Source organism: Filicampus tigris, chromosome 1 (assembly GCF_054856515.1).
Source record: "Filicampus tigris isolate MCC_2025a chromosome 1, RoL_Ftig_1.0, whole genome shotgun sequence".
Taxonomy (NCBI): Eukaryota; Metazoa; Chordata; class Actinopteri; order Syngnathiformes; family Syngnathidae; genus Filicampus; species Filicampus tigris.
In genome coordinates, this window is record NC_141217.1 from 7,283,278 (window position 1) to 7,412,282 (window position 129,005).

General features: G+C 41.8%; 3 protein-coding genes across 4 annotated transcripts; 2 read left to right on the plus strand and 1 right to left on the minus strand.

Moving 5' to 3' along the window:
• The first annotated feature begins 13,901 nt into the window (after nt 1-13,901).
• On the plus strand, nt 13,902-78,130 carry sema3h (sema domain, immunoglobulin domain (Ig), short basic domain, secreted, (semaphorin) 3H). Its single transcript, XM_086049730.1, has 18 exons — nt 13,902-14,487; nt 42,933-43,087; nt 49,731-49,793; nt 50,204-50,323; nt 52,051-52,144; nt 52,228-52,347; nt 54,566-54,711; nt 55,802-55,916; nt 67,852-67,921; nt 69,757-69,901; nt 71,038-71,127; nt 71,245-71,374; nt 71,467-71,555; nt 72,046-72,087; nt 72,335-72,492; nt 72,976-73,037; nt 74,134-74,276; nt 74,894-78,130. Exons 1-18 carry the CDS (start codon nt 14,388-14,390, stop codon nt 75,338-75,340), a joined length of 2,289 nt encoding a protein of 762 aa, XP_085905856.1. The 5' UTR covers nt 13,902-14,387; the 3' UTR covers nt 75,341-78,130.
• Nucleotides 78,131-89,367: 11,237 nt separating this feature from the next.
• borcs6 (BLOC-1 related complex subunit 6) lies at nt 89,368-97,649 on the plus strand. Its single transcript, XM_086049767.1, has 7 exons — nt 89,368-89,510; nt 90,368-90,915; nt 91,015-91,198; nt 91,275-91,457; nt 95,784-95,947; nt 96,038-96,121; nt 96,518-97,649. Exons 2-7 carry the CDS (start codon nt 90,379-90,381, stop codon nt 96,641-96,643), a joined length of 1,278 nt encoding a protein of 425 aa, XP_085905893.1. The 5' UTR covers nt 89,368-89,510; nt 90,368-90,378; the 3' UTR covers nt 96,644-97,649.
• A 3,625-nt stretch (nt 97,650-101,274) lies between these two features.
• Nucleotides 101,275-121,058, minus strand: LOC147152632 (hyaluronidase-1). 2 transcript variants are annotated; one of them, XM_086049744.1, is made up of 7 exons: nt 120,725-121,058; nt 108,734-109,372; nt 106,158-106,406; nt 104,111-104,257; nt 103,100-103,186; nt 102,642-102,836; nt 101,275-101,946 (listed from the first exon to the last, which is right to left on the minus strand). In XM_086049744.1, exons 2-7 carry the CDS (start codon nt 109,313-109,315, stop codon nt 101,605-101,607), a joined length of 1,602 nt encoding a protein of 533 aa, XP_085905870.1. In that variant the 5' UTR covers nt 109,316-109,372; nt 120,725-121,058; the 3' UTR covers nt 101,275-101,604. The 2 variants fall into 2 exon arrangements, with proteins under 2 accessions (XP_085905870.1, XP_085905878.1); XM_086049752.1 differs by having other exon boundaries at nt 101,276-101,943.
• Nucleotides 121,059-129,005: the final 7,947 nt, after the last annotated feature.

Below are 129,005 nucleotides of genomic sequence, written 5' to 3' on the forward strand. Positions count from 1 at the left end.
TTCTGTTGTCCAAAACGGCGACCTATCGCCACGATATCGAAAACATAACATAAACCCCGCCCCAAAAGGGGGCGGGGCAATTTGTCGTAAATATAATCCCAAAGAAAGACCTTAAATCACAACAGTCTTTTGGGGGGGGTCACTTTAGTACTGATGTCATTTTTACACGCAAACCTATTATCTAAGTGCCAATGTTAAGCTCATCCAAGTGTTTCTTTAAGATGATAAAAACTTATCTTGAGCGTAGAGTATGGCCATTTAACGCACCTCATTTTCGGATAGGCGGTGACGGGAGCGCCACGCAGGGGTGGACCTTGGAGAAAAACTAAGTCAAGATGACACTTTAAATGTAATCTATAACAACCTCATGAGCAATTCAGAAAACGAAAAAGCTTCTCGGAACGCAATGTGTTTGAGTATCTTGGTGACTTAGCTATGACGTGAAATGACATATGTGACATGGACGTGCACCTCAGCTGCATGTAGGCCGCTCATTTCTTGCTCTTTTTGGTCAGACATGGAAAGGCTAAATCGTTTTGTCATGTTTTCAGAGGTTGAAGTGGGCCTAAGTAGAGATGTCCACATGTATCGGGGCCGATTGATCCCCGTTATTTTGACAATAGTAGCAACGTTATTTACAATGACTTTGAGTGACAAAATGTAATCGGTCCCTGTTGTGACGTCACACAAGGCATGGAAGGAGGGCAGGGGGTGTGGTCAAATCGCTCATTAATTGTGGGCATTCCTGAACACGTTAGTTTTGTACTGATTTCTCCATAACAAACTGATAACAGTTCAAATGCAAGCTAAAATAATTTTCCTTATTAAAAAAAAACATAAATTGAGCTTGTTATTGAAATATGGACCGCCTCGGCTCTCTGATCCCTTTAATTTCACATGTGACTGAAATGTGAAATTACCCACTGTTGGTTTCAAGCTGCGTCAAAGTTGTAACGTTTGAGCACACGCGAGAAATGACTGAAATAAACACATGTAATGTTAGTTTACCACGTTACTGTGGCTTAGCGATGCAGTATTACACTACACAGTCCCCACTTTGCTGCAGCGATCTGTTTTCTTGGTGACCTCAGTTTCCTATTGTATGCAATTTTAGACCTGGAGTCCCTGCAAGCCAACTTTAATCATTTTATGTATAGGAAAATGAGCCATTTCTCATTCATAGTCAACGCAGAGGAGAATTTATTCTAACCAGGGTGAGATGATTGCTTCCTAAAGAGCGTAATGCTACACCATGCCCTCTTGGCAACAGCAGAAGCAGCAGCAGCAGCAGCAGCCTCACACTCTTGACTGATGCCTGTGCTGCAGAGAGGGCTTGTGTGGGATGCAAAGGTGAGCCAATTTGCTCCTGTGTGGGATGGTGGGACATGTAACACAGCCATATTCACAAACTGCAGGGAGTGCGCAACAAAGTGTGGCTTTACATTAGAAGACACCACTTGCATTGGGCCGCATGGGCAAGTGGAGATACAAAAAGATTTGATGACAACTGGAGTATGTGCTTTCCTTTTTAAATACGTAAGCAGGTAGGACTGGGGTAAATGTGCTCTGTTTGCACAAGGATACTGTACTGTCTTTTTATGCCCCTTTTGGACTTTTGTAGTTACACTTTCGATTGTTGTTGCATAGGAATGCTGTATTTGTAAATGACTGTATCGCCTACGTGACTTGTATTCCATGACTTTTATGGATGTTTACAATTCCCTATGTTGTTGTTCCAAGCAGGTGTTTGATGAGCATTCATCAACTTTCTCAGTCTTTTTTGCCACCTGTCCCAGCTTTTTTGGAACGTGTTGCAGCCCTAAAATTCTATGTTCATGATTATTTGCTAAAAATAATAACATTTATCAGTTTGAACATTAAACATCTTTGTAGTGTATTCAATTAATATATAGGTTGAACATGATTAGCAAATTTGTGTATTCGGGTTTATTTACATTTTATACAACCAAATTCTTCAAAAACGTGAATAAGTGGTTTACATGGATTGCCCCTTGGTACATTTCTTGCTTTTTGTTGTGAGCCAAAATTTGAGGTACGAACGAGCTTCACATATGCCACTACTCGGGTAAAGTGAAAGAAATGCAGTAATTATGTTACTGTGATGCCCTCGCATGTGGGCAAGGAGAGCAATAGCTGCCCATGCAATTTAGGCCACCTATTGAATGGGACAGTCAAATACAAAATGAGAACACTCGCAAGGAGCTATTGTAGGCCACAAGTCAAGCCTATGTACTCACACTGAGCTAATCGGCTTCCAGCTCCCCATATCACTCACTAGGCCACACCTCTAATAGGCACATATGCTCACAGCTGCAGCACATACAATAACTACATTGTATTAAACCAATTTATTTCCTGATATTCTCATGTCTTTGAACAACAAATGGTAAATCGGCTTTCACTTATCTTCATCAAATACACATAATGAAGTAATCATGTTTTTTTGGGGGTGTCTAGAATGGCAGTTCCATTAATTACAATGGAAAATGATTTGATATATTGCATGTGACATGTTGTTATGAAGTTGGTCAAAGAACAGTTAAGTTACTATTAGTTTCCCCACCTCCCCTGGTTATCATGTTGGATTACAAATGAACAGAATACTTGGAAGGTACTGAATTGGCTCTTCTAACCTGATGACGCTTTTCAATGAACACAAGCAAATGCTTTTTTCTTTTTCATTTGAGGAGAATAAAAAAAACAACCTAAAACTGATGCACAAATGCTTCATCCTGTTGATGTGCTTTAACTCTGCTCACTGCAGTATTATAGCCCATTTATCCAGTTTGCTGCAGTGGTCCATTTTCTTGCTACACTCGATTTCTTCTCGTAATAAATGGCAGTAAAACGGAGAATATTTCAAAAGTTTTCCTAAATCTAAAAGTGCTTCGCGCCACACCCTTTCCCATATAAAAACACCACTGGGTCGCTTCTGACTGAATAATGAAGATCATTCATAAAGAGCCCTCACATGCCTTTCAATGGTTAGCTTGTTGGAACCACACAGAACACTATTAAGTCAAACACACTAAAAACCTGCAGAGTATATTATGATGACAGTAAAGCCTGCCCTTTGCTCGTCTCAGTGTAACTGTTGTACTCATGGAAAATGACTAAGGGCTCTGTAAGAGCGAAGCCACAGGCCGGAAGGAAGGTCGTCACTGCCTACTCCACCCAAAGCGGTGCTCAGACACCGTGAAAGAGGCACAACAGTGCCCAAGAGGGTAACACTTGAGCTGCGATTGAAACAGAGAGCATTACCGCAGGCTGCTATGCGTGTTCTATTTTTTCGTCTCGTTCTCATAACACCTCGCCCTCTCTTCTTGCTTTGCTTGCTGCTCTTCCTCCTCCTCTAGCCCGTGAGGTGTGTGCTACTCCACATGTTAGTGAACGCCGGTTTTATATACCAGGCTATTTTTAGCCCTGCTTGAACCTAACTATTTTCAACCAATCTGCTTTCGTCGCCTGCTCGAAATATCCAATGGAATGGTACGCATTGCGCACGAACTGACCAATGGGAGGACGAGGAATTAGATAGGGGGGCGAGGCTTGAACAAACTGCAGTGAGAAGGGAAGACGTGGAAAAAACTGATGAGACTGATCAGCTGGTCTCATTCAACCATTAAATCGATTTTTTTTCCTATTCAGGAATGTAATGTAAATAACTATAATTGCGAAGCGAATTTAAAAATCCCCAATAAGAATATTATTGCACCTATTTACAAAACAGTATTTGGGTTAATAAGCATTGATAAATTAACTATTTCAGAGGCATAAAATGTATTTTGGTATCACCAATGAATGTTGAATGAGGTGGCTGAACAGGCAGCTGGTGGTCGAGAACATTTGTTTAGCACTGTAGATGCTATATAATACTCGACTGTACAGTAATGTTAAATCTGTTTCAACTATTTGCCGGATTATGATTATAAAGGTCATGCCGTAGTACATAACATTTCCTTTAATACTCGTATGAACCCATATGAATCAGTCAGGAAGAAAGAAGGTAACAAAAGGAACAGCGATTGCAAGCCCTGTGACTTAGTACTGCGTTTTAAAAATGTTTTTTTTCCTTCCAGATTTAAAGAAATATATGATAAAATAATAGATAACATAATACATATTATTAACTTGACGATATTCCGTTTCAAGAACTTGAAACTGCTTGGCCATGGCACGATCTATCCATTCATTCCACTGTTCGTCGGCGTTGGTGGTTGAATTTAAATGACATTACACTGACATCTAGTGGTAGAAGTTTGCACGCTGCAGAAAGTTCTGTTACTCATCAGTATTCTGCTTGGGGCTGCACAAATAGTGAAGCAGTCACGAATAAATTGCGTGGAATTAAATGACCTTTCACAGCTAGGATAATGAATGACAAAATATTGTATGAATATAACACTGTGAGACAGAGCAGTTTGAGTCGTTTGAAACTGCGATGAAACGGAACTCCTTTAATCCTATGAAAGTGAATTGAAATAGCTATTTATTCCCTTGCATGCACTTAAACAACAATCAAGAGGGTTTCGCTAATGAACATTTAAATCATCACAGTAACTGTTAAAAACATTGGTAGCTTTAATAATTCATGCATGCATTAACAAAAAAACATACAATGGTTTGTTTCTTCTATCTATCCTAAAGATATAACGAATAAACATAACCAGATTAAAAATTATCGTATGTACAACAATGTTTTTAATTAATTTCACAAAAACATTACTATTAGTGTGAATGTCATTGAGCATTAACTTGAACTTTTTATAGTGTAGCTGTATGAAGTTCAGTAGCTAGTTTGTGTCAATGGGTGGCACGGTGATCGACTGGTTAGCACGTCCGCCTCACAGTTCAGAGGTCGTGGGTTCGATCCCGGCTCCGGCCTCCCAGTGTGCATTTTGCATGTTCTCCCCGTGCCTGCGTGGGTTTTCTCCGGGTACTCCGGTTTCCTCCCACATTCCAAAAACATGCAAGGTAAATTGATTGGACTATCTAAATTGCCCCTAGGTGTGATTGTGAGTGCAGATGTTTGTCTTTGTGTGCCCTGCGATTGGCTGGCAACCAATTCAGGGTGTCCCCCGCCTAATGTCCGAAGACAGCTGGGATAGGCTCCAGCACGCCCCGCGACCCTTGTGAGGATAAGCGGTATAGAAAATGGATGGATGGATGGATAGTTTATATCAGACCTTCCGCATTCAGTATAGGGATCGCTCTGGTGTATCGTAATACCGGCCACATAAGCCTGTCTGCTGAAGTGATCCAATCTAGTGACGTTAAATTGCGGCAATCTCGCGAGACTTGCAAAGTGTCGTCTCCTCTCCGTCGAGTGATCACCGAGTAATGACACCAGATGGCAACACTATCACAGGGAAAGTCTTCTATTCTTTTCTTTTCGGGGAGGGGGGGTTGGGGCTGAAGTAGTTAAAGCTTTTGACAATGATTTTCAGCACACAGGTTTTGTTACTTGACCCACGCCACCGGAAAGGCACGGTAATGTGCGTGGTGTCAAGATTTAAGATTGACAGTCCTCTATATATTGCTATCAAAAAAGTTGAATGGGTCGGAGCAGGTGGGAGCTCGTCTTCACTGCCATAGTCGATTGTTATAAATAACACGTGTGTTCCCCATAGTGCTGCAAACCCAACAAATGTTGGCCCTCCAATTCAGCAATACAATACAATATAATACAATTTTATTTATATAGCGCATTTCATAACAGCTAGAGCTGTAACAAAGCATTTTACAAACAATACAATAACTAGAACAAAAACAATAAAAGGCTGTGATACATGTATTAATAAATATAGACATAAATAATATATAAAAGTTGCAGATAAGGTGCTAAATTTGCTAATATAATATTTATGAGTACATAATGTGTATTTTTTACGATACAATAATACATAAAGTTAATACTACAGGTAACCTTTAAGGACGAACACAATCTTTGATGCTGATCGACCATTTGTTCCGAGTTGTGAATTGTTGGTTTCAAGGTCAAACTGTTGACATAAACCTTTATTAATTGACAGCAATGTTTCAAAGTGGGCATAATAGGGAAAAAATAATTGTTAATGTTTTTATATAAATAGCTGAGTCTCCGGAGTTCCTGTTCACCCATCAAGTGTGAAATTGAACAACTAAGTAGTCGTTTGGCTACCTGCACCATGGAATAATACTACTTTGTAACAATTGTTCCCCCATGAGGAAACACTGGAGCTAAAAGATGACAACAACAGAGAACAACAAAACGAAAAAACAAAACAGTAATATAGTCTAAGAACTAAAATCAGTAAAATAAGAAAAGAATAATCCTCAATCAAAAGAAAAGATAAATTACTTAAAATGAGTTAAAAGCCAAACTAAAAAGGTGTGTCTTGAGCTTCCTTTTAAAGATATCAACAGTCTCTGCGGACCTGAAGTCCAATCATCAATCATAATTTGTCCCGGATTACACACACAAGACAAATCGGGCGTGTTTCTGTCAATCGTCTGTGTGGTGTCCTGCGGCATAATCCATGGCAGGGGCGGAGCCATGGATTATGGGTGGGCCTGTGCACACCCAGGCCCACAATCACTGTATTCAAGATAGGCGGATCTAGCGATTGACAGACTGCCCACCCAATGAGATTCATGAAAAAAATACATACTTTCATTTTACTTTTTGTAAATTATTAAATTATTTTTGAATTTGTGTTTTTTATTTGATTGAATATTAAGAAGGGCATGTGTGGTTGTCTAAGGAAGATCTGAACTTCATATCAGTTTGTCATTTTATTTAAATATATGATGTGTGGGGATAGGAGGATTGTGCTCAGTGAGAGAAATATTCAGGTCCACCCTGATTTTTCCAGGCCCACCCATTAGCCACGTTCTGGCTCCGCTCCTGATCCATGGTATTACAACCTCTAGAGAGCAGACTATGCCTATGAGTGCAATGTTACTGTAGAGAACACACATGAAGTGTTGTGCAGTCAGTTAATAAAGAGGGTATCCGTGGTATCGCAGAAGAGAACAGTGGTTTTTAATTTTAAAAGAACCCAACACGACACGTAAGTCGGTATTTGACCCGTCCTTTTTAAAAGACTTCTCATCCTCCCTCCGTCTGGCCACAAAAGATGGACAGACGGATGGACTGTTCCGTCTCCGGGACGGAATGCCCATCTCTGCTCCTCGGAGCCTTGAAAGCCGCTGACTTTGCGGCCTGTGCTGCCATCATGACCTCCAGAGGTTACATTTACATTTTGCAGCAATATTTTTTCTGATTGGCTTTGCTTTCATTTCATTGTTCATGGTTCTGACAACATGATGCAGATGATTATTTAAGTAGCACAAGAGAAAATGTAATATTGCGTTCTAACAGATGAACTGCGCTTGTAACCGCTTCTCACAGACTTATTGTCACAACTGCATGCCGTACACGGTGGCATTTTTGCTGTAGAGAGAGAAAATATGGCGGAAATGCCGCAGAGAAATCACTGTATTCAAGCTAGGCGGAGTCAGCGATTGGCAGCGTAAAATGGTCGCCGGTGGCTTCACTCCTCGAGACGGCAAGTAAGCGGCATTGTTAGCCCATTCATATACTGTATAAGTCCGTGACCTGCACCCTCACATTCTTTCCAGACACTGGGGCTAATTAACAATGACTGCATACTCACGTTTACGTTTGATAATGACATGTGGGCGGTTTAATGGGAGGTAAGTCACTTGAAATGGAGACTTGATGTCGACCTTTCACTTTAGCGACCCTTTCAATCCGGCATATTTGCAGGCACAGTGCTAATCAATGTGCTTGCATAATCAAAGTGGACACTTTGGGCTCAGTATCAGCCCAAGGAGGAGACAAACCTCATGCTTCTGAACAAACAGAACAACTCGCTGACAATGAGAGCTCATTAACCGCAGCGTTCACACTCAATCCATGCGACACAGGGAATGTGCACGACAACCAGTGTGTGTTATTTTCAGTGTGCTTCATACAGAATGGGAGCGGTGAGATGTGAGGTCGATAATGATCTCCACAGCCAGAGCTCACACACCAGTTGACTAATGGATGTCACTTGTCAGCGAGAAAATCAGAGGCCTTTTGTTCGAGTGGCAGGGAGGTTTTCTGTTGTAATTAAGAGGCCCGGTGGGCAGGTCACAAATTATCCCGTCATAATGACCTGATGGATTAGGAGACGCTGGTTATAATATCTGAAACTCTCTCCTCTCATCTCTTCACCTCCACACACAGGTGTGTGAGTATCATGGCATTCTATTGTTATTTTCAGCCAAGGTACCCATTTTAAATTAGAACAACCTTATGGTAGTTCGCCTATCTAAAGGGTCACGAACTGTGAATTATGAACTCATGATGATCTTGTCTCAGTTTATTCAAATTGACTCGTCCATCACTATACGACGTGCGTCCTAGAACAAACATATATTTCTAATTTTTAAATAAGTGAGTTAGGATCATTTACCAAGCCGCCCCTTATCATCTCTCATGCTACACAAGAGTGGTTGAGAATCACTGCATACAGACAGAAAAAACATAATTACAGGGAATGTAATGTACTTTTAAAAACTAATTTGTTTCCTCACTTTGGGTCTTATTTTTATTTATTTTATTTAGACAAATATCTTTTTAAAAATACACGGGACATCCGTCAAGCTCACTTGATGGGACTGATAACGTAGGCGGTGTAATCTCGGTTCGCAAACTTCGTTGCGAGACTTCTCAAACGAAAATACTGATGAACCGAAGAACATTTTCTCATTAAAATTAATGGAATTCGAATGTATCCATTTCACCCCCTAGGGTTCCAGAATAACCTTTTTCACGAGGATCACAGTGGGCCCCTAACCTGAAGTTTTAAGTGTAGTAGGCGTGTGTAGAAAATTTAGGGGCTTACACTGTAAATTGTCTTGTGCAAATGTTCACATTTCCACTCATTTTTACTGTATTACTGGTAATGGACTGAAGTATGCACCGGCCGTCTGTAAATTGAATAAGGGTTTATGAACCGAAGCAATATTTGTCCAAAGATTTTGTTAGGAACACAAAATTGTTTTCAAATATGAAGGAGGCTTGATATATGGAGATTTCATATATGTCAAATTGTGTGTGTGTGTTTTTTTTTTTAATGGCAAACCCCCCTGCCCCTTTAGGTTGGCACAGAAATAAGAAAGACATACAATGAATTAGATTAGTAAAACATGATAAATAAACCATTCTATCCATCCGGAGTACCCGGAGAATACCCCAGACAGGCTTATGTGGCCGGTATTACGATACACCAGAGCGATCCCTATACTGAATGCGGAAGGTCTGACACAAACTATCCATCCATCCATTATCTATACCGCTTCTCCTCACAAGGGTCGCGGGGCTTGCTGGAGCCTATCCCAGCTGTCTTCGGGCAGTAGGCGGGGATTGGTTGCCAGCCAATCGCAGGGCATACAAAGACAAACATCCACACTCACAATCACACCTAGGGGCAATTCAGAGAGTCCAATCAACTTACCATGCATGTTGTTGGAATGTGGGAGGAAACCGGAGTACCCGGAGAATACCCACGCAGGCACGGGGAGAACATTCCAACTCCACACAGGGAGGCCGGAGCCGGGATCGAACCCACGACCTCTTAACTGTGAGGCGGATGTGCTAACTAGTCGACCACCGTGCCGGAAATGCAAAGTTGTTCATTATTCTCAATAAATAGCTTAAACTAAATTGAAAAATATTTTGATAAAGTAATGATACGGTGAGAGGCCTAGGTCTCAGCTTTTTTTTTTTTGAGGAGCTAATAGTGCTTATTTCAGGGGGTGTCTTTGTTTGTTGTCCGGTTTTATTGTATTAACTGTAAAGCAGTTTGAGTTGCATTTTGTATGATACGGTTCAAAATAAATAAAGTTGAACTTAATTGAATTGAAGAGGTATTAATTGATCAATGTTTATTAATGTAGTTGTAGCTCATTAATGTAGACTCCATCCTTTTTCTTACAGTAGTAATATAAGTAACATTTGAATAACCTTATCTGCAGAGCTGGGCAGTCCGTCCCTGGGCCAGACCGGTCGAACCCTCCGGCCCGGCTGGATGCCCATTTTTAGGGCGGGGGGTGGGGGGTGACAAATTTTTAAAAATGTCCGGAAGTGGATTTTACTCCGCCCCACAAATTGGCCCTCATGCGTGTAACGTGCTCGCGAAGCGGCCAAATTTAGTATCAGCCTACTCGGTGAAAGGCTTCTTTTTAGGCTTCTTTCTACTGCCGCGTCGGCGTGAGCGACAACTGCCGCATTGATTCACGTGACCAACGCATTGTGCTGTTGGCGACAGGCCTGCGACACATGCCACGCACACATCAGGAATTGTTGCTGCTCTGATCGGTCCATTATGTCACATGTTGCGATGACATACAATATCCCACACGGAGAAGAGAATGCACCACGCAGGTCATTGCTGCTGCAAAGCAAACTAGTTTGGCAGCGGCGTGGGTGTTATGTCACGTATGTGTGTGTAAAGAAGCTACTCACCCACGTTCCCCCTGAGCCGCCACCTTCCAGATCGTTTTTGCAATAAAATTAAATGGTCTAGTCATCTCGGTCCCTTCATGGTTAGCGCAGGCACGATATCCATTGTTGTCGCTGTCTTTTTGAAGCGACGCCCCCCGACTTGCAACACAACTGTTTCAAAACAACTTCTGTCCACGAGTATAGTCAAGCTGCGCGCAGCACTCAAGGATGACGCTGGCACATCAAGGTGGACTTCATGCACTTCTTCTGGCATCTTCTACTTCTGGAAATATGCCGTAGCAAACCTGCTGTGTATAGTGGTTTGCTGGTATGCTTTTATTTTGAAGGCCGGGAAGTGTGAAGGAGGGGGAGTGTGGAAAATAAGTAACTTGTTGACTGCGACTTCTGGCCGTCTGTTGGACCCAAATAATTATACATACAATACGACAAATCCGACTAATTATACATACAATACGACAAATCCAACCCCGGAGCTCGCAAGTAAGCACACGCAGTTGGGTAAGTACTACTGGCGCATTTTGAAGCGTGTCCACAGCGGGTTCGAATTGTAAATTAGCCAGCTAATGATCTTTAAAAAGTCTCTGTCGTTAGCATCTCTCCCGCACCGACGTCAATCACGGACGTTTTTTTTTTTGGGGGGGGGGGGTGGGGGTGATCGTAACGGGGCGGGGGCCGACAATGTTTATGAATATGGCCGGAGGGTCGCGGCCGGAAGGGTACCCAGGTCAAGGGTGGAGGGTCGCGGCCGGACCGGCAAAAATGGTTCAAGTGCCCAGCTCTGCTTATCCGTCTAAGGTGTAAAGATAAATCCATCAATGCATAATGAAACTCAAATAAAGTATCGCTACACACCCTTGGAAGTTGCGTGAAGTTCATGTATTAGTGAGGGACCAGGAAAGAGGTTTGCAGCACTCTCATGTTGCCAAGTGGCATATTAAAAGTATTGCTGGAAATAGAAAGTGTCTGTGTATCTGATTTTCAGGCTAGTCATTTGGCATTTTGCTCTTGGTCACATGCTAGTTACTGAAGCAATTAAAAATTAAATTCTTTAGATCAGGGGTTTTCAATCCCGTTCCTCGAGGCTCACTTTCCTGGATCTTTTTCCATCTCTCCCTGCTGCAACACACCTGATTCTAATGATCAGATAGTAGCAGGGAGAAATGGAAAACATCCAGTAAACCGGCCCTCAGGGAAGAGTATTGGAGACCCCTGCTTTAGATGGTCTGAGCGGAAGTTTTACGAGATTTGTACGTGTCACACATGGTGCCGTCATGCAAATATTGTTAAAGACAGTAAGGTGAATTCAGAGATTTGTTTCTAAATACATTATACACAGTATGTTTGAAGATAATTGCCGGGATACATAAAGACGGAAAACTATGTCGTACTCAGTTTAGTGAAACGCTACTACATTGATAAGACCCACTGAAACCTTTCATGGTCATGATTAAAACAGGAGTGTCTTCCTGGACATGATGTGCACATCCACAGTGAGGAGGCTTCATCCACTATTAAAACAAATTAATCTCATTCATGAGAAACCGGATGACCAGGATGGATTAAGCACCATTTGATAAAATATTGAATCATAGAATTGAACTAACTGCAAGGCCATATTTTGGCAAAACAAGTGCTCATTAGAATACAGCAAACAAGTCGGAACTCCATGGAGAAAGCATCTACTTGTTCATTTGTACTCAACCTGAATTCATTATTCATCTCAGTGAATTGAATAAATTGTCCCTGCTTAGCCTATGATTGAACTTGAGAAAATGTGCTCACTGCTGCTGCACCCCAGTGAGCTGCTATGTATTGGAAATAATAACAAGAGCAGAAAAGCAGACACAGGTTCAGTGATTACATTTGGGTTAGCAGGAAATATGAGACACCGAGGCTCAACGAAAAATGTTTTGCTCTCAACTGAATGTATGAAGAACCTGTCTGTTTTACCAACAGTGGAGCCCGTAAATAGAAATGCCCTTTGGGCGTACAATTTAGAATTTGTATTCAACCTTTTAGGGAAACGATGACTCAGGCTCACACTGTGGAGTGCAATTGTCACGGACAACAACATAACAACATATCGTTGCTGTCCTGTGAAAAACACTTATGTCCATTTTTTTCAATTTTCTTATCTTTACGTGAATGGCGATTCCGTTTTACAGACATCACATTAACGTGAAAATGAAACATTTTTCCAAATCAATGCTTTTCACAGGACAGTGACGATATCAGCATATCTTGTCAAACCGCAGTTCAATAAGCATCAAATGATTCACTCTTGGGTGTGTATTTAGTTTTTTTGCCTCTGTGTGGTTGTGGGTGTTTTCTGCATTTTTCTGAAGAAAAATAAAACAAAAAAAGTTCTGGAAGACTGCAGCAGAGACAACTTAAATGCAGATTGGGAGCAATATTTGGTCATTGCTACTAGGGGGGCCACATAGGACCACACATTTTCTAAAAAGTTGTATGACAAGTGCTATTTTAAATATGGACAAAACACATGCAAACTGCAAAATCTATTCAATTCATAATCTATTTAATTTTAACATAATATTCAAACTCAAGGGATCATAACATTTACAAGAAAAAAGTATCGGTATCGTATCGGTATCGGACGATACTAACCTGTATTTACTTGGTATCGGATCGATACCAAAATTCCCAGTATGGCCCAACCCTACCGCATAGTAGCAGTTCAGCACCTGCTCATTCACATATTTGCACAGATTTTTTTTTTTTCCAGTATTTTTTTCCCTGCTTTTCCAGGATTCCCCGCCGCACCCCCTTTTTGGGGTTTTCCAGTTGCCCATCCCTGAACTCAAGGATCAATTGCTTTACAGTGGTTAACCTCTTTTTACATTTGTATGGCAAGTAAGAATTTTGTATTGGACCTTTTTCCAGATTCTTAATTAGAGGTTAACCTTAATGATCCACAATTAGGGTTCAGGTCATAATCACATTTACTTTAATCTCTAAAAGGGTAGTATGTGGGAGACTTTGACCGTTTGTGTTCCCATTAACATTTCTTGTGAAGCCTGTTATGATGTATATTATTTTAACATTCACGAATGAATGAATGAATGACAAAAAAACACAGTCATGATATAGGTTGTATAACTTTACTACTTTTTCTTTATTTTACAGTTTGGTGCTAATAAAGTTGGTATAAGAGAGTGAAAAGTGAAATAGAGATGACATAGAGATGTCATTTGGACTATTTTTCCATGGAGCAGTGATGGGTGTTAGTGTTTGTCTATATGTGGGTGTGGTGGGTGTGTGTGTGTGTGTGTGTGTGTGTGAGAGAGAGAAAGAGAAAGAAAGGAGGAGAGCGAGCAAGAGAGAGAGCGCCCGAGAGAGAAAGCAGTCACATGCGGAGAGCAGCAAGGACAAGAGACAGAGCAGAAGAGGGCTGTCAAGCTGCGAGGAGGCACCGTTGAGACGACTTCATTTTTTTCCCCCTCTTCTTCCCTGGAATCCATTCTCACCTCATCTCCAACACCCACAGACACACGCTCGCGACTCAAAAACACAAGCCCACAGATGGTGCTGCTACATGCTTAAAAGGAGTGCTAAATTATTTTCAGGATTTGGACACACTCCCTGCACACTTGGACTATTTTAAAACAGCATCTTTGTGACTTGGACTGGCATTCCAATTGGATTTGATTTGTATGAGCTGTATATGTATTTATTTGAACAGTGCACCACTTTGGTGCTGCGGGGTGTGCACCTGAACACGCCGCCACTGGCGCCAAGAGAGTTTGTGCAGTTGTGAATTGGCCGAATTGGTCCGTTCTGGAAGCAAGACTTTGACTTAGTGGGTGTTCTAAGGAGGAGGAGGAGAATGTGTGGACCGGCGACATTGGTGCTTCTGGTCCACCTCGGAGCCACCTTAACAGGGGCCTGGAAAGCATCTCAGCCACGACTGCAGTTCACACACTCCGGTAAGAAGAAACACATCTTTATATGATCTCTTTCGATCTCACATGTCCGTCACACGATCGCTCCACCTGCGCAAAGTCGCAAACACTAATCCCGACATGACCTCCCTGCAGTTGCTCCCTCTCAAGTTGGGAATGGACATTTTCATGTATAGTTGTCTTGTGTCAAAGCTTTGTTTTGTTAAGATTGCCTTCTCCTTTGAGTATGAGCATTTTTGACTTTTGAAATACTGCATTCATTCTGTGGGGGAGGTGAAATACAGCTAGTTAAAGTCTTTTTATTTCATATGAGTTTTTAGAAAAGTAAAAGTAGAGCAGGGCGTGAAGAACCTTATTCCTGTGAGGTGAATTTCATTTTCATCTACACGACAGTGAAGAGATTTCATTCAACTATCAAAAAAATATTGAAATATTCTGCATACTGGAGCACTTTTCAATTTTCCTCTGAGGTATTATTTATTTCATAATTTCATGGCGGGATGGACCAGAGGCGGAGAACCCACTAACTTTATCTGGTGCACAGCTTGTAGGTTCCCCACCCCCGGGCAAGTAGTATGAACTAATGTCTGCAGAATTGTTTGCAAGCAATTTAGCAATGAAGTTCGACACCTAAAGGCCCCCAACTCCCCGTGAGTTCTTGACACTTCCCACCCACCTTCAGGATTCAGAGTCAAGTGTCTGTGACCATTTCAAAAAGCTTGACAAAGAAATAATTATCCGATGGCACAAATCCCAGACACGCATCACCACCAAATTCATTATTTCTTGCCCCTGTGCCGATTCAACCTCCACGGTATAATACATGATGACTACACTGTTTTTGTCATGGTTTTATGTATCGTTCACTCGTGCCAATGTGTGACACACTGCACAAACACGTTGAATCGTCATGCTGGTGTTCCACAAGAGCACGTAATATGAATAGTTGAATTGTAGTTCAGTATTCCCTGTCACATGCGCACTGTTGCTGCCCACACTTCTCTAACCTCATAGGAGCAACAAATGTCTGGGTTGAGCCTCACTTGAGACTAGTTCGAAGTGTGAGGATTCAGTCCTGGCCCGATCATGGTTTTTGAGGCAATTTGACGTAAAGGATTTCACTGTACCCGATCACGATTGATTATTGCCATTTTCAGCGCAGTTGGGAATGTTCAGAAGACGACACGGTGCAGGTTTGCACGTAAACACTTAGCTCGCGCAAAAGTCTGGCGAAAGGCAAAATAGTCACATTTTTATGTTCTAGGGCTCAATTCTTATGAGAACACATTGTTGCGCTATGTGGAGACGAACTCATCTCCCAACGAGGACAGCGACGACAACGTGATTAGCACAAAAACCAAGAAGGTGACATGTTAGGCAGTCGACCTAGAAAATAGAGGGAGATGAAGATGATTGCTGAGCTCTTCCAGGTGGGAATGAAGCTTTCATGACACCTCGGCATGTGAACATGTAAAGAGTCTGCATGTACATGCAGTCGCTTCAGCATAAGTGGGCTTGCATGGAGTTAATGTTTGTTCATATGCAGTGCCTGTTGTGTATTTTGTGTGCCCACTGTACTTTTCTCCTTATTTCCTTCAACAACTGGTGCGTGTATTTGTCTTAATATATCCACGGAGATCAGCGTGTTCATCTTTTCAAAGGTTACTAGCAGTGAATAGATGTTGTGTTGTGATCTGTATTGGCACAGTGGACTGTGTGTGCGTGGGTGGTTGTGGGTGTGGGTGTGGATGCGTGCTGCCGCTCTGTGGGAGTTCCATGCTGTGGTCATTTCCCTTCCCATCACCACTTTTTCTTCATAATTTTCCTCTGACAGATGGAATAGATTTTTTGGGTGTGTAATTGCTGTAAGACAGGGCTGCCCACACTTTTTCAGCCTGAGAGCTACTTATGACATGACCGAGTCAAAATGATCTACCACCTACTAACAATGCAAAACACATTATTTATAAATATATTGAGGATTATTTTTGTATGTACCGTATATGCTGGTGTGCCTTGCATGACTGCATCAACCTATATAGCACAATACAACAACAAAAATGTTTTGTAATTACCTTACTCTGATGACTTGCACTGAATGGAATCAGCCAGGGACGCATAGTACGGACAGTAACTGCTGATAGCCAGCCTCAAGCAGATTTGCAGCAACAACAATTCGCCCGTTCGCTCCATTCGGCGCGTAGAAAACAAGTCAACTTTTTTTGCACACTATGCTAATGCTAACAATATTGCTGGCCGCTGAGTGAACAGGACGCCGTGTGGCTGTGTGTGACTAGTATGCCCGATGCTGATTGGCTGCCACGAGGCGAAATGGGTAAAAAGTTGACTTGTTTTATACGAGCCGAATGGAGCGAACGGGCGGATTTCCGGTGCTTCGCTCCGCGTCCCACCGCCTCAAACGCATCATTTGCGTCGCCTAGCACGAAACCGCGCCCGCCCGCACGAACTACATTGACTCCAATTCAAACGCGCCGCCAGAAACGCTCCCAACGCAGTTGGTGTGAACGTAGCATGAACGTAGCAATAAGGACGGATGATAGGCTGGCGATCTACCCACGATGCCTTTGCGATCGACCAGTCAATCGCGATCAACGTAATGGGCACTCCTCCTGTAAGAAATAAAGTTAGGCTCTAGTTTTTCTTTGTATCATGCTCGATATACATTTGGATTTGCGTTTCATACTCGTTGCTAAAACAATTGGAAATCCTAAAAGCCACTCTATTGCTTCATGAATATTCAATCAACCAATCAATCAAACCTTACTTATAACACTTTACATGCAAAATGCGACTCAGAGTGCTTTACATGAATTAAAATCAACCCCTCCCACCAATTGTCTACAAGAACAAGGACGCACACACTGGCACACACATACCGGTGGCTATATTTTGGCTCCCATAAGATCAGATGGAATACTCTTCCACTAATGGGTAAAAAGCAACACTGTGTCATATGTCAGTTTTTGTTGATTATGGCGGCGCCATGTGGACAAAAGCGGGAGTGTTTTGACCGAAGTCAACACACACCCGCCCGATCTTTGCCGAGTGAACCACTACACTGTATGTGACAACATTTGAAAGGGTATTCCCGGTACACAATATCTACAATAATTTTAACAATCAGACATGAAATACTTTGTTGAACAAAAGAAAGTGGAAAGTTGGACAGAAACTGTACGGCAAGGAACTAGCACGCAGTAACTCGTCATATTGAACGTACAAACCGTATAAATTAAAATACCTGCAGCTGACTACTTTTTGTTGAGGAATATGACAAGTCTGTACAGAGGCGGAAAACTGTTGCGTGGGTGTGACATGCTGAGAATCCATCCATCATTCAGTATCCATACATTTTCTAGACCTCTTGTCCTCATTAGGGTAGCAGTTGAGTGGTCACAAGTCAAACGCAGGGCCTGGATAAGAGAGTCTCCTTCTGAATTTTTGGAACTTCTGTTTCTCTGTCATTGATGCGTTTTTTGCGCAGTAATGCTCCCCAAGGAATTGTGCATAGCAACGAGGCTCCCGTGGCTGATCTGCCTGTTGGCTGGTGGCAATGTGTCAATCCTCTTTAGCCAGGAAACGTGTTGAGACTGAATTAACACAGCCCCCTCCTCCCCTTGTTGATATGATTGCTGCATTGACAAAATTCCACACAATTGACAAGACATAATCAGCGGATTAGTCACTTTTGTGAATAGATGTTGAATAGATTTGAACATAACATACAAGGGCTGCAGCCATTGAATATTTTGTTACTCGGATATCCTGCCGAAAATTCTATTGAATAATCGAGAATTCTGATAAAAAATAAAAAAAAAAAAGTTTTTTTTTTGCCTGGTCAAAGAACAATTATCAAATACAAAAAAAAATATGCATTTCACAAAATAATAGGGATCTAACGATATCCAAACGTTACGATACGATAATATCATGATATGAACCTCACGATGTGAAAATTATCATATAAAAAGCTCACAAAATTGTATAAAAGCTCATGATATTGTAAAAACAATAAAATAAATAAATAAAAGAGCTCCTATACATCACAATATTCTGTTTTTGTATATAATAACAGCATTCACAAAGAAATAGGCTTGGCCAGTCATGCGCCCCTATTGGCTCAGCAGCGCAAAGTATCATGGTGTATGTAGTTCACAATGCGGTGTTTGGCTGAAGCGGGCCCACTGAGATGTTGAAAAATATTGGACCTTTGCATCCTTAATTAATGATTGAACATGATTTCAGGATGATTTATCACAGCTTCTGGCCTACTGGATCCTCTTTTGTGCCACCACTCTCCTCTCCCACGAGCAACAGTCAATGGCGTCCGTGCGTAAGCCCATGCTTATAATGAAAACTGATCAGAAACGGTATGGTAAGTGGACCGAACCGAACATGCCATACCGAAACGTATTAGGGGTGGGCGATCTGGCAAAAATATCATATCACAATTTTTTAAGAATAAAATCACGATCACGATTTTATCATGATTCTTTTTTAACATAGTTTTTTAAAGACTAATTTGCACTTTTCTGACCATTTTCCTCATGTTAAATGTATAAAACATATTTAAATGTGTATAAAACTCTAAAAGAAAAAAAAAGACATTTTAAGTCAGCTAAGCTTTCCGAACAGGTTTTAATTTGAATAGTGACAATTTTTTATCAAAATGTGCAGTGAATGTAAACATAAAAGGTAACAACGTAAACATAAAAACAACTCGTAACGCAGGTTTAGATCTCCGTTTGCTTTGGCTGTCGGCGCTGACGTCCGAACCGAGTCCCTGCAAACTTTGCAAATAACTGGTTTGCGCTTTCTCCTCCAAGGAAAAGCCAAACCCAATCGACACTGTGGATGTGGAGTTTCTTTTCGTGACCAAATCTGCTTCGTGGTGACTTTCTGCTATAAGCTTCCCGCTATACGAACAAACGGGGAGGCGGGGAGTGTCACGTACCGTGCACTGTGCGTGCTGTGATTGGTTGGTCGGGTATACTCGTTAGCTTTGCGCCGCCATAGAGCTAAACTGTTTAGAATGTGCCATGTAGACGATCAAACGATCTTTCGGCTTCATGAGATCGTGAACATGTTATACCGCTTAACGATCTAACATCGTCATATCGGCCACCCCTAACCCACGTAAACCGTTACACCCCTAATACACATATATCTATTTAAATCAAACTATGTCAAACTATTCCTTGACTCGTTTCCCCTTAACCATCTCTTTAGAGCAGTTTTAAAGGCGATAAGGGAAGTTAAGCTCTTCACGAATAAGGGCAGAGCTTTCCAAGACACACGTGCTGTATATCTGAATGTGTTTTGACCCATGTTTCTTTTAAATCTGACCGGACTAAATTTAAAAGATTTTCCCCTGGTGGAATGATCATGAACATCACTCACTTTGGTAAAACAATTACTCAAGTATACCTGGGCAACATTATTTAAAATTCTATAGACCATACACAATTTGAGTAGAGTCACTCGCTCCTCTACTTAGAGCCACCTCAGTCCATCACAATGTTCACAGGCTGTTTTCACGTCATTTATATGAATCAAAAATAGAAGAGGTCCTAAAATGCTGCCTTGAGGTACACCGCAAGTTGATTGAAGAGATGGTACCATTCACTTCCACAACCTGCCGACGAGCATCAAGGTGTGATTTGACCCACCGAATTGATGCACCGTTGAATCCCAAGGAAATTTAAACAGCAGTGTACCGAAATTTACTGTGTCAAATGCCTTCTGTAGGTCCAACAAAACCATCCAACAGTATTTGCCATCATCTATTTCAGATGTAATTAAATCTGTCAAGTATAAAAGACAACTATCCATTCATCCATGTGATGGTTCTGAATCCTGACTGAAATTTGTACCAAAAATTGTTCAACACCAGATATTCATTTATTTGATCAAAAATTAACTCTTACAAATGGAATCAAGGTCACGCGAGAATATTGCGAGGCACGAGAATGAGCGAGCAGATGACAGTTTGCAAATGGCGGTAGCAATGAAGTACAACTCCATTAAAAAAAAATATGGTGGCATTAAAAAAAAAAAAAAGGAAACATGATAAAATTGACATCGGACGTACAGATTCACGATGTGCGGTGTACATGTTTGAAAGGGTGTTTCCACATGTGCAAATTACGCCCAAAGCGTACAACTTGACAGGTATGGTGTTAGCTGTTGCTACAGCTGGCTTGACTGTTTTCCAGACCAAATAAATGGGTAGCCTACCAGAGGCAGAAAAAAAAATTCTGGAGCATTTTTTTTTAATCAAGGTACTCGAATTACTCAAGGTTTTGTTTCACCCCTAAAACATACGGAATTTGTGTCTTCCAGCAAAGCAATCAATTACAGCACAGAATGTAAAACAGCAATCCCAGCAAATGGAATACTAACTGTGTCCCTAAAATAAGTAGCAACAAATGACAAATTTGCAGACAGCCTGGCTCTGAATTCAAAACATTCACATTTCATGGCTTTTTGTTTGCTTTCATGAGACTCATCAACAATGTGTGCTACAGTGCCTCATCACATTAATGAGAGGCTCCTAAATGCACACACACATGCACACATGCTCATTGCAGATTCCGTGCAGAGCAACAAATGCCTATGCGTAGCAGGAACATTGCATGGGAATATGAGGACGTCCTCAACACCCCTGAGGAGATTAATCAATGAATTGACTCATGATTACTTCATTTGTATTTCTCTTGAAATTGGATTTATTTTTGTTGGAATCGTTCTGTATGAGACCTTCTGTGGGCAAATGAGCTGAAAAGATGTCAGCTTTGACCTGTGACCTACTGACTGCTTCTCACGCCGGCGCTTAAACTAATCCCGTTGTCGCTTTCTGGACAGATGCCCAAATTACAATGTAAATGAGTGACTGCATTCAAATTGCCGGATGGGTGAGGTTTGTACTTTTTTCCCCTCAAATTCTTTGTTAAATAAGAACATTAGGCCAACAAAAAAAACTACTGCGATATAGTATATCACTAAAATAGATGTATGTTAACTCATTCAATTCTAGACGTTTTTAAAGCAAAGTTCACCATACAGTACAGTATGCCGGTGGCAGTAAATGACTGGATTCCAGCTGATGAATAATAAAAATAAAAAAAACTCCATGCTCTAGTGAATGTGAACATGTATATGGACAAACTCACAATAGAGATGTTACCTTGTTTTGGAAAGCCAACAGATGGAAGAATTCCAAAACAGCTGTTTCCATGGATCCATCGCACCCTTACAAATTGGCTGTTTGGATTACGTAGAAGGACATCATGAAGCTCCGTGGTCCCTGAAATCAAAGCTGTCAGACACACAACCCAGCTGCTGTGTAAGCCTGCTCATTTTGGCCTCAACAGAGAACCTTAAAGCAACAGCAACACATACGCACAATTCAAATTTGTAGGGATCAGTCATCAGAATTAGAATGAATTTATTTGCTCATTTTTCTTGTGTGGATTTTATTGTTGATTAACAGTGCCTTGAAACAAAATCGAATGCACGATTTTGCTGCATCCAGCAGAGGCGCTGTTGTTTCAGGTTCTTTTCTTAACAAATATATTGACTATTTTCCTTGAAAGGATGAGCTAATTCTATCTGAATGCTTTTACTTCCTATGTTCATTTCTGTGTTCTATAGGGCAGAATAATGCTTTGCAGAGTTGTCCCATAGCATATGCCTGTGTTGATATAGTTGAACTCGAACAATAGCTGACACCATGTTGTATAACACAAACTAGTTTAGACTGAATCAACAGTACCTCGGCTTGTTGCAATTTAGAAGTTCTCTCCATTTTGCCTTAACTGCCTCAAAGCACGATTAATCAACAATTAATCTTTTGATGGATTACCGTGCCTTTCCTTGATAGTAAAACTGATGTCATCATCATTGGCCAAGCGCTTCCCATTGTGTACTATTACCGCACAAACGCTTCCAGAACGATATTAGGATATTGAGTTGTTTCATTATTAATTTATTCTTTCAGATGTGTTTCTATCTAGGCCAGTTCTTTGCAGGCTCTGTGCTGCAAATTGCTGCTGCTGAGATGCACAATTCACATGGATGGTGATGTGACACCACTACATTCTCTATTATTCATTTTAATGGTTGCAGTCCCCCAACGGTCGCATGGCCATTGCTTGTCACTGCTCAAGTGGCCATTCAAGTCCAACCCAGCTGCTGGCTCATGCAAATCAAAGGTTATGTAAGGAAGGCAACCTCGTGTTCAAGGATATCCCATACTGATTCATCCCGACAAGAAGCACGTAAAAATTGAGATTATTATCATTTGATAATGGGTAAAACTTGTGGAGCACTACAGAAGATCACTAAAGTGTAGTTCATTAACCATTTATGAAGTTAGAAGTGCACCACTTAGAGGGCATTTATCTTGTGGTCAGCTAAGTACAGTACCTTAGTTTGGAACATTCCTTTTCACAAACAATTCGGGTTTGTCACAAAATTTTCATAGAACAATGGCTATTTACGTACTCTTTTCGATATCCGAATGTTCTAGGTATGGATGAGCGGATGGAACTATGTTTGCCTCTTATGTCTGCGTAACCATCATTGGCAACGTGCATAACGCATTGCTGTAAACTGAAAATTTGTTGTATCCCTCTGCGGCCGAAAACTGTTGCATATTTAAGTATACTCACGTCAAAATAGCCGTCCACGCATGTTCCACCCACGTACAATACTTTCAACCAATCACAAATGCCGGAAGCATGCGCGTTTTATGAATGAATACGGAAGTAGGTCCCATGTTAACGCATTGAACTTTTACCAAACAAGTAAATAAAACACTAAACAGTCAGAATGGCTCCGAAGACAACGGAATTGCTAAAGAGAGCATTAGGGAGCGCTTGTCATAGATGAGCTGGCAGTTCGGTGCTCATCCTCTCGCGTTGTGTAACCCCGCTCTGCATCACACAAGGCAAGGTAGGCACCGGTATTTTATCTTGATTGTTTTACCCTTTATTTGACTGACGAATTGAAAGTGCTCGCTGGTGATTGCGTGAGCGAGGTAAATGTTTTTATATAATAATTAACAAAATAAGTTTTTATTTCAATCATATTTTATCAAGAATATGTTCTATGGTAGCCCACTAGTTGAAACAACGCATTATGATAAATATTGCATTTGTGGAATAAGAGTTAATCCACCCGTTTTTAGCCAACTCTGGGGGCGGCCATTTTGTCACTTCTGTCGACTGAAAATGACATCGGCTGGCCTGTTATCCGAAGCGGAGCCGTGATTGGTCGTTACCTGAGACCTGAGATGGCCAAAAAGTTGTGGATTTTGCTGCTTAACTCGTATTCGACAAACGCAATATTAATCAGAATGCCGTGTTTCAACTAGTGAGCCTGCTGGGAACATATTCTTGAAAAAATATGTTTGGCTTGATTTCCACTTTAATGTTTTGTTAAGAGTTTTAGTTTGTTTATAATAGTATGTTTAATTTATTCCTACATTGTGTTACATTTCGTTTTAACCAGAAACTGTTAAAAAATGGGGTAAGTATAACTTAGTTTTGGGGCTGGAACGGATTAATTGCATTTCCATTCATTTCAATGGGAAACATTACCTCCATTTATGAATGTTTCAAGTTACAAACAGACTGATACAGCCAATTCAAGTCATAACTTGAGGTTCAATTATACATGAAAAAGCCTTTTTCAGAGACACAACTTTTCCACTTTTGCTTTCAGCAAGTAGTCCGCATAACTGGGCTCTTTGCTTTGGCAACAACAAACACCAGACAACAGTGGGTATGCTGTTAATGTGTACAGGAGAGGTTTCTGGCGTTAGGAGGCTATCTTTAGCCTAAAGCACACGATTAAGTAAAAATTAAGCCTCACGTTGCTTCCAGTTCCCTTAAGTATCAATTTAGAACAATTTGCTCCCTACCCCCATCTGTAATCTTGAGTTGGATCTCGTTCCTCGTCATCTGGTTTTTAGACCATTCCTTTCTATCTTTCCCAGTTTCTTCAGCCTTTTTTCTCAGATGCCGTATGCATTTTTTTCACTAATATGTCCAACAACGGATTCCATAAGATCAACATCAAACAAGGAATCTTTGTTTGGATTTGAATTTGGATTGATTCATCTCTTATCTGGACATGAAGGATTATTTCAGATTGATTCCGACAAGCATTCCTGTGACTCTGGCTGCTTTAGGGAATGTAGTCCACAAAGCGCACTTGACCGGCTGGCCAGGTGCGAGTCACACATTGACTGCATGGCCAGCGACGAAGAACAACTTCTGGTTACGTCATTGGATTTCTATGCAGAGTAAGATCCAAACACACGAAGGTGAACTAAGGGCCCTTTTGTCCCACCATGTGCAATGTTCAGTCCATGGCCTTTCGACAGAATAAATGAAGATAAATAGAAAAAGAACCCTAACCCTAACCCTAACCATCTTTGAAGAGCCAAGGTCCTGCCAAGGTCCCAATGTGTGTTCTGTTTGTAGGGCAGCATGTTCTTCTCAACAAATGCAAATTAGCTCTGTCTTTTTGCCAAACGACACTTTCTATTCACTCTCAACCAACACAAATATTTGCTAGGCTCCAGTCAACCTTCACAATACTGTACAGTAAATGCCGTTCTGACATTCCTATTAGTACGTAAACCAGAGGCGACCTCAAGAATACTTAATGATGGGAAGATTTGCCAAGTGACACAAAAGGTTGGAAGTCGGCCTTCCCTTTCCTGTTTAAAAAGAGATTGTCTTATCAGGAGGTCATAGTATACAGGGAGTTTTCTTTGCAAATATTTTGGTCTGTTTTTTTTTAAAAGCAGTGATTCTTCATAAACTTGAAACTCAAATCTGTTCAAGTCACAGGAAATATATCCTGAGTAGCCACAAGCTTTAATGGACAGCTTTGCAATGTCCGTGTATCCGTCAACTTTGCTTTGAGGCTGAAGTAGATCAATATCAGCCTGATGAATTAGTTGTTCATGTTTTTGATGTTCATAGCATGTAAGATGTATGACAAGGTACCCATATGTGGTTGTACAGGGTGGCAAGGGGTGGCAGCAGGCACCCTTACCAAATGCCTTGATCCGCAGTTGCCACCCCTGGCAATGAATCTATCATATTAAATTCACAATTTTATTGCAAACGTTCCTTATATCGTCTCTATTAGTGTGTATACAAAGTGAGTTTAGAATTTAATCTCACTACGGAATCATAAATACAAGTCCTCATAGTAACAGAACATAACATGTTTGTCACAAGCCCTCCACCTCATGACAACACAAAACAATAAAACAATTATAACCCAGTTTATTACAATATACTGTATTGTTAACAGTGCTTAAAAAATATTCCTTTTAATGTTTGGGGTTTTTTTTCAGTTTCATGGTACATACCACATTTTTATTCATTGTTATTGTACAGCCTACACAGAGATGTTATTCACGTGACATGCATAAAACTTGCTAGGGAATGCAGAAATTAAAACCTGAAAATAGAGTGTGTATGTATCTGTGTGTGTGTGTGTGTGTGTGCATATGAAGGGGTTATAACCTTCGCCCTCTCAAGTGAACCTCCTGCCATCCCCTCACCACTCCAGCTAAAACCGTCAAGAACCGCCAGTGAAGGCACCGCATGCTCCACTCGTAAGGAAAGATCACCTCAATAGTTGGTGGTAGGCCATACTAATGCATGTATTTATTTTCTAAAGCAAAAAGTTAAAAAAAACAAACAAATTTATATTTAAAATATATCTGTCACGTCTGCGGCTGTAAAGCAAATGCCATAGCAACAGGTGGCACTATGATTATGGGCATTTCGGATAAACAGAACCTGAAGAAAGTGATTTTAGTCAGGATAAGTTCTGCCAAATATTCTGAGACAATATTTAGCCATAGAAAACTTTTTACATTTCTCCAACATATAAAGTAGACCAACGGCAACCATCCTTGTTTTGCTTTCAAGTTTTCCATGAAAACAATACTATAGACTCAAAATGGGCAAAACACTTGCTCATTTTGAACGTGTCTACAGCAATTAGCCAGGGCTTTTATAAGCCAGCCTCATTTGCAACAAACGTGATAGTGAGCCAATAATTGTTCTCCCGTCATAACAATAGACTAGACCTCAAGTTTGACAAGATTGTGCTGCGCTTCACTAGGAGCCAGACTGCACAGTCTGACGATGTTGATGATGATGAATAATCATATGATCCGAGGTCAAAGTTCAAACTGTGTACAAGGGTCTGGTCTGTTGGTGACACAGTCCAGACATTGCCGTCTGTGGGTTTGCGCTGCAGTTGACTTCAGCGTGTGTGCCAATATGAATGTTGAGAGCTCACGCGGGATATTAATAAGGAATGAGTCTTAAATACAGTAGTAGCTAGTTGTGATGGAATCAGCTTAGCAAATGAAAATGTAAAATACATAAATAACTACTGCTATTAATTAGTTTTTTCTTTAGCACTTAATCCTTTGTAAAATCTTTCTCTTACAACTTTTTGATTTTTTTTTTGTACTGCTTGTTCTTTGATTTGTGACTTGGAAATGAAAGATGACTTTTTTTTAATTTATTTATTTTTTAATATTCACTCAGAGGATGAGACATCACTTCAAATTGCATCACGTCCGCAATTAGACGGACATTGGAGGCATTGCACGACCAGAGAAACATTCAAGCTTTGTTAATGTTAGTCTTATGTAAGGCAGCAATGATCAAAACTAATTGGACACTTCAAACGGTACGGTGACCTATAACTAAAACGGAACACCGGTGGGGTACCACGCCTCTAGGATCAACAATGCTAATTTGGATGAACACTTTTATAGCTAGCCACCTCTTATACGTGCCTTGATGCGGTGATTGGGATTTATACATTAGTCACTGAAAAATGACACCGTATTGATGGAAAGTGACACAAGAAATGCATCTAGCGTTGATCAAAAGTGAAAAGAAACCCTTGGAAGTAATGACGTCACAACTTCTTCATTTCGAGGTTATTTCACGTGCTGCACATTGTTTGAAAGGGCCGATTTCAAGCATCGGAGAAGGTTCGTTCCCAGGCTTCTTCGGCAAGGCTCCTGTTGTAATTGCGCTAGTAATTGGCAAAGTGATAACCCCATTTCCACAGGAAACATGCCCCGGTTTCCTCACCCCCGCTACCAGTACCCCTCCAGTAGTGGCGCAGCCAACAAATTCCACCCCCTGGGAATGCTGCACCAGACACTAGAGTTCCCTCGGGCACGGTGAATAGACCGGCAGGCGGACGAGGATACACACAGAGACAGAATACACACACGCGTGTACACCCCCTAAGCACACGCACACACACACAAACACACGTTGTTAGTGTAATTTCTCAGATAAATGATAGTGGCAAGTATGTCTGGCCAGATGTAGAAAACCATGAACATCAGTAAACAGGATTTTATTTTATTTTTTTTCACTTTTGAGACACGTTTTTGATGAGTATGGAAAAACGTGACTTGACCCGTGCGTGCCAAACACCTTGCGTTGATGAACTGGAACAGAGAGCAGCGACCTCTGACAAACATTTCCAGAGACACACGCCAACATCTTGTTGAATTCTTCAAAGAAGAGAGTTGAATAGAGATGTTAAATGGGCAACACCAACTGCCCAAATTCTTGTCCATGCAGTGTAATTGCACTAAGACACATGAAAGGACATTTATGGGTGGACTTGCAGGCTGCAGATGTGTTTTCATGCCTGTGGATGTCGAAATTCTTAACCCAGGGATAGGAAAATATACCTCTTAACTTAGAAATAATCATGTACATGTGGACATGGACTCAGATTGGGGCTCCATAAAAGCTCTTTCCGGTATACTGTTTATATGACTATACTTGTGCATACTGTATAATACGGTACTTGGCTTTATGTCAATTACATTTCAAAATGCGGCATTACTAATTGCGCCGCAACGTGTTTACGGTCGCAAAAAGGTGAGTGACACATCGATTCATTTGGTAAGTTTGGAAAGTTGCCTCCCTCTACATGTGTCACCCTTGATCAAATCAAAACAAACAAATCCAGCAGCGCTAGCCTGCTAACCAAATTAGGAAACATCCCACTTGTTCTTGACTGTGTTGTCAGATCCGCTCTGACGCGTTCAAGAGATGCCAGCATGGAAAAAGTAGTGTTGACACTCGCCATGCGCTTCATAGATTCTGAGCCGTGTTTTTCCGCCTCATTGCTTCGTCGTAGCCGTCACCGTGACATCCCTTCGCTTTGACTATAAGCATCTGCATTCGACAGCGGCAGCTGAATTCCAGACCGCAAGTTTGAAGCGTACAGTAAACGTTTATGCCAGAGAGATCTTTTTATGAATGGCAATGATGTCTAAGATACAGATACTGTAAAAATAACAAAACAAACAAACAAGACAACACCACAGGACAAGTACAGAACGTTGAACAGTTGCCATTTGCTCGTGGCAGTCACAACATGTGCTGACATCTGTAACGTCATGTCAGCTTGTTATTGGTAATCATTTGCAGTGAAAACGCAGACCTCTTCTCACAGTACTCACATTTTTTTTTTCCCCACATTTACTGTTTCTAATGTTACTTGCTTTATCTTCATCCTTATTTAGGCTGAGCACAGTTTTTAGTAATATACAGGCAGTGTTTTCATGAACCACTTACCATCTTTAACCACTGATACATTCATGCGGAAACACTAAAACACTCGACAGACTGATTCTAATGACAAACGAGGAGGGTGTGATTAAAATCACATTGACGATGCACCTCATTTAAAACATTTTTGCCCATTAACCGTCAAGTGCAAAAATAAGTTAGAAGTGAATATAGAAATGGTTCAAACATGAGACTGAGTGGTTGTGACTGACTTTCTGGCCTTGCCTATCACCCTATGTGGTCTGTGCAGTATAGGTAATGGATTGGGGGATTACAGCCACGTGTGTGATCTCGTTACATCTCACAGTGAGGGAGCCTTAATTGAAACCATTGTGTCGTGGTCTTGTAGAATATTGGAGCGTGACAATTTTTCTTTTTCCTAACATCTGTGTTGTGACAAAAAGGCAGATAGATAGATAGATTGAGGCCACATGGCTCAAGTGCAAACGTGTTTGTTTCCAGGGCTCACTGATGAAATTGCAATAAAATCCAGAGCTATAATCCAATGGCAGGACAACAATGTGTCTTGTGAAAGGCAATAAAAATGAAGCATTGTGGGGCAACCGAAACGCCCCGACCACCAAATCATTTTTAGCAGGCGTGAGGGAAGGGGAACATTTTCTTCCCAGTAAAAATCGATACAATAAAAACGAAAAGCATGATATCACAATTAATGATTCAACACATTCATTTGGATTAAGCAACTACAAAAATATACATATTTTGGGCACAGTGATAATTCTGATTCACGATGCACTGAGTGACGTCAATGCATCTGAAAGACTAATAGCATAACGACAAAAGCGAGAATACATTGCTTGACACGCTTGATACAATATTAATTTATTTTTAAATGAATGATCGCATTGTTTAGAAAAAGACTTTGCTTATCACAGAAGTGTGTCAAGCCTACGCCATCATGTTATGTAACAAGCATGGGCACCAGAACTAATGTTAGCGTCAGTTCTAGTACAAGCAAGGCTAATTTGTCTCTTATAGTGGAAGAAAGAAATAGACTCTAACGTAATGTGAGGCCGTTTATCAAACTTGTATGGCCAATATTTTGCTTTCTTTGTCCCTTGACTGTATCTGACAATTTCTATTTGTTCGTTATTGTGTACCAACTCAGATCCTTGTTTATATTTTGGCTAATAATATTTGAGGGTAGTGTACATTTACCAAAACAAAAGATAAAGAGGTATTTTTATTATAATGAAATATAGTATTGTATTATAGGTTGCAAATATAGTTGTGAAGTTAAAAGCACCTGACTTGACAACAATCTTTTAAAAGCTTGAATATCGCTAATGTGAATTCATGAGTTAAAGTAGATCCTTATGAATAGTGTCAGATCAAAATTGCTCTTGAAATCATATTCCTATCTGTACTTTGTTAAAAATTGCACTATGGCCGCAACTAACAATTAGATACTTTAATAATTGATTAATCTGCCAATTATTTTTTTTCAATAAATCAGGTAAAAAAAAAAAAAATAATAAATTTCTTTACTCAAAAACAGTATTATTTTAAATTGACAGTGCAGAAAATGCACAAATGTTAATTATTCATCAAATCAGTTTCTAGTTTGGTCCGTAACATACAGAAGCGTTGAACTGCGAATGTAGAGTAAACATTTTTGACTGGGCTATGTCGTTGTAAGGTCCTTGAAATGTAAAGTTCCATCCATCCATTATCGATACCGCTTATCCTCACAAGGGGCGCGGGGCGTGCTGGAGCCTATCCCAGCTGTCTTTGGGCAGTAGGCAGGGGACACCCTGAATTGGTTGCCAGCCAATCGCAGGGCACACAGAGACAAACATCCGCACTCACAATCACACCTAGGGGCAATTTAGAGAGTCCAATCAACTTACCATGCATATTTTTGGAATGTGGGAGGAAACCGGAGTACCCGGAGAAAACCCACGCAGGCACGGGGAGAACATGCAAACTCCACACAAGGAGGCCGGGGCTGGGATCGAACCTACGACCTCTGAACTGTGAGGCGGACGTGCTAACCAGTCGACCACCGTGCCGGAAATGTAAAGTTGTTCATTAAATGTTGAGTACAAAAATATTTTTTTATCTGATTGATGTTATTAACCATCCATCCATCCATTATCCAATCCGCTTCTCCTCACAAGGATTGCGGGCGTGCTGGAGCCTATCCCAGCTGTCCTCGGGCAGTAGGCGGGGAACACCCTGAACTGGTTGCCAGCCTATGTTATTAACCAATTATTGTTTTTGATTTATTTCTTTATTCTTACAATATCACACGAGAGGTTGTTGTTGTACTCCCCAACCTTTTTTGGAAATGATTCAGTTACTGGTGTGGTCGTTGTTTTCCAAAGTAAAAGCAGATGTTTGCAAATCTGTGATTTTGAATCAACACAAAAGGTAATGAGTTTGCTTTCTTGAAGAACTACAGCAGTCAGAGAATAATTAGTGTTGAGAGGCTGAAATCAGAGCATTAGTACAAGTTTAAGGTAAACAATGGCTCTAAATGATTTCTTGGTTATTAAAACAGTTGTTGATTAATGGAATAAATTTGACACCTCCACTTGTGTGTGTGTCTGTGTGTGTGGGGGGGGGGTGTGTGTCTGTGTGCAGGAATGCTCTTAGCTGTATCACACGCCACACATTTGCTCTAATCACATCGAGGCCCATCAGAGTTCCCATGACCAGTAGTCTATAATCTAATGTTTGCTATGTATAAAACTATCGACCCCTATACTGTGAAAAAAAAACCCACACATGAACATCAAGTGGACACTCACGGAGGCACACATTGTCTGGGCATGGACACTTAAACACTTAAACTAATATAAAGCGGCCATTCATGCATGTCCCATCATGCATGTCTGCCTTTGTGTGCTTGCATGTCCTAATAGGCGATGGCCTTTAGGATTATGTCTCGGTGCGTCTGTTCCTTTATATCCGAACTTTGATTCAGAGTGACAGGGGTCATAGGGCAACTGGCTCGGATCAGAGGTCATGACCCTCGTTGACCCTGCTGTCAACTTGAAGCTGATAAGAATGGCTGTACTCAGTGGGCATACTTGTGCGGAAGTCTGCCACGCTGTGATTGCCGAGCTAGTTTTCTTTGTGGACATACATATTATTTTTCAGCACTCTCACACCTGACTGTGAGGTCTTTCTGTGTGGAGTTTGAATGTTTTCACATACCTGCGTTGTTTGTGCTTCACTTCACAACGCAAAATATCTAAGGTCCATTTCTAGTTTTATAGTATGACATATGGGAAGTAGAACTACATCCACTTAGACCCTTGCGAATGGAAACTTCTGCAGACAGCATTACACTGTGTAATACCACATTAACATTATATAGGAGTTCAGAACAATCAAATCGATTCTCCCATCGCTTTTAAAAACATAGCTATCGATTAATTCCCTAGTTGATCAATGATATTTAGTCAAATGTCCAGAAGGTGAGACTTTTTCAATTATAATGTTGATGTTTTGTTACAACAGTCAATAATCCAAACAGTGTTGATGGCAGCTGTCGTGGGTCAGATGCCTCAACTCATGCTTGGGCGTGTGTGCATTTGGATTTAAGGGTTGAGGAGGTAGCGGTGTGAGAGGGGCTGCAAGGCCAACAGCAACCCTTCGACCCACCACTCACACCCGCTCACAAATTATGCCGGCATGGCTGCTGTTGCCAGGCAACTTTCCCAGGAGTAAGGGTGGGGCGGATGGAGCCGCTGGTTTCACGACTGAGTCAGTAGCGTGTGTTTGTGTGTTTGCAGGCTAGAGGAAAGAATGTCTTCATTCTGAATAAGCCATTCATGGGGATGATCTCAAGATGGGAGGCATTTGACCAGGCTAAATTGTTGACAAGAGAAGAGGGCTAAGCGGATTGGACCTAGCCAGACAGATTTGGCTTGTGTCAGACTCAAAGATCGAAATGTATTCATTAATGTCTGATGTAGTCTTGTCACGATACCAAAATTTTGACTTCGATACGACAGTATAACTGCATAAAATACCTGGACAGTACCTCGACAAAATTCTAGAAGCAGCAAAAGCAGCAAAATTAAAACTGACAAAAGAGCTTCAAATGAATAAAAAATATGTCATTCATTCAAAACATTAGGATATACTTGATAAGAAAATAACATTTGAAATTGTGTTATACACTTGTGAACATTTGGACACTTGTCAAATGGCACTTAAGTTAAAACTTTGGCTAAATTTTAAAAATATATATTTGTATAATATCTAGGTATCGCAGTACGTATCGGATTGCAGCCCGAGTATCAGGATCCGTATCGGATATATATATATATATATATATATATATATATATATATATATATATATATATATATATATATATATATATATATATATATATATAAATATATATATATATATATATATATATATATATATACATATATAATATATATATTTATTCACTATAAGCTTTTACATTACATTTTACATGCCATATTCCTGACCTATTTGACTGCATTTCTTGCCATCCATTGTTGATATTGACAATACATTTGCACCATTGCGGTTAAGCAAATATGAGTCATTATCAATTAAAGCAATTTAATTGACAATGACTCAACGTAATGTTGCTTATCTGTGTGCGTATGTGCATGCGTGTGTGTCTACTCTTCTCGTCCGCTCCCAGCTAGTTGAATGTCTCGTTAAATTATACAAATTCTGAACAAAATAATTCACACTCTACTTGTTTTTGAGGGAAGTATTGGAAATGCATCACAACCTGTCTGTCGCTCTTTAAAGTGGTGGTTTAACTCTGGATGCCGGTCAGCAAGGTGCTTGGCCAGATTGGACGTGTTCCCACGTCGAGCAACGGTAGTTTTAAAACAAGCCTTACAGACGGGCTTTGTCATGTTGGTCGGCTTGCCATGGCTGTCGGCCATGTAAGCAAAAAAGTTCCATATAACACTTAGCGTGTCATACTTTTCAACGAGGTGCGGAGGGGCAGCGAGCGCCGGGGCAGCGGGCGCTTCACTCACTGCTTGAGGCCATCTTCCTCCATTTTCCACCCATAAATTTTGGTCCAATTCTGATTCATATGACCTTAGGGGCATTCACATTTGGTGGGGCTCACTGTAATTTTTTTACATTTGTGTATGTAGTCAAAGCCATTCTTAGTGACACGTGCATCATTTAACATTCGATTTTTATGATTTTGATGGTGTGAGCAGCATCTGGTTTTGTATGGCCCACTCGATCCTGTTGGGATGTTGTTGACGTTTCCACTGCAGAGGTGGTTTCAGGTTCAATTAAGCTGAGCTTTTATATTGAACAAAGCAAGGTCATGCTGCTCTTGTGGCATGCACAATGTATGCAGATCAAGTATCTTCTCTGGAAGGAGGCTGGCTTTCATAAATTGTATGCCTTCAAGGGGAAATGTGAAACTGCACTTAGGCTTTTGCTACGCTTATTAGAACCAATAAAAAATAAAAACGTACACTCCATCTGACAAATGCTCTGGAAGTACCACCAAACTTTCACAAAATCCACATTTGATTGCAAAAGGGCGTTGTTTACCATGAAGAAGTCGCCACACTTAAGGCCTAGGTAGACCAATCTGACGTTGGCCAACTGCGGCCGACGCTTACCCCCTGTGGCGTCGGGCCGGCTGTCGGCACGTCACGCTGGAAAAATACACCGCAACGACAGACAGCGACGCTGACCATTAAAGTACCATCTGCGCATGCGTGAGATGTAATACCCTTCCATACCATGGGCGGCGGTCGTCACTATTCCTCATGGTTAGAAAAATCCAACCGGAAAACTATTGGCTGGGTGCAGATGATAAAAACGTAAAAACAGTGCATTCAGCTATATTTTTCGCTCACAATGAACTCCCACGCGAAGTAAACCCTCACGTTCTTGACACGGTATTGTGAAATACTTACATTGTCAACCCTCGCTCTTGTACTTGTAAGAAGATGAAGGCAGCGAAGGCGAGCTCACTGTTTATCCACATTTGTCACTTCCCGTTGGTTCTCCGCGCGCTGATTTGCTAGCTAACAGCCAATCAGAGTGACCAAATGTCACGACTCACGACGCCGATTCAACATGCGTAAACGCCCACCAGACGCTTCCTGACGGGCTCCGACGCTACGACGGTGGTCACTACACCAATCAGACGGCGCAATCACACGCCACAACGCTTACCAACGTCGGATTAGTATATCTGGGACTTTATTAGGCTGTTTCAAGTTTAGGTGTGAAACATACTGACTCACTTATATGACAAAATGTTCCATCTCTGTTTCTTTCCTATTACAAAATGTCTCGTTTTTGAGTAGGCCTGCTGGAGCATATTCATTTTGGGTGAGAATCAAATCCTATGACAAGGTTAGGGTATAACTTATGACCATTTTCAAGATGGTTATGTTTTCATCGCAATTTGTTTGTGGGATTACGCAAATGCTTCTGAAATATTTTCCAAGTAACACTGTCGGGCAGTGGGCAATGCACCATTAAAATAAACGGCCATATTGGGTGTGGATCCTTTGGTTAATATTGCAACAAACGGCCTTTTTAGACATTTACTACTCTCTCTCTGTCTCTCTCTCTTCATCCATTTTAGTTGGATGAAGTTTTATGTGGCTAACCTTGCAAACCGAACGCTGTTTGATGTTTCATGTGATTGTATGTCAAAAGTGAACAAAACAAGAGTCACAGTCCCATTATTCATGATCTATTGATCCACCCGCTGAGTGTAATTAAACTGAAAACAGCATGAAGCAGAGCAATTTACCACTCTGACCATTTGCTGAAGTACCTGGTGAGTTTTCTCATTGAACTGAATCAAAGCATATGCTATTTTTCTTCATCTCTCCATTCTACCCGTCATCTTTTCCTCCTGTTGTTTTTCTTGATTATTATATCTTGACACCTCAATCACAATTTATAATTCTCATCTCTCATCTCTCAAGTTAGGACAAAATAGTGACTTTTTCTAAATACTGTAGAATGAATAACCGGTAGTCCCTGCCCAGGCTTTTTTTTTTTATATTTAATTAAATTTTTACCTCTGCCTAAGGTGAGTGGCATTGTTTTGTTTGTTTGTGCGCCTTCACACCTGTTGCTCAGCTTCTCTGTCCGCATCCTGCTATTCTCTTTTCTCTAATGGGTGTTTATGTGAAAGCATACAGTATACGGGCAGTCCGTTCAACCTCAGTGGCTCCTGAGTACTCCTGTTTTCCATTTTTACAAAGGTTTGTTTACTTCTCTCTATAATACTGTACTGTATTATTAATTTACCAATTATGTCCTATAATAATTTCATTTCAATTCAATTCAACCTGTCTTCCTTGTCCATCCTCACCTGTCAACCATCCAATCAATATTCATCATCCTGTCACCCCCTCCCCCCTTCCATTTTTATGTTATTTCTTTATCAACCTCCATCATCTCCCCTATCCGCTTCAATCCGCCTATCTATGCATCACTTTGTGCTCTGTTATTACTCTACGCTATTACTCATTATCACCACGTAATTGTTTTCTGGCTTTACCCACTTGGTCCCAGTTGCTCCTCAATCCCCTACCACACCTATCATGCCCCTCTCTCTCCATGCTCTCTCCTTCACAATCACCTCCTGTCATCTCTCATTCCCATTCAGCCAGCTCATTGTCATCAATCACTGTTTCATCATCTCTTCCATCAGGATTGCTTTCTGTCCGACTTTCCTCAATGCCGCGCTCCCCCTCATCCGTCCATCACCCTGTCATGTTTTGACATTCTCATCTCGTAAACGGCCTTACAACAATCAGACCATTTTCATCTCGCTGTCACTTTTCCCCGTGTCGGCCGGTTCATTTAAAAAAAAAAAAAAAAAAATCTTACCTTCCTGCTGTGTTTCCTCCTCCTCTGTCTCTTCCTCTTGACCTGTGTGCGACTGAATTTCACTCACATTAATGAGCACAATGACAAAAAGGGGCGCACACTTTTTTTTTTTTAAATAATAGAATTGAATCATTAAGTACACTAAACATTTCCCAAGCTTGGTTCAATCCCATAAGGGCCAAAAGAAAATAGAGGACTCCCGCAGGTTCTGATTATTGCTTTTGTGAGTGACAAAATTACAGCGCAGCGAGAAAGAGTAAACAAAGCCACACGGGCTCGCAGCTTGTAGCTGCTTAATTGGACTGCATTGTGGAAATTTGTCATTGCGCCATGTTAGACACTGTGATTGGTTTGGCAAGGAACCGGACAAAAACAACAATTCAAAATTCTGTGAGTTTAATGTTTTTCTTTTGACAACAGGCCCAGTTGTGTAAAGAAATAGTTGGGACAATGCAGAAAATGTGTGGACGTTTAACCTTCAAAGGTGCGATTGGCTGGCAAGCAATTCGGGGTGTCCCCCGCCTACTGCCCGAAGACAGCTGGGATAGGCTCCAGCACGCCCGCGACCCTTGTGAGGATAAGCGGATTGGATGATGGATGGATAACCTTCAAGGGATGACTGAATCATTGACAGCTTTTTCTTTTCCCCCCTTTGCTCTAAACTATAACAATTTCCTTCCTACATTGTAACTTTCACCTGAAATCTATTACCGGATGACCATTTTAACATTCTTAACTTTCATTATAAATGTAAAAAGGCATTATTATATTAAAACATATAAACAAATTTGAAGGTAGACTAAAAAGTGAGAGAAACATTTTTACGTTTTCCCAAATTCCTCACTTCGTTGTGTCAAAATCCATGCATGTGTACGTTGTGGTCTCGGAATCCAAATGAGAGCAATTTGACCTCATTTGCACATCTGACATCTGTCTGGCTATTCTTTTTCTTGGAGAACCCGAGGCATTTTTGGATCAATATTTAATCCTTCTACATGCCAGTGGAATGCCCTTAGGGTGTCCATCTACAAACAAGCCAGGGTTGTCTGTGAGGGGGGACATTTTAGGAGTTGTCCTCTTCAAATGCAGTTGAGACAAACAAAGCTATACACAATGATTTTATTGCAACAGACATTATGGAATGCGGCGGCACGGTGGTCGACTGGTTAGCACGTCCGCCTCACAGTTCAGAGGTCGTGGGTTCGATCCCGGCTCCGGCCTCCCTGTGTGTGGAGTTTGCATGTTCTCCCCGTGCCTGCGTGGGTTTTCTCCGGGCACTCCGGTTTCCTCCCACATTCCAAAAACATGCATGGTAAGTTGATTGGATACTCTAAATTGCCCCTAGGTGTGATTGTGAGTGCGGTTGTTTGTCTCTGTGTGCCCTGCGATTGGCTGGCAACCAGTTCAGGGTGTCCCCCGCCTACTGCCCAAAGACAGCTGGGATAGGCTCCAGCACGCCCTGCGACCCTTGTGAGGAGAAGCGGTACAGATAATGGATGGATTATGGAATGCAAAATGACTGAAGGAAGGGAACCTGTGTTTGTAAAAATTGCATCCTCAACATGATGATGTACTTCTGTCAAAGTTTAGGAGCACCACGACATTATATGACATCCTCGCAGAAGTTCCATGAGCACATAGCGGACAAGACTAATTCAAACTACCGGTACCTGTCACTACACTGTAAAACAATTGGGTCAAAAATAACCCTGACCGTAAACCCCAAATGAGTAACTCACAAAACAACCCCCAAAGTTGGGTTGTTATGTGGTTCATTTTACCCAACTTTTGTGGTTCAATAAATAACCCATAAAGTTGTGTGAATGCCATTTTGACCGAGTTTCAGTGGCATGCACAGACATTTTGTGGGGCAAGTGCTTCGGGGGGAAAAAAGGGCGCTTTTGCGCATATGGAATACCTTATTGACAATTCCAAACATCCACGCATTTCACGATGCAATGCGCCTTAGTCTGTAAAAACAATCCACCGTATTGCATTGCTTTTGTCTGTGACTAGCATTTAAAGTTTGCAGAAAATTATGCCTAGATTTTGTTCTGCGGTTGGATAGTCCAACCATAATATGATGGAAACTAAAGTATCATTCCATGTTACTGTGTGGACCCTGAATATCGGAGAAAGTGGGTAAACGGAGTGAAGAGAGTGGAACAGGTGGTTCGAAATGGAAGCTAACCAAGGCCGCAGTGCTAATTCAAGCTAATGCAAACAATATTGCTGTCTTGGTAAAGTTCAACAGCTGTAAAACACAAAAGAAAGAAAGTCAAAACATACCAGCTATAACAAGCTCGTCGCTCAGGCTCACTTTTTTTCTTGTACTGGTAGCTGGCCATGTCATATAGCTTAGGATGTCCACAAACCGTGACGCTAATCTTTTATTCCATTTTGCGCTCTCCACAAGACCCGCTGAGTGTACAGGACGCTGCGTGTGCCGCAGTACTCTGATTGGCTGCCGCGAAGCGAAGAGGGAAAAAAGTTCATCTGTTTTGCCGCGCCGAATGGACTAATGGGCGGGTTTTCGGTGCTTCGCTCTACGTCCCACCGCTCCAAACGCATCATACACGCCGCCCCACACGCAATCGCACCCGCCCGTGCTAATTACATTGACTACAATTGTATGATTTGTTTCTCCACACACGGACTGAGCGTGTTCCAGTCCAGACGGCGCTCCAAAAGCGGAGGGTAAATCATACAGTATAAACAATGACCGCTGTTAAATAAAGCAGTTACATTACAGCTCTTGACTTGTTCACTTCTTAGCCAGTTAATGAGCTTTAAATAAACCTCTGCCGTTAGCATCCGTCCCACCGCGTCATGTACGGACGCTTTTTTTTTTTTTTTTGCTGGGTGGGGGCGGACATAAGGACGGAGCCGCTTTAAAAGGATGGGGTTGGAGGACAATAATTTTATGAATAAGGATGGAGGGACAAGGCCGGAAGGGTACCCAGGTCGCGGACAGAGGACGAAGGACGGACCGCAAACAAGGGTCAAGTGCCTAGCTCTTACAACATGCACTCTGGACGTGAAACCATCTGACTTTTTTGAAAAAGTTTGAACTTCAGTAGAAAGTGATCTCCTACATATAATTAATACCTCACTGGCATCAGGCATTTTTCCAAAGTCACTAAAGATAGCTGCCATTAAGCCACTCCTGAAGAAAATGACTCGATGCCTCTATGATGATCAACTATAGACCTGTTTCTAACCTCCAAGGTTATTGAGAAAGTCGTACTTAACCAGCTTAGTGACTTTCTGAATAAAAGTGAAATTCTTGATAACTTTCAGTCAGGCTTTCGAGCATATCACAGCACTGAGACAGCACTGGTCAAAGTGTTAGATGACATTATACTGAACACTGATTCTGGTCAAGTGTCAGTTCTGGTTCTGCTGGACCTCAGTGCTGCATTTTGCATGATGGATAGGCTGGAAAATTGGGTTGGTCTGTCTGAACAGTCCTTCAATGGCTTAGGTCCTATTTAGAAGGCCGGAGTTATTTTGTTACAATTGGCAGTTATGAATCTGATGCATTGGCCATGACCTGTGGTGTGCCCCAGTGGTCAGTTCTCGGTCCTCCTTTTTTGTTCAACTTGCTCTCTCTGGGTCAAATAATACAGAATTTAAACATTAATTATGACAGCCAGGGGGGGCGGTAGGGTGGGGGCAGTTCCCACCCACGGACACACTCTGCCCACCCAAAGAAAACTGGATGTAGTTCTGATGGCAGAACCCAAAACAATAAAAAACATTGTCACCTGCATGTTATGGTTGTGTTCTAAGTTTTAACATTTATTTGTGTTGTTACATCCTCTTTCACCTCACCAAGAGAAGAAGGTCAGTATTAGTAAACATCTTGAGACTCGGGCTCTTAAAACCACCGACTACGTCCGTAGCCTTGGAGTGATAATAAACTCAGACCTGACTTTCAACAGCCACATCAAAGCTGTCACCAAATCAGCTTCTTACCATTTGAAAAACAGTTTTCTGTCCCAGAAAGACCAGGAGAAACTCATCCATACGTTCGTCTCAAGTAGACTGGATTACTGTAATGGCCTTTTAACAAAACTTTCCAAAAAGAGCATTAAACGGCTGCACCTCATCCAGAACGCTGCTGCTCAAGTTTTAACCAGGACTAAGAGATCTGAACACATCACACCAGTTTTAAAGTCTCTACACTGGCTTCATGTCACATACATAATAGTTTTTAAAACTCTACTGATTGTTTACAAATCCCAGAGCGGTTCAGGCCCAGAATGCATCTCTGATATGTTCAAAGAATATAAAGCTAGCACGGCCCTCAGATCCAAGGACTCAGGTTGGCTAGTCCAGACCAGAGTCCAGACTAAACTTGGTGAGGCAGCTGTTATGCTGTAAAAAAAGTGGAGATTAAACGTTCATCAAATGTAGACACCTTTAAATCCAGGTTAAAAACATTTCTGTTTTCATGTGCCTATGCATGAAATATGCACAGTATTATTTTATTTTATTTTTTCCTATCTTGCTTTTAATCATTTTAATCTGATTATTTTTCATGATTTTGATTTTTGTAATTCTTACTGTTTTATTCATTTTTTCCTTAATGGTTTTGATGTTTTATGTAAAGCACTTTGAATTGTCTTGTGCATGAAATGTGCTATACAAATAAACTTGCCCTGCCTTGCCTTTGTGCAACACAGTGTAAGTTGCCAATCCGACATAGAAGAGGAACATGTAACTATTCTAGTCGTTGGACTGCAGAATGTCTAGATCCAGTACTTAAAGTACTGTGCCACTGTAGATATTTCAGTATCTCTCGCAACCTATAAAAAAGAATACACAAAAACATTGCATGCATACTGAACTGAATTGAATTTTACTGCAGCTTGGTGAAAATTGACAAGGGCCTTCACTTGAACGTATTTGATGAAACTTTTTCCAGGTATTATTCACGGTACAAAGTATCAAGACTGGCTGTTAAAAAGAATAAGATGTGTGTAATTGTATAAGACGTTTCTGCCTCTCACTGTTATGTGCAGTTGTCGAGCCTTTTTACTCTTAGGTTTGCAATCTGATGCCAAGTTGAATACGTAAAAAAACTTACTTGGTAGCTGAAATATGCAATGTTAACACAAGACAGATGGACAGGCAATGCCAGCACTTGCTGGGATAGCAGTTGATCTCCAGCAATGTAGTTTTCATCGTTGACATGTCAGAAGACAGCTTCATTAAGATACAGTACACTTTAGCATTTTGTGTTTGCCTGTTTGCTGGTGCGTCAGAAACTTTTTTGACTGATTTAAATAATTTTTTTCAAGAATATGTTCTACGCAGGCCCTCTAGTTGAAACAAGGCATCCTGATTAAAATTGCATTTGTGGAATATGACAAATCCACCCATTATTAGTCATCTCAGGGAGCGGCCATTTTGTCACTTCTGTCAACTGAAAATGACATCACAGTTGCTCAGGCCTCAGGTAACGACCAATCATGGCTCAGCTTCAGAAAACAGGTGAGCTGTGATTGGTCGTTACTTGAGCCCTGTGCAACTGTGATGTCATTTTCAGTTGACAGAAGTGATAAAATGGCTGCCCCCTTAGATGGCTAAAAATGGATGGATTTTGCTGCTTAAGTCATATTCCACAAACGCATTAATCAGAATGCCTTGTCCCAACTAGTATCCCTGCATAAAACATATTCTGAAAAAAAATATGTTTGGGTTGACTTTCCCTTTAAATAATTTACTCAGCTATATAGGTTTTTCTTTGAATTCGAAGGTTGACTGAGAATTATTAGAGAATGTGTGAATACATCACAAGCAGCAATTGGCGATTGTGTGTTGCTTGAAACTAATCTCACTGACTCAACAATGGTAACCAACAAAATGTCTGCAGTTGGCTTCATCGTGACCAGTCTGGTTGATGCCTATGTGGTCCTTCCTCAATAGAACTGATCCAGAATGGGCGGCTGCTGTCGCTGCCATTGGAGGCTGGAGACCTGCACTCCCTGCTGCCCGATGAAGATGGAATGCATCTTTATGTAGCCATGAAAGATAACCTGTTGTCGACCAACATGGACGACATTACACAGAACCCCCGCAAGGTAGGTGTTTACATTGCAATGTATACTGACGCACACACGAACAATGCACACTGATCACAGATTTGGACATCATAGCCAACTTTACATCATCCGCAAGTGGAGATCTTGCAGTTTCTTATAGACATACTTTGCACGTCAATCAACTGCATGGTCTCCAGAGAGTCCGTTTATGCTTCCGCCATGTAGACCAAGCTCCACTCCTGTGCTGAATTTAAAGGGTATAAGCCCTTCCATTTGCTGGGATAGCAAGTCAACTGCGTTCACTCCCACAACGTCGCAAACAGCAATTGCTACCTGTCTATGAAAATATCAAAAGAAACAGAATTGCACCCACGCGTACAGTTAGACCACACTTTGTGCAAAACTTGCGCCAGTCAGGAAATTAAGGCCAGATGAGTCTGGGTTTGGAAGTAGTGGTCATCGATATGTACTGTAAAACACAACTCTCTAACTAATATGACTTTTTTTGCAGTTTTCATTGTCCTTGCCGCCTCAAAAAAATTCTCGTTTCCTCATTTCACTTGCAGGCACACATAAAAACAACATGATGAATTCTAGTATTTTCCACGTTTCCATCCCTCTAGCTTTGGCCCTTAGCAATGTTTGAGTGTAGTAATGTTAATGCTTGATAAAAGAATAATCTCTGACAAATGTAGTAATTGGTGTCAAGGAAGTACTGTAAATTAAAGTGATACATCTCAACTGCTCTGTGATCTTGGGTCGGGGAGGAGCTTAGTTTATCCCAAATTGTCGGCCGAGGTTTTTCGAGAGTTTTTACTGCATGTGTGTGTTTTTTTTCCTCTGCTGAGTGGCTGTCAAAACGCTCTAACTAACAAACGGCAGAAGTGTTGTGGTTGCTATTTTTACTTGTTGCGAAGGCGACAAATATGGCAGCATCCTCACACCTTCCAGTGCATTTGTTCCAAATCAAATCATCTGTAAGTCATTCATTTTTAAGGCTAATGTAAGATGACTTTGAAAGGATATGTAGTTGTGAGTGTTTTGGGGTCATATTTTGTGGAATAGTCAACTATTAATATGGGCAATTGCATTTTTTTTTTCTGCACCAAGCTCACCAATAAATCGCTCCATGGCTCAATGAATGCACGACATGGACATAAGTATTGGGGCACCTAGTGTTGTAGTCTTAAAAATACTACAGGTAGTGAAAATGGAAGGAAATGTGATTTCCCTTTGCAGTTGTCACAGCTTCCACACGTTCTGAGAATACTCTCGACAAGACTGTGGCGTGCGTCTGTGTTTGGAAATCTTGTGCGGTCAGACCCGAGATGGTAGGTCCGAGAGTATTACAATCTCTGTTCTAGCACGTTCCAAATGTTTTTGATGGAGTTTGGTGAAGTTCTTCCCCAGCAAAGTCACTCGAACACATTCTGGACTTTGTTTTGCACAAGCAGACAACAGCCTCTCCCAAAATTGTCCCCGCAGAAAACAATGTCCAACATGTTTGGGTATGTGAATAATTAACTGACTAACTGGGATTTAAAGCCTGCACTTTGATTTATTCAGCAATTAATTGGTTAGAAAATGTGTCGCAACACGTTTTTTCCCAATAATCCCTTTACCGGCAGTGTTAGAAACGAGAGAACAATTAAAGACAACGAGTTGAGCTAGATGTTTGTTTGATCTTTGTTTCACATCGACATGAATGAGGCGAATCTGGTAACACCAATCTTTGACTAAATCTATGAATACTGTTTGTTTGTTTGTTTTTATAGAAAAATAAACACTTAACTTCTTGATTTTTTCTTTGCTTTTTCCAAAAGAGTGTAGACATAGATATTAAAAGTCACTTTTTCATGGCAGTAATTTCAATTTGAGTGAGTTGTTAGACACCAATGCTATACGTCAAAGCCCTGCGGCAGGATGTGCTGAGTGAGCCCTGCCTTTTCCTGATCGAGATGTAGAAGATCACGTTTCTCTCTGTGTCTCTCTCCGGCTTAACTAATATCCCTGTCAGCAAATGTTTGTAATGGAATCAATTTATAAGAGATTTAAAGCCTGACTGAGTACTCATGAGCATAAACTTTGGCCCGAAATCAGTTTAAAGGAGACCACTTGACAGTTGTACGTGTGTCAATAGTTGGTTTTATGCTTGAGCTCGAACACGCAGACAGACGCGATGATGGCTCCGCCAGCCCGTCAGGATGTGTTCGGGGTCGCAGCAAGGACAGAGACAATGCTGCACTGTGGCATAAAATCAATGCTTACATCAGTGAGAAGCGCATGCGGGCAGGGGGCCAAGCAAGTAAGCAGGTAGGCAGACTCTCAGCCAGGAGTTAGCTGACCAGCCACCCACTCTGGCAGGCAGGCAGCCAGCGCCAGGATAGATAGTCACATCCAAGACATAACTCAGCTCTCTGCCGGCTAGAGGGTCATGTGCCGTATTTATAGTCTGTTTATAAGATGTTCCAACTTGTCTGCAGTATTTTTTCTTCCCTCCCATGTGGTGGTACAGCCCCCCTGTGTTGCCCACGTTCTCATCATTACTGTTTATTTTCTCTGCTAACATACAGAGCCTTTTCATCTCTTTAGGCCTCAATGTGATAATTACTGCTTCTTTTCACAAAGATCTGAAGTTACTCACATATTTTGGCAAGTTCACTGTTGAGAATGCAACATCTACAGTTTTAGACATAAGGCGTGTATTTTTCCAAGGACATTTCCAATCAAACCTTTGAAGAAAATCTGCACATTAATCATATCATAGAAAATAATCAACATATTTATCAACAGATTCAAAATAAAACTGACCACTTAATCCTTTATGTCTTATACTATAGGAGACTTGTCAGGAAAAGTGTTAAATGATGGGTAGTTGTTGTTTCATCAAATGGAAAAAAAAGGAGGGTTTTTAAATATTAAACGTTGAATGTTGCTGAGAAGCTGCACAGAAAACACACATAATAAACAAAAGTGATCCCATTTGATAATATGTGAAATGTGAATAACTATATTTTTTCAGTGTGCCTAGTGTACAAAGGAACCTGTTTCACAAACATATTGTGTGCATGGCAATTATTTAAAGTCCAGAATTAAATTCCGTTGACACTTTTCACCAAATAACGATCTGTCCGATCCTGAAATGTTATTTATTGACTGACATGACTTGACTCATTCTGACATGATTATCCGCCAATCGAAGCAGGCACCGCTCATTCCTCTTAATTGCGGAGCGCGGGAGGCGCGCTCAAAGTCAATGAAAATCACCAATAAACTGATTTGCTCGTGTCCCGCAGCAGGTCATGGCATGTAAAGTACATTTATAAGAAACTGCAAGCAGACGTCCATGTGCGGAAAATCTAAAGTCGGCGAGGCAGGTCACAGATTTGAGAAGTGCACACTTGGATCGGATCGTACGCGGCCCTGTGTGACGCCCCGTCGCCCTCCATAGATGTGCTGCGGCATATTTATGAATGAAAGACGATGACATCCACCACACCTGTCCACCTGCACCTCGATCAAATTCGCCAATATTGCGTTACACTACCTGCGCCAATATTTAGAACTAGTACTAGAAAATTCGGATAGGCCAGTTTTTACACTCGAGCGTAGCTGCCCTGTCTGGAATAAGAAGCCCCCAGCGTGCATCGCCTGTCACTTTCCCACAAAGAGTTACATTTCTATTAAATGGCATTTTGGCATGGTGAGAAGCATTTGGCGGTGGTCCATGCTGGTTCCTGCCAGTGTGTGGTATGTGGCGATAAGACCGAGTGTGGTTTCTAATCTAATCAGCTATCCATCAGGCAGTGCTGCAATGACTACATCAGGGAGCCATTACCTGATATCTAAGATTGTTTCCTGACGGCACCCTCACTTACCATTACATCACTCTTGTAGAGATCTGACCACATTATCAATTTCAAGTTTTAAAAGTAGGTGACAATTTTGAATGGCCTCGGTTATTTTCAACCCACTATCAAAATTTCATGAATTTCATACATATATGGCATTCACTTATCGACATTTATCGTATATGATATACGAGGGGAAAATGGAACTGTAGACTTTTGTGTGGATAAGCTTTCTTAACAAAACAATTTTGGAATGCAGGCCAAAATGCTTAAGCTGTGCTTTTGACGGAATGCAGACAAAGTAAAATTCCTCCATTGCCTCTGCTGTGTCCAAGAAAATCATTTTATCCATGAGTTCAACGTCAAACAGGTTACAAAGAAATCAAATCTGGCTTGACTTATCCATCTTCATCAGGTCCTTTAAAATATTCTCATTACATTCTTCTTTGTGACCGTGAATAAAAACACCGTCACTTGTCAGTCAAGTCCAATTTGTAACACAGTCATGTAGCAAGAATTCTTGACATTTCCGTTGGCAAGTGCTTGAATGGGGAAAATGTGCTTCAAATTTAGGGCAAGAGAATGCAATGCAGCTTTATTTACAGTATAAAGCGTATTTCTTGTTCAATGTGCTTAACATCATTTAAAATCCAACATTTAGAAGCAAAAGAATTTAAGACATTTAAAAGCAAAGGTAAAAAAAACCACACAAACGGAAGAATTTAAGATTTGGGGGAAAAAAAGACCAGAAATCTATTCTACAGCTGACTGGAAGCCGGTGTGCATGTAATGTAAATGCGATACATGATGCGGACAAGCGCCTTGCATCCCGATCATGTGTCCCCATAGTTCTGCAGCGTGCTCAGCGTGGTGTTGTTGACATATTTTTGTGGTAATGATTAGAATTTGTTCAATTAATTGATTTCCACAATGATTCAGAGGGAGTGTCCCTCTCAGTTGTCATATTTGCAAATGAAATACAGTGACAAACATCCGAGGAGCGTTAAATGTTTTCTACCTCTGCCTCAATCAAATACACCAAACTCGTGTTACACCAACCTGTGCCACAAGTTAGACCTGCTTTTTGCAATTTGCTGACAGAAAGTAGTCTACTTTCTGTCAGCAAATTGCCAGATGCTCTGGGGGTGCGGCAGCTCCGTCCGCCGGAACATCCGGCGAGGTGTTAACCCGTTCCCCAAAAACGGTAAACTCGAGTTGCCCCAGCACAAAAATGAAGATACGCCCATTTTGTTGCCAAGCGCATGGGCGCCTGTCTACAAAAATAGGCCCCCTAAGTGTTTACTAACAGCAATCCTCTTTTCAAAAACAATTCCAGTATTTTCACGACCATAAGGTGCACTTGCAAGTCTTGAATTTTCTCCAAAATGGACGTGAGCATGGCCTTGTAATGCGGCGTGCTGTATGTGTGCACTGAGTTCCAAAATGTGTAAATGTTGTGTGACTTTGATGGGCGCTCCGCTTGACTGACTGGGAACACTTCCTCCGACACGCTGCTTATATCGAGAAAAGGCGGACGCGGCTGATGACAGCATGCGGACGTTAAAGTGTGAAGGGTGGGCGTGAATGAGGATGCTAAAGGCACGCCCCCAGCAGGTATATAGTGTATGTATACTGTGAAAAACAACATAGAAAATGGCACCCACAAAGTGACACGCTTATGAAGGACAGTTTAAACGGCCGGGAGAAGCGTCTCTACAGTCACCATTTGACTGAGGGCAATAACGCTTGCAGAAGAAAGGAAAATGGAACATTTTCAAGTTGCCTCAGTTGTGTTTTGGTTAAACTGAAGGAAATTTTGTTTCATCCAGTTACTAATTTGTTTCAGACAACACCTTAATCGAACCGTTGTCATTTGGGGACATTGATAGATAAAGTATAGCTGCGTATCATCTGCATATTTATGATAGCCAACATTTGCGTTCTGAAGAACTTTACCCAAGCCTTGCATACAAGCTGAACAGAAGTGGTCCAAAGACTGAGCCTGGAGGGACCCCACTTGTCATGGCCATTCAATCAGATATAAAACTTCCAATGGTCGGAAAATAACTCCTTTCCTTCAAGTAGGACCTGAACTTTTTTAGGACTGTTGCACTAAGTCCCATCTTAGTTTCCAACATGTTCAACATTTTATTATGATTGACTGTATCATATGCTGCACTGAGATCCAGTAAACACAAAACACTCAAAAATAACTATCTGACTGAATTGTGACATCCCGCTCCTTATTCCGCTAGGCCATTGACGAGCACAACTCTCTTATGGGGCAAAGCTCCGGGGTGCCTACTTGGTGAACCTCGAGTCTAAAAATGACAGTGCGAACTGTCAAGTGCATGTGAGCCCTCCACAAAGACACCCTCTATATTTTCACTTCGAGAACTTCACCGAACAAAGATGCTCCGCCCATCAGAGGTTACACTTGTTAACTGCAGCTCATCCCTAACCACCAAAACTCAATCCGGCTCTACTACCCTCTTGACTTGCTCTGCACATGGTGTTGAAACAGCGCTAAGCCACGTGGGTGAGTTGATTCATGTATGATACTTGAAGTAATTGTAAATTCTAGGTGATTGTAATGACCAAATTAGTCGGTGCAGTCAGTCAATCAGTAGATTCATTAGTAGACAGGCTGCTTGCTGCGGTAACAGCCCTGCCTCTTCTCCTCTTGACCTCTTTCTTCTAAATTAGTGTTCCACTCGTGCTGACTTTCCTCCTCATAAAGCACCTGCCACTGACACGGCCGCGTTAAGTGAAATGTAAAGTGAGCAGTGAAAGCGGTCGTTAAATCTCACTTTCTCTCTCACTCTCTCCAGTTGCATTGGCCTGCCAGTCCGGATCGGGTCCAAGAATGTCTAATGGCTGGAAAGGATCCAGAGGTGAATCAGCATACCCAAACACACTCACACATTAGCTCAGCCTCAGTCTGAATTAATTACTGCGTGTTTGTTGTGCACACTTCAATGCAGATATAGATCTATGGCAGGAGTCACTTGAGAGATGTTTCATCTTCTCCTCAGTGTGGCGTGCATTTTTTTTTTTTCTTCACTGAACTGTAATTCAAACTGTCAAAAGTTTCACATTTATTCTGGAAGAAAAGCAACTCTCAGAAACAACACTCACGCAACTCTAGGGAATGAAAAACAGGTGATGCTCCTCCATCCCCTGTTTGTGTGAGATGAAACCTGAACTTGCATTGCTGTCCAACAGAGAAACACATGCTTTTTGATGACAAGCGATTATTTTGATAACAATAGTTCAAACCATTTTTCGACATCATGTGATCCAGATGGAGTGTGCTAACTTCCTACGAGTCCTGCAGCCCTTCAACAAGACTCACCTTTATGTGTGCGGCACAGGGGCCTTCAACCCACGCTGTGCTTTTATAGCTACCGGCCTCTTCCAAAAGGTATGACTGCAAATACACAGTCGTGGTATTATTATGTCTGGACCAGGCTTAGTAGCGTTAGCATCCATCCGTCCATCCATTCATCCATCCATCCATCCAAAGCTCCTTATTTCTATGTCAATATTAGCAGTGAGGATTACAGAGTAGCTCCTTATACAATAACCCCACCATATTTTGGCCAACATGGCGCCCGTATCACAGTACACAATTGGACGATATTCAATTTATTGCAATAAATGCAAACCCACATGCTGATATCAATGTAACTGAAGCAAAGGTGGTCTTCATGCAAAACAGAACCACATGCATGGAAACCACAGAAATGTTTTCTTTTGATACACATGTTACAAAATACAGCTCTGTTAAAGTCTTAGGGTGCTCTCAAAGTGGGCTACTATATCTACAGTACATTTTTATCTAGATTTGAATTCCTATGCTTCGGGGAAATGTTTTTTGTTTTTCTTAGAATCTTGCTGGATGGATCCCACTCTTTACAGTGTTAAAAAAAATGATGGCTGGGAAAAACGTAATTGAAACAACAAAACTAGAAGAAACACTACTCTATATTGGCTTCTCAGTCTTAGACATTGCGGAAGCAGAAATAGACTTGCTGGATTCCATGCAGTAGATCGAAGCGCACAAAGTATGTTTATAAGGAAATACAAGCAGAGCAATCCGGGTGCATGATGTAAAGTTAGCCAACGCAGATCACCACTGTGAAGTGGACACTTGGAGACCGCCTTCCAACCCGATGATTCCTGGTTGTGAGTGTGCGGGTTTTCTCTTTGCCTGTGAAACCATATTGCCGTGAGCCCGCCCATTTTGTGTGTGCGTGTACTCGTGTGTGTGTGTGTGTTCCCACCTCCAGCAATGGCCCCTATGCACAAGCCTATCAGGCAGTGTGACTGTGTTGTCTGCCCCTATGGCCATACATGGACCACAGTTCATCCAGTCTTATCCTTAACATAAGAAACGTATGCTCCATTTTCGCAATATGATTGTAAATGTCATCCCATTAGGTGTGTGGATCTCTTCTAAAAAAAAAACAACATTTTGATGCGTATCTTGATGGTACATTTTAAAGTGTAATGATTGGGTTTGGTGTGATTCTGTGGGATTATGATTTGATTTGACAAGGTACGGCTCAATTTGACAAGGCGTGATGCAATGACTTTCTTCTTGAAAGTACTTTTGCAATGTGAATTAACTTCAGTCAGTACTGCAAATGTGATATTTCCGTCAAGAGAGATGCATTCGGTTTTAGATAAGAAATGCTTTTGGAGCTTTTGTCATGTTTATAAACAGGTAAAAACACAAGCTCTAAATAGCATGAATGGCGTTATGAATGCATACGAGGTTTAAATTGGTGCCATTTGTGGGACCGTGTAAGACGTGCGTGAGTGTGTGAATTTGTGCGTGCGTGTGCATGTGTCAGGGACCAGCTAATCCCATGAAAGGCCATGCAAGATCAGAGCAGGTGTTCAGACATGGTGCTTAGAGGAACTGGTGGTGCGGACTGGTTTAAGACTGGATTTAACACATTTTAAAATCCCTCCACTTAGCCTACTAGCCCCCAATATGCGCGGGTGTGTGTGTGCGCCCGTGCGGGTGCATGTGTGTGTGATGAATAAGGGAATAAAAACTGCTTAGCCAGTTCCAGGAAGAAAGTCTCATTCGTAGAGTAGATTTAATACAAAAGTGACTCGTGTCTCTGTTTGGGTCTCCAGTCAGGACACCAGACCCTCTCCTACAGCCAAACTGAATGCGGGAAGGGCAAATGTCCGTACGACCCCTTTCAGAAAACAGCATCAGCGGTCGTCGGTAAATTGGCTTCTCCAACCACAACTTCAGTGAGGTTTAGATTAGAAATTGGACAACTGAAGGGTTTCTCTTATGTTGTGTAGATGGCGAATTGTATGCTGGCATTACTTCAGACTTCATGAGCAGAGACTCTGCCTTCTTCCGTAGTCTTGGCAACCGGCACGTCATCCGCACCGAGCAGTACGACTCCACCTGGCTGCAGGGTAAGAGCAAAACATACTTAAAGTAGCGGCAGTATGTTTCCTGTGTGTCCTGCCTTTAGTTCAAAGTCTCTTCCGCAAGTGAAGAAATATTTTTCTTTTTAGATTCAAAGTCATTCAAAAGATCATGAACAATTTCCTTTGAATTGACCTTAATATAGGATCCTGATTGTTTTGTTGAATATTATGATCAATTTACAGCATATCATAAACAATTGGAGGTTTCTTGATGGGATACTGGTCATCCACAGCCATATATTTGTAATTTCGTTTTCTTTTGTTTTTTTGTTCTATTTTCTGCTTATTGTTTTATTTTCATGTTAATATTCTGTGTGATATATATTGAATACTGTACAGAAGTTATTCCGTTTCATTTCAGTTCCCATATAAATCACTTTCTCTATCATTAATCATTGTTTTTTCTTGCTTTTTCAAGAAATGAAACGAGCATCAGTTATCCCTTACCATCTGCTTCTTTGTTATGCACCTAAATTGTTGACAATGTAGACAGTACACATACAGGAAAATAATGTGTGAGTAAAACATGCCAAAAAGTGCAAAATATTCAAGCAGAAAATACAAATTGGCTACATTAAGTGGAATTATTAAAAAGTTACAGGCCCGACCAAACGTGAACCCACTCATGCTAGGCTAGTGCTTGCTAGCTAGCTTGCTGGTGTGGGGTACATTTGGTCTTGTAAAAAGTGAGGAGTGTCTTTCTGGATTTTCTCCATGTGTAAAGTGCCCGGAGACACCTTCTGTTGTGATTTAGTACATCCATCTATCCATTATCGATACCGCTTATCTTCACAAGGGTCGCAGGGCGTGCTGGAGCCTATCCCAGCTGTCTTCGACTACAAGTAAAATTTAATTGAACGGAATTAAATGAATCAATTGAATCAACTCTGAAAAAAATACCCCAAAAAAGGAGCGTATACAATGCACTCTTCAACAAATGAAAAATGTCAACAAAGCTAGAGAGAAGACATACGTCCAGTGGTGAACTCATCAGTGTAAGAATAGAAGTGGTTCAAGTAATGAAGTCATCATATCGAGTAGGGCTGCATGATATTGAAAAAACATTCGATATTCAAAATGGTTGTTGAATATAGCAATATCGATATTGCGATTACATTTTTATTATCTAATGTAAGAATTAGTGAGGTCAAACGATAAAAAAATGTTAACTAATGAATCGCAAAATTTTCCATAGTTAATCGCGATTAGTATTTTTCAACTACAATTTTTTTTGTTTAGTTTCAGCAAAGTTTAATACAAGTTGAATGTACTTTCATCTTAATTGTCTTATTATCCTTTTGTGCATAAGTTAAAGAATTCTATCTGTAAGCTACTGATTGTTATATAAGAGCCTGGTGCGATCATGCCGCGATTTACATATGATCCGATTAGTCGACTATTCGCGACTTCTGTTGGTGATTAGTCGTGGCATATAATAGTTTGTGGCAGCCCTACATGACACGCTTTGCATGTGGATGGCTGCAGCACCACACTAGCACACAGAGACAAGCATGGTAGCGACTTTGAAGAAATCGAATGGAATCGAAAATCGGGAAGTGAGAATTGAAAATCGAATCGAATCGGGGCTTGAGTGAATCGTTACATCCCCAGTAAATGCCCTAGATGATGTTGAACTATTGGATAGCGATGCAAATTTCAGTTTGCCTCTGACTGTTCAGATTCATATAAAAGCAGCCCTAAGATCGAGCGGCTACCATTCAGTAAAAGCCTGGAGGAGCATCGTTCGAATATGGGCTTGGTCAGGTCTAGGTCCAACATTCATAATGTGGCAACACCCCCACAGTCAATTGGCCTTGTGATATTGCATAAGCATATCCGAACAATTACATAGGACCACTTGAGCACCAGCTGGGCCTTTGTATTTTTTTATCCAGCCAATGTAGAATAAACAGTGATGAAAATGGTAAGCGTTGTACAGAGTTGTAGATGACTGATGTTCTATGGGATTGAATCCATGTCAAACCATCTCCTGAATGCTGCTTAGTGTTTTGCTGTCGTCTGCTGCTGATAACCGATGCGGTACGAGATGGCGTTCTGCTGTGTATAAGATGAACTTCTATCCTTCCTTCTCTCCCTCTTGCGCTTTTGCATTTGCACTCGTACATGTAAAAGCGCAATCAGCACTGTTGGCCAACAGATGAATGTTTTTTGTTTTTTTTCCTCTGTGTCCCTCGCTCGCCAGATGCCCATTTTGTGCGGGTCGCGCCACTGTCTGAAACAGATAATCCAGAGGACGATAAGGTCTACGTGTTCTTCACCGAGCGCGCTCAGGAGGCCGAAGGGGCCGCTGGGAAGGTACTCTACTCCAGAGTGGCCCGGGTGTGCAAGGTAGGCTGCTGAAATGTTTGTGCCCAAAACCACAGATGCCAGCTGTATTTGTTGTACATGTTTCGATCAGCCCTAGACGGCTTGTTTATTTTAAAGTGTTTGCCTGCACATGTCCGATACGTGCTTAGCGGTGCATGTGTCTGAGTCCGTTGGAGGTGTGTGTTTTTGTCCAAAGTTTTGTTTGGACGTTCCAACCACATCGTATAGATAAGCACACACGCTGGGATTGTTTATGTTTGTTACTATCCCTGTATCTGCTGCATCCACTTTTACGGGACTATTTAATGTTGATAGCTATGTGTGCATGACGATGGTTGCATTTTTCACATTTTTTCAGCAATTTTTCCCTTGAAAAAAATAAAATAAAATGGGATGAATCTGTTCGTTCAAGTGTCACCATCATAAACATAACAGTTTATTCAGTGTTTCAAGTAACCTAGCAGTGTCAAGTGTCACGCAAGTGTATAAAATATGTCAGTTGCTGTAAAATAAAACAATCAAAAAATGGTTTGCTCAGTCTTAACTTTGCGTGATGAACACAAACATAGACAAGGAGGATTATTTCATATGCATTTTTTTTAACTTCGTTTATACTTGTTATTTAATGATTGCTGACCTATCTGTATTGCAATAAGAATCCAGGGTGCTTGCTCTGTTTCCAATATGTCTTATTAAGTTCCATTTTATGGTCATCGTCACACTTTTTCTCTTAGACATTATGCCACCCTTTCCGTGGGGGTGTCCCAAAAAATGCTCCGTAAAACAAAAGAAAAAGCAAAGCACACTTAGCAGGTAAGGTCTTTAAACGCTCACTGAGCTAAACTGCCGGGAAATACAGTAAGCTGCCGTCTCTCGAGGGCAGTTGTTTTTGTGACGTTGATGACACGTTTCCAGAAAAATATGGTCAAATTCCATATATTATGACTCTGATTTTAGAAGTTCCACTGCATTTGTACTTTGGGATCCCTGTGCTGTCATTGGGTAAAAGTAGTTGGGGAGTCTTGACGATGTGGCAGAGTTTGTTTGAATAGCCTATGAGGTGTGATGTTTTTTAATTGAATGTGATTTGCTGCTGTGTTTTGGTGTGCAGAATGACATTGGAGGCCAGAGGAGTTTGGTCAACAAGTGGAGCACCTTCCAAAAGGCTCGTTTGGTGTGCTCAGTCCCAGGACCAGATGGCCTGCAGACACACTTTGACCAATTGCGTGAGTACAATGAGTAATAAAACCTCACGTGTGCAGTAAAACTAAAATATGTCAGACTTTGACTGTTCGGCGCAGTATAACGACCTTGTAACCCTTGCGTCGTACATTTCCTTTCTGTTGTTGTGCGTATGTTGCGTTTACGAGTGTGACGAATGACGAGCAACAAGTTTATGCTTGAAAGAAATGTACACGAGCTCAGCCTCGGCGTATGTGAAAAGCTCTGCTTGTTACCACGGTGATCAACAGCCGTGTCGGTCACCTTGGGTCCGTCAACGTGCCTCAGCCTTAGTAACCATGGCAACTGGCCTCAACAGTTAGTTGCTGTGGTTTTGTTCATCATCGTCAGGAGTGTCCTCTGGGGGGGTTGCTGCGTGCGCTTTGGAGCGTCTCTGTGCTTTATGCTTGCGTGTCTCTTCATATTCAGTATGGTTCCTTCGGTCTGAGGTTTTAACCAAAACGGCAACGAATTGCTGGGGTTGTCTTATGGAATTCGAAAGAACAAATCTGCCGTAGGTCATACATTGCACTTTTAATGGGGCATGCCCCACAAAAAAAAAAAAAAAAGAAAAAACGATTTTGCCGGATGTTCTTTTTTTGCAAGCTTTTTCATGTCAAACAGGCAAAACAAAAGTCAAGAATTTAACATATTCTCTCAGGAATTGAAAGGGAAACGTTAAAAAGTCCAGTACTATATTATATTTGAACTGGGTTATTGAATCCCATTGACAAAATCACTAAGTCTGTGCAGCATGAACAAGCGTAGACAGTGTGGGCCAAAAATTGGTGTAACTTTTTGATTGTTACTGTGATGAATGGCAATGAATTTGAGTCAAGAACAAACAAAGTGCATCCTAATGCATTTGGACAGGTACAGAAGGAAAGCAGGCAGAAAAGTCGTTTTTGTTCAGATTTGTTCAGTTTTTGTTCAGATTCAGAAATAGTTTTTCCCATTAAAAAATAACGGAAATAGAAATGTCACATTCCACGTTCAAACAGTGGGCATCGTAATGATCTTTTTTAAATCTACAAACAATATTCATGTAACATTTCAAATTTTACATCAGCCACGATAAGTCTCTAAAATTTCGGTTGGCGTCGTTCCCCGAAGCATTCAAATTTAGAGGCTCTTCTTTGTTTTTATTTTTTTTACACAAATGTTTTTGTTTTCATGTGAATATGTGTAACTTTTTCCTCTAAAGTTCATGGCTTTTGTCTCTCTCACTCTCCAGTGTGTAAAGGGGAGATTTTCTGGCTTTGGCCATAGTATCGGAGGCATAACAGATGCAGAATGGTGCCAGTCGTGACTGGAGCGTGAAGTTGAAAAATTCACTCTCCGTCCACACTGTGTTGAAAGCAGTTGTCGCTGTCCCAGACGCCGGTGCTGACGTGGCTGATCTAATTATCTTACTGTGCATTGCCGCAACACCTGTGCGACTGCGCACTTTGAGCAATGCTTCAGCGAAAGGGACGTACTGGGATCAAAATTCGGCCCGGGAATATACCCGGCCTGGGTGCGCGGGGAGTGGGGGGACTGACTTAGGGGGGCAGCCAGAATCTGCGCCTCGACCAAATTTACACCACCACTTACACTTGTTTTTTGTGCATGTAGAGTGAATGACTCAGAAAAATACTGGAGAAGTCATCATCCATAAATCGAATTTCTTAAAGTCTTATCCTTATGCTGGGGTGCCTTTTTACAGTAACTGGTGTCTGCCGGCTATGCCCTTAACTGCGAATCGGGTTCGATTCAATGTATTCAAGAAATGTACTCTGGTTTAATATTTGACACACTTGTCACTCTGTCCCTACTGGTTTCAAATAATGCACACTCACGACATAAATCATAGATTGTGGTAAGTGCATGCATATTTTCCATTATAGATATTTGCTGTGCTCTGCAGACACCGCAGAGGCATGCAGAGAGAAAATATGGAAATCTGGAGTGCGTGGAGACAGGACTGGTCTCTTATCTGCTGTTTTTGTTAACGGAGGACGCACAAAGTAAACTTCAGGACCCCTATGTTTGTTGAAAACTAAACGTGCACACACACACACTTACCGTCTGAATGAGCATGCTGCGTACATTAAGACATTGAATAAATCACGCACACTTCATCCCCGGGCTCGCTTGCATCACAAGAAACGTCCAAACTTGCACTCAGACTCTCACAAACACTTACAAACTCAAACTTTGGTCTTGTTAGCAGCATGGCTCCGTTTTTACACATCTGATAAACCGGCATGGAGATTTGTTTGTGAGCAACACAAACAGACAGACACTCTTGCAAAAAGCGCAAAAGCCCGTCCACGGGGGATTAAGCCATCAGGTTAAGAATGCTGTCAGTGCTGTGTTTATGCCACGCTTAACCACACAGAAACACTACAAATTCCATAAAGCCTGGAGGCATCTGCTGGTCCCTCATGGCGGGGAAGAGTGGCTGACACCTGGCTATATGTGTGATTGCGTGAGCTCGTGAGCCGGTCAGGTGACACTAAACAAGCTCCATAAGAAGCATTCCCACAACCCTTCGCTTCGGGGGTCAAGGCCATTTCCATGCATGTAGGCCACGGGGACAAGGCTGGGTTTTCAACCTCCAACTATGTCTAAACCCGATGTTTCAAGACTTTTGCAGATCTCCCGGATTGTTTATAGTCCAGCATGTTGCTCGGGTCATCTTTGGTTCTGAATCTCACCAGGCGCGTCTGGGTTTATGTGTCAAACTCATTTAATGCAGGACTGTTTACACAGTCTTCTGAATAGACACAGAGCTGCTGCTCATAAACATCATTGGATGAATGTTGTAAATCTTGACTCAAAATAACATCTAGGTTACTCTAAAGGCTTACAAATGCGGCATGCTCGCGCAAGAATTTAGCAGTCATAGGTTATGATGAAATTTTAACTGGGCAATTTTCAATAAATATGCAATTAATTGCGAAGTCACAAAACTGTTGCCTTAATAAAAAAAAAAGGATTTACTGAAAAGACAATGCTTAAGTCCAATTTTCATGTAGTTTGGAGTTGTTTAAAAATAAATCATCAATAAAACCCATTGAAAAAGAAATCACGAGGTTTGCTGCAGTCCAGTGAGATTCAAGACAGCGTTTTGACATTAACGTGTAAAATGTAGCTTGAGTGAAATCAGAATGTTTTAAAATAGGTACATTTGAATTATTTCACAAATTACAATAATGAAATTAATTGATGAAATAAAATTATACATTGTATTAATTATATATACCCACCAGTCATCATCAAACAACATACACTCTCAGGTATGTGCCGGCATCTTATCCTGTGATTCGTGAAACTGAAATGGACGAAATAAAATTATACAAATTTTCCCACTGACTGTAAGATGTACTTTACGGATGAACTGTTTCAAACCTGAAAGCGTCTGTCATCATTTTAAATAGTCATCAAAAACGTACGTTCGCAATTACAGCCTTTAATGCAGACACAAGTACGGTACAGTTGGCTTTCATTTCAAGCGATCACTCCCCCGTGGCACAAGATTGCTGTACACGTACGTCATTCTGGATTCATAGTGCACGCACTCACTCGGTTCCACTCCTGTTCTTCTGAGTGTTGATGCAACACGTGAAACTATGAGTCAAACGTCCACTGAACCATAAACACAGACAGTCGGGTGTGTTTACTGTTTTCTGTCTTGTAGATGACTTTCTCACTGCCTTTTTTGACTGAAAGGCCTTCTGCTAAGTGCTACCAGACACGGGAAAGCCACTCGGCTGTTGCGGAGAAGTAATGTGTGGCTCTGGAGTTGTGATCCAAATGCAAAAATAGCCACCATCTATTTGAACAAGAACTCTGACCAACACAAGAACGATGAAGCCATTTTACGCACAAATAATACATGTATTTTTGTTTTGGGTCATAAAAGTGAAACGACTCTCAAAAATGAAACAGAACCCCCTGATCATTTGAATCAGGTGTGTTGCCGTAGGGATAAACCTAAAACAGGCCGGATTGAGGCTCTTGAGGACCGGACTTGGCCACCTTGCTCTACAAGGAAGCATTGGAACTTCAAATTTGTAAAGGTTTTGAGATAATATACCCAAGAAATCATACCATTTTAATATTGTTAACGATAATATATGTGCAAAAATAATTACTAGCGACTATTATTAATAATCAAATGTGTATAGGTAACCTTACTTGTACATTTTTATGAGTATTTCTTTTCCCTTGTGTTATCACTAAAAGGTCTATGCATTTATTGTGACATCACAACGACCGATCCCGGCGGATCTGTTTTCTGAAGCTGAGCTGTGATTGGTCGTTACCTGAGCCCCGAGTAGTTGTGATGTCCTTTTTAGTCGACAGAAGACAAAATGGCCGCCCCCGCAAATGGCTAAAAACGAGTGCACTTTGCTGCTTAACTTTTTCCACAAACGCAAAATCCATCAGAATGCCGTGCTTCAACTAGTGGGCCTGCTGGGAACACATTCTTGAAAAAAATACCTTTGTGTTGACTTCCGCTTCAAAAACAAAGTTACTGGAATGAAATGTCTTAATTTTCAACAAAGCATACAAAGAAAGAAAGGAGAAATAGGCAAAAGAGGCCTTGAGATGACATGCATGACTCATCCAACAGAACACAAACACTGTCACATTACTCTGTCAAGTGTTGTTTAATACTTTATTACCTCACCAATGAAACACCTTCTCCGTGAGTGGGCATGAAACGATGCTTTGTTATAACAAGGAAGATTGATTGCGTTTGAGGCCTCCATTGGGCTTCTCCGATCCATCATAGCTTGCGTGAATTGTAGGAAGAGTTTTTGCAAAAGCAACACAGGAGGATAGAGGGGTGGAAAATGGCCGCTTGCCAGAAGAGGAGGAGAAAAGAAGGGCTTCAAAGGAGGTGAAGAGGAGAAACAATGGAGCAGGACAAGAGGGAGAGGGTGGCGGTTAAAGCGAGGGGTGTTGACCAGACCCGAGGACGAAGCAGAGGGGGGGAGATGAGCTAAAGCCCAAGCTTTAGTTGGAGGGGGCAAGCTAAAGAAGAGAGCGAGAAGGTGAGAATTGGGGAGTTGAGGCCGTTATCTCCTCCACACAGAGCTGATTAAGGAGCCGGCCGGTCAGAAGTACAATCTAACTTAAGATGAGAAGGGGAGGCAACGATGATGAAGGCATGGTTGGAGGAGGGAGGGGGCAATAAATCCAGCAAACTTTTCACATGTTTCATCCCAAGATAGAGGAGGTGGAGGATGAAACCAGAGGCAAGGACCGGAGATGGCGCCAAGCCGGGCAGAAGACATTTGCCCCCTCAAACAACACACACACACACACACGTGAAATGAAGCGGAAGGAGTGTGAGGGGTGATGGCAAGGCAAGGAGGGGATCGAGGTTAATTGGTATGCGCTGGAACACGCTAATGTGGCTCAAGGAGGAGAACAACATGGAGGTGTTGGGGCGACATGGAGGTTTTACGAGGGGGTGTGGTGGACAGAAAATACTTGACAGGTCACAAAGAGAAACTTCTCACTAAAATATTTGCATATTTCATACATTCAAAAGAAAAAAAAACTGTAATAACTTGGTTGTCATTGGACAATATGTAAGAGTTAAGAGTGATCATTTGGACAGCGACAATATTCTTGATTGAAAGAAACATTGGAAGCCTGGACATTTACATTGAAGTCAACCATTTGAGCTCCTAACATATTTAGTTGAATAAGACAAGGAAAATAATGCGGAAAATAGTAACGATGAACACAAAAAGAAACCCATCAAGCCATACATGACACTTTTTTTTTTTTTTACTGTTTTTAAGTTGTTGCTATGAACAACAGCACAGATGTGCAACTTCTTTTTGCACTCATGCTTAAAATATTACTCAAAACCTTTTTCTCCTTTTTGATGGTGAAAGTTCAACTCCTGCAAAGGATTATTTTAAGTCAGAACAACAAACCAACGGGTCAAACAGCCTCATTTTAACGTTATTGTCCCTGTAAAGTGGTCTGGACTTTTAGGAGGGAAAGCGAGTGAAGGACATCAAGTGGGAGGATGTCAGCCATGGCCACAGGGCACAAAAATGTGTCAGACAAAAAAGATGGAGCAATCGAAGAAACAAGGCCAACAGCCTGGAGGGCTAAAGGAGCAGACGAGATGGAAGTGAGTCTATTAATGGTACAATAAGACAATGAGAGTGCGCATTAGCAGTGTGGCCACAAAGGTGACAAAGGGAAGAAGGTATGTTGGCATTCATGGCGACAGGGTGAGAGGGAGGCGGAATGGGGGCTGCCTTGGGGGCTACGGCGAGACCATTATTAGGAGGAGGAGGAGGAGGAGGAGGAGGAGGAAGATAGGGTTGATACTGCAGGGCTGCAGGATAGACAGTACTACCTTCCCCGAGGGGGCAACTGGCTTTTTTGTTGAGGGAAGAAGACACAAGAACAATCCTCCAGAGAGAAAATAGGCCAGACAGACAGATAGACAGATGGACGGGGGAGATGGAATGATTAAGACAGCGGCGAGGTGGGAGGCATGGAGGACAAGGACGGGATGTGGGTTCGTAGTGAAAGTGAGAAACAAAGAAAAACGAGAGCAGCCCGGAAGGGTCCTGAGTAGCCCAGGTGGATTTGAGCAGAAAGGGGGGGGGGGGGGGGGGGGTTGTCTGATGGGGGCTGAGCACCTGGTCACAAGATAAAGAGATTGGGAAAAGGAGGACAGATACGGAGACAAAGAAACTCACTGGGGAGGGTGTCGGACAGCTGTAGCATTAAAAAAAAAAAAATAGGGACAGTGCATTTGCAGAATCTATGAAAACTAAGTACTTTCCCAAATTATAAAGCCAATAACAGTAAATGTTTGATTGACGTTTGTATTAGTGTAGAACCGCACTGCATCAGACTGACAACCGTTTCGGATTTTGTGGCACTCATACTCATACTGGCGCTTAGTGTTTAAAAATAATGTTCAATGGTTTGTGTTCAAAGGATTCAAAATGGTCGGACTATATACTTTTTAGAATTTTATTCGATCAAGAGTAGCCTAATTATTATCCTTACCTTGTTTGGAATGAATGCAAATACCAACAGTTTGAAATTGTTTTACCAGCGATTATTGATTAATATGGTTGCCGGTCCGTGAAAGGCATGCACTTGCGTGAACCGGCCCGTGGCATAAAAGAAAGTTTGGCACCACTGCTATATTTAACTTGTCATCTTTTTTTCTCATGCATTCTAGCGGAAGACAATTCTAGAGCGCGGCATACACTGTGAATGTCTAATTGTGTTTGTAAATATAGATTTTTGGGTCAAGCTAAATTGATGGACCAGTGCATGTCCGCCGATTTGAGGTTTTTGACCATTTCTCCTTCCTCGATAATAAACGAACGACCTTCTTTGACTCCACTGTAGTCACAAAGCAAAAGGACTTTCTTTTATTTTGTTCATTTACTTGTGTTGGAGGAATGTCTGTGCGTGTGCTTCACTTTCCCTCCTGCGTGAAGGAGGTCATGTTACATTTGCTGAAGTTAAATAATAAATCATCAGGATGAGGGCAGAGGCAGAACTCAGGCAGAGCAGCACTAGATCAGACCTGATTTAAACTCGTCACATTGTGATAAAAGTACATCTTTTTGACAGGCTGGACTGTAAATATGAGAGATGTCTTCTTTAAAGTCCGAGAGAAAAAAAATCTTAGTATATGCGTCTTCTCAAGTTTTGACAATATTTTTTGTCATGTGGAGCTGGATTCTGAGGTGTTCTTATTGGGCGTATCCAAACTACACAACATGTTTCTGAGGTGCATGTCTGTGTTTATTTTTTTAAACTGGCTTCCTGTTGTGCACAGTCCCGTGCAATTTAATTTCCTAGCAAGCACCACAAATACAGTGGAACCTCTACAGACCCTTAAGTTATACAGTCATGTCAGGCATGCATGCATGACGTCACGCGAGAAACTGTTTTTTGGCTTCTTGCGACTTTTTGTAATATTTACTTCATTCCTTAAAGGGAGCAATTTCATTCAGGGGATTGAAGTAGATTAATGGCGCAAGAGAAGTAGTAATTACATGTAGAAGCAGACTAACATTCAGAACATTGACTTCAGTGTCCCCATTATACTGTCAGCACCAATGGTTAAAGTTTAGGAAGTGGTTTTCTCGCTTTCGTGTGTTTAGCTTCTTTTTACACTTAAGTAGGTAATAAAGGGAGACTGTTATGAATGTTAAAGGCCTAAAGGAAAGTAATTTCAGAAAATACCAAATGAAATCCAAGTAAAGTAATTAAACATATAATAAAGACATTGAAAGAATGGTAAGCTAAATTGGCTACGAAGATTAGCCGAGCATTATTGTTTGAAATTCGATTGTGCCGTGCACTAAATGATGCAAAATGAGATTACCTGTTTGTTCCATATATTCTGCAAGCACTGAGATGCACGTACGTTATAGTGGGTTGGTGTCCCACATTGTCAAATTCACATTATTTCTTGTCACATTGTGATAGTACCAGTAGGCACAACTATGGTATATTTAATAAATCCTAAAGTGCAAGTGAAACTATAGTGACTTGCGGGACGTTTCACTAGAAATTGACCATCGGCAAGTCCGACTTCACTATCACTGGCACCCAACCCCCCAATCCCTCCCCTCTGGACGATGTTTGAAACAGAAATAGCGACTCACTGCGCTTTGGAAGCCTGTTCACAGCCTGGTCCCTCACTCAAATCTGTCCCCCTAGCAACAGCAACTCATTATTTTCCTCACCGCGGCCATCGAAGCCTCGCTGTGAAAAATAGACTAATGATGGACTACAAATGAATGACAGACTAAATAAAGGGGTTTCCGTCCATGCTGAATCCGTCTATTTTAAAATTGTTCCCGTTATTCGTCAACCGTCAGCAAAACGGGCGTCCGTCAGTGACGGATAGACGGACCGGTCCGTCACATAGACTGAATACCCAGCTGTGGTGACTTGATTGGCAGTTTTCTAAGAGGACATGGCATGTTCATTCATCAACAGTCAGTTGCGGTGGTTAACCTTTATGTCAATTGCGATACTAAATTCTTGCTGTCTGACATTTCACAAGCAAATTGTCCCTCTATGTTTGAGTGTGTGAAGGCGTGCATGTTTTGAGATAAGATTAATTTTCATCCAGGGACCGATGCGTCCATGGGGGCCACCTGAAGCAGAAGGAACGTCAAGAATGTGGGAACAGCCAGACGCTTTGCGGTCTGCCATCAGAGGAGGGGAGACAATAGGGGAGCAGAATAGAGGAGGGGGGAGAAATAACGGAATTCTTTGAAATCACTTTCAGTCCACGGTGCTGCATGCGTTCCTGCACTTCTTTGCATCTCAACTCTTCCTTTACAAAGACTTAAGAACGGGTTTTCAAAATATATTATCACACTCATAGATGATCACAGCAAAGCAGACTAAAAACATTGTCAGATAAAAGGACAATACGTCAAACTTTTTTGCTTGTGTGTTGTGCAAACTAACATAAAAGGTTTGGTTTTTGCTTGTAGACTAATAAGTGCACAAATCTATTGTTAGTCATTTAATATGTCAAAATATGCTGGACGGCACAATTCAATGAAACTAAACACATTTCATAGCAGTAAAATTAGAGGGAGTAGGCCCATGTCGGGGATGGACTGGGGCCACATTTTTTCATCAGCACTACCAGGGGGACACATAAGACCACACCCTTCTTAACCAGATGTATGACGAAAAGGCCATGTTTAATATGGACACAATATGTCAGTACGTATATTTTTTAATTGAACAACTGTACATCAATTAGCTTATTATATTTTCATGCTCAAATGCATGTATAAAAGATCCACTATTCAAAAACAAAGAGTTTGAAGCAAATAACAAAATAACAACGTACTGTGATTTGTTGTTGTTGTTGTTGTTGTTGTTGTTGTGCAAAGGGCTCCCGTGCACAAAACGGCCAAGCAAACAAACCAACATGAAGTGCAAGAACACATGGTGCATTTATTAGTCTTTTTGTTAATTACAAAAATCAACTCACTCAAACATTTTAATATGCAGTGATCCCTAACAAATTAAAAATGAAACACCACAGCCATATCGGCAGGCATATTGCAGAAAGACGGATAGTTTCAAAGAGATGAATTGACTCGGAGGCTTTGTACATACCCGCAGGCACTCATAAAAGGCGCGTGATTGGTTCCCAGCGCGAGATCGACCAACAAGAACACAAGTGGATTTATGGATTTAAGACACTACAGCAGGGGTGTCAAACTCATTTTTGTGGCAGGCCACATCAGAGTTGTGGTGTCCCTCGGAGGGCCGTTATGACTGCGAACCCGTATAAATGTATGATTGCCTCATATTAACACATATACACAACAAAATGATCGCTAACTGGTTTTGAAATCAAAAGCCAGTAAATCAGGGGTGTCCAGCTCCGGTCCTCAAGGGCCGCTTTCCTGCACATTTTCCAATTCTGCTTGCGGCAACACACATGATTTAAATGATCAGCTCATCAGCAAGCTCTGAAGAAGCTTGATCACGATCATGATCTCTTGAAACAGGTGCGTTGCAGCTGGGATTGATGGAAAACAGTCAGGACACCGGCCCTTGAGGACCGAGTTTGGACACCCCTGCAGTAAATAGTTTGTTCGACTATTTTTCAAATTATTTTAAAAGAGGGATTGGTAACAAATGCTTGCAATATGAGGCGTAAAAAGTGAAGATAATTTGAAAGAAACATGCACACATGATCTGCCTTCACGGGCCACAGATCTGGCCCCCGGGCCTTGAGTTTGACACCTGTGTACTACGGCATTGTAGTAAAGGTACGTCAATTTTATGATAAGAATTAAAACATTAACATTGGTATTAGTGAACGTTCCGTCGAAATCGTCCGCTGCTGCGGTTGAAGCTCCGTTCCTCTCACAGCCTGCAGATTAGTATCTATTCTTCATTTTGCATTTTTAAAGTAACATTTGTTGTGTAACAAGTATTTAGAAGGGTGGCAACCATGTCGGGGGTTCGCAACGGCATAACGTATGTTTGACCCACATGTCAGTCAATATCCCCGAATGAATAGGCAGACTCATTCACCTGGACGGATGATATTGTACTGATGCTGGTGAGAACAGGTAGCAGGTTTTGAGAAAAGACCTATGGAGTAAGTGGCAATGTAATATGAACACGTCACTTGACTTTAATCCGCGACGTTCGACACGAAGACCGAAGACTGAAATGTTCCAATGCGCGTGTGTGTGTGAGTATGTGACAGCAGGTGTTGATTCTCCTGGGGCTGCTCTGGCACTTGGCTCTCCCACTGTGGTTGGTTATAAATGGCCACAGATTCATTCCAAGTAACTTGGTGTCATTAGTCACACTAGTCAGACTGACTGATGCATACATCAGAGAGTGAATCGCACCACAGTCAAACACTCTTCCACACAAACACTTACTAATACACAATGACACAAATCTAGGAATGCATTCATCCATTCGTTGGTTTTGTCATTATGTCATTATTTAAAAAAACGTTTGACTCTATTATGCACAGAATCCTTTTCAACAAATGAAATATGATGACATCCGCTACACATACCAGTGGAACAAAGAATCTGTATGCCTGTGCCTCGATCAAATTCACCCAAATCACATTACACACTCCTGCGCCACAACTTAGACCTGCATTCACTTGGTCCGCTGGAATGCCCAGCATGGCGCAGCGCAATTTACCAAATTCCCAAACACGCCTAACTGGACATGCTCTGGCATGAAAAAGAGGAAGTGCCAGTTTTTATGACGAGCGCACGGGCGCGGTCTAAAAAAATAGATCCCAAGATTTTATGTCCATTGGACACGCAATGTTATTTGGAATTTCTGAAAGCAAATGATACAATTCTGTCTGTTGGCTTTAAGAATGTGTGTCTCCTGATATCGCTCTTCATCATTCTCTCACCACAGAGGACGTCTTTATCCTCCATGGCAAAGACAAGAAGAACCCACTCATCTACGGCCTGTTTACCACTTCAAGGTACCACTCAACACTGTTTTGTAATCGCGTTGCGTGCCAGGCTGGTAAACGCCAGCACGATGGTGGGTGGGAGTCGGCAGGAAATCACGTTGCGAGGCGAGATCTGAGATTACACAGGGTGGAGGGGAAAAACACTGAATCATGGGTATTGATCAACTGCCGCTGTTATATTTAGCTTCGGGACTGCACGAAAAATCATGAGCGTGAGTCAGGGAACTGTAAAGAAAGTATGCTGCGAATATCGAGGCACCAAATAAGGCTTAAGCAATGCCTCTTGAGATTTTTGCGCATCCCTGCACAGAGCAACAAAATAGATCATCTGTGACAATTCCCACCGTGATCGCACTTCAGTGTGTGCGCGCGGTGCAGGGATGATGCAACATATTGTGGGATTCACACTGGCTGCAGGACCTTGTGTCACTGACTGCTGAATTGAACATATTCATGTTATGAAATGCTGCTCACTACAGCATCATCACCGGTCATGCTGTGACAGTAGCTTTTAGTTTTCTGGATGGTCACACTGCACATCTCATGGCAAGGCAACATCTATCTTCGCTATTAAGAGCAAGCATTATCCAAAATCGTATTCTTCTTTTTCTTTCAGCTTGTTCCATTAGGGGTCCCCACAGCGCGTCACCCTTCTTCAACTAAGCATTACTCGTTGTGGTGGTATTGGGCTGAGACAGAGAACGAAGTTTGCTTAGGAATATGTGTTGGAAATCTTGTGGTGTAAAAGTGAAAGGCTCCGGAAATATAAATACGTGGGGTTGAGGGTATGATGGAGAAGCATCACCCCGCACTAATGCAGACTTTGGAACCTGGAGAGGACAATGGTGATCTTACTATAGTGGTCTTTAATATCGGCGGAAGCCACGAAACCTCCATGTTGTTTTCACTCTTAATTGTACTCTTCAGAGTTGTTTGCAGTGTTTGTAAAAACCCACTAAAATCACGTTTATTTACAGAAAACATTTTGTAGCATTTACTGCTTAGCAACTCATTTATTGACTTGACTCTGTTCTGTTCTGACCATGTCTTTATTTGATGAACAAATTTACCACATTTCCTGAAAATGAAGTTGCGCTTCACTGTAACCTCGGGGGATCTTGAGTCCTTTCCCAGTTTTCTCTCACATGTTGTTAGAATAATCAGTGGCAGCACAAGTGTGATGACAGGTGACACTGTCGGGTGTCTGGCTCGGGGTTTTGAGAGAAAGTCTGTGGATGCTCAGCAGGAACTGACAAAAACCAAGGGGAGGGGTGAAACTGCATAGCTTCATGAAGGTCATTGCATGAGTTGAATGGAAAGGCCTCCATGACACACTCGTGACCCCACGCATACAAGTCAAGTTCATTTTGGGGTGTGCGCACGGACAAGTAGCTTATTGAACATGCTCTATATTGTTCCCCCTGAAATATTTTCCCTTCTCAGTGAAATTGTTCATTTCAAAGTCATTTTTTGTTGTTGTTGAAATGAATGACGTGCTCTCTGTTCACTGCTGTGGCAATCAAGCACTTAATGTATACCATCTCCAACTTTAAAGGCCTCTAAAAACGTTCCCTACCACTCTAATTGCTACAGTGCGGAATGATGGGTAGAAAGTAGGACATTTTTTCAAACTGGACTTTGGAGCACATTCTGTGAGTGGTTACTGAAAAACAACACAATGACTCACAAAGCTCCACGTTTAGTGCATGCAGTGAACGCCTTTTTCTGTTTTTTAATTGTCCGCTCTGCGATTGCATACCCGTTCCCGCAGGCTGCTAAAATGTGCTAAAAGTGTCACCTGATTGTACTTTACCTGTGATCTTTCTTTCCGTCTTTGTTCCCAGCGACATCCTCAATGGCTCGGCCGTGTGTGTTTACCGGATGGAGGATGTGGTTCGGGCTTTTAAAGGAAACTTTCTGCACAAAGAGGGGCCGCAGTATAAGTGGGCAGAGTTTACTGGCAAGGTGCCCTACCCACGTCCTGGAACTGTGAGTTCAAACTCAGACCTCAGTTCTCATAAGCCATAAGTTCCAATGCCACTGAGGAGAGTTCAATCCTCCACCAAGGCTGAATCATCGTGCGTCCCAAAATGTTTATTCTCATAGATCGTGCCAACCTCCCGCATATGTCTCCAGCATGTTCATGAGATTTATGAATTATTTAATGAGAAATGCGAGGTTAAGTGGAAACAGACAAAGACATCCACTTTGGTCATTTATCAAGATCCGCACCAAAATTCCATTAGCCCCTTACTATTGGCCTATTTTCACTGCATAGTACCTACTCAGCTTGACACTACTGACACTTTTTTTTATTGAAAAATCCATCGGTCAAGCAGATGTGTCAACATATATACAGTATCTATGTATAGCAAAAATAATCACACATGCTAACGGAATCTCACTTTTGCTGTAGTCTGAACGATACAATAGTACACGTCACAGTCTACACTTTGCTGCAAGGATCAGTTTTCTGGCTTTCCTCAGTCTTCTCTGGTTCAGACTTGTGCACGCACATTAACCCGTGAGAGTCTCTCAACTAGATAGTGCGGTCTTCTCTGCTTCCTGCAGAACGTTTTAAAGTGGAAAACCAACTTGACAAGACAATCTGAGCAGAGCCAAGTGTTTAACTGTGAAGTTATTCTGGTATCATTCTGTTGACAAACAAACCAGAATATTGACAATATACAAATTAGGGTACTCATCTACATGTACAAAACAATTTGTATCTCAGGGGGTACGCACATTAGGCTCTATATTGCAATTACTCTTCCCGCCAGTTATTCATGATAATGAACTAGAAATACATATAACAACTAATATTCCAGAGTAAAAAAAAATACCCAAAGCATGGTTGGTCACTCATAGGCACATGCATGTGGACTATGTACATGTCACCATTATTACGATGTCGGTGTGAGCACGGGACAGGAGATTGAGGGAGAATCTTGGTTCAACACAATTTGAATGGCCCTCGTCCAAGAAATTGTTTCATGTAATCCTGCCACAGACACACCCATAAACCTTGAAACGCACATAAACAAAATGATGACCTCATTGGTGGGGGAAGTAGGTATAGTTGGAGTCATAAAAGTGACTCCCTGACCTTGTTTTTCCTATCACAGTGTCCCAGCAGCACATATGGAAGCTACAGTTCTACCAGGGAATATCCGGATGATGTCATCTTCTTCAGCAGGACTCACCCGCTGCTGGAGGTTCAACTCGTGTTTTATTTCATGACACTGATGTTAACGCTGTGTTTTGGTGTAAATACCTCTGAGGGAGATGACTTGCATTCATTAGATACTGTGCACATTTCTGCACTTGTGTAGGAAAATGTGTTGCCCTTAGGAGAGCGCCCCCTTCTTGTCAGAGTGGGTGTTCACTATAAGTTTAGCAAACTGCTGGTGGACAGAGTGGAAGCCGTGGACAGCACCTACGATGTCCTCTTTATCGGCACAGGTACGCTAAGCCTGATTGTAGAAATAGATGTCTTTTCATTTCATTCAACAGGTTTTTGTCATGTTTAAAATGTGATGTTATTTTTGCTGCAGACTCTGGCCTGGTGCTGAAGGCCATCCATCTGCCCAGAGAACATGGTCCAAGTCAGGAGGTAACGCTGGAGCAGCTGGAGGTCTTCCAGGTAGTGTACAGCATCTCTTTTCTCTTTCTTTGAGTCAATTGATCTGTTTTCGTTCTATTACGGCCTCCTGGTTCAAGTACCGAGCCAGTCAAAAGATACTATTTTACCGAGGATGGTTACAAGGACATGGAAGGCGTTCATTCACTAGCCACGCCATGATTTGATGATATCAATTGTAAGTTCCCAATTTCCTCCCTGAATGTTAACCACCCGACACACTATACCAGGTATTCAGTGGGATAGATTATTTTCTGTCCCAGGGTGTCAAGGCAGGCTCCCATTTGATTTTATTTTTTTATGAAATAAGCCTCCTGCGTTTTTATTTTGCTTCGACCAGACTACATGTCTGGCTCCTAGAATTCTTTCTATAGTGTAAGATGGGGAATAAGTGTGTTTAGTAAGGGATGAATTGCATTAAGATACAGAGGGACAGCAGTGCTATTTTTAGTTTCTCTTGACTGATTGTCATTGTTTTGTGTTCTCCTCACAGCACAAGTCACCGGTGACTGTCATGACGCTCTCTAACAAGAAGGTAACAGATAAGACAAAAACGAACTAAGCATACTTTTCTTACTCAACCAATGAGACAGGCGCACTGTGGCATGCATACATAATCTGCGCACCTAGAAGGACAGTTGCCATGGTTACCCGAGCCCAGTCACAACAGTCGTAAAGAGACGACACATGCACAAACAAATACAAATGCTCACGTTTAAATCAGCGTGTGTTTCGTGCTGTTTGGGCCGCACAGTGACGTTTCCTTCTTTATCTCCATGCAGCAGTGGTTGTTTGTGGGCTCCAGGGAAGGGATCTCCCAGCTGGGCCTGTACCAATGTGAGCTGTACGGTGAAGCCTGTGCTGAGTGCTGCCTGGCCAGAGATCCGTATTGCACGTGGGACGGACACGCCTGCAGCCCCTACATGCCCACCGTGCGCAGGTACGGCCCCTGTTTCCGATTTGTCGCAAGGCAAACCACAGAGAATTTGTCACTGATATTCCTAAATTTAAGGAGCAAAGGAGAAACACACGAGGCTCGAATTGTGCCAAGCAGCCCTGCCTTTTTGAAGCCTGGCTTCGATTACAATTGAACTCAGATCTCTCTGGTGAACAGTTTCCATCACCACAGAACCCCCACCAACTCATCCCTCGTCTGCCCCTGTTTTAATGGTCTGTGCTCTTTGCCAACTCCCAATCTAATAATGTAAGAGGGCTGTAAAAATGTGCAAATGAATAATGGGGGTAATTAAATATCCTCGAATTACCTTGAATTTGGTAGCTTCTTGGCTACCTTCAGATAATAGTAAGTATGGATGACCCAATTTGGACCAGGCATATGAGCGCATCTCTAGAAGAGGTTTCACGCAGCATGTCATGCAATCATGATTTGATGATGTGTTTACTGGTTGCTTGTTTCCTGCAGGAGGAATGCTCGACACCTGGGCGAGGATGAGGATCCATTAACTCAATGTGTCAGACAAGGAGGTAAAGGTCTATTTTTGCCTGTTTTTATGCACGCTTTGTCTTATAACAACATAAGGCTAAAATGCAGTGATGGGCACATCAGTGAATTTACGCCATTTGCCAGCGGTGGACCTGGAAGTCCAACGTCATCGGTCCTTCATTTTTTCAGCCTGGCCCAGTCCATCAGTCCGTCATTGTTGTTTTTAGTGCAGCTCCTTCATCACTAAATTAGATTTTGCCACCGTTATTTTAGTACCATCGGTAAAAAACTGTTTATAAAGGTAACAGCGCACCAATTTTCTTCATTTAGAAACAGTTTGGACCATTTTACACACAAAAATTATATCGATTCTTATACTATTACTACTCCTCCTCCTGCTCCTCGTCCCTAAAGTGCCCTCGTCTTTGCTTTTCGGGTTTACGGCGGAGAACGGCCGAAAATTGCTTCTATCGGCGCTTATGCCATCAGTTTTTCGAAGTTACCGACAGTCGTCCATCCACCAGCAAAAACGTGAGTTTGTTAGTGACGGACCCACCAACCATCCATTGGTACTGATGAACAGGTGACAATAGGTGTGAATGCTGACCTCTGCTAAAATGCGAGATTTTAACAAAATTGCATGGAAGTGGCAGGCACGGGTCAAGGAAGAAACCATTTTGGTGCGATTACAAAAGCTGCACTTGGCTCTGGAGCTCCTTGTAAATGTTTGAAACAAGACTGTTTTTGGAAGGTCCTTGTCAGCATTCGTGTCTGACCTGAGGCCACTCTTGGGCCTGCTAAATCCCCCACTCACATGTGCACTCGCGCTGGAGGTCTCGAGTAGGTAAATCAGTGAATTATTGTTCTCCAATGAAGCAATAAAACAAAAACCCTCTGAGGATGTCGGGATGAATTTAGCACTTCTGTTAGTTTTTTTTATGTTTCTTTCATATTTATTTTGCAGTTAAAATTCAGTTGCCATGATATAGTTGAGGTTGTTGTTGTCGTGGCAACAATCCTGACAAATTTATAGTCACATTGCATCTGTTGTATTTAGACACCAACAAATTGTAGACTGCCTCATAGAACACCAACTCACTTGAATATTTTTCCATCTCTTCCTTGCTTCTGTGTCAGCCGGATTGCAGGTGGAGGCCGAGCAGAGGTTGATGATGGTTGCCGAGGGCAACAGCACCTACTTAGAGTGTCTTCCCCGATCCAGGCACGCTGCTGTCACATGGTACAAGCAAGCAGGAGAGAACAGCCCTGAACTAAACCAGGTACACATTTTCAGTTCAACTTGAAAAAAATTAAAGTGGAAGTCGAAATATTAACACATTAGTACTGATTGGAGTTCAACCAACATTTTTTGGAAAAATCCTCCTTGGGAGCCAAAAAAGATAACACACGTGAGAGCGAAAAAGTTTATTGAGGACCAAAGATCTGCAAATGGAACTTTTGCAAAGTAAGAAAGCAGCTCTGCTCGGTACCACACTAAAAAAACAAACAAACAAAAAAAAACAGCAGCGACATGGAGGGATGTGAACCAGCGAGCATTAACAGTGATAGTAACAGATTCAGAGAAGCAAGTTATTCCCCCTACATGGCCTTATTTGAAAGACTAGCCTAAAAGCCTAAAAACCACCAGCCGTTCCAAACATTCAGAAAAAAAAAACATACAGTAGAAGTAAAGGTGTATTTTTCATTCATGTGTTAGCTAGTTTTGCATTTTTTTGCTAGTCCCTTTCAGAAATTAGCAAAGCTTCAGGAACATGTTTTGCTACCATCAAAGTCAAGCTAGCTCTTAGTTTCTAGCTCGTTTTTTTTCAACACATGGTGTCAGCCCAATGTCATGTGACTTTGACCAACTCTTCACTCGACCAAATGTTCCCCGCAGGTGATGTCAGGCGAGCAGGTGGTGGTGATCGAGCGAGGCGTCCTCATCCGTCGGGCCGAGCTGTCTCACAGCGGTGTCTACCATTGCCAAGTGGAGGAGCACGGCTACCACTGGACCGCCGTCACCGTCCAGCTGGCGGTCTGGAGCCCCTCGGCCGAGCGGCTGATGACGACCTGGTCCGCCTCCTCGTCGCCTTGGTACGGCGACGCCATGACGCTGGTTCACCCGAGGAACCTGGGCCAGCACTGCCGCGCTCTCGGCTACCGCCCGCCTCGCAACCGCCGCCGCCACAGCGACACGCTGGTGCAGGCCGCTAAGGAGAAGGCGAGGGTGGTGGAGAGGCACAAGCACGGGGGAGGAAGGGGAGGGGGAGGTGGAGGAGGAGGGAGGGCGGCGGGCAGGAAGAGCAGGAGCAAACCGCAGCAAAGAGCGCCGAGGAGCGCTTGAACGCGTTCCAGCGCAAACGTCACACATGCATGCCTGCATGTCCACACACACACGCATCTTGTTCAGGGTGGGCCAGAATTCATGACTCACTTGACTCTAGATATAAAACAAGGAAAGGAATGAAATGCCAGAAACAGGCAACGCTCCATCAATCAAACAAAGGATATTAGGGTACAGTTGCATAACGAGGAGTAAGAAGTCCTTAAAATGTTCAGAGCAACTGATCAACATCTTGATGACGAGGGTTTTCATTTATTCGAACAGATCTTGGTTGTTCCTGAGCTTTTGGGGTCTCCAACACTACCTGTTTCATTAAAGAACATGTTCCTCCTCGCAAAAGTCTTTCTGTTGGACCACAAGTTACACTCAATACTTTAGTGATGTCCATTTTAGAACCCAAGTCACACATCGGTCATGAATTCTAGCCACTCTGTACATAGGCAAAGACATTTGCATGCGCTTTCCATCTTAAAAAAGGTGTTCTTCTTTTTATTACATTTTAGTGACAAACTTTCAGAGTGAGAGACACAATAAGTGTTTTGGAGCTAAAGAAGTAAGATGGCATACCGGAATGAAGGATCAGCTGCGTGTCCATGTGTAACTTTGACTGAATAGGAGTCTTGTTCACAAAGTAAATATTCCACACGGAAAAAAAAAAAAGTTTGCCCCTCGAGGATCCGTTTTTGTGTTTAGTGACAATCATCAAGGTCTGCTTTCCTTGATTTAGCATCATACTCACCCCAAAAAATTGGGATGTTCCACTTTCAGGTGAAAATTCAGGATGAATCTAAAATGCATTCGAACATTTGCAGGCGAACTCGTATTGACCTTGCGTTTTGACATCATGAGACCAAGATGAGTCGTGGACTCGTAACAATTGATCAACAGTTCCTCGCTTGCAATTGCGAGGCTTCAAACCGATCCTCAGAGGGAAGTGGCCGCAGAGATACAGAGAAACAGAAGAGCCACAGAAAGGCACTGAAATGGATGACCTTGAAAATGTATTGCTCCATTCATGGATCAAACAGCCATTGTGAATTTTGCCATTTAGCTCCTTGTTAGAGAACAGCAAGTTGTACAGAAAGTACTGAAACACTGAACAGTTGGACATTCACCAAGTTCAGAGATGGTCAACTGAAATTCACTTATAAAGCTTATCGTGTATTTTAGGTTCTTCCTGAAATTTGAAACCCGAATTTCCCAAACGTTTTGTCAGTCGTGTATATACAGTAGCATACAATGAATGCTATGCTAAAATATTCACAGCGACCAACACTGCTTCTTTTGCAGCTTTTCTTGCGTTCTTTTCAAATCGAACTGAACTATTTTTCCTTTTTTTTTTCATCATAGATTGCATATCCAGAAGGTTAATATTGACCTAAATGTGAAATTTGATTGCACTCAAATTAAGGACATAGCTTCACATTATAATGACTGCAAAGGAGCAACTATTCATCAACATTTTCCTACAGTATACTACTCTACAGCAAATATCAAATGTAAGAAAGGTTTGCCAGGCCGAAGGGTTAAAGCACATCTGGGTCATGTCATTTAAAATGTTGTAATTAAAAGGAAATGACACTGAGGAGCTGAGTTGATTGGAGAATTTGTGACAGTTTAGGGGAGTGATTGTTTTAAAGCCACCATAAGGAACAATTGAGCTCTTCCTTTCCCCAAGGGCTCCCCTTACAACTATGAGATGTCATTAAATTTGGGACACCTCATTGCTAAAGACAAAAATGAAGCGCAGCACCACACATTTGTTACCAAAAAATGTGACGTTTTCGGTTTGCTCCAAAAGATATGTGATCCATAAGGTAATGACATGCTTTGAAAATGTGATTTGATGGAGACAAAATTACAGTGGAACTTCTACAGTCAAATACAATTGGTTCTGGGACGATGGTCAGCTTCCTATTTGCTTGAGGAATTTTGTTGAATAAATTTCCCCATTGGAAATAAAGCAAGGAATCTTTTCCAGGGTCAAACTATCACCATTATAAAACATGTACCTGTACAAGTTTTTTTTTTCTTGACATACTAACATTCTTAATTGTTTAAAATAAGAACAGAATGTAACTTGTGTGAGGTACGGGCAGTGTGAGATTTCTGCATGTGCTTGGGAGGCGACTCACTGCATAATGCAGCTCACTGGTGTACATTTCATTTTTCTGTATTATCCACTTTGCTGTAGTGTACTGAGCAACAAGGACAGGGATTTGTTTTTCTTTCCCATCACTGGTACCCTTCTGTGGCTGTCAGAAAATGATAAAGAAAAACCAAAACAATTGTGTTGTAATCTTTAGGAAACTTAAACGAGTCTTTACTTTTCCTGAAAATGTAGGTTGAATTCTGCAATGTTGAACTTTGGAGGTTTCACTGTATATATTGTAGCTCTACTTTTGACTCGATTTTAGGGAGTTTGGTGCTCCTCTAAAGAGACTCGCACACTAATTGAAGTGAACACAATCTGGGTTGTAAATTGTTGTAGCTAACCACACAGGGATCCAGGAGAGTATTTAAATCATATATTGGCGATTGTGTTTTCAGTTTTAGCCTGCACACTAAAACAAGTTGCATCGCAAAAAGACAGTTGAGTTCAATCCAACATTGGATGAATTTTGAAGAGGACCCACACGTGGACTGTCCGTGGACTGTGTACAGAACGTGCATGTCTTTTTGTTTGGTTGTTTTGTGTCTGACACATTTTGCAAAGTCCCAGCAGATGAAGAACAAATTGCTGGTGATCCAATGTACATTCTGTAAAATAAAGCACGTCTTGTGATGGAACGTTCTGGACAAAAATGACATCGTTGACTGTAGCAGTTTTCTCAGTTTTAAAAGTGTTAGACCAACAAAACTGATTCTCAAGCTTTTTCTTTGTCTCGCTGTATTTATTTCCCTCACTAGTTGTGTGCTCCCTCTTTTAGAAACCGCTTCCAGCCATTAACGTACGTACAAGTACTGTGTGTTACCGCATAAAATCTGAATCCCTTTTTTGTTTTTTTTTGCTTGTTGAGTCTACAGGCAAAATACAATAATTTCTGAGAACATTAGTTGATTAATCAACAGCAATGTTTGAAAACCAAATTGTGCATTTGAAAGAACGAAATGTGTCGTGCAAAGCTAAATGTATACTTTTTGTCTCGCTTTCAAATGCAGGTGATGTCTGTGGAAAACACATTTGGTTACTTCCGCTCAAATTGACACCACGGGCCTCACGGCGAAGCAATGTAGCGATGGGATTTATCGTAGTCAATCAGCCGAGGTCGAATGAGTTTTCATGAAAGAAATGTACTGCGTTTGGCCGGCGATCTGTCCAGGGTGTTTCCCGCCTCTCGCCCAACGTCAGCCGGGATGGGTTCCAGCTCATCCGCGACGCTAATGAGGACAGGCGGCATAGAAAATGGATTAATGGATGAACGAAATTTATAGGCTACCCCGGCATATCTTGTCCATGCATCACCACTTCACAAATTGTACTGACCAAACAAACTTAAAGGGACACTTGGATGATCTTAACATTGGCACTTATATAATAGGTTTGCATGTAAAAAGGACATCAGTACTAAAATGCTCACCTCAAAAGACTCTGTAGTGATTTAAGGGCTTTTTTTGTGATTAGGTTTACGACAAATTGCCCCGCCCCTTTTGGGGCGTGGCTTATGTTATGTTTTTTTTCTGTGACAGCGGTCTACGTCACAGGTGGGAGGCAAGCATGGTAATATTGCTCGCTTTGTCAGTTCTGTTGTCTAAACCGGCGACCGATCGACACCAAAATGCATATGCACATTACTACTCTTGTCCACTTCAACCTGTGAAAGTACAAAAGTGTTCTGCACAATAGTTTGGATTTATTGATATAAAACATTATCTCATCATGATCATGATCACCTCAAAAATACCGTGGCGATCGCTTCTCCACTTACACAGGCTGAAGCCGACAAGAGCAGGACGCGAACCCCGACTGCTTATATTTCTGACATTTAGCGATGCTAAACTCGTGTCAACTCTCGGGAGGCAGACGGCGACTGGCAGTGGGCAAGCAATCAGGCAAGCATGGAGCTTGACTGCACAGCCGAGTGTGGCCGCGTTGGAACGTTGGAAAAAATGGCCTAGATATGTTCTCGTGAGTGATGTCACGTTGATGAACACTAGTTAGTTATTTCGGCTACTATGCTAACTATTCTAGTGATGAAACGTGTGAATGTGTATTGTATATATTGTTTGGCTGTTTAATTGCGTAATACGGTGAACTGTAATGTTTAGGCATATTAGCATTGCTACTCCTGCCGTGATGTCTAGGGGTTGGTTGTGGGTGCAACTCTTGAACTTTCTCCACCCAGTACAACCTGAGTTTACCTGGGCCACCATGCTCAGAGAAGTTGCGCACAAGCACCCTGCTTCCTGGTTGAAGCTCTGCACCATATGCTTTACTGTCATAATAAGTTTTTGATCTGGCCTGCTCTTTACTGTCATTTTTTGTGGCGATTTTGTATGCTTCCAACATGCGTTTGCGCCACTTGTCAGCATATTCGCTGTGGGCTGGGGTTTCTTCCTCGTTGCCACCAGGGGTCAGGCCAAACAATGTCAATGGGCAGCCTGGGGCTCGTACCAAAGAATAGATAATGGGGAGAAAACCCAGTTGCGTCATTTCGCATACTGTTATATGCATGCACCACTTGGTCAAGTGAACTTTTCTAGTCAGCTTTGACTTTCTCAGGCAGGTTTCTTAGCATGGAGAGTAATGTGCGGTTAAACCTTTCGACTTCGCCGTTCCCGTCAGGGTGATACTGAGTCGTATGGGAACCTTGAATGCCGCAATACTCTTAAAGTTTAAAAAACAACTTATTTTCAAATTCTCTTTCCTGATCGTGGTGCAGTTTAGTAGGGAACCCCGAACCTGAGCACATAATCCCCAAACAGTTTTTTTTGCTGCAGTTTTTGCTGACTTATTGGTGCATGCGTACGCCTGGGAAAATCTTGTAAAATGGTCCATGACAACTAGCACATACTCATAGCCCTCCTTACTTGGCTCTAACTAGAAGGTCTATGGAAACCAGCTCGAACGAGTAGGTGGTCACAATGTTAGTTAAAGGTGCTCTAGTTGGTTTGTTAGGGCGTTTACTTTTGAGACAGCTGCATACCTTAGTTACATAGTGGTCCACGTCCCGCTGCATGTGTGGCCAGAAAAATCTTTCACGGATAAGGATCAGTGTTCGCTCTGCCCCAAGACGACCCATTTCTTCATGTAGCTCTTTGTAGACCAGTGGGTGGAATACTTTGGGTAGAAGCAGTTGAGAGCTGGCAGCAGTTTTTCTGTATATGAGTCCATTACTGTCAATGTACAGTTTTTTCTTTTCCTTTTTCAGGATGGTTAACTCATCCTGTGGCCCTTACTTTGAGGCCATTGTTTTGGTACAATGTAGTTTCTGACTTTCCCAAGGACACGGTCTTGCTCTTGAGCTTTTTGCAGCTCTCGTTTCGAGATGGTGGCAATAGGAGAAGTCACCCTCTCACTTTGTGAGCAAGCTCTGGAGATCGTCACTGGGCACATCCAGGGTCCATGTTTCTGGGATTTGGTATGCACAGATTGGGTTATTGTGGCTATAACCTCTGGCTCAACCTCTTTGTCGCATGTGATCATAAACTGGTCAATATCATGAGGCATTCGTGATAGCCCGTCAGCATCTCCATTTGATCTCCCTGGCCGGTACATAATGGTAAAATCAAAATCAGCATGTTCAGCCACCCACCGGTACATTGTGGCATTGAGTTTGGCAGATGACAAGATATAGGTTAGGGGGTTATTGTCAGTGTAAAAGACAAATGATGGTGCATAATAAAGGTACTCCCGAAACCTTTCACAGATAGCCCATTTCAATGCAAAAAATTCTAATTTGCCGGAATGCAAATGATAGTTCTTTTCAGGCGGCGTCAAGGTCCTAGAGCCATAACCGATCACTACCAATTTGCCTTGCTGTGCCTGATAGAGGATGGCCCCAAGACCCTCTTGAGACGCGTCACAGTGCAGAACAAAAGGTCTCTCGAAATCAGGGTAACCTAACATAGGTGGGTGCAGTAGGTGGTCTATGAGTTCATAAAGCACAGCTTGGTGTTTCTCTGACCATGTGATCGGATGACTTGAGGACAGCTGTTTGGTCTTGTTTTATTTTCTTGTCCTTCGTTTAGTTTCAACTTTGGGTATTAGAGTTTTGGCTGTACTTCAGCTGACAACAAATTGTACAGTGGCTCGGCGATTCGTGAGTAGTTTTGGATGTAGGGCCGATAGTATGATATAAACCCCAAGATCTTTCTCAGCTCACCCACATTTGTTGGCTTTCGGTCTTTCAAAGCTTGTACTTGCTTTGCTAGCTCTGTTGGATCCATAGGATATCCATCTTTGGACACAATCTTTCCTAGGAACTTTACTTTGTTCTTAAAAACCTCACATTTCCTTGGAGTTAATTTGATACCATCCTGCTGGTGATGACGCAGCACCTCTTTCATGTCCTCTAGGTGATCATCAAATGTTTTGCTGTGTACTAGGTTATCATCCAAATAGGGCTGGCAGGTTTCATCCCTCAAACCCGCAAGACACTCTTCCATGCTTCGCTGGAACTCTGCAGGGGCTGAGGAGAGGCCGAAAGGGATCCTCACCCACTCATAACACCCACGGTGTTATGAAGGCTGCTTTCTTCCTCCAAACACCCTTTCGTGGTAGGCCTTCCCCTGATCTAAAACGGAGAACCATGCACTTCCACACAAGCTGTTGAGGATGTCCTGCACATGGAGAATGGGGTGTCTATCTGGTATGGACTTGAGGTTTAGCACTCTATAATCAACGAATCTTTCAGCCGAATCTTTAGTTTTAGTGAGCGTCTTGATCTCCCTTAGAAAAGGCTTGACACTCCTCTCTTAACACTGTCCGTACCTTGTCCTGCTGTTCCGGTGTCAGATGTTCAAGATTCACAGGTGGTCCTACAGTTTTGTTTGATGCCGTTGTTCTTGTGCGTTGGTATCGGTTTTGCGAATTACACTGTCATTTTTGTTTTCAGCACTGGACGAGTGACCATAATCTCCCTGTTCTGTATTCAGCGGTTGCACACTTGCTGGGTAGAATGCTTTAACCTGCTGGAGCTGGCCAAATACAGTATGTGCTGTGAGAGTAATACTGTGACTACTTTCATTTGTAACTGGCACAGAAACTTTTGACCAACCTCCCTTTTGCACGGTTATTACTGCCTCATTTAAAGTTAGTCCGTCAGGCCACCTTGAACTATCTACAGGTTGAAACAAGGCATCTTGTCCCTCTGCACTGGCATTTCTGCGTACATTGCACTTCACCATCTGAGTTTGACCCGGGGGAATAGTTACTCTTGGCTGCTCCACTCTCACTACTCCCTCCCTCATGTCTTCGTCATTGTTCTTTGCCAACTGTATGAATATTTCAGTCTGAGCAGTCAAGTGCAAATGCTTCTTGTACGGATGCTGAGGTAAAGTCTGGATATTGCTCCATCCCATTTTTGACTAACTGTAGAATCACATTAAAGCCTATTATGGGTGGCTCAGTGACACTTGGTTCATCTGAGATCAACACTGGCGTTAGCAGTTCATGTGAGCCTTGGTTTGAGGTAGTTAGCTTGAATTTTAACTCTACCCAACCAGAGAAGGGGATAACTGTTTGGTTTGCTGCCTTACCAACCAGAGTTTCATCTTCATCCAGAAGCTCATCCAGGCCGCGTGTGGCAATATGTGGGAGGTATGTACGACGCCATCTTTCATTAATTATGGTTACCTGCGAACCAGTGTCCCATAATGCTTTTGTAGGCACTCCCTCAAAACAGCAGTCAACCAGACATTTCTTGCCGACGAGAGCATGAAGTTTGGCTCGACAACGTGATGTCATCAGATTGGTGGAAGTGGAACTCACCCCTTGGTGTGCACTGTTATTGTATCTTATTCTTTCTAGAAGCAGCTCCTGCACCTTACTGTCTTTTTCACCTTGTGGGGTTTGACATTTACAGTCTCTAGCCTGTTACCAGCTCCCCGTGCTCCTCTGCACCTTCTTAAGAAGTGTCCTGTTGATCCGTACTTAAAACAATGTTCACATTGATCACTCTGGCCACTCTCTTCACAAGCTGTGCATGCTCGCCGTTGGATCCGTTTTAGGCTGGGAGTAGCACGCTGCTGGCGGCCATGCAGACTTTTCATAATGTCAGCCAACTCCTCTCGGGGTAGTGTCAGCGTTTCATACGACTCGGTGTCTCTTGAGTGTGACGATGCTGGAGTTTTGCGAGTCTTTGGTTTAACAGTGTCCAATTGGTCTTTGCTCACCCACTTTCATTTCGGAAATGGTGTTACTCTCTGTTGAGCCCATTTGTGCTTCTGCTTGTAGCTCGTGAACTTTTGGAGTTCTACTTGCAGCATTTTTGCGCTGTTTGGATTGGCGTTCTGACTCTACACTAGCAGCTTCAGTCAGCTTATCAATGAGAGTCTCATCATATATCAGGAATAATAACAACCTGTGTTGACTGACCTCAAAAACTTCAGTTGAATCACAACTGGACTGTATTGGTCATCTGAGCCTGATTCTTTAGCAACAAGGAGCAGTCTCACTTTGAGTTCTATGGCTCTGAATAGAAAGTTTTGGGGAAATTCGCGGCTGGCCAGAGTGACGTTCACCAGCTTGTGATACAAGTCCATGGAACCATCCTCTTTGAAGTGCCCTTTAATATAGTCTTTAACTGTGAGGGAGTGAGGTCACTTTTGACTTCAAGCATGTCCCGTAAACTTAAGCCTAGGCTGGTGGCTTTTACTACAGCCTCCACAACTTCATCTTCACTATGTCATTTCATTAACCCTTTCTCAATTTGGTGCATTAGGTTTGTGAATGACAGCGTATCTTTCTCTCCTTTTTCCCCAATTTGTCCACTTATCTTAAAATCTTTCCTTATTGTGACTTTATGTACTCTGCCTGTGGGCAGACTGAAACTTGGGTGCATAGAGGGCTCATGCTGTAGAAAAGCAATGGTTCCTTTGTTACTCTGTCTCTTTCTTTCACTCACAGGTGTTTGTATGTATTCTTGAAGATGTTCTGTTTCTGTAGCATTTATTTTAATTGGACCAGTTGTGCTTAAAGTTAGTAAACTGACCAAATGTTGTTTTGCCACGTCATCTTCCATTTCCATTACGTTGTCTGTAGATTCCATTATTGCTTTTATGACTGCTCACCAGGTCGCTGCATTTCCATACTCAACTTAAGCACTCACACACACTTCTTTGAGCTCCTCCAGCCTCAGAGTCCAGAGCTGCTTGGCGTATTCCTCGAGGCTCATCTTGCTCGTGCTGTGTGTTGTGGCACTCTGCCTCCCTCGTTAATGCGCGTGACCGTCAGCAGTGGAGTTATCCGATATCTTTTCTGGTGTAAAACACTCTCAGAAGGCTAAATCAATCACGGACGAGCCCCTAAATGTAGCACGAGTGATTGGATGAAGACACTTCAGAGAGTGAAATTTCGCTGTCTTTAATTGGACCACATACTGCAACAGACTGCAACAGACGAGACACGACATGACCACGCCAGTTTCACTGAAGACATTTTCTGACTATCATAAACAACAAAGGACGACTAAAAAGTACAAAAATACATTTACACTAAGCCCTCTCGTAATTAATTATTGCTCACCTGCAACAGACGAGACATGGCCACGTGAGGCACACGTGCTAACCAGTCGACCACCGTGCCACCGACTTCATGTTTCTTGCAAAATGTTTTCACAATTCACATTATCAACACTGATAGTGCAAGATTTGTTTTTGTTACCAATTCCTTCTTTAAAATAAACTGTAAAATTGTTGGACAAACAATTTACTGGTTTTGATTTCAAAACTAGTTATCTATCAATTTGTTGTGTATAAGTGATAACATAAGGCAACCATACATTTATATGGGTTCAGTCATAACGACCCTCCAAGGGAAACCATAACTACAATGTGGCCCGCAACAAAAATGAGTTTGACAACCCTGCCATTAATGCTCAGCTAGCAAACGTCACGTCAGATGACCAAACCCAGAAAACAGGTGAGACGTGATTGGTTGTTGCTTGAGCCCATTGGCACTGAGATGGATAAAATCTGGTGGATTTTGCTGCTTAGTTCATATTCCACAAACACAATATTAATCATAATACCATGTTTACACTAGTGGACTACAGTATATTATTGTTAAGATTTTATCTTTACTTGATCTGAGCTGAGACGTCTCCATGTACAGCATCCATCCATCCATCCATTATCTATACCGCTTATCCTCACAAGGGTCGCAGGCGTGCTGGAGCCTATCCCAGCAGTCTTTGGGCAGTAGGCGGGGGACACCCTGAATTGGTTGCCAGCCAATCGCAGGGCACACGGAGACAAACATCCGCACTCACAATCACACCTAGGGGCAATTTAGAGTGTCCAATCAACTTACCATGCATGTTTTTGGAATGTGGGAGGAAACCGGAGTACCCGGAGAAAACCCACGCAGACACGGGGAGAACATGCAAACTCCACACAGGGAGGCCGGAGCCGGGATCGAACCCACGACCTCTGAACTGTGAGGCGGACGTGCTAACCAGTCGACCACCGTGCCGCCATGTACAGCATCCATATGTCTATATTTTATTGCCCCAGGTGGCCAAGGCGCACCCACCCGAAGGAGCACCATAACTGAAACAAACAATGTGGTCAACACTGGTAAATGTTTTTACATGCTACTTAATTATGTCAATTCTATGGAGCCCCTCTGGTGCCAGGGTATGAGAAAAAAATATTTTTTTGCTAATCTGAAACCACAGTTTAGTAATCTGTTCCCACAGTTTACTAATCTGTACCCACAGTTAAACAAACTGCTAGCGTTCTGTCACCCTAATAGGGTGATTGCTTGTGGCGAGCAAAAAAGGTTGCGAATGAATTTGACGCATGAAAAATGAAAATGAACACATTGTCTAATTGTAGCGGTTCGCATCTGCTAAAACTGCTTAAGCAACACCATAGAACTAGAGCAATATTATTTCCATTTGATATAAGCGGATGAAAGTAAAAATAAACCGAACGCTAGCGGTTTGCTAAACTGTGGGTACAGTTTATCAAACAGTGGGAACAGATAACTAAACTGTTTGTACAGATTAGTAAACTGTGGGTACAGATTAGTAAACAGTGTAAACAGATTACCAGAGGTGGGCAGCGACCCTCCGTCCCCGGTTTCCGTCCTGCATATTCAATCGACCCACGTGGTCCCAGTCGGTCGGAGTCAGCCGACCAGCGTCGAGAACAGACTTTACGATATCGCATCACTTGCAGGTGCCGCACTCCTGACATGCGGTCGAGCAAGGAAACAATAAAAAATAAAAGGGTGTGGTGTACCTTGCGGTCACACAGACGCGATGACATGTGTCCCATATTCTTTTTATTTCACCGATGACAATGCTGTGTGTGCCAGTTGTTTTTGTTTGATATTTTTTCTTTGTTTTTGGCAGCATGTCTGCTCATGCACCACCTGCGTGCGACGTAAAGATTAGGTGATCGATGCCGATTGGCTGTCACCGGCAAAGGACGGGCCGGGACCATGTGGGTTGATTGAATATGCAGGACGGAAACTGGGGAGGGCCGATGCCCAGCTCTGCAGATTACTAAACTGTGGGAACAGATTAACAAAAAAATATTCTTTCTCATACCCTGGCACCAGAGGGGCTCCGTACTTCAGGACCTATCTGACCGTACATAAAAACTGCATGATTTTAAAGGCATCTGCACACTCATCTCAGCCACTTGCATGGAAGGTCAAAGCCTTTTGAGGCCTTTCCGAAAGCTGCTGACTGGTCAGACTGGCCGCTAAGTGAGTTTTCTTCTTTTCAAGGGGCGAACTGTGAAAACGATTGAGTGGACCTATTGGAGTGTTGTAATTGTGTTTGGTTAATTGTCGCAGCCTTTGAGGCTTGTCAGAGGATTGGAAAGAGAGCAAATGGGATCAAGTGGTTGCGCTTCCATTGACAACGAGCCAGAGACAAAAACTGGGAGCAGCTGGGCTACATTACACTCCTTCATATGCTCCTTTCATGTGGTGACATCCTCCTCCTCCTCCTCTTCCTCCTCGTCTTCCCTGACCAGCCCGCGGTGGTGGTCCGTCCCTGTACGTCGACTTTCCACTCACTTAAATGATGTCAAGCATCGTTTCATTAAAGGGCTCACAGTGCAGAGGCAAGTCAGACTGATTTATGATGCACACATATGTAACTTATTGCAAGGAGATGATGAACATGATTAAGGCGCCGCTATTCTCAACCCGCATTTACTGTATTAAGTCACAGAGGAGAGTTTGTGCTTTTTATGTCATCTATTTTACTGCCAGCACAAGTGACTTTCCAGTCTTTTCATATCTTTTAATGTGACGTGTGTGTGTGCATGTTTAACCCTCCTGTTAAATGTCAAATTAATACATTTTACGTGTGCTAGTGGTTAGCATGTCTGCCTCACAGTTCCGAGGCTGGGGGCTTGAATCTTGGCCGTGGCCTTTCTGTGTGTGTCTGTGTCTCTGTGTGTGTGTTTGCATGTTCACCCTGTGTTTGTTTGAGTTTTCTCAAGGTGCTACGGTTTCCTTCCACACTCCAAAAACCAATGTTAGGTTTTTTAAAGACTCTTCATAGGTGTGAATGGTTGTTTGGCAGAATGTGACCTGTGATTGGTTGTTAACCAGTCCAAGATGTATCACACCTGTCACCTAAAGTCTGCTTGGATTGGCTCCAGCTAACCCGTCACCCGAATGGGGACAAGCGCTAGAGAGAATGGATGGATGGAATTTTTAATTGCTCCGCCCCATGACTTGACCAGGGAGGCTTGGTGAAAATCCTGCATTTTCAAGTGGTAGTCATGGTCCTACATAGAAGCACTCGCATGTCAAAGCCTGAAGGTAAGCAGAGTTGCATTTTTTAGCATTAGCTAACAGTTGTTGGTGACGTGTCCGCTGCATGTGACGCACACACAGATCTGCACACTAACTAAAAAGTGTAATTTGGTGTCTTAAGCTCTCACCAGTGAAAATACAATCAAATCTTAGAGTTCACTCTCCTTTTTTTATTTTATAATGTAAAAATGACAAAACATGCAGTACTAGGCCTCATCGACCCACGAACATTTGACCCAAGTTTGCCAAAGAAAAATAAGTACATCCAGAGGGTTAAAGTACTGTCACAAATGGTATGAGACCGTCCCAGAAGACTGAATGCATTTGGTAACCTCGTCAATGCTGCCACGCAGTGGTCAAAGTTCATTACATGCCCAGAGCTTACATATAGCTGCGTTTGCATCCATCCATCCATCCATGTTCTACACCGCATTCTGTGAGCTAGAGCCCAGTTCGCGATGAGTAAATGTAAGCATGTCAAGCTCCACACAGGCACTTGTGAACGGTGCTGCTTGATTTGACAATTTCTTCTTCTTATGTTTTGAATTGTTGCTGGGGGTTTTTCATAAAACAAAGTTGCATGTATGTAAAAATGTAAAAATTAGATGCATTCAAAAACTTGATATAAATAAATACTAATAAACGCAAAAACAATGAACACATACAAATGAACAAATTGAAATGAACCGGTTTTATATTATTTTACTGTTACAGTAAGTAGGCACATCGCGTGTGCGCGTGTGTTCGTATGTGTACGTGTGTTCGTGTGCGTGTTTGTGGTTGCAATTAAAATCGATTCCACTGAGGTTATAATTAAATGAAAATAACATTAAAGACTCCTGAACTACAGTATAGAAGTCCGTTTTTTTAAAATTGTATATTACATTTTATTTTTGTTGAAGAATATATATATATATATATATATATATATATATATATATATATATATATATATATATATATATATATATATATATATATATATATATATATATATATATATATATATTATTTTTATTTTTTATTTTTCCCCAAAATATACATACATAAAACAAACATAAAATTAAAAAGCGGAACTCAATAATTGTTACTTTTTTTCCTAGGCGGAAACCAAGCCGTTGCCCTGCGAGGGGAAGGATTTTCCGTACGGACGGAAGATCTGTTTTAATGACAGCTTAAACTACCAACGTGATTGTTTACATCTTCAAGTTGATTGTCGAATTGGTATGTAAAAAAATGTAAATGTTGTTACAGAGTTTATATAAAATCCAGCTTTCTTGAAATTTCATGCAGTCGTCGTTGTCTTGTAGAGGCCTTGGCAGCTACTGATACCCGCTCGATGCTAAAATGCTAAATGCCATTGCATTGAGGAATAGCTCGTATTGACAGGGAGCTAGGAGGGCGGCTAAATGACAGCATTTCGTTGGACCTATTAATGTCAGCATTGCATTTTCTCTCCTAATGCCGTTATATTTTCGTTTCTGGTGGTTTTCATATCACTTAGATTTCCTTAAACGACGAGGTGACTGCGCCACTGATGATAATATAATATGATGTCATGTGATTTTATGCTAGTAGTGTGCTAATATAGTTGAAGTAGGTCTAGGCTAGTGTTTCGATAAACAACAGTCATAAAGCTGTAGCCAGATAATTAGGATGCTTTGATCAGCCCTTAAAGGGAGCATGATGTGTTTTTTTTTTTGTAAAAATCGATTGTTAAATTGACTTTCACGTATAATCACTGGATTGAACTATGAACTTGTGATTTAGGCTGCTGGGGGTCCTCAGTTTACAACAGAGTTCTCTTCCCATAGCAGCGACGTACTTCGAATTGTATGAAAGTATTGCATTGTAGTCCAGTGTTTCCCAACCTTTATATACCTATATTTGCCAACGTATGAATACTGAATTAATTGATATTCTCCTCTCAATTTACTGGAAAATTTGTGTATTCAGTGTGAAATTTTGGTCTTATTGTCGCTGTTTCACCAGTTGAGAATAACTGACTTGGAGAATAAAAGTATATGGTTTGATTTAAAAAAAAAACAAAAACAACAAATGACATGTTGTCTCTTCTCCAGCAGGTGGAGGGATGAGTCGCTCCCCTGTGATTGACACAGAGGTGCGGGAAATGGCAAACGGGGTAGCGACACCTCCCTCATCGGAAAACAGCCCTCATATCGCGGGCTTGTTGAATTGTGTGGGCCGTAAAGAGGACTTTCCGGAGGAAGGGTCAGAAGATCCCTCCCTCAGACACACACAGAACTCTGTGGGTGGAGAAAACAGAGTTCATGATCACCGTTGTTCGGACACTGAATTGGGTGACAATGAGAGAACAAGTCCTTGTTCTCCACACCCGTCCCATGAGATGGAGCTCTCCACCTCTGAGGAGACATACACTGCACACACTGGCTACGTAATCTGTCCGGCGGGTTTAGGCGCTGTGCAGCCTCTGCAGCAGGACTGGTTAGGGAAAGCGCTGTCCGAACACGCGTCTTGGCGAGGACATTCTGTCGCTGCAGAAATGGACAGTGGAGAGGATGAGAAGGAGAAACAGGACGAGGAGGAGGATGAGAAGAATGTCAAGAAGTGGCGGAATGAGTCCGTGGGAGAGAGAACAGAGGTTGAGGTGAGGTTGTCTGCGCTTATGTCAATGTGTCTAAAATGATTTCCTAATTGAGCTCCTTTCTGCTTCCTTCCTTGACTCACCCCCGCACCTACATTCCAGTCTTTGCGTCACTACTCCTCCTCAGCACCAAGCCCCAGGACCTCCTCACCCCCACCGCCACCTCCTCTAGTCCCCTCAGACGACACCCCTTGCCCCCCTCACGTCATGGCCCAGGTGTGGGTCCGCAACGTCCGAGGGATGCAGGACAGCAAAAGTCTGGATGAGATCAGCCAAGCATGTGGAGGTACAACCAGGATTTCTGAACACTTACTTAGGGCTTCCACTTTTCAAGCAAATGTGTTGGCCACTCGTCTCCATAGGAGGAGCGGGGGCCCGGGGAGCAGGCAGAGGGGGCCAATCCGAGGGTCGACGGGCAACCATCTCCTCGGCCCTTGAGCTGGAGGGCACGGTCAGCCATGAGGGAGACCTTACCAACTTCATCACCAAGAACCTGGAGCAGAAGATCAAGATGAGCTCAAAGCCCAGTTTGGACTGCAGTGACTGTGAGTACAACAGTGGAGCAGAGACTTTTGTCTCTCAGTCATATGTTAGAATTTAGGTGGAACTAGTTCAAAAAGCATTGCAGATTTGGTGGCTATTAAGTGTACACCCCCCTATTCAAATGCCATTTTTCAAGCAAAATAAATCATTTCAAAACATTTTTGCCATTAATGTAACCTGTGCAAGTCAGACATGTTTTAAAAAATGTAAAATCTGTAACAGAGGGGAAGTAAAATAAAGAACTGAGAAAATGTAGTTGCGGAAGTGTGCAAACTCTTAAAACATGGGACACATGTGGCTGTGTTCACACTTAATCAATCACATTCAAACTCAAGTCACCAGCATTAGAGTGCCCGTGATTAACCCCAAATCAATTTGACCAATTTTAGCAGGCTATTCATGACTATTTTTTACTTTCTAGCAGAGGCATAAAGGTTTTGTGCTAACTGACTATTTTCAAACTGTTCATAATTTATTCCTCTTTGCCTAAGACTCTTGTTCCAGCTGAAGAAAAACCCCAAGTATGATGCTGCCACCACCGTGCTTCACTGTATGTATGGTGTTCTTTTAGTGATGAGCAGTGTGGTACTTGCATCAAATATACTTTTAGGAATTAGGGCCAAAAAGTTGAACCTTGGTTTTGTTGGAACATAACCAAACATCTCAAACACATGCAGGACAATGTGTTATGCAACTTTCAATTAAGTTGTACAGTTTATGGGTAACATTAATGGTGGAAAAATTTTCAAAACGATTTAAATTAAACTGGCTTAATGTTTAAAAATAAAAGATTTTTCTGTCAAAACTCCAACAACAAATTCAACATTTATTTAGCAACCGTATTCACAAAGCTTCACAAATCGTAAAGCTGGGCGATGTAGGGGAAAAAAAAAGTCTTCTATCACGAGACAGGCCATTTTGCATCACAATAACGATATACCACAATTTATAGATATTTTCAGATATTCAATAAAAAAATAGACAACACACTAGTATGACGGCTTACCGGGTCATTCTCAGAAATCCTCGTCCAGGAGTGTGACGTGAGCCCAGCGCTTAACCTTTCCAAAACCAGTTAAAAATGATGTATGCTTTAAATCAAACCTTCCTGCAGTTGGATCAATAAAGAATCATTAAAGATAGTTCACTCAGCCCTTTGTTCACAGGAGATTGTTAAATGCTGTGGTCTATTCAGTTGTTACGATTGTTGCATGGACTCCAAACACTGAGCACTCGAGTACCAGATTATTTTTAAATTAATATTTTTTACACTTGAACATGTTGCCCTACCTTCAAACAAAGATATTCAGTTGAAAATTTGGTACAAATAACCAATTTTACATAGTAGTTCCAGCAAATAAGATTACGCCTTTTACTTTATTTATCGTCGCATGTACCTTGTGGACTCAAAATGAAACGACCGTAACGGGATTTTTCCTTCCAACATATTGTCACATTTATGGACGGCGTGGAACTTGATCAAACGGTATTCCACACTAGGTAGAGTACATCGTGATTGGGATTTCAACGACGATGTATCAGTATGTAAAGAAAATCCAGCTATCCTTTGGGAAACATCGTAGTAGACTACAATCGTACATCTTTCGCATTTTCATTTGCACTGAATTTCTTGATAAAAAAAAAAAATGCAATACATGCTCAAGAATAGATTTGTTTGGGATGTGGTGGATCTGCAGATGTGTTTTTTCCTCCTCAAAAGAGGAAGTCAACGCAAACATTTTTTTTTTCCAAGAATATGTTCTATGCAAGGCCACTAGTTGAAACATGGCATTATGATAAATATTGCATTTGTGGAATAAGTGTTAATCCACTTGTTTTTAGCCATCTGTGGGGGCGGCCATTTTGTCGACTCAGATTCAGAAAACAGGTCAGACGTGATTGGTCGTTGTGAGCAGTTGTGATGTCATTTTCAGTCGACAGAAGACAAAATGGCCGCCCCCAGAGATGGCTAAAATCGAGTGGATTTTGCTGCTAAACTTATATTCCACAAACGCAAAATTAATCAGAATGTCGTGTTTCAACTAGTGGGCCTGCTGGGGACATATTCTTGAAAAAAATATGTTTGTGTTGACTTCCGTTTTTAACAAGGCTCCACTCATCACAAATGCAGAGCTCTAACCGGCCACACAATTAGAGCAGTCATGCTCCGCACCAGCTTTAGTCATTGATTTCATTGAGCTGTCGTGTGGAGACTTGATGGATGTCTGCTGGCGTTGCTCTGCATGGCTCTCAGTGTGGCAGGAGTCTTGAGTTGGTGCTATCGCATGATAATTGAATTCATGACAAGACTGTCTCTAAAGCGAAACTCATATGGACAAACAACAAACAAAAGGTATACAAAAATAATGGTTGACCAGTTAATTGTACCTTCTGCCATCTAGTGGAAGAGCATTTATTTCATTTTATATCATTGGTCACCCTGTTACTACAAGTCGGTGGCATAGACAGAAGAGCCAAAGTACATTATTTGTCGTAAACGAGTGCTCATTTCCGGCGTCACTCCTCATGGGCTCACATGACACACCATTGTGCTGACAGCACATTGGTTGAAAATCACCGATTTCACCGCCACGTTTGTCCCAGAGACCACCCAGTACCTTGACATGCTTTAAGCCATTCAGGACGGGAGCGCTGTTGCGTCTTTCTCCCCATATAGACTTGTATGAACCGGTCCGTGGCAGAAAAAAGGTTGGCGACCACTGATATAGACGACGCGATTATGGACTTTTAAACTGTAGAACCAGTCGAACGTGATATATGGTTAAGATATATGTTTGTAGACAGTGACAATATCGACGTATTGGTAACAGAATAGAGGATTGTCGTTACCACTCGATTTAAAAAAATAAAAATAAAATAAAATACAATTAGTGCTTCTCTTGCACTGACAGTTCATTTTGACCTCTTCCATTGTAACAGTAAAGATGAATAAAGTCGGGTCTGTGTGAAAGCCACATGTCCAAGCTCTCAAAATCTTTCTGAATGATGGTTCTATCCGCTACAGGGGCTGAGATATTAATTATTTTGGAGGTGTTGAATTTCTGGGAAAACTTGAGGTTTTCAAGGGTAATTCCAAAGACGACCGCCGGTTTTGGGGCGCTGTTGAGCCAGGCTCTTTAGGCCTTAATGGGTTGATGGGCTTCCGTGAGAAGTTAGAATCAAATGTAACATCTAAAAGTAAATGTTCTGTTCGGAAATGCAATCAATAATTCTGATTCTGATTGGTCTTTTTTTTTGTACAGTGGGACATTTTAAAAATTCATGAATAGCAGTAATACTTGCTGCAGTCAGCAAAAAACAGATCGTGAGCCCTGAAATTCAGGCAGAATAGGCTTCTTCAAACCAAAATGGCTGACTTTGTGTAGAATTTCAGGCATGGACTTTTTGTGCATGTGAGGGTATTTAATTCATTTATTTTTTAACTGTCACTGAGTGAATTTCTGGGGTGTGTGTAATAAATTTGTTAAGCACTGTTTGTCATTATTTATCATACTTAGTCATTTTGATTGTAGGAAAAATCGAAGTTTATGGTTTGGGAGTTATGCTGAAAATAATTCACATACCTACCCCATCTGGTTTTGTGACTTCTCACTCTCAGTACGAGTCTTGGCTGAATAATGAAATGTGTTGAAGCATTACACCCCCCTCTACCTTTGTTGCATTCCCGCCTCATTAAGCCAGCAGCTGCCCTTCACTCAAGATATAAACCCCACTGGATTCAACTGGCCTCCTGCTTTAAGCACGCAAAGCAGTTGAAGTTGTCTACCCGCCGATGCAATTAGGATGGCTGACTCACAGTTTGTTTACTCCGGAAGAATTGAAAACAGCCCCCGGTAATATAAAATTCATAGATTTTACTGTTTTTTTTAAGGTACAGCAGCACAATCCCTAATGATCGACTCAATCACACTGTCAGGGAGACGAGAAAGACCTGCACCGCGTGAAACTAATATGTACGAATGATGGTAGGAATGTAAATATGACTGCAAAAATATTTTTTAAAAATCCTTTTATTTAAAGGGTGTAATTGATTTTGTTCCCGTTGGCTCATGTGTTGTGTGAATGTGAAGACAATTCCCTTGGAGCCTGACGGTCTGCCGATGTGTTCTCTTTCTGTCCCCGTTCTTTTATTTATTTATTTATTTATTTTTTTTTAAACAACAAAATTGGTTTATTGTACAATTACACTTAAATTAATTTTAATTTCTGGGAAATAGATGTACTCTTCTGTTTTCTGCACAAAAAAACAAGTACAATCTCATCCCCATTTTTTCTCTTCTCCTTCTAATGTCCGAAATTCTTGGCAGCGGATTGTTCAGGTCCCATCTACCGTAGCCGAGGGTTGTCACGGCGACCGGCAGACATCCCGCCCATTGATCCGACCGTCCTTGTGGACCTACAGAGGCACACTCAGGAAGTGGCACGGAGTGTGGAGATGATGATGCGTAGCCTGAACGGAACCATCCAGAATGTGAGGCTTAACCATTTTGTAGCTAAGTTCATGTCCTCCACCATGATTGGTTGTACCGAATAATCCTCGTCTTTCTGCACCTCTGACCAGATGACGGCGCTGAGCGTGGGCTACATTCAGACATACCGAGACTCAGTGGACAGCCTGGGAGAGTCTGTGGACATGAGTATCAAGGTGATCAGCCGTATTCTGACCCAACTGACATCACCACAGCGCAAATTTGTTATAACTTTCACTGGCGCTGAACAATTTATTGTTTTTAAATCGAAATTGCGATTCCAGGCAATGTGATCACCAAATTGTCATTTTGGCATTGCTGGATCTCAAAATAATATTGTTGTTGTTTAATCAGTTTGGCTTTGCTAAGGGCCTATTTGTGATTTATTTGTTCAACTTATTTCATTACATCAAGAAGAAAAAAAAAAAAACGGGGTCGTGAATCGAATCGAACTTCAATCTTCTGAAATCGTTCATACTCTAAAAATCACCGTCTTTCCTCTCGTGTTGTCGGGTAGCTACAATGCAACGCGCTATTGTGTTTGACAAACGCCCGGTTCCTGTGCCCCTCAGGGCATGTACACGCTGATGGCACGTTGCGAGGAGTTGGACCGCTCCATGCAGCCCATCAACATCCTGGCGGCGCAGATCCGAGACATCAAGCGGACCCTGGACGCGCTGGAGGCCATCTGCAAGTAACTCCAGCCACCGTTTGCGGCTCGCAAAGGCTCCGACACCAAGCACACCCCAGGACATCCTCCGCAAGTAATCCCACCTTCTGCACTCTTTCCTACCGGACTCATCTTTTGGCAGTACCAGGCATGCTGGATGATTGTTGTTCGTTATTTAACGATAATCATGTTTGTGTATTGTACTCGATTTGCTTGACTGGTTCGTTGCGATACTGTTGAATTTGAGGATTGAGGAGGAAACTTATCCGTCCGGTCAGCTTTGTTCAGGTTGCACTGACCTCTCCTTCCCACATGGGGGCGATGTTTCCCTCCTTTGCTCCAAGGACAGTGACTTTTTTTTGTGACTCAAACAATGTCTATTTTTTAATAAAATGCAATAAATGCACACACATCCTTCACTGCAGGCCAAACGGGGGAAGGTGAGCTTCATGGAGATCTGCTTGTATTTATTTTTATTTATTTGGTTACATTGCAAACTTGAGAGTACAGTAACTTTCCTTGTGACTCAGAGATGCCAAAGCGCCATTTTGAAGAGTTTGACCATGTTTCTTGATTGCTAACTGAAGGACAAATGAAAGCGAGTGAGCAATGTTTCACTGCACGCTATTTTTTTTCTTAAATTGGTAACCTTCATCTCACAGGTGCCTACCTGTACAGTGCACATTTATATTTTGTCAGCTAAGGACAATGTCACAATTGCAGATTTGGAGTTAATCCCATTACAAGTGGACATTTCTGTGATGTTAAGTTATCTTAAAAATTGACTGTGATACTATCTGCAGTGTCCCCCTTACAAACCACTAAAACAAATTGATTCACATGGTGAAACATTGAAAACAAAATGAGCCTTTTGCACTGCGCTGCTAATAAAACTGAAAAAAAAAAAAAAAATGAATGGCTGCTGTTTCCAATTGGTTGCTAGGTCACCTATTTAATGCTGTTTTCTGTCATGGAGCATCTTTTACTGTATATCATTTTTCATTCATTAAATTCACTTTGGTCATTCACTCACATTTGACATGACACTTGCATTCATTAGATGGAGTTTCATCGTTCAGCACATAGTCATATCTGATATAATGGCGATCAGAGATGGGAAAAGTACTAACATTCTATACTTGAGTAAAAGTACAATTACTTGTATAAAAAACGACTTTGGTAAAAGTATTCATTCAATTAATCACTCAAGAAAAAGTAAAAAAGTACAGGCTCTGAAATGTACTTCATGACTAAAAGTAAAAAGTACTTTTACAGGATTCCTGCTCATGTCATAATTTGAAGGCTATTACATTTGAAAGGTTGTCACTTAACACCCTTTAAACTGACTGGATTGGTTTTTAGTTCTCAAAACATGAACATTTCTTCCCGAGAGCAAACAAATGGAACCAAATGGTCTACCAGGCTAATACAGCATGTTATGCTAAACTAACGTCATTAACCAGGACCAAGTTAACGAAAGGATAATCATTTAGCTTTACTTCGACATGTTTTCTCAGATCGGATGGGGAATTCTTGTAGGCGGCAAGCTCGTGGACTTTAGATCTACACACAAGACACAATGCATTCGGCAAGAATTGTTTGTTGACACATTCCACGCCGTCGATCATTTTACTTCCCACCTTCCAATTAAATTATCTGTAGCGGGTAGCATAGCGTCTTCTCAGGTGATGGCGTAGCTTGGTTGAGATGCCGGGATGTCCAGGACTGCGTGTAACCCTTCATATGATTGGCGGAGCCACGAACTTTGGTCAATTTTATGTTTTAATCATCACGCATCATGTAAAACAAAAGTAACGATCCTGTTTTGAGAATGTATCGAGAAAAAAAGTACAGATACTGGTGTAAAAATGTAACGGATGAAAGGAAAAAGTATTATGAAAAATAAATACTCTGTGAATTACAAAGTACTGGAAAAAATACTCCAATACGGTATGGAAGTATTTGTACTTTGTCACTTCCCATCGGATGCTGATATGATTGTGACGTACTACATACTGTAAATGTGACATCCGTGCTTTATTAAAAGTTTTTGCGAGCGTATGAGTCCTATATCTGTCCTATATACTATAAAGGCTTAACATTCCAAGAAGAAATTAATTTTGGAATTCTATTTGGAAAAAGTTGCAATTTCAGTTACAATATGGCTTTCTTCCATCATTAACCCTGGAGATCAAATTTGAAAAGAATGAACGTATGCTCTGTGACTCAACAAAATTGTCTTTTAAGAAGGAAATACCAAGAGTCTTTATCACAATAGTAGTGAGTCACATGTTCTGTTTAATGTGGCAACACCGACTTTCAGTCTTGGGTAAGGTTAGTTGCCGAGCCGACCCAAGGTATAAGCAAACGCCACCACTAGGGGGCACCCAAGAACTTAGTGTAGTATTGTATTACAATAGAGTGATCCCTCATTTATCGCAGTTAATGGTGGACAGAACCCACCGCGATAAGTGAAAACCGCAAAGTAGAGTCGGACTTATTATTTTTATTATTTCATATGATATTTATTGTACAGCTTTATTTTGGGGGAGATTTGCGCCTGTTACGCTGTTGCGAACCATGGTTCCCACACTTCTAAATACTTGTTAAACAATCAATTTAACTTTAAAAATGCAAAATGAAGAATACTCTAAATACCAAGCTGCAGGCTGTGATTAGAATTTAGCTTCAACCGTGGCAGCTGACGATCACGACGTAACGTTCGCTAAAAACAAGTTAAAGTTTTAATTTTTATCATAAAATTGACTTACCTTAACTTGAATGCCATAGTGTAATTTATCCAATCCTGCACTTTAAAAGGCTTGTCGTCGTCGTGAAAAGTGAAAGTAAAAACGGCCGCTTCTTCTTCTTCTTTCCCTGCTTTTCTTCTTCGTTCGCTTTGTTGCCTCCTACTTCATTTAAAAACGAAGAAGAAGCATGGCCGCCGGATAGGGATCATGCATGAACTTTATCTTTGCACAATAACATCAACAAAGTCCTTTGGATAAAATGCAACGCGGGTTTGTAGTTAAGGTAATCTGTTTGAAGACAACCTAAGACAAAACCACCAAACACTTTCACACATTATTTGGTAATGTTTAAGTCGTGCCGGCCGGGAGCGCGCTGCGTTCACGACATGTAAACACAGCGTTCAACAACGATCAGTTGCTTTTTTGAAACCATTTTTTTTACCACCTTGTTTTAGGTACCTGAGTTCAGTGCCATCCATCCATCCATCCATTATCTATACATCTTATACTCACAAGGGTCGCGGGGAGTGCTGGAGCCTATCCCAGCTGTCTTCGGGCAGTAGGTGGGGGACACCCTGAATTGGTTGCCAGCCAATCTCAGGGCACACAGAGACAAACAAACATCCACAATCACACATCAATTACCATGCATGTTTTTGGAATGTGGGAGGAAACCGGAGTACCCGGAGAAAACCCACGCAGGCACGGGGAGAACATGCAAACTCCACACAGGGAGGCCGGAGCCGGGATCGAACCCACGACCTCTGAACTGTGAGGCGGACGTGCTAACCAGTCGACCACCGTGCCGCCCTGTTTGCTTGTCATTTTATTTGATTTTTTAGTCTGTTTTTGCTATTGTAGCTACTTGCAGTGTTGAAATACCAAAAATAATCCAGATGATGTTTATGTTTGTTGCTTAAATTACTTAGAGGCTTAAATCAGCGCTGCCCAGATCCGGTCCTTGAGACCCCAGATCCAGTTTGTTTCAGATTTCTCCCTCTTCAAACACACCCACGAGACATCTAAAACAGGCTAGATAGGGGCTCTCAAGGACCAGACTTGGGCATCACTGGCTTTAGAGGGGAAGTTAACCCCAAAACATTCCCTGCAATATGTTCTGTGCATCATCACTAGTCTAAACATGGCATCTCAGAGGGAAGCCATTTTGTCACTTTCTGTCGACTAAAAATGACATCACAGTTGCTCGGATAACGACCAATCACAGCTCACCTGTTTTTTGAAGCTGAGCCATGATTGGTTATTAGCAGAGCTCTGAGCAACTGTGATGTCATTTTTCAGCCGACAGCAAGTGGCAAACTGGCCGCCCCCTGAGCTGTATAAGAACGGGAGGATTTTACTGCTTAACTCAAATTCCACAAACACAAATATTAATCGGAATGCTGTGGTTTGACTAGTGGGGATGCATAGAACGTATTCTTGTACAGAAAATGTTGGGGTTCACTTCCTCTTTAATGATATTATCTAGTCTCCCGCTTAGTGCTTTCTCACGTGTGTATTTTGTATTTGTAGTTCATTTTTTCCCCAATTGATTATGTTATCATCCTTGCGATTAGCTGGCAAACAATTCAAGGTGTATTGCCTATTCGCCTATTGCCCAAAGACAGATGGGATAGGTTTCAGCACATCCGTGACCCTTGTGAGGGTAAGTGGTTTGAATGATGGATGGATGGATATTGTTATCCTCCCTCAAGAAGAATGTCAACAATTAATAATCGATAAGATTATTTACAGAAATAGAGCTCCTAAATCAAATGTTGCTTAAGGCCAAATTGAGATATTTGTTTGTACATAAAAAACAAACAAAAAAAAACACAATAACAGGCACCATTCATGAAAATTATCCAAATTGGAGTTGTTACTTAGTAAAGATGCACCCATGTAGGTTGCTATGTGATTGAATGAGTCAACCTTTATTTCCAAACACTGTGGGAAACATGAATTAAAAACAGCATAAGTACAAAGCACTTTTATTTATTTGGTTGGGTTTGAAATTTGTTTCATTGGCAGTGATATGAAAATGTCCTTTTTTTTAATTTTTTTTTTTTTAAAGGTTGCTCATACATCATCATTCCACCAGTAAAACTTAAAAAGTGACAAGTGTTACAGTACCACTGTGTCCATTGGCACATCCTGAGAAAGGTTTACGCAGACGGGCGTGATATGTCCGCAGTCTTGCTTAAAGGCACATCACTTTAGTCCTGGGGTCCTGAAGGTTGCTTCAGTTCACACACAGACAAGCAGTCACCAGCAACAACAAAACAGTGCAACGGTTCGAAGCCATCGGGGCCGAAGTACTCCCACTCGGCTCCATCGTGGAGGCACCTTTTGTTATGGGATCTGTCGTAAAAGTCGGCAAAGACCCTCCTAGCTCTCTGGAAATTTGCTCAGGCGTCCCACCGACAGAGGCTCCGTCTTTGAGGGACGGCTGATCTGAGTTGTCCCCGTCTGAAGTCTTGTACCACTGACACTGGAAGTCTTTCTTCCACATCTCAACTGGGTCCGGTTCAGGTGACTTTGCATCTGGATCGGGCTCTTCCGTGGCTTTGGCTGCCTCCGCCTGCTGGGAGGAAATGTTTAGTGGTGGGACTTGAATTGTACATCTTTCCCGTTAACTCACTGGGGACAGGGACCGAGCAAATAGTGAAAAAACATATTAATAGTCCAAACCCTAAATATACCACAAAGTATGATCGCGAAACACTTTAATATGATTTCAAGCTCATCTTTCAGATACCGTTAAAAATAAAGATGAAAAAAAATGGGGCAAAAGCTCTCCAACAACCCAGACTATACTTAGCTCCTCCCCATCATGCAAAGCTCTTATTCTCTCAATCAAGATGTAACACTTCAACAATACACCTTGACACTATTTAATACTTTGCTACTAGCCGGCATTTTTTGACATCTTTGGGTGTTAACAGAAAGTGCACAAAATATGCAAATAGGTTGGATTTTCATGAAAGAAAATAGGTTATAGCCGAAGATAGGTTCCACAGAAAAAAAAAAAAATGAATAGGCATGGGTGCACTATAACAACATGTCAAGTCGTGCGATCCGACGCAAAGTTAGCTAGCATGACTTTGATTTACTTCTTCCTTATTTGATGTTGCACACTCTAAACAGGTACATCCATTTCCATTAATGGCTTATAGTCGAATGAGGCATCAATAATCATCATCATCATCATCATACATCAAATGCTTTCTACGCTATGTGTAGCACATTTAAAAAAACACTGTAACAATCATCACTCACCGTTTCTGGCACCTTCTCCATCACGTCAGGGGGCGGTGGAAGGTGGAGGTAGGCGGAGCTATCTGGATTCTGACGGACACATCTGCCTTTTCCCTCACAAAGGGAGGCTGAGCAGAGCCCGGTTGCCGTGGTTACGTTAATGGAGTAAGGTCCCAAGACCTTGCGGACAAACTCTGCCAGGTCCTGACATTCTCTCTGGATATGGACAGACAAAAACATTGAAATGCATGTGTATGTGCACTTTTTTCACGTTGTATTATTTTATTGCAGATAAAGTTTTAATTCAGAAACAGACACTTAAAATTGCAAAGACCCCTCTTGACAATAGACACAGATTAGTACAGTTTTTTTTTCAGTCCATCACTAGCCACAGATGATGTCCAATTGAAAAATCGTGTACATGCTCCTTGTAAGCATTTTAGCGCTTCTTCAAAATGTCATCATGGCATTTGTCTCACCTCTGTCCTGGTCTCACTTCTCTGCCAGATGACCACTCCGGCTGTTCCCATGGCAGCGCTCTCGCCAATGCTGCTGACCAGGTCTGCCTGGAGGACGACAGCAAGTTGCGAAGACACTGAAAATGTCGCTCTTGGATTGCCGAGCAACGTTCTTTCCACGGAGACATTTTGTGCTCTTTCTGAAATGCCCTAAAATGCCACAAGATGGCTGCAAAGCCTTGTCAAATGCAAAAGTAGTGCTTTGGTGCCATCTTGTGGCCTTTTTTTTTTTTTTGCCAACAAACTAAATATGTTGAAGGGAGGGGAGGAGCTTCTTTCAGACAGGCCAAAGCACTGGCGCATAGAAAAGAAATGTCACAAGATGTCACAAAATGTGACATTTTTTGGCAATGCTAAACGTTTTGGAGGGTGGGGTTATACTATTCGCGGTATGGCTTGATCCCTATATATACCTCCTTCTATTTGACCTCGCTTAACGCATCCTTGCTTTAAAAACTACGCTTTTGACCTACTATCTTAAAGAGAAGTCAACTCAAACATATATTTTTTACAAGAATATGCAGGCCCTCTCATTGAAACAAGGCATTCTGATAAATATTGCGTTTGTGGAATAAGTGTTAATCCACCCTTTTTTAGCCATCTCTAGGGGCGGCCATTTTGTCACTTCTATCGACTAAAAATGACATGACAATTCCTCAGGGCTCAGGTAACAACCAATCACAGCTCACCTGTTTTCTGAAGCTGATCCATGATTGGTCTTTATCTGAGCCCTGAGCAACTTTGATGTCATCTTCAGTCGACAGAAGCCACCCCCTAAACTAGCTAAAAAAGTGTGGATTTCTCATATTCCACAAACGTAATATTAATCAGAATGTCGTGTTTGGACTAGTGGGGCTGCATAGAACATATTCTGGAAAAATTACACATAAACATATTCTGTTTGTGTTGACTTCCCCTTTAACATTGAAGCACTTAACCTTTGCTTTCATCCAAATCACACGTATGCCCCACCTGAGACAGGAAAGTGTTGGTCGAGGCGTACACACTGTTGACTAGTGGAAACACGGGAAGATCAAACGACACTCCAGCCAGAGAGGAAACTCGCAGGGCCTCCTGGATTTGACTGGACAAATAAAGCTTCCCTCCAGATGTTCCACCCTGTTTGAAAAGCGGTCAGGTTGATACATTTTTATATGCAGACCAGCAGAAAAACCGAGAAACACCAGATGAACAGGAGTCTTGGGTACATTGGGCATTTTACGAACATTTCCCGGTATATTTATCGCCTTCCACCTGCAGCCCGGGTACCCTTCCCCCATCCGTTTATCCGCCTTTCTGTCCGGCCGCAACAAATGGTAATTGCCTATAGGTCGGTCCACCTATCATTTTAAATGGGCTTTTGTGTTTCTGTCTCCAAACTTTGACCAAATTCCCCCAGACTTAATAAAACCCTAATAATCAAATGCTGGGGAAATTATGTGATATGAGAGGGCTGTTATTATTACCGTATTTGTCTGACTATAAGTCACAATTTTTTTGTTTGTTTGGTCCTGCACTTAGTGCGACTCTAAAATTAGAGCTCGAACTGGCACCCCAAATCCCCGCTCCCTAATTGTTTTGTCTTTCTGTGCATTACCGCTACCTTCTTTCCACCGGCAGTAATGCATCAAAGGATTACCAATCGCCACAACAATAGCAGAAGAAATGGAAGAAGAATAAGAAGTCGTCATGCATTACTGCCAGTAGCCACATTTTTTATAACATGCTGAAGAAAGTGACAGTAATGCTGATCTCCAGCACTCCTTATTGGGGGGCACCCTCAATAACCAAACAGTACATTTTACAACGCTTTGAATTTCCGAACGGTCATAGTGAAGCAGTGAGCGCTCGAAGCCTATTTCCGAACGCGATTAGGGAACGGGGATTTTGGGGGCAAGTCCGAGCTCTACTGTTCTTAGTCTCTGTTTTTCTAACATAAAGTGCTCACCAAAAATGCGAATTATACTCCGGAGCAACTTATGTGTTTTTTTTTCTTCTTCGTGATTTATTTTGTGGCTGGTGCTACATACTCCGGAGCAACTTATAGTCTGAAAAATGCAGTGGGTTTCATACACAGAACATATTAGATACAGATGAGGAAGTGTAATTGCCTCACAATCTACGGTCACATGGCTAGTCCGCAAACAAACAAACGATGTCATGCCTAGCCATATGTTAAAAATACTATAGCAGAGCTGGGCCTCGCCTAACCGTCACAAAGTTCAGGTCTGCATATTTAGCCGACCCACGTGGTCCCAGGCCGTCCCTCGTCAACAACCAATTGACCTTGAGAACATAATTATCACGTCACACGCAGATGCTGCACAAGCAGACACGCCGCCAAATGTAGACAATACATCAAATAAAAACAACAGACACACACACAAAAAAACCCAAAATGGGGCAAATGTCATTGCGTCCATGGGTATAAGGTATAGAAAGGTATACAACACTTTTTCATTGTTTATTTTCTCTTTATTTGGCTGCGTGTCAGGAGTGCGGCACCTGCATGTGACGTGGTACCGGTAAAGTCCGTTCTTGACACTGTTCGGCTGACTCGGACCGGCTGGGACCATGTGGGTCAGCTAAATATGTAGACGGGAACTTCGTGTTGGTTAGGCGATGCCCAGCTCTGAACGCTAGCACCCTTCCCATGTCTTTTTTGCATAGAACACAAACTATTGATGAAGCTTTTTCCTAAGCAGAAACAATTTCAGCTGTTTATGCTGAAACATAAGCAGTTTGTTTTGCATTTTGCTGCTTTGTTGTACCGAACGTGGACTGAACTGTGACCTTAAAATCAATTTACAGACTGAACTGTCATCTTTGGCATACTGGTGCAACCTAGCGACGATACATATTTATACGGTTTCCCCATCATAACCAGCCCCCGGAGGTGAACTACGATGATGAAAGCAAGGCTCTCGCCTATGTCGTGAATAACAACAGCCTGCAAGAAGGAAAATCAAATCAAAACGAGGCCCCAAACAACACTTTTGACCCAAAAGGCTTCACCCACCTGAAGTTTCTCCAAGGTGAGAAGAGGGTAAAGGGCGGAGCATCGCTTCCACAGCCACAGAAGCTCGTCATTGAGGGCTTTTTCAGCAGGGGGGCACTGGCCGCTGTAATTGGCTAATGCGGTTTGAGCAGCATCGCCGTTGTAGCAGCTCGGGTAAGGGGAGACGCCCCATAATGCTTTGGGTCGCAGCCGTCTGACCTCCCTCAGGGTTTCCATCATTACTGACTGGGCTGCTGCCTCGAAGTCCACCTGGCACAAGAGCATAGAAATGGGTCCAATTTGGCCTTGACAGTACAGTACAGAAAAGTACAGTGACAGTCAAGAAAAAAGACTTGATTCTATTTTTAGCAGAGGTTTAGTGAGTACATTTTATCGAACATCTGGCACACTATGGTTCTAAAACAACCGACAAAAACCTCTGGAAGGCCATTTATAAAAAGACCCAAAACATGGAATCCACAAATGCTCATCGCATATACTGTAGTACGGTCATCAATTTATTCAGTTCTTGCATCATATTTTTTCATTAATTTAATAGTCCTCCAACTGAAATGGATAAAGCTTCCCCGTCCCCGATTTACAACTTTCCCACGTTAAAATGAATTTTTGTGTCGCCCTGAGCACACTGGAACATATTGTTCCAAAGGAGGCCATAAATAATGACTTGTCTGACAGCAGTACATGTTTCTATTGTGCGATCAGAGTTACATCTGGACTCAGAGGGAGGTCCATAACAATCTTTCCCTCAGTCTCTTTTATGTTTCATTCGACTAACCCTGCTGAAAAAAAACATTGTATTGGTTGTGATTTTGATGCATTTAAGTGTTTTCGTTTCCATCCTTGCAATGATAGAGTCTCCAAATACAATTAAAAATAAAATCTCATACATTTGTATGAAAGCCAAACATCCTCATCTGTGTGCTTAACAACAACTCGCTGCAAAATTTTGCCTTGCATCAAATCTTTTATTGGAGACACTTTTGTTTTCGCTCCAATTTTTTACGAGATGAACTCAATCAAGGTCTAAAACATTTTCCCACGTACACAATGTCACCATTTCTCTGAAATATTGTTCACAAACCAGTCTAAATGTGAGATAGTGAGCACTTCTCCTTGGCCGAGATAATCCATCCCACCTCACAGGTGTGTCATATCAAGATGCTGATTAGACATCATGATTAGTGCACAGGTGCTCCTGAGACTGCCCACAATAAAAGGCCACACTTGAAAGGTGCAAACAAGACAAGGGAATGGTACTAGTATTCAGAGCTGGGCATTGCCTAACCATCGCGAAGTTCCCGTCTGCATATTCAGCCGATGGTCCGAGTCAGACAAACGGCGTCGAGAACGGACTTTAGCGGTGTTCTGAAATGCCTTCCTACCCGTGGAGAGGGCTGGGGTTAATGAAATAACCCAACTGTTTTTAGAGGTCACCGGAAGTTGCGTCATGTGGCCTTTGGAAGACGCAGCCTATAAATTTGGACACAGCCACAGGCAAGAACGTTTCACACCGCATTTGTAACCCTTCAATAAATATAACATTCATGTTTTTAGGATGTGGGGAGGAAGCTGCACTAGACTGAAAAAGATGTGTTGAATTTATGCAATTGTATTTCATAAAGTGGTTGCACGAAATAAAAACATCTGGATCCGGATACATTTCTAGGGAAACCATAAGTCTACTTAAAAAAATCCAGCTGATGTTACCTTGTGCAGACACTTGATGAGATAAAATTGAATAAATTCAACATTTTTTTCCCCCATGTACCCGGAGTAAATCAATGCAAAGACAGGGAGACCTGTAAATATCTCAGACAAATGTCAGAGCCCTCGAACCCCCAACCTTATAACTGTGAGGCTGAACTAACCACTCAAACTCTACCACCTTTTTATATGCTTAGATGCTTTGAAATTTTTGAGCAGCACTGAACTATGAAATCCATATCGCAGAGGAGCCTTCACCGTATCTAATTTTTCACATTTCTCTCGCACTGCTGCTGAGTGTTCTTCTATCGCCTCTCTTTGATTGTCTCACAGCCACAGATAAACGCAGGTAGCTTGTATAGTGTTATGTGTGGAATACTTGTCAACAGGAATTCAAACCACGAATCCACTTTAGAAGTTGGCAACTTGGCAAACAAGGGATGGAAAGCGAGACCGTCCTAGCTTTATTCAAGACCTAAGAGTTGTAATGCATCAAACTTTAGAAGCAGTATTATGCACTGCGCTTTTACTTAAAGGTGTGTGGACTGTGTTGTACAGTACCTGTGTTTGAATTGTGGGCGGTTGCTTTTCAAATACTTTTGTTGAGTTTTTTTCTACACAGTACTTACCGTGACCTTTTCTTTTCATCTGGCACACATGCATTACACAAAAGGAATATTAAAAAAATAAATAAATAATACTAAAACTACTAATAAACTAAAATAAAGTATTTTCCCCAAAAACGAAAACAAATTCAAACTAGCTCTGAAAACTGATTAAAACCAACTGAAATTAAAAAAAAAAAAAAAAAAACGAAATAGAAACAATGACAATTGCAACCCTGCTTGTCACCGTGCTGTCACACTTCTTACCCGTGACCACTTCTCCACCTCCTCCGGTGTCCAGTTGGGGAAGAAGGCTTTCAGCAAGTTCCTCGATGCCTCCTGATACACGGCCTTCTTCTCTCGATTTCTCAACCACTGCGGTAGCCACTCAGCCCAGCGCAGCACCCCCAGCCCGAGGTACCTGGGCATGGGCAAAGCTGCATCTAAGTCCATCTGAGTTTTCTCAAGATGGCTGTCCAGCCGCGTGTGCTGCGGTAGACCCCCATTGACCCTCGTGTCTTTGTCTAGAAAATACGGGTAGCTTCCCAGCGTGTCCTCGTAGAAGACGGCCACACGGCCCTCGCGTTCCATCCCAAAAGAGCCCGGATCTGGCCTCATGGTGCAGGAGGAATCTGGGATGCCCCAGAAAATGATAAAAGGCTGTCCGGAGAGGAGAGGCGGACGAGCTGCCTGTGGCGGACCAGCTGTACTAAGGCCAGCAAGCAGGAACACAAGGAGGGTCTGACCTCGAAGGTCAACTGCAGAACAAGAAACGACTGATAGCTTAGTCCTTTGTTTAAATAGTGGCCATTTTGGCTTTAGATTGAGCGCTGGGCTGTTCCATGCCATTGGAGCTGCTCACTGTCAGGCTCTCACTCCTTCAGGCTCCAGCAGCCAATCATGTTTCTGAAAAACAGTCATCAGAAAAAAAAAGGTTTTGAAAATAAGAACTTTGTGCACTCCTCAAATTTCTTTCCTTTGGATACCTTAATAGCAATGTACACACACGAGCAAATTGCAAAAAAAAAAAAAAAAAAAGACCGAAATCCCTATTTTTTTTTTCCCCCTTGAATCCCTGAATCAACTCCAGCCTTTCATGATTCTGGTCTGTTGCAGGCAGCGGCGGAATTGGAGGGCATGCCTTCTAATGCCGCACCTGTTGTGCATGTGAAATCAGGAACTTTAAAAGGCCTGCTCCCACGATAGCTCATTGTCGGATTATTCATCCTTGCTTGCCACCGTTGCTCCAAGAGATAGATTTTCTAGACACCAGACATCTTGTTTGTATTTTTTTCTGATTGCGAGTTTTTGCCGTGTATTGAGTGTTTTTCTTTGATTATTCTGAGGTGTTTTGTTTATTGTAATTGGAGTTTCTTTGTCCTTCGTGATGTTGCGTTGGTCAGTCCCCTTGCCCTTTGCAAGCATTTTTTGTTGTTCGTTTTCTCCTAGCAGGTTATGCCAGCGACCTTGGTTGTACTTTAACCGGAGTTAATTTCATTTTCTGTGAACACGTTTTCTTAAATATACTTTTCTTTTCTCCTTGTCTAAGTTTATGGGATCCACCCCCTTCCATTTTCTACTGGACACCGTGACACAGCCCTGACCAAGTGATCATATATTCAGGAGTTTAACCCGTTCAATTCCAGGTTGTCTGTTTTTTTGTTTTTGTTTTTTTTAAATACAACAATACAAAAATGGAAGCTTAGTCAGCCTACAAAGGGAAAATGGTCGAATCTGAAAGCACTAAAAATGTCAAATATAACAAATGTCTTTTAATTGAAATGTGGATATTATGGAATGCTTTATATTGTAATGGCACAGAGAATAAAAACGGTGGTTTTGGCAGTCGGTGAGGCACATTTGGCCACAAAGGCGTCCACAGGGATTACAGTATTTGGAACTAGAAAAAAATACTAATGCAATCTCATCTATTTAGTTACTAATCTTTGACATATCCAAGACTCTAATCACCACCAAAGCCCAGTTATGCAAATATTTATTACACAGAAAATATATTGATGTATGACAATTTAACGGCCATGTTTTGTGCGTTTGTGTACATTTTTGAGTTTAAAACAAACTATATATATAAAATCACAAAATAGAGAATTCCTGAAAAATGTCGTACCACAAGCCAAAATGATTGCCAAACCCCCAATAAAGAAAGAAAAATATACAAAAGGCCCAGAAAGGGAATCCGAGTTAGTTTGGTTTTCTGATGGTTTTCATTGTACAAATGCAAAATGAAATTTGGAGTGATGGAACTTGGAAGGGGCAAACGTATAACACATATAACAACAGATACACACACACATATACACTGCGTGGTGATCGGTGAAATAAAAACAATATGGGGCACATGTCATTCTGTCTGTGGGAGCACAAGGTACACAACACTGTTTTATTTTTTCCTTCCTCGGCCATGTGTCAGGAGTGCGGCACCTGCGTGTGACGTGGTGCAGGTTAAGTCCACTCTCGACACCATTTTAACTCAGACCGACTGGGACCACGTGAGTCGTTTAAATATGCAAACCAGAACTCGTGGCGGTCAGGCGATGCCGGGCTCTGATTAAAAGAACTCAAGCAAATCCCAAAAGGGAGAAATTGAAACAAATTGGAAAATGAGAAATTTTATTTTTGTGAATTTTTTGGGTGAAGTTAGTTTGGTAAGAATGTCAGTAGCCATCATGTATGCACCACAAAGTAGTCCGGTAACAGATAGATGCCAACTCTTACCCATTTTTTTTTTTCTCTAGTTAAAAGTTTGCCTTCGAAGCAGCGCAGTTTGTAAGGCGTTTTTAGCATTGCTAATAAAAACTTTTGCCCCAAATCACCAGTAATCCATCGAGGAATATTCCTAATGTCGTGTTTTGGTCTGTCGCATGCAATCTGTGACATCAAGTGTACAAGAAGAATAAGCAGAACTTCGTTACATTTGGATGGACTCTGATTGGTTGTAAGGTGTGGATTATTAGCAGTTGATTTTCCCCGGTGAAATCCATTATGCTCATGACAATATCCCTTAAAATCACACCAGCACAAATGACTTTGGACACACAACCTGCTTTTTCCAATAATGGAGCATGATTTGGGATTTAGGGTCTTTTTGTGCTTCCTTGGCATTCTAATGTGGGTGAATATGTAGTAGTTAATCTTGCTGTTTCACGAGGTCTGGTTAAGAACAGGGACCGACTGGATATGATTTATTGATGCCAAAGAGGTTGATGAATATTCAATTTTTGTTGAATTTATTTTCTTGTTCTTCCATTCCTTACCATCACACTACTATCCTGTATTTCATTTGCCTTTTTTAAATTTACCATAGTCATACCATAAATAATGATGAGCACTGAAACATCCATCCATTATCCAAACCGCTGATCGTCATTTTCAAATTTGTGTGCCTTTTTTTAGTCTTAATCTTACTCGCATCATAAGAATCTTTATAAGAAAACACATTTTAAAGCAAGCGTTTCATTATTATTATGCTTGCTGAGACTAGAAGAAAGCTCTCAGTTCAGTCAGCTAAATTGTGCAAAAAAATGTCATATCGCGTATGAAGGTACAGTAAGCTCAGCACGAGAAAGAAAAAGATTATGCCCGCCCACTCCTCCATTATGAGCTGCAGCATTCTTACAAAGTCATTCTCAGTATGTTTGGAGAAAATATACTCAATCTATTTTCCGACACTGTCCCAAAGTGTTTGCTTACTCAACTGCCCCTACGAGGGCTAAGTCATTTGTTAGCTTTACTGGTTTACTCGCCGGCCAATCACAAGGCACATATAAACAAATAAACAACAAACAGAGATGGGCATTTTACTCTTTTTTGCCTGTCCGTCTTCCGTCCTCATTCATAAAAAATAATCACCTTCCTACCCTGTCTGTCCTCATCCTTTTAGAGGGCATCTGTCCTTATATTCCGTCAGTCCGTGCCCTTCAGCCCACCCACCCCCACCCGCAAACAAAAAAGCATCCATGCATGCCGCAGTGAGGAAGATGCTAACGGCAGAGATTTCAGAATTCATCAACATTATTTAAAGCTCTTTAGCTGTCAAATTTCCTATTCGCATCAACTAAACAGCTGGGAGTATCATGCGTGGACTCAATTGTTTACAACTGTAAGTCTCAACCAAGATAGCATTTTGCTGCCACCACAACCACCGTCGGTCACCAGACCGACTGCCGATGTGCCAACTTTTTTTTGACACAGGAAGAGTGCTCCACTACGGAGACCGCCAGGGGATATCACAAGGATTTTTAAGATTGTGTTATAACGCAAGAAGTTTTCAGTTTTTATTGCGTTATTGCGTAAATTATAAAGCATTTTTGCAAAATAACGCAATGTTATTTTAGGAGGAGAACAAAAGACTTCCACTTCCAGGTGGCTTTAAGTGCATGGTAGCAAGAATGACGCCTTAGAGAGATTTTTACGCTAAAGAGATGTCCCTGACAAGGACATAGTTCGCATGCAAAGGGGTAAGATACTACATGTTAACAGTTAACAAAACAAAATTGCTATCCACCTTTTTCCTTATTACATGAGTTGAACCACTAGAGGGCAGACTATGCCTCTGATATTAAGTCCGGCCTGTGGGCCAAATGCGGCCTGTGTTCAAATTTCCACCGGCCTGCAGCCTCTGGCATAAAATTAATAATGTGTGGCCTGTCAGTACTGTTGACCACAACAGAAAATACACATGTAAAAAAGGTTATTTTATATTTCACCAGAAGATGGCAGCAGACCTGTCATCTCTGGTATTTCAGAAATGCGCTCCGAGCACGCTCTGCCTCTTCGAACACACCAATCTGTCATGTTAGGCGTCAGAATGAAGCCCTTGCTGAGTTGCTGCTTGACCTTTATGCAGCACTTTCCAGCGCTTTTCTAAAATACTGTTGGAAAAAAAAATGTTGGCAGAGAGGAAGTGAAAGAAGTGGAAATTGGCATATTTTTAGACTGAAATACAAAACAATTGTGTCTGTCTTGTTAGCTAAGAAACTGGCAGTTTTTAAAAAAAATTAAATGTGAAGAGTCATTACCAGACAAAACATGCCAAGCACGACAAGGTGACTGGTAACGAATAGAAGCTGCATGCTCGGCCCCCACACGTTTTCCATCACCACCAAATCTGACGCTCTATGTAAAAAGGTTTGGACACTCCTGGTCTACAGTGTTGTGCAGGCAGGCGGCTCCGTGGTATCACCAACAGAGAAAAGAGAACAGTGCTCTTTCTTTTGAAGTGAAATCAACACAACACGTCAGTTGGCGCTTGACCGGGTTAGGAACGATTACAGGGACACGACGGACAAAAACTAAATTCTATCCTTGCTTAGTCTGTCATTAAAAAAAATAAAATAAAAATTCTTGTCCTCCGTCTCCAAAATGGGCATCCTGCAGGGATGGATGGACAGTTCAGTCACGTATTTTGTCCATATTTAAAACTATATATATATATATATATATATATATATATATATATATATATATTTTTTTTTTTTTTTTTTTTTTGTCATACATCTAGTTAGGAAGTGCCTGGTCCTATGTGCCCCCACCCCTTAGCACTGATAAAAAATAATGGCCTCCTCCTGTATTTAAGTTGCCCATCCCTAATTTGAAGTGTATTTAAGGTACTTGATCATGTTAACCACAGTGACTAACAGAACAGCTGAATAATCTCCCAGATCACATCCTTGCTAATGCCAAGAGGGTTAAAAGGCCATAGAATGCATAGTATACTCTAAGTAAAGGCGTTTTAATCCTTGGTCATAGGTGCCAGACAGAGGAGACCGGACGGTGCATTTATTATAATAATTTGGTACTTTGGGATAGCTGGGCTCACAACAACAACAACAACAACAACAACAACAAAGATTAAATTAATTACACTACTTTTTGTACACGTCTCACACAGTGGAATATGGACAGGGGGTGTTGGCATCAACACAATATTGTGTTCACACACACTGACATTAAGTAAATAACTTAATGTTAATAACTAAAACATTATGTTAGAAATTGTGCAACTGGAAACATTAATTTTCGAATGGATGGTGATCTTTAACCATCCGTTTAAGTCTACAAAAGCTGCTGTCTAACAGAATCTGTGCAGTCCCTCACGCTATTTCAGGGGTGAAAGGCCAGCATGATAGCTGCTTAATCTGTTGAGACAAAGCTGCTGGTCAGTGTTTATGAGTCTGTCTGGACTGAAGCTCATCCTGAGCCCACCTGCTGAACTTAAATGAATGCAGACACTCATCTACATGCAACTGCAAACCGTAACAGCACCTAGTTTTCTTTTTATTCTTTTGAATGATACCTTGGAAACTGCTGTAAAGAAACTTGAAACATTTTGAGTAGTTATGTTACATTGTCAATGGTACTACCTCATAGACGCACACAGTATGATCCAATCAGGAAATGAGATCAGTGCGATAATTGTCACCTTGTCATCCAATTGCCTAAAAGTGCCCATGCAGGTGTGATACAGCAGGTGTGACTTTTATGGACTGAACTAGCTACTTGTAATGTTCATCCATCCATTTTATATATCTCTTATTCTCATTAGGGTTTCAGGTGAGCTCAGGCCTCTTCCATTTGAGTTCAGGCGAGAGCCGGGGTACACCCTGGACTGGTTGGCAGGCAATCACAGGACACATACACTGTAGAGAAACAACCATCCATAAAGGAGAGTGGGGTAAGTAGTGCCAATTTTTACTTAAATGAGAAGTCAACAGAAACATTTTTTTTTCAAGAATATGTTCTATGCAAGCCCACTAGTTGAAACAGGGCATTCTGATAAATATCACCTTTGTGGAATAACGTAAGTGTTAATCCACTCATTTTAGCCATCTGTGGGGGCGGCCATTTTGTCTTCTGTCGACTGAAAATGACATCACAACTGCTCACAAGGCAAAATGGCCGCCCCCACAGATGGCTAAAAACGAGTGCATTTTGCTGCTTAACTTATATTCCACAAATGCAAAATTAATCAGAATGCCCTGTTTCAACTAGTGGGCCTGCTGGGAACATATTCTTGAAAAAAATATGTTTGGGTTGACTTCCGCTTTAAAGTGCCTTTTACGCAAAGGGATCACAGGAATGCCTCCAACTAAAATATATATATATATAGTTTAGGTTGTTGTGCATCCCTGGGAGTAATCACATTGGATCTTAAATAAATTGTTTGAGAAATACAGCTTTAAAAAAAAAGTGGTTTTGTGGCACTACTTGCCCCTTGGCACAAATTACCCCACTCTCCCCTACTCCTTTTCAAACCTATGGAAATTTTTTTTTTCAATGAACCAAACATGCATGTGTAGCCGAGCGGAGCGTGTGTCCGTCATTGACGGACACACGTTTTGCTGATGAGAGATGCAGAATTTAAAAAAAAAAAAAAAAAGATGGACTAAGCACAGACGGGAGTGGATTTTTGTCCATCTGTGTAATCATCACTAACCTGATCAAGTCTGAACGGACCTCCCAGTCCAGAAAAAAAGGGGCGGACTAGGCAAGGGCGGAGGTGCATTTTAGTCCAGCCCACTAATCGGCCCTCATGCGTATGACGCGGTCACGAGGTGGCTAAAGTTCATCTCAACCTTCTCTGCAAAAGGCTTGTTAATTAATAATTTTTATGAATAAAGTCGGAGGGACGAGGCCGGGGCGGTTCAGAGGTCGTGGGTTCGATCCCGGCTCCGGCCATCCTGTGTGGAGTTTGCATGTTCTCCCCGTGCCTGCGTGGGTTTTCTCCGGGAACTCCGGTTTCCTCCCACTCCGGTTTCCTCCCACATTCCAAAAAGGTAAGTTGATTGGACACTCTAAATTGCCCCTAGGTGTGATTGTGAGTGCGGATGTTTGTCTCTGTGTGCCCTGCGATTGGCTGGCAACCAATTCAGGGTGTCCCCCGCCTACTGCCCCAAGACAGCTGGGATAGGCTCCAGGACTCCCCGCGACCCTTGTGAGGATAAGCGGTATAGATAATGGATGGATGGACGAGGCCGGAAGGGTACCTAGGTCGTGGACAGTTGCCCAGCTCTGGTGATAAATACGCTCTCAATGCCGATTGGCTGTGCCGGACGCACCACCATTGAAGAAGAAGAAAAATAAGATGTGAAGTCCGAAAATAGTAGTGACGAACTGTTATTTAGCAATGATGAAAGCGCCGTTAAAATAATGATGATGGAGTGACAGACTGACATTGATAGTTTTGGTCAGCTTGAAATAATGACGTAGTGAAGATGATGGATGTGTGGCCCGGCCGCTGGCGAATGACGAAGGACGGATTGGCAAAATTTACTGACTCGTCCACCTCTTAATGTCACAGTGTTAATGTAGCCTTACATTTAGTTGAAATGGACTAACGAAAGGTTCTAAAAAGGTTGTCCTTACTACTCTACCTCCTTTGGTCATCATTGGAAATACTTTGATGTACTGTAGAATGAACATGAAAGGTTGAATTTAATCCGTTCTGGGACGTCGGTCCGACTAGTCAGATTTGGGAACAGTTTTTACCTAATGGAAATAATGGGAATTGAATTATGGAAATGGAATATGGACCGGGGTCATTTGCCATTAACATTACAGGCAGGCAATTTTGTATAGTCGTTCATGTGTAAAAATAGGTTATTCAGTGTTGATATCCATCCATCCATTTTCTCTGCTACTCATCCTGTCCAGGGTCACTGAAAGCTAGAGCCTTTCGCAGCTGACTTTGGGCAAAAGGCAGACTACACTCTGGACTGGACATTATTAGTAAGTAACAGGGCACAAACATTATACTGTACAGACAGGTAGCCTTTCACACCAGCACCAAGTACAAATTGAACACACACAAGCAAAAGATGTTACAGCACTGGTGACTCACTGTTAGCAAAGCATGATACGGTGTCATACTCCAATGCCAACGGGTCTCAAACTGCTACCAGCACCAACTTGACGGTCCACTAAATAATTTGTAAAATTGCTAGTTGCTTTTTGGAGAAATAGTTGCGATAGTATCCGTTATTCTTTATCATAGGATCAATTTATTCCTTAAAGCAGCACCGGGCAAGAATTCAACCTTGATAAATTTTTTTCTCAACACTTTTGATGAAACAAACAAGTAGTTGAATGAGACTTTTGCCATGCCCTGGGGGTGGGGCGGTGTGGGGGGATCTGTATCATTTTTACTGGCACTAAGCAACTTTGAGGAAGATGGCAGTAGGGTTGGGCATCGTTTGAATTTGGACAATTACGGTTCCAGTTCTTTGATTCGATTCTGGTTCTTAAAGATTCTTGATTCCAATTCTTAACAAAAAAAAAAATCACATGAACTTCTCTGTTCTTCAATTTCATGAACTTTTGACTATTTGTGAACTTTACCATGGATTACTCAAAGGGACGTTTTTAACCAGTATATTTATTTTAATACATTTTTTGTATTATTATTTAGTAGTACGTATTTTTCACATGAGCTTTATTTTTGAGAGGTTCAAGACAATACAATAATGCAGCTGTTACTGAAAGCATGCTACTGAACACCAATTGATTGGCTGACCTTGTCTTGCTTTAGACATAAAATGTATATGACCCGGCCCGGCCTGGTCAGGATCGCCGACCCCGCGAAGGGCGACTGCTGCAACCGGCCGCCGCCACTGTGGATATCTGTGGAAAGGGCCGGCGCATGCCCAGAGTCGCCGCCGTGGCCCGTGCTTGCCGGCCGGTACAAAGCGAGTGGAGGGGCTGATCGAGAGGACCACAGCAGCTCAAGTGCCGGCGAGCTTACGTGCTATTTCGACGCATCTTCAGCGGCAGAAGCCCGGGGCTGCACGCCATGCGCGCTCACACTTTAGAAAAAAAAAAAATCTCTGTCATACTTCGTCCGTAGCACTTCTGCGCTGCTAACTAGGAATCGAAACTCAGCACCGACATTCTAAAATCTGAACGGTTCCGGGAGAACCGGAATGATGGATCCGGTTCCACTCGATTCCGGGTTCTCGGTGCCCATCCCTAGATGGGAGCAACCTGGCACACAAAAAATTACAAATGTCCTGACTTTCTTTATGGCATATGGCATACTCACTTTCTCCACTATAAGGACAGAAGTTGATTTTCGAACGTCCACGCACTATTACTGGTGTCATGGTAGAAGCCCCAAAACAAACAAAAAAAACAAACAAAACACAAAAAAAGTATATATATATATATATATAACGGTGTAACGGTTTTTGTATTTGTCCCGAACCGTCATCCGGGCTTCACGGTACGGTGCACGCAGTCACACGACGAATACATCTGATGAGGAAAAAAGCATGAAGAAAGCATGGAGTTAGAGGAACCGTCAGCACTATACAAATCAGCCGTTTGTATAGTGTATTGTGTATGTAAAGTATAATCTGCCAAGAACATTTCTGCTTCCGTACGGCGGCGATGGAATTGCAAGGCTGCGAGCGGTGGAGCGCACAAGAACCCTGTCGACGTTGTTCGACCTCTGTGCGGTATGTTGCAGGTAAAACTTCAAACATGCTAACACTTGTAAGATGGCATCACCCCGATATAGTTACCGGGCGTCGAAAAAAGAAAGCCGCTCAACACCAACAATTTATCCCGCTACTTTTAAGCAGTCTGGAGATGTGAAAGCAGACAGGGCCAAAGATATTGGTAATTACTGAAGCAATCGGCATATACGTAGCAAGATCTATGCGCCCATGTGCTTTAGTCAAGGTGCCGGGCTTCAAACGTTTATTAAACGTGCTGGAGCCCCGTTACAATGTTCCATACCGGGCGCATATTAGCATATACAATCGTGCAAGAGCCGTGGTGGAGCATGAGCTATTCTCTGCTGCGCCGTAACTCTTAAAATGAAGTTAAAAGTTACAAGTTGGCAAGTGCTACCTGACTTTATCTGCAACCTCATTCTATCCATACAAGAAAGGGGGGTGTCCTGGGTTTGATTATTATTATTACTGTTATTATTATTATTATTATTATTATTATTATTATTATTATTATTATTATTATTATCTATGGACAATTCTAATGCGCAAGTTTTTATTCTATTTTGTGCTTCTATAACAGTGAAGTTTTTTTTGCTTTATAGCAAATTAAATTGTAAATTGCTCTCTGTTAAAACTAAATACCCCCCCCCCAAAAAAATAGTCTTATGCATTTGAGACTTATTGCTGTACCAAACCCGCACCGAACCGTGACCCCCATACCGAGGTATGTACCGAACCATGACTTTTGTGAACCATTACACCCCTAATATATAGATAGATGAATTGTGGCAGTATATGAAGGGATCTAAAAATACTGCATCCATGTGAAAATGGCAGTAAAATTAAAGATTAAAGAAAAATTCCCCCCCATGCATGGATGAGGCCCACAGACAGGGTCGCCAGAGCGGCCACTTAGTGACCTACAGCCCTTGCCCCCGGTTAGGTTCCTTTCTGTTAAACAGGTTCGAAGTATTTAATTTGAAACCTTCTATAAAATAAATCTGAAGGCACATGTCTGTGCACAAGGGGGTCAAGTTTAATTGGAAGAATGTTTGAGAACCCTTGCTAATCTTGTTACTTAAATTACAAGAGCATATTGCTTGGGGGTATCGTGTCACACATACACCTCTAGCATACGTTCTCTATCTGTCATAATTGTGAAGTGCACCAAACACTTCCTTCGTATCGTATCTAGCCACTACCCTACGCTCTAAAGTTGGGTTAAAAATAACACAATTTTTGGTCAAAAATTGACCGATCCACTACTGAGGTCAATTTGAACCACCTCCTTGCGTTGTTTTGTACAAAACAGCAGTAGTGGATCTGTCCAATTTGGACCCCAAGTTGTGTTGTATTTAACCTAACTGTTTTTAAAGTGTAAGCATTTGACTCTAATGCCTCGACATTACAGACCCTTTAGCTTTGACATGTTCATTCTGATCATTCATCTCCATGGCTACCAATGGTTAAGCCCTAGCTCAATGTCATATCACCTCTAACAACATGGTGGTTTTAGCCATGACTGTTGGCTATCAATGTGCAATTTCTAATTAAGAAACACACATCTGTAATTAATCCTCAATGCTTGCTATCTTGCATTACATAAACTTGGAGGTGTTTCATGTCTTCGTTCTGTAACTTCAAAGTCATAGTTGTACTGAAACAAATTGTACAACCTTGGATCTCGTAAATTGTGTCATACATTGTATGGGTAAAATAATATTTTGTACCTTATCAATTACATTTGCTTACAGAGTGTAACCTTAAAACAGGTTGCAAAACTTACCAAAGTCAAGGATGGATTCTCCTCATAGTCTGGACATTGTTTCAGGGTGTCTTCGCCAGAATTTCAAACATTTTCCTCTCAAAAAAAAAAAAATCCAAGTACTCTGCTGGATTAGTGAAGACATGGAAAAAGACACAGAAGAAGCAGCCTAACACCCGGAAGAGAGAGGGGCAGGAAGGCAGGGGGATGAAGAGTCAGGAATAGGTAAGTGAGATGAAGATTGACAAAACAAAGAAAAAAGAAGGAATGAAGCTGGAGAAATTCACAGAAGGAGTGATAAAGTACATGGAAAGACGTGTGCCTATAGGAACGTGTGTGGGTGTGTGGGGGTGTGTTCGGCTAAGCTTCCTTCCTGCAAGATGCTAAACGAGTTTAGAAATCACTGCACTGGTTCACATGACCATCAACACCGGCCGTAATCCCATAATCCTCTGCTCCACTGCTGCTACCCTTGTCCAAACAAACACTTGACGTGTTGGATTATCTTACCTGGCTTCCTCTCTACCTGCATATACTCATTTTCTCTTGGACTTCCGCGCTTGTTCTTATATTTCTCCCTCTCGCTGTCCATTGTCTTATTTTATCACTGCCTGACAATTGTGTCTTCACAACTGTGTGGGAACAGTTTGGGGAATGACCTTTCTTTACCCCAGTGTACAAAACAAAGTTCATAAATATTAATATTTATTATCCGTTTTGGGGAGGAAACCATCTGAACTCAACACCATCACCCCCTCTCAATCAACCATGTCCATATTTTCTCTGGTACACTCTGGTAATGATTCAACTCCTCTGCTTAAATTATTATTACAGCCACACCAGAAAATGTTTTTAATATCTCATAAAATATAATAAATGTCACATTTTAACATGATACATTTCAGATTAAAGGTAAAAATGTTCAAACGTGAAATTTATCACGTCAAAATGTGAAATGTACCATTATAACGTGGTACTGGACTTGTTTTTTGGGGGGTGTGGCAGCAATATGCTTTTGTACTGAAATGTGCTTAAGCAGGAGAAGCAAAAATGCCTGTTTTGATTACCTGGCACAATGGAAAAAAATATTTGCGGATAAAATCTCAGTGCTCATACTGAGAAGAAGGGGGTGGGGGAATCATTGCATGTTGTTGTTTAACAGCTCGTTAAAGTTGGATCAACTTTTATGCTATCAAAAAAACATGTTCCCATAGCTTTTCAAACAATGTGAATTGAGTAACAAAAAAATCTAAATTAGCTAACAATAGCAACTGAATAATAATGTCATTTGTGTTTTTTCAGATAAGATGGAAAAGTTTTGAATGCCAGAAGATGGTGTTTTTTAACCTATTTTTTGACAAGGTAAGGAGTAGAAGGTACATATCTGTTGTCAAATGTAGGGCATAAAAATTGAAAGTCGTTGGAAAAATAAATGGTAAAGGACATGAGAAATAAATGAAATGAAAAATACATGACAATGAAAACCCCACAGAATTTTTACTTAGTGACTTTCCACCAGTGGTTTGCATAATCATATTATATCAGCTGTTGTTGAAAATCAAAAATTCTTGTCATTGTACAAAGAGCTTCAAATGTTAATCTGAAAAATATTGTGCCATTGAGAAAGTATATTGTAAACAGTTCTCTCTTGTCAAACAATTATGAGTAAAACAATTAGCTCCGCATCAGTTGTTATATCCTTATTTTCTCCATCTGCTGCATTCGTTCCCTCTCTCATCTGTTCTGTCCTAAAATCCACCACCTCTTTCATTGTTTGTGCCTCATTTCATTTGTCCTCATAGCATATTCGACCCTGGATTTTCAATTCCATCTCATTGCTGCCTGTTACTGCATTATCCAATTAGCATCACACTTGCCATCAGTTTTTCTTATCTATTGCCCCTGTTCACACTGCAGCTCCTTTAAATCTTCAGTCAAAAATCTAGGAACGTGCCGTGTTGGATGAAAACAACATCTACACATTGCTTGTGCTTATCGACTGCTGATGATTCTTATCAGTCTGACAAACTTTGAGATGAGCATTGCCTGTGTCATAGGTCAGCCTCTTAGTTCAGTGTTGTTCAAACTTTTCCGAGTCAAGGCACATTTATTTCATTGAAAAAATCCCCCGGCACACCAGCAGTTCAAATTGTGAAAAAAAAGAAGCTTATTTGAACAATATAAGGGTTATATTGTTTATATAAGCATTTTTCAACATTGAAGAATGACATTATATTGTAACGTCTTGAATAGGAATGAAATAAACACAAAGAAAAAAGTATTTTATAATGTTTCATATTGATACTTAGTGTGAAACATGGGCCCGTTGGATGAATATGCGTCACTAATTCGCTTGTCTCTAAACAAAGACAATTAGCTACCTGCTGCCGCTGCTGCTACCTGCTGGTATGGAAGAGTGCTACAATGTATGTAGTAACTACATGATTACGCTGCCAGGCGCTAGACCGCACAGGCACACAACTTAGATCATTTCCCACGGCACACCTGACAATATCTCACAGCACACCAGTGTGCCGCGGCACTCAGTTTGAAAAACACTGTCGTTTATTCCCCCATACTCCAAAGTGCATCGCAGCACCACAGGTAGTTCCAAGTAAAAGCATGTGCAGCATGCTAATAGTCTTTATATCGGACGAATACATTTCTATGGACTGATGTGTGTTAAGCAGCCTGCTAAAATGTTGTCTTTTATGTATGAAGATTTATGTTCATGGTGAATTTGTTGCATAGGTTTATTTTCTGGATTGTCCGTATCTTAAATATTAGCTTGCATTTGAAGTATCATGTGACTTTCCCTATATGTACAGTATATGAATTTAACTTATAAGGGCATTGCACCTCTGTCATGTTTATTATTTTGGCTCAGAGTAGAGCAATCGTAGCACCATACTGTATGTATACAGTACAGTATATCATCGCTATCCTGTGAAAAACACGTACGTCCGTTTTTTTCCCTTTACTATTATTTTTTTTACGTTTTGTGGTTTCCACATTACAGACATTCCATTAACGTGAACAATTTTTAAAATGACAAAATTGGATGTATGTGTTGTATAATAATACTGTACAATGTGTAAACACGTAAACACATACGATATGAACTGTAAGTGTGTGCGGGCATATATGTCCTGTAATTGTCGAGGGAAATAAATGCACAAAAGTGGGATACTTTTAGGCTGTGGCCTTGTCCACAGATGTATATAATAAATATCAAGAGTGCACTAATGATTTCAACTCTGATCTGGCTGCATGAGAGCGCTCTCTAATGGCAGAGAGAGCAAAATGGAACATGCAGGGACACAACTTCAAGTGAGCAGTTTTACAGTTTGGCTGATGCTGCGGGTCTGAGCGAACAGATTTGCTGTGTGAAAGCCCCTCTTTTGTCCTCTGCTAGTGTGACAGTATCCAACTGGAATGTGCCGCTTGCTAAGGCAGCCCAGAGGCATGGCTAATTGTCTTGCAGTCCATGTAGTGTTATTGCAGACTGATACGGACCACAACTCTATTCACAAGTTGGAAGGAGAAACAAATAATTGAACATTGATTAGCTGGAAAGATAGCTTTCAAATTAGGTGCTGAAGAATACTGTGTGAAGTGGGGGCTTCTTCATAGCCGAGCAAGCGGGCAACTGCTTTGAACAGGATTTGAGCTGGTCCAATAATCCTCAGGGCACCTCAGGTGGCTAGTACCCATGGGAGCGGTGTGTGTGTGTAAAATTGGGGGCTCGCTGGATTTCAGTAGGAGGGGATATAGTGGACATAAGCGCAAGGCAACTCCTCAGAAGCAGAAAAAGACAGACAACACTAACGTTGTGTGCTTCTGTTTGCGCGAGCAACCTTTTATTATGATCCTCTCTATCAGAGTTTGTAAAGTCTGTCACTAAATTTCAGTTATGACAAGACAGTGGTGCCTCGACTTATGACTTTTGAGCGACATGCCTTCTCTTGACCTTTTTTTTTTTTTTGTCTTGACGTGCAAGCAAAAGATTTTTGCGATATGAGTGCACTTAAGACCGTCACAGCTAGACAACTAGCAAGCTTCACGACATCTGGCTATACTATCAATTCACATTGGTTTCCTAGCAGTGGAAGACACTACCAGGTGGTGGTGGTAAAGCACCATCAATATGGTTTTCCAACTGCCAATAGACAGAAGAAGAAAAAGGAATGACTACGTTAGGTACAGTCGTATTTTATGCTCACATTTTCTGTTTTTGCATGAGAAGAGCAAATGATATTACGGAGTGTTTTAAACAATACAATACTGTTAACATTCATGTCTTGATTATGGGGAAAAAACATTAATTATCTTTGGGTTTTTTTGGGTTACTTTTTTTATGTCCTGGAATGGATTCAAAATAACAGTTTATTGCAAGATAAACACTGCACTAAAAGGGGTCGTCACTTCTCTCCTGTCTGACTGTACATTGACACTTGATCATTATTCTGTGGAATTCTATTCAATTTTCCACGCGGTTACCATGATCGCCTGCACATTACATCATCCCTTTCAAACAAAGATAATGATGGGACTGTGTCACCTTTCTTTGATTGAAAAAGCTATGTTGTAGCGCAACAGTGCGACCTCGTCACGCAGCTTCGCTGTAAAGCACAGGTGTCAAAGTCAAGGTCCGGCAGCCAGATCCGGCACGCAAGCTTCTTTTATGTGGCCGGCGAAGGCAAATCATGTGCGTCAATTTCATGTTTCTTGCAGATTGCTTTCATTTTTAACTACACTGAGATATGAGACACTGCAATGTGTTATGTTACCAATCCTCCCCTATAAAATAAATGGAAAAATAATTGAACAAACAATTACTTACCGGCTTCTAATTTCAAAACTAGCTATCCATCAATTTGTTGTCTATGTGCGATCATACAAAGCAATCATACATTTATATGCGTTCACAGTCATAACTAAGGGACACCATCACTACGATGTGGCCCCTGACAAAAAAATGAGTTTGACACCCCTGCTGTAAAGCATACACACACACACTCCATATAAGGAATTGGGCTGATGTGGGTGGACCTGGTCGTTGTGAAAATCTGGCCGCTCCTGCCAACTAGTGGTGATTTTTCATACTGAAAGCATTCTCAAAGCTTCCAAGTTAAGAAGGAATAAGCCATTCAATTTTTATGTGGATCCGTATAAAGACTTTCAGTTATGTTTGAATCGGGGCGATTCCCCGGTCCGAGGTTTAGGGATGCGAAGCTCTTGGCCAGGCAAGATTTAACTATCCATCCATTATCTGTACCGCTTATCCTCACAAGGGTCGCGGGGCGTGCTGGAGCCTATCCCAGCAGTCTTTGGGCAGTAGGCGGGGGACACCCTGAATTGGTTGCCAGCCAATCGCAGGGCACACAAAGACAAACATCCGCACTCACAATCACACCTAGGGGCAATTTAGACAGTCCAATCAACTTACCATGCATGTTTTTGGAATGTGGGAGGAAACCGGAGTACCCGGAGAAAACCCACGCAGGCACGGGGAGAACATGCAAACTCCACACAGGGAGGCCGGAGCCGGGATCGAACCCACGACCTCTGAACTGTGAGGCGGATGTGCTAACCAGTCGACCACCGTGCTGCCAAGATTTAACTAGTTTATCAATTTTAATGCAGTTTCACTCCCACATTTATGAAAGTCAAATATTACACTTTTTGGTCATGGACTTTCAGCTAGCTTTCTAAGTAGCACCTTGGCTTTCGGCTTTAATATTACATGCGCATGCACAGGGCATCTCCCATTCCAATTCAAACAGAGGACAGTGATTCTGTCTCTGACCACATGAAACGTTTCCTAGCTAAAAAAAAAAAAAAAACACATCAGCGAACTCCTACCTAATAACATAAACAGCGAGCTACAATTGAATTCAGCAACAATCAGGACTGGTAATGATGATCCAGTATTGGTAAGGTACTGAGTGGTACAATCATGTACGAAATGCTCCACATAAGCTTAGTATTTACTATTTGCCTATCACTGGAAGAAGGCAGTATATTCATCTGTGCAAATAGGGCACTTGGAGCCCGGTGAGAGAGAGGTGGGTGGGTGTTTGGGATTGGCTGGAACAAACCATTTTTGATGGCCGTGTCTGGTGGGCTGCGATTTGTTCATTGAAATATGACTTTTTAACAAAGTAATGTATGCCAATACACTATCATATTCAAAAGGACATACTGTCATGGTTCTGTTTTGTGTCATCAGCGGGATTGGAGGGCGTTGTCCTCCGGTGCCGCACCTGTTCCGCATTCACAATTAAATACTTTAAAAGCTTTACAAACTTTGAAAGGACTGTGGCGTCGACAGCTCTCTGTCGGTTTATTCAACCTTGCCCGCTACCACTGCACTAAGTGTTTGATGTTTGGTGTTTCTAGAACTCTTAGTCCATGATTCATAGTTTCTCGATCTTGTTTTTTTTCTTGTGTACTGTGTAGTATTTTAGTTTAGTTACCCGTGTGCATTTGTTTTCTCGTAATTGGAATTTCCTTGACTCTTTTTGACAAGTGATTTTGCGTTGTTTTCCTTGCGGTTTGCAAGCGTTTTGTGTTATTTCGTTTTATCCTGGCTTGTTGTCACCAGCGGCTTTTGTTGTACTTAGTCGGTATTTGTTCTGTAAATAATTTTGCTTGATTAACATCATCCTTGTCTACGTTTGTGGGATCCAGTTATTCTGGTTCCAACCGGAAACCTAACACATACATTAAAAAAAATTGAAAACTATGACCCTAACCATTCAAAACAAAACAAATCTCTTAAATTTTGGGGGGCTGGGATTCAATTTAGGGGAGTCAAGCACCCATGTTTTAAATGGTACAGTCCGGTCAGTGGTTTACTTACCTGGCTTTAATGCAGGCATGCAGCGTGGGTTCATTTCTCACTTGGTGACTGTGAAGGTGAGTGTAAATGGTTGTCTTTCACTAAATGTGTAATCTGACTTTGAACCCGTCTAAGGTATAGTCTGGCTTTCGTCTGAAGTTGGCTGGGATACAGTAAGCTCCTACTCCCCTTGACCCAACAGGATGTGTGGTGTAGAAAATGGATATTAAATCCACCGTAGGTTCAAAATGGCAACATTTCTTCTTCTGTTACGTAACATCAAATATCATCCTCCCCTGAATCAGGAAGTGGCTTGCAAGTAACAAATGGACAAGTATAAGCACATTGTTTTTGTGGCTGGTAGTTGTCTGTGCTCTTCTGTGTGCTATTATAGCTACTGTATAGCCTATACAGTACATTCCTCAAGTTCAAAAGATATGTAGAAATCTGTGTGTGTGTTGGGGGTGGGGTGGGTGTGTGTGTGCGTGTGTGTGTGTGTGGGGGTGTGTGGGTGTGTGTGTGTGTGTTGAGCGAAGTCTTAGGGATGTTCTCTGAGCCCAGCAGCTGTGTCAGTGGAAGGACAGAGAAATGTACCGGTTGGTGTAAAGGTGGTTAAAAAAAAAAAAAAGAGGCTCAAAGAAAAAAAAAAAGCGTGCCTCAGGAATTTACAAATGAAAAGTGAATGTTTTTTTCTTAATGTGATTAAATTATTCCATTTCACTGCTTCCCCGGCCGCCAGTTTGAGCTCCTTCACAGCACACAGTGGCAACACAACACTGTTTTCAAGACAGGGAGGCGGGTGGGGGATGAAAACGGAGGGGCATGAGTGCTGTAAGGAGAGTAGATGTAATGGAGAGAGAAAGAGACGGAGAGAAAATGAAAAAAAAAAATGGAATAAATTTGTTTTGTAATCCATTGTCACTTTTTTCACCTGACAACTTACACCAAGAGCAGCAAATTCATCATGCTCAAATGACATCACCTTATTATATCTTTAGTAGCTATGGCAGGTGTCTTCAATCCTGTTCCTCGAGGGCCGGTGTCTTGGAAGTTTTCCATCTCTCCCTGCTGCAACACATCTGATTCAGATGATCAGACATTCCACAAGGTCTGCAGAATCTGGATAACGATCCTAATCATTTGAATCAGTTGTGTTGCAGCAGTGAGAGATGGGGAAAAAAACATCCAGGAATGAACAGGATTGACAGCCCTCGATGAACAGGATTGAAGACCCCTGATCTATGGTCTCCGTCCGCTCTACTATTGTGTGCTCATTCTTCACTTTCCTTCATGGTTACATATTCAAAATATTGTGAACTATTAGCACCAAGCAAGGTATACTGGACGCCGTGTCATATCCCTAATAAATGAACAAATGAAAATTATCTCACCCTGTAAATGTACAATACACTCTGCATTTATGCTACATTTTAGTTCATAATGAGTTAAAATCAGCTT

What these genes read in the sequence shown, in the direction of transcription:
- LOC147152632 (XM_086049744.1), bottom strand. Translation starts at nt 109,315, where the DNA reads ATGGCATGGAACAGCCCAGCGCTCAATCTAAAGCCAAAATGGCCACTA. An exon ending in TCACCTTGGAGAAACTTCAG is followed by an intron (nt 104,258 to 106,157) that starts GTGGGTGAAGCC and finishes CTTTTCAAACAG; the next exon opens with GGTGGAACATCTGGAGGGAA. An exon ending in CCAACACTTTCCTGTCTCAG is followed by an intron (nt 103,187 to 104,110) that starts GTGGGGCATACG and finishes GTCGTCCTCCAG; the next exon opens with GCAGACCTGGTCAGCAGCAT.
- borcs6 (XM_086049767.1), top strand. Translation starts at nt 90,379, where the DNA reads ATGAGTCGCTCCCCTGTGATTGACACAGAGGTGCGGGAAATGGCAAAC. An exon ending in GAGAGAGAACAGAGGTTGAG is followed by an intron (nt 90,916 to 91,014) that starts GTGAGGTTGTCT and finishes CCTACATTCCAG; the next exon opens with TCTTTGCGTCACTACTCCTC. An exon ending in CAGTTTGGACTGCAGTGACT is followed by an intron (nt 91,458 to 95,783) that starts GTGAGTACAACA and finishes AATTCTTGGCAG; the next exon opens with CGGATTGTTCAGGTCCCATC.
- sema3h (XM_086049730.1), top strand. Translation starts at nt 14,388, where the DNA reads ATGTGTGGACCGGCGACATTGGTGCTTCTGGTCCACCTCGGAGCCACC. An exon ending in CGACTCCACCTGGCTGCAGG is followed by an intron (nt 52,348 to 54,565) that starts GTAAGAGCAAAA and finishes CTCGCTCGCCAG; the next exon opens with ATGCCCATTTTGTGCGGGTC. An exon ending in CCTACCCACGTCCTGGAACT is followed by an intron (nt 69,902 to 71,037) that starts GTGAGTTCAAAC and finishes TTCCTATCACAG; the next exon opens with TGTCCCAGCAGCACATATGG.